Below are 121,896 nucleotides of genomic sequence, written 5' to 3' on the forward strand. Positions count from 1 at the left end.
CCCTGGGTCGATCAGGACCGCCGGCGGCGAAAGAAGTGGCATCCGATGTCAGTGCACACTAAAGATTCCCAGGTAGTCGAAATTACTCCGCAGGCGTCCACTTCCAGCTCCTATTTCTCTCTTCCCACTTTGATTCCCACCTTCCTCTCTCCCTAGACGGTGCGGTTAAGGTGTCCAGAAAACAAGTGTGACCGCGCACTTTCTTTCCTGTGAATTAATTTATGATCGCAAAATGGTTCTAGAGTTTCCTCCACTACAGCACCTCTTTCTCGCTTTCTTCTTCCGCTCCCACTTCTTCCTCTTATGGCATGAGTCAGGTGTCCAGACAGATACAGGGCCTTTCTTTTCCTGTAAACCAATTGTAACGCAAGCGGTCCGTGTACTGTGCGATTCCAGTGCATGTTAAAGGGACACTAAAGAGAGAAAGGAAGTGGGTTTGCATCGATAGAATGCCAGTTCCTGATTACAAAAAGACCAATCTTACTGAAAACAGAGCTGTTATAAGGTAGTAAAGAAGAATAACAGAAATACAGGTATCGCCACCACAGCCAAACGGCTGAGGCTCGCAACTACAAATCACGTGACGCGCTAGGGATCCCGGAGGCTGACAAATGCGAATTACGTTGTATGTTTGAATGCGGTAGTACGTTTTTTCTCAACCATGATAACACGCTTTTATCATACGCAAACGACGGCGAAAAGACAACGTAAACGTTGCAAGGCAAATACAAAAATATACTTGAAGGCGCCACAGGCACCCACTTCAGTTTTGGTTATGTTTCGGCTCAGGCATTTCGTGCGCACTCGGATAGTTTGTTTGAACCTGCAGCGCCTGAATTACGAGCTTGGAGCAGCAGATGCGCCTTGATGGTTCCCATTTGAGCATTCGGAGGCACGAGCGAGCGAAATCCGCTACCGCCGACACACTCCTTCGTTCACACTTCTGCGCCAACATATCGCCGCCGTTGCCGCTTCGACTGCGACCTGACCGCTTGACTGGAGCTACGTACGCCACGAAAAGCATACATATGCTAAGTACCGAAGGAAAAACGCATTATCATTCAATTGTTCACTAAATCATGGCACATCTGACCAACATATACTGCGTCAACAAGACCTTCAACGTGCTATTTGCAGGCGTCGTAAACAAAAGGGGCATACGTGCCGCTCATACCAAGGAGAGCGTCGATATATTGCGCTCGTCGCCCGGCGAAAAAAAGGGCCTCAGGTAAAAAGTAAAAACTAAAAATAACGAAGCACCCGAAATACATTACAAAAGGTTAAAAAAAATCGATTTGTAAAAAAAAAACAATTGCCAGAAGCGGTAACTCGCTGCTGCTTGCTCCGTAACGTTCGGCGCTAACCGCTCGGCTACGCCGCGCCACAAGAACTTAGGAAATATTTCTAGTTTTTATGTCATGGCCTCATTTACAATAAAGTGTTTCTGCTGCCGGTCTAAAAATTACAACTTCTTGATCATCGGCGCATGCTGCCTGCTCTCATGTCTTGCAACTAATGTTCTGGATGCCTATGCGCACTATATTGTGCACTGAATCCATTTTAACATGTGGAATTTCACAGCGCTGGCATATGTAGTGGCGCCGGCACTTCGGTCATGTTCTGCTACCGTGGACATATTTTCGCTGAACACGGAGTTGTAGCACAAACCTTGAAGGAAAAAAGTGCGACAAAGCTTCAAAACTGACAAGCGCAGCAGCGAGGACACTATTTTGCTGGTAACTAAATCTTATTTGTATGTAAACATGTCAGGAAGCGTTGCGATGACCGAGGGCTCGGTTTGTTTATACACAGTGCAAGAAGGAGCGCAAAAGCTTGAGAAACATGTAAAGTATTGTGCATTACAAGCGCTGTATGTTTTTTTTTTCTTCCTTTATGGGCCCATCGCTTGGTAAATTACTCTCTTCATCGTTTTATTTATTTCGGCTGAGGCCGTCATTGCGAGTACGCTGTTGCCATGTTGGCCCTTGAGGGATGCGACGCCGCGGGCCGCGCCCGCTCGCTAGCTATCACGGAGTCTCCGCTTACGTCATAGTGTGCGTCACTCAACTCCAACTACGCAGTTGGAGGCCACAGTTTGAATTCGACCGGCGGGAACAAGAAAAACCCTCAACTTCTTATCGCAATATCTCAGCAATTATTCGATTTTTTGCTGCCGGATATGCGGCGACAGTGTCACCAAATGTAGTTTATTAGATTTGCATACCATCTTTGGCTGTCTTTAGTGTCCCTTTAAGGATTCCCAGGTGGTTGAAATTGCTCCGCAGCCTACCACTAAGGCGCCTCTTTCTCCTTCCGCTTTCAATCCCACTTTCCTTCCTTCCCTTAAGGCGTGGGTTAGAGGTCCAGAGAACACTTTGACAGATAGTGCACCTTTTCTTTTCCTGGCACCACGGAGGCCAGGTGCCGTTCGTTCTCTCCTTTTGTGAATACAGGTTATGTTTCACGGTACATCGTTGGCGTTAGTTTTAACTTTACATTAAAAGCATTGATTACTACGTTCGATCGCCGTTTTGTTTGAGTCGTGTTTCTTTCCAAAAAATTCGCGACTTGCTAGAGAAAGGAATTTAACAGTCACTGGAGAAATTAATATGGCGCTCAATCAAAATTTTTCGTATATACTTGCTTTGACAACAGCAGGTCGAAATACAGCGAACATAACAGCGAAGCGGTCATTATTCAGGCCTTACGACGTCAACTATTTGAGCACACGACATTTACATTCGTGGATATCTTAACTTTGCATAGCAATTGATGCAAATTAACATACACCTTGTATCAACCCTGTTTTCCCAATTCGTGCACAGCGGCTGTGCACTCGCAACGTATCAAAATTATTTGCTACCGAACTAATCAATTTTCTTATGGCTACTTACGAGACACTCATGTTTTAAAGACTCATTCTTCAGTGTGCCTGTCGGGTAAAAAGTACCTGACGCTGAAGCGTGCGTGCCCTTTTTTCAGTGACCTCCATTTGTGGTTAAAAAAATAAAGAGCACTGCAGAATCTGCATTGGAGTAATACGAACGCACGGATTCTGCTGTTGATTGCTTTCGGTTACTTTTAGTTGCTTAATTCACTTCTTGTTTGGCCATTTCAGTTTTTGGTACTTGCAAATTGCGCGCCAATCCCTTCCTGTGCCCTTTTTCGGTTTCACTTTCTGTTGCATGATGTCACATCCTCTACGTCACATCAATTCACTTCTTGTCTTTGTTACTCTGAAATTGCACGTCAATCCCTTCCTATGCCCTTTTTCGGCTCTACTTCCGAATTGCTGACGCCACATCCTTTACGTAACACTAATGCACTTCTTGTTTACCCATTTTAGTTTTTGGTACTTTCAAATTGCGTACCAATCCCATCTTAAGCCCTTTTTCGGCTCTACTTCCGGTTGCATGACATCATATCCTTGACGTCAGTCTAATTAACTGACTTAACTATTTTAGTCTGGTACTTCAAGTTCCCCGCCAATACTTTACTGTGCGCTTTTTTGGCTCGACTTCAGGTTGCGTGACGTCACATTCTTGACGTCACCTTAATGACTATTTAATTAACTATTTCATATTTGATACATCTTGACTTCACCCTAATTGACTCACTTAATTAACTATTTTAGCATTTGATACATTCAAATGTGGCACCAAGCCATTGGCTAATGAGACCATTTTCGCCTTTACTTATGCGTTATTTGCCTCTAATTTACTCCCTAATTAACTTATTGGCCTAATTTTTCCGGACACATTGCGTCATCCTCTATTGATTGACACCACTCATTAACCTCTACCACTTCTCAATTACCCACAACTGCTGTGAACACGATTTTACAGACAAGTTCTGCGGACGCGGTCTGCGGAAAGAAATCTGTGAACATAGCGAAGTAATGATTTTGGCATTATTATAACCGTCGAAGAAAAGAACCATTGGAAGTCCAATACGTGTTTCGTACAATTGCGGTAAATATTAAGTAAAAATTATTTTTATGAAGTCTTCACAATCGCCATATCAGTGTAGTGATCACATCAGGTGCTCAGTCAGCATTAACCTGGATGGTGCTGCCAGTACAGTTGAACGAAATTTTCGTTGAATATCAAAATCTGATTCAATTTGCCGAAATTTATTTCAAAGATAACCTTTTCTCCTAATAAAATAATGGTACTTGCCATTTCATAACCATTAACTGGTCTGTACATTGAATCGTGCTTCCTTTTTCCTCTTTCTCCTCTCCGCCAGGCAGAAGAAGCAATTCATGACAATATGTGGCACTGTCTGTTGCCTATTGCTGGCCGCTGCCCTACTGCTCGGTATCTATACCGGCACAAACGTTTTCAAAAGCGATGGTGGGTTTAGTTCTCTTTTTATCCCTATGTAGTAGTTGCGGCCACTTTGAAGTGAAGCTGTGAACACCAGGCGATGGCTTCCGATCTCGTGAGCATCACTCGTCTCCTCCTGAGAACAGCGCGAAGTTTGCTGTACGATCCTGCTCGTAGTTAGGCCTTGTGGATTCAGTCATGAGCAATTACGCTCCCCTACGCTCTCGAGCTTCGGTTTCGAGGTTCCCAGCATTATTTGCGAATAAAATTCACATTCAAACAATATGGCTAGAAAAGAGTACAGCTCAGACAATAGAGAAGAAACAATATATATATAGAGAGAGAGAGAGAGAGAGAGAGAGAACGAGGGAAAGAGAGAAATATTCGGTAGGTTTCATTGAGCCAGTTAACTGGATACAGTAGAGCGTTACGACAGACGCGACTGTTCGTCTTCACACCTTATTTTATCGACAGTTTCAGGAATGGTATTCGCTTCGACAGGACAACTTTACAATACCAATATATTATCAATATCAACTTTATAAAATCAATATATCAATATTACAATATTACAATATACTGAAAGTTGCTACTGACGACGATGACGACTTCTCATGCTATGACAGAAGAAGGGGAAGAAGCGTTGGTTTCTGGGGGCTAGCAGGCTTCACTTTGTGCCGCTGCCACAGCACTGTAAATAAACACGCCATTTGTTATCTCACCGTAATAACTTGTTGGAAGATGCTCCGTTCGATCCCTACCTACGGCGCTGCAAGTCCAACTGGAGTTTCGACGTAGTCGCCGCCTTGCTGGACTGCCACCGCTCCCGGCCATCATTGACCACACCGACTCTAACCGTGCAAGCCGCGACGCTGCAAGCCAGGCTGGCGACAGGACCTGCCCCCTCCAGCTCTATTCCATCCCAGCCTTACCGGGAACCACAGCCGTTTGCAGTAGAAGACGGTGATGACATTGAGAAGTGCCTACTTCATTATCAACGAGTTATTCGGTACAACCGGTGGGACCCTGTCACCATGCTACCAAATGTCATTTTCTTTCTAACTCACAAGGCGATGACCTGGTTTGAGAATAACGAGGACGACTTGACGACTTGAAGTAAATTAAAACGATAGGGACAAACGAAAATTTACTTCATTGTAAAGTCTTTTCATGATTATTAAAGAAACCACGCCATAACAGTTTGAAGGTATTCGTACAGATACAGGAAAATCCTGACATTTCCTTAAAGAAGCCCAGACGAAGACCAGTCCACTTGTGGAAACGTTGGCTCGACCTGTGAGCTGAACCATACCTTCTTTATCCTTCTTCACTGCTCCTTCATACCTTAAAAAGGAATGTCACTCAGTGAGACAGTGCCCAATATCAACACAAGCTGACGTTCTACAATTATATATCAGAAAATATCGCATCGATCCACAATAATGCCCTGTCCAACCTAAATACAAACAAAAGCAAACAGTAACTGTGCAGGTAAATAAATGTCATAAGAATATAAACTGTCACAAGAAAAAATGATCACCATACTCACATTGAATTGTAGCTACCCGGTGAAGTTATTTACAAGGGAAGACAAGATAGTTTGTCAGCGCTCTCATGCATTTATGCAATTCTACACATTGCATAAGCGGAAGCCTTTGTCAGGCTCTGTAGCCTTTAGCTTTCGCTCCGGCTTTCTGTAATAGAAAGGAACAAATAAAGAAAGAAAGAAAGAAAGAAAGAAAGAATGCTGGCGTTATTTAGAGTCATATATATATACGTATATATATATATATATATATATATATATATATATATATATATATATATATATATATATATATATATATATATATATATATATATACCAGCTTTCTTGTAGAGCGAGCTCGCTTGCTAGGGCTAGGTCAAGATCCTTCCAGATCGATACACAACACGAATAGCATATTCTTGAAGACGTAATGCTCAGCCAGCGAGGCGGCCAGTGGGATCATCAAGAGAGAACAGCGAACACAGGAAATGGTGGTCCGTAACCACTTCGAAGCGTCGGCCGTACACATAAGGGCGGAATTTTTCTATCGCCCAAACATCGGCTAGACACTGCTTCTCAGTAACTGAGTGGTTTATTTCAGGCTTCGTCAAGGTGCGACTCACGTAGGTGACAACATAACACACCCGGGTTTACGTTGCGCTAGAATAGCACCGATACCTGGGCCGCTCGCATCAGCGTGGATCTCAGTAGGAGCGTCAGGGTGAAATTGCCGCAATAGTTTGACAATACTGCGGCAATATTGCGCCTGTAACAAATGGGCGGCGCGATAAATAGTCGGCGCAGTGTACTAAACGCTTCGTAACAGGCAGAACACCAGCCGGAGAGGTTGTTGCTTTAACAAAGGAGGGTTGTCAACGCCGCGATGATATAAGCAAAATTTCGTATGAAGCGGATGAAGTTCCTTCATTTCTTGCTACCAGCACTTGATGGTTTCGCTAGAGAAACTGAGACCAAGTGCGCCGCGAACCTCCCAGGTGTTCAAGAACGGGTCTTCCAGCACGGCAGCAACAATTAAGTATCCTCTTCAAGTATTGTGCTCCTTGGGCGCCCGCTGCACTCAGCATCAAAAATTTCGCTATCTTCGTCCCTATATACTCCAATAATACGGCTCACTTGTGTTCTTGCCCTTGAGATGCGGCGACAGAGTTCACGCTGCGGGACATCTTGTATGCAGAGTCGTTCATTGGGCCTTCTCTCCACGATTTGAGCCCTAGGTCGCATTATTGCGAAGTACCAAACCCAATGCGACCATTCTCGTTTTTATACATTATGTGCTTTCCCGTTATCCAATGGTGAACCTGGATTGAATGTTCGTATTTTACTTTTATCAACGTTATAGGCCAGAGCTTTTGCAGTGCGCGGTGCTATCCTGATAACATTCTGTCTGGCCATTCGTCACTGAGGGACAACTGAACATATAAAACCGAGAATGGTTGCATCGGCCTCGGTACTTCGCAAGAATGCCACCAAAGATTCCAATCGAGGAAATAAGGCGGATCATGCGACTGGGCATAGAAGGCGTCCCTCAGCGTGAAATCTGTCGCCGTACCGGAAGGACAAGAACAGCGGTGAGCCGTATTCTTAGAGCATAAAGGGACGAACACGGCAGAATTTCCGATGCTGAGCGCAGTGGACGGCCAAGGAGTACTACGCTTGAAGAAGATGAGTTAATCGTTGCTGCAGTAGCTGCCCGGGAGCTTCGTGACGAACGTGGGATGAGCTTCTCCTACGACGCTATTAGATCAAGGTGGCGAGAAGCAGGTCTAATGAATTGCGTTGTAGCTCAAAAGCCGCACCTCACAAGAAACCACAGAGAAGAGAGACTCGGTTTTGCCAAAGCCTTCTAGCAGTGGTCTCCAGGGAAATGGCGGGAAGTGATTTTCTCGGATGAGTCTACATTCTGCACGCGCTGGGACCAGCAGCAACGTATGTGGCACCCGCTCAACAGCAGGTATGACCTGTAATTCTTACAGCTAATGAAGTATGCTTTGCAACACATCGTTGTATTGAGAATATAGTGCAGCCTCGTTTTGTCCTTCTGTTTGATTTGACGTAGATTCAGTATCGAATACGAAGTAGGTTATTCTCTCCTGCCGAACAGAAGCTTCAGCAGAGTGTTGGATTTGTTATGTTAGCGCTACATTAATTAAGTTTGGGAGAAGACATATGCTAATATTTGTTGGAACATCTTTGCTATCCTATGCACAGGTATCTGACTACACCCACAACGTGCTCAGCAGTGGCCGGTGTTCAGTCAGCGTCTGGGGCGCCATCAGTAGGGACGGCCTCGGCCCACTCGTGCGGATCGAGGGCTCTTTCACAGCGCCAAGTTACTGCGAGATCCTTACCGGTCACATGATTCCCTACGTCCTGGACGGACCGTTCCCGGATAGCTGCTACGTGTTCCAGCACGACCGCAGCCCCGTGCACAAGGCGCGTGCTGTACCGAGTTTGCCACAAGGCATAAGTTAGGCATAAGTTGAGAAAGGGGGAATGGGATGCAGGAGATAGAAAGTTAAAAGAAGGAGTGAAGTCCAGTTGCGCTTATGTATTCGAGAAGGTTGGCAGTATAGCGATTGTCCATTGTCCATTTCTCATAATCACTATCGCGATTCCACCGCAGGCCCACCTTCATGATTATCCGTTGCCTAATATTAGTCGTTGATGGACACGTCCACAACAAGTGACGCACATCGCAGACGTCAGGTGGAGTGTCACAGTGAGGGCACCTGTCAGTCACTGGTAGATCTTTTTTTCGCCATCGATGTCGAACAGATGGGGTCAGAACCGCCCCTGCCCGGATCCGGCGCACTGTCACCTCCTCCTGCCGAGTAAGACTACGGGGGAGATGGTGCGAACACGGAGGAATGAGAGCGCGTGTTCGCTGGCGCAGAACTTGCGAATCGGAAACGTGGGACAGGAACGGATCTGGGGGAAGAGGGGAAGGTAGTGGATCGCCTGATGTGTTTATATGCGTCATAGCATCCGCTAGAATATTATGTGGATCGCGAGCATAGCCGCGAATCCAGTGTATGCGCACAGGACATGGGTACTTTGAACAGAGCATATGTATGGACTGTGTTATTTGGAATGTACGTCGGACGGCCTTAAGCTGTTTAAGGGCAGTGAGAGAGTCTGTGTAAAGATGAACTGCATTGAATGTAGGAACTGGTGGAAGGGAATGTATGGCATTGTAAATTGCTTGAAGTTCCAGTGCCAGAGGGGTGCACGTATCCGCGGTATATGTCACGTGAATGTTGAGATGCGGATGAGAGGGATTATACACAAAAGTAACTCCTCGCTCTGCAGTATGTGATGCATCTGTATATAATATTGTTACGATGAAATAGCAAAGGGGTGTTTATTTACAGTGATATGGCAGTGGGATAAGGTGAAGCCTACTAGCCCCAGGCACCAACGCTTCGTCTTCTTCTTCTGCCTCACCATCACCATCCCTCATCGTCGTCATTAGCGTGACATTTCCCCCCTACTCAGACGAAGCCCTCGGGGCGTGTTCGTGAGTCGTGCGAGGCTGACACGGCTTCAAGCGGGCAACATGACACAGTTCGGTTTTGGCAGACCGGCGACCCGATGCTGTCAGGCGGGCTATCCCATAAGTTAAATCACTAAGGCGTTTGATAACCACATATGGGCCGTCATAATGGGCCAAGAGTTTTTGATGTAGGCCACGGCGCCGAATTGGACGCCATAGCCAGACTAAATCACCTACAGAGTACGTGACCCGCCGGTGACTGGAATCGTATCGCACTTTGGAACGTTCTTGTGAAGCACCAGACCGTAATCGGGCGATTCTCCGAGCTTCTTCGGCGAGACAGAGGGTCTCAGCCAGGCAGGGGTCTTCACGGCTTGTGAAGGGCAGGATAGTATCCAGAGGGTAGCGTGGCGGTCTGGCGTAAAGCAGAAAAAATGGACTGTACCCAGTCGTCTCATGCGTGGCGGTATTAAACGCATACGTGATGAAGGGCAGTATGGTGTCCCAGTTCTTATGCCCTGCGTCCACATACATGGCTAGCATGTTGATAAGCGTTCTGTTGACGCGCTCAGTCAAGCCATTTGTCTGGGGATGGTATGGCGTCGAGTGTCGGAAAGTTACGGCGCATAAACGCATGAGCTCTTCAACAACATCAGCAGTGAATTGTCGGCCCCGGTCAGTGATGACAATTCGTGGCGGCCCGTGTCGTAAGATGACTGAGTGCAGCAAGAAAAGCGACACCTGATGCGCCGTAGCAGATGGAAGAGCGGCGGTTTCACAGTAACGTGTGAGATAGTCCACGCAGATTACAATCCAGCGATTTCCATCCACGGACTTCGGAAACGGACCTACGAGGTCAATGCCTACTTGATCAAACGGTGCTGTCGGGGTCTTCACAGGGTGCAGCAAGCCAGACGGAGTTGCAGTTGGACGTTTGTGGCATTGACATTGCTTGCAACTGGCAACGTATTGTTCAACCGTCGAGCGCATTCTGGGCCAGTAAAATCTTTCTTGAGCACGGTGGAGTGTTCTAACCGATCCCAAATGCCCAGAAGTTGGATTATCATGCATAACACGCAATACGTCCGTTCACAACGTCTTGGGAACTACGAGTAGGTATCGCTGGCCGACAGGCGAATAACTCTTTTTCCATAGGAGGCCATCATGCACACAAAAACGGCTTGTAGGTACGTTGGCTTGGGCAAAGAGAGGCTGCAGACTGGTATCATTTTGCTGTTCCGTTTTGAAAACATTCGTGTCGGGGAACGCTGGCTCGAGGGTCGATATATAATTGTCGAAATCGTCGCTTTCAGGTCCAGTCGTGGCCATTGGCATCCTAGAAAGACAATCTGCGTCTGCATGACGCCTCCCGCTTTTGTAAACCACGGCAAAGTCATATTCCTGTAACCGGAGGGCCCAGCGTGCGAGGCGACCACATGGGTCTCGAAGGTTCCGCAACCAACAGAGTGAATGATGGTCAGTTACGATAGTAAACGAACGTCCGTACAAATATGAACGGAAACGCTGCACAGCGAAAACTACAGCTAGGCATTCCTGTTCGGTGACTGTGTAGTTTCGCTCCGGCTTGCTCAGGGTACGACTTGCGTACGCGATAACATGCTCTCGTTCATTGTGCCGTTGGACAAGGACTGCACCAAGACCGATTCCACTAGCGTCCGTGTGTACTTCTGTCATTGCAGTAGGATCGAAGTGACGTAAGATGGGTTTCGATATTAAAAGAAACTTCAGTTGACGGAATGACGCGTCGCAGTCTGGTGTCCAGTTAAAAGTAGAGTTTTTGTGGAGAAGGCACGTCAATGGGTAAGCAACGTCAGCAAAGCGATGTATAAAGCGTCTAAAATACGAGCACAACCCTAGAAAACTGCGCAACTCCTTCACTGTCTGCGGGGGTTTAAAAGACTCAACAGCGGCAGTTTTCTGGGGATCCGGCATTACACCATCACCATTGACAAGGTGTCCTAGCACCAGCGCTTGGCGCTCTCCAAAGCGGCACTTTTTGGAGTTCAGAATTAGGGCGGCGTTGTGCAGGTAATTCAAGACACGTACTAGACGGTCATTGTGTTCTTGGGAGGATTTCCCAAATATCACGACATCGTCCAGATAGCAAAGACAAATGTCCCATTTTAAGCCGCGCAAAACTGTGTCCATAAAGCGTTCGAATGTAGCTGGCGCATTACACAGCCCGAATGGCATAACATTAAACTCATAAAGGCCATCTGGCGTTACGAAGGCTGTTTTTTTCTTATCTGCAGGGTCCATTGGAATTTGCCAGTAGCCAGATCTGAGATCAAGACAAGAAAAATAGGACGCACCAGAGAGGCAGTCGAGGGCATCGTCTATGCGAGGAAGAGGATAGACGTCCTTTTTCGTAACAGAATTTAAACGCCGATAATCGACGCAGAATCGCCACGAACCGTCTTTCTTGCGTACAAGAATAACAGGGGCAGCCCAGGGGCTAGATGACTCCTGTATCACCTTTTTCTGTAGCATGTCCTCCACTTGCTCATGAATGACTTTGCGCTCAGATGGGGACACGCGATATGGCTTTTGACGAATGGGACGAGCCGAACCAGTGTCGATGCTATGATGGGTCCGATGTGCAGGGCGAGAGGTTGGTCCATCTGTTTCAGAAAAGTCAAACATAGGCGAAAAAGGTAGAAGAATATCCACAAGAGTACGGCGTTGAGGTGAGCTGAGATCGGCGCTGATCATGCGGGAGATTGAAGTTTCATCAGCAGGCAAAGGTACGGTGGCACTCGTAGCATCTGTGACCAAAGCAACGACGTGGGGCGCATCGGGTCCACAAGAGGCAAGCTTCAATCCCGTTGGTAAAACTGCGGGCTCGGACGATGGGTTGATGGTCCATAACGAGGCACTACCATGATGCACGGATATCATACAGTGAGGGATAATTACATTTTTCTTCAGGCATGCTGAGTGAACTGGGTGCACCATGGCCTGGAATGAAACCTTCTCAAGAAGTGGAACGGACACGGGGACGAACATGGCAGACAAGGGTGGAACTACTGTGTCTTCGGTAATACTAAAAACTGTTTCTTCATCACGGCCACTTTCAAAAAGTGTCGGCAGATGCGAGCCATCAAAATGAACCCCTTGACTTCGGCAGTCCACGGTAGCGCCACAAAACTTCAAGAAGTCCATTCCTAAAATGATGTCATGCGTAGAGTGGGGTAAGACTACGAATTCGGCTTGAAAAATTGCACCACCCACAGACACTTGCGCACTACACACACCCAGTGGCCGCAACGCCTCTCCACTCACACCACAAAACGTTGAAGCACGGTCATATTCAAACATCACTTTGCGTCCCAACAAGCGCCTAAACTGATTACTCATCACAGACACAGTCGCACCCGTATCCACCAAAGCTAATGTATACACACCATCAATAAACACACGAATTTTGTTTTTGAGCATTATAGTTGGAGGGATGTTGGAACACAGCACATTTCCAGCGGCCTCACCCCCATTGGTCGCGCTGGTTAGTTTTCCTACTGAGGATGCTGAGGCGACATGGGGCGCCGTCGTGGTGATGGAGAACGACGCGCACGGAAGGCGGGTGGTGGAGTAACACTTCTATCAGATGCAGGGGAGTGGTCGTGGATATTCTGGTTATGGATGTTGCGGTAATACCCACGCTGAGTATTTGATTGTTGAAAAACGGGATTGTATTGCCGATTGTTGGGTACTGTTGGAAGCGCCGGACGGTTATAGCGAGGTGGGAACCTACTGCGGCAGTATCTGGCGATGTGACCTTCGACGCCGCAGCGGTAGCATATCGGCGGAGAAGGTAGAAAATGCTGTTGCGAATAAGAGCAGGGAACAGCTGGGTGCGTCGTAGGTCTGTCTGAATGCTCATACTGCTCAGGAATCCTGGTAGATCGAATGGAAGATCTATGGGCACTTGAGGCGACGTCATACCTTGGGGCGTCAGGCACCGACGCATTCCGGTTGGCGAAATGCATAGGAGGATAGTCAATGGAAGCTGCAACTTCAGGAGCTTGTGGGGAAGGCTGAACGGTAATCGCTTGTGGTGGTGAAGCCGGCCGTCTAGATACCCTCTGGACAGAGACCTCAGCAGATTCGTGCAGGGGAAGTGGGTTGAGCCGCAGGAGTTCTTCCCGCACGATTTGCCGGATCGTCGACGGAAGATCTAGTTGGGCGTGGTCATCAAGGCTGGCCACGGTAGGCACGTTGGCCAGCCGCCCAAATTTTGGCACTATACGACGCGTTCTCAGGGCTTGAAAAGCGCGGATGTGCTTAATGACATCGGAGACGGTTTCAAGGCTGTCTTTGGCGATTAAAAAGTTGTATACGTCAGCCGCGATACCCTTCAAAATGTGGCCGACTCTATCTTCTTCGGGCATGTTGGAATTGATACATCTGCACAATCGGAGGATCTCTTCTGTATAAGTGGTACAAGTTTCATCCGGCAACTGAGCTCTTTGGGCAAGGGTCTGCTCAGCCCGTTTTTTGCTCGGTACAGAGTCACCAAAACGCTGTTTGATCTCGGTGGCAAACCGTTCCCAAGTTGTCAAATTGTCCTCGTTATTCTCGAACCATGTCATCGCCGTGTGAGTTAGAAAGAAGACGACATTTGTGAGCATGGTGATAGGGTCCCACCGGTTGTACCGACTAACTCGTTCATAATGAAGTAGCCACTTCTCAACGTCCTCACCTTCCTCTCCTGCAAACGGTCGTGGTTCCCGGTAGGGCTGGCAGGGAATAGAGCTGGAGGGGGCAGGCCTGTCACCAGCCTGGCTTGCAGCGTCGCGGCCGGCGCGGTTAGAATCGCTGTGGTCCATGATGTTTGGAAGCGGTGGCAGTCCAGCAAGGCGGCGACTACGTCGAAACTCCAGTGGTTCTTGCTGCGCCGTACTTGGGGATCGAACGGAGCACCTTCCACGAAGTTGTTACGATGAAATAGCAAAGGGGTGTTTATTTACAGTGATATGGCAGTGGGATAAGGTGAAGCCTACTAGCCCCAGGCACCAACGCTTCGTCTTCTTCTTCTGCCTCACCATCACCATCCCTCATCGTCGTCATTAGCGTGACAATATGCACCATTCAGGGAGATGTGCGGATGATACCGACGGGGAAGCAGTGGGGCGATTGTCCGTGAGCTGGCAGTACGACCATGGAGGTAGTGTCTTTAAATGATGTAGTTGTAAAGATTGTTTGCGAGCTCTGTTTGCCATCCGCTGATCAACGAGTTCAGTGAGCGTATTCAGCTAGGCATACTCCTGAAGTACTGGTATGGGTGTTAGGCGGAGAAGATATGTTATTACACGCACAGCCTCACGATTGACGGCCTCAAGGGAGTCCCATTGTCTGCTGGTGAGACGTTGAAACTGTGCCTGGTAGATTATACGCGGCTGGAGGACAGAGCGAACAAGCTGGCGGGCCGTGTGAGCACGCGCGCCGCCAGAGCGCATAGCTATGCGACGAATGAGACCTAGAGTAGGGTGAGCGGTCTTACGGATGGCTGTCAGCTACGGGGTGCCAGTCCCAGAGGAATGAAGAAGACCAAGAATGCAAACGGTTTGTACCTTCTTGAGCGCTGCGCCTTGCGTCAGCTCCCGTGGCCACCTAACGGGGCCGACCTCCATCGAAAACATCTGGGGACTCATTAAGAAGGAACTTTCCTCACAGCGCCTTTGTGGTGGCACAGGTTACCAGCTCTGGCATGCCGTCAAACAGGAATGGGAAGCCCTGCGCCGACGCCCAGACCTAGTGGCGGCACTATACGACTCTATGCAAAGACGACTAAGTCAAGTCATTGCGGCAGACGGCAACGTTTCGTCTCACTAAGGTCACGCTGAAGAATTCCAATGAGATTCTTAATCTGCTTTCGCAAATAAATTTCATCACAGGCAATATTTTTTGTGATTCGTCTTCCTAAGTATCTCTTCGGGACTGAACCATTGTAAAGGAAGTGTCGTCAAAGACTACGTATCGTAGACTCCAATTAAAAAAAAAAATTGCAGATGTTTTGCTCAACAGAATATCCAGCTTATTGCAAAGACAGTGCCAATACGACAGCTTGGAAAGAGAAGCAGCGCCCGCAGGGAAGTTCGCCGTCTCTGTTATTTCACTGGCGTGAAAAAGCGCCCGTCACGGTGGCTGCCGATGCGGCGTCTTGAACCGCGTTGCCTAAAATCCGGCTATAGTGGATGCAGGGGATTAGCAGTAACATCTAACATGAGGGCAATATGAAAGGACAGCCAAAAACAAAACTCCGAATCGTTTTTTCACACAGCCGCGGTTTTACGGACTGCGGCTGTCCAACTTATCTGCCACTGCCCGATGTGCTCGATGAATAGGCGATGTGCGCTCCCCTTCATCGGAACCGTCAACAGCAGAGCAGCTGAACGCAACACTAGATATTTATCAAGCGCGATAAGCCCCCGCGCGAGGGCGAAGTTTGTCGTCACTCGGGGCACTCTGGCTGCCAGCGAGCGGCGCGAGATAACAGCGCCCCTGTGCGGCCCCGTAGCCGCTCCGCTACCCTGAGCGGTGGTCCATTTTATTTTCCGGCCGATAGTACGTTACACTTACCACGGCGGTGAAGCGTGCGAGCGCGGCGAACGACAGCGGGGTGTGTAACCCCCTAGTCGTCGATAGGCCTAAATTATTGCTCTTCGAAGCCGCCGTGGTCGGCGCTTTGGAACTGATCAACGCTGTCGAAATGGTGTACTCCTGAAACTTCCTTATTGTGAATCCTATTCTGCCACCGTGAAATAACGATATGATTAACTTTAGCGAAGAATTAATCGCAGAGCTAGTTGAGCGGTGAGCAGCAATGCACCGACGGCAGCTGGGTGGAGCAAAAACTTGATAGTGTCGCGGTTATCGGTCTTGCCAGCTTTTTGCCGTTGATCAGTGATCCTCAAGAGTGATTCAATCCTGATATTCGGTTCAGTATTCCAGATGCCAATAAATTTAGCACGCTTTATATCTTACGTCGGCACTAGCGAGCCGCGGTGTCCTTCGCGTACGGTCTGAGGGAGTAGGGGCTAACGCGACGGTGTTTACGGTGGTCGATGAGGTGCTGCCATCGTGCGAGGCTTGACCGCGCTGTTGACGCCTTGTCGGACGGCACTCCGGAAACTACGTTATAAATAAGATATTTGTAAATGCTGCTTCGTTCCGCAGATCACCGCGTAGCATCGGTTGTATGTACTTTATTGGCAATGGCGGCCGTAACCGAGAACGGCGGCGAGCTGTGTAAGCACAGCTAACCGCGATTGGCGGTTAACCGTGGTTAAGTTCGGTAACCTCGGTTAAGCGTAACCTTGGTTAAGCCGGCCGTGTAAAGAGGGTATTCCAGAATTATCAGTTCTGATATTTATTTAAATTAACGTTGCAAAAATTTAGAACGACCTAATAAATGTTTGCACCATTGGTTTTCCAGCACAGCTTCTGTGGTTTGGATGTGTCAAATCGGAGAAACCAGGCCTCGTATCAGCGCTCAGATATAATTAACGCGGGGGCGTTTTTTGGGAGGCAGGTGTTCTGGAGCATTTCACTAAGACCTCCACGGAGCCATTGGGCATTAAAACATGAAGTGACAAAGACCTGAAAAGCTCATAAAAACTTCACAACTTAATGATTTGCTTCTTCAGATAGGCAGAGTGTAGTTATTAGAAGAGGGAGATGAGATACTACAGTCTCATCAGACCCAAACTAGAGTATGCTTGCACAGTTTCGAACCCTTCACTCAAGAAGAGCATTGTGGCATTGGAGACTATCCAGCGGAAAGCCGTACGCTTCATGTTTTCAAAGTACCGCGCATCTGGCTCTCCCACAATTTTAATGAATGAAACTTCCATCCCATAACTGCGAATACGAAGAAACAATCAGAATAAAATTTCTTTTTTGCGAAAAAACAACAAACTTGCGATGAGCCCTGAACCTTAACCCACGCCCCTTACAACACGTCCAACAAGCCATCATCATGCACAATCTTCAACTGCGTATCAAGCAAAAATCAATGCATTAAAGTATTCTATTTTCCTCATACTATTAAAGAATGGAACAAGCTGTCTTCTGATTCGATAATGTCCATTGAATCTATTGATAAATTGCTGGCGTTTTAACCACAGTCGTGTTTTATATTGGTGTATATTTTTTTGTGTTGAACATGTCTCATTGTAATTTGCTTGTCACTTATGAGTGACATGCTACTTTGGATAATTGCATACTGTCACGAAGTGATGACAAGGTCGATGATACAAATGAAAAGTCGGTGATTGCACTGAAGAAACTGTTTATAGGGCTGACTTGCGCCTGCAAAAGAACTAAGCAACTCGGCGGCGGCGATAGCAACCAACGTGCTCGTCGATCGTCGACCAAAGAATGCCCGTCGCACTCGACAATGCTCAATTTAAAGGCTGCTCAGAACAATCTAGATAACGTCGCAAACTGCTACTAGCACAACCTTGAACATTGTAGAAACATACGTGAGCGATCGGGATCTTCGAGACAGATCTCGGCGCATCTTGCGCGACAACGAAACTGATAAAGGTGCGCCTCGCGACATTGAGCAATAACAAACAAATAATACAGAACTGATACGCGAGCCAGAATCAGAGTGACAAGGCCACATGCCGGCGGTTGCAAAAAACAACAAACACAGGTTTTGAAGGTTTCGCGGCATTACTCCCTTCTTAAAAAAAACACATCGCCTCGATGTTCCAAATAAACAAAGCAACCTAAATAGTACCATTACAAAGTTTAAACACCACGGATTCTTTAACCCGCGTAATAAGGCTTCAGGCGAACAACGTGTTGGATTTCTCGGTGCGCGCGTCGCCTTTGTGATGTTGTCGCACCGTCGGGAATGACTACCTAGTCCAGTTGTCCGACGCGGCGAAGGATTTTGTATGGCCCAAAGTATCGACGCAACAGCTTTCACTCAGTCCATGGCTGCGAATTGGAGTCCGAACCCACACTTGGTCTCCTGGATTGTATACTCTGCGTGGCGTCGTCGTAAGTTCTGTCGTCGGGTTTTGGTGTGCTGTTGGTCTTTAATACGCTGCGGTGCGAGTCGTCGGGCTTCCTCTGCACACTGTAGGCAGGCGGCGACGTCAAAGTTGTCCTCGTTGGTTACGTGCGACAGCATTGCATCGAGCGTCGTCGTGGGCTCCCTGCCGTACGCAAGCTTGAAAGGGGTCGCTCTGGTCGTTTCCTGGACCCCCGCGTTATACGCGAAGATCACGTACGGCAAGATCTTGTGTTCAGCGTCGACGTACATGGCGATCATGTCGGCTATGTTTTTGTTAAGCGCTCCGTAAGTCCATTGGTCTCGGGATGATATGCAGTTGTTCGTCGATGGCTTGTATGACTGTATTCCAAGATGGCTTGCGTCAACACTGCCGTAAGCGGCCTTTCCCTGTCCGGGATGAGCACTTCTGGGGTGCCGTGTCGCAAGAGAATTTGTTCGACAAAAAATTTGGCGACTTCTGCCGCGGTACCATTGGGTAGTGCTTTTGCTTCGGCGTGACGGGTAAGGTAGTCAGCAGCCACGATGATTCACTTGTTACCCATAGACGGAGATGGAAAGGGGCCAAGGAGATCCATCCCAATCTGTTGAAAGGGCATGAATGGGGGCGGAATCGGGTTTAGTATTCCTGCTGGTCTGATCGGCGGCGTCTTGCGTGGTTGGCACTCACGACATGTCTTCACGTAGGGGGCAACTTCGGCAGGCAGTCGCGGCCAGTAGTACTTCTCCTGGATTCGATGCAACGTGCGCACAAACCCGAGATGGCCTGGTGTAGGCTAATCGTGCAACGCCTGCAGAATTTCCTGCCAGAGGTTTTTAGGCACAACAAGAAGCTGTGCGGTCCTGTTGGGTGCGAAGTTGTTCTTCACTAGGAGGCCATTGCTTAACGCGAACGATGATAAACGTCGCCTCAACACAGCAGGAAAGAAAGCGGTCTTTTCTTCTAAGTAATCGGCTAGCGCTTTCAGCTCAGGGTCTGATCGCTGTTGTGCGAATCTGCTGGCGCTTACCGATCCCAAAAAGGCATCTTCGTCGTCTTTTTTCACCGGCGTATCAACGGGGGCTCGTGACAAGCAGTCTGCATCGGAGTGTTTGCGGCCTGACTTGTAGACGACTGTGATGTCGAATTCTTAAAGACGTAGGCTCCATCGGGCAAGGTGACCGGAGGGGTCGTTCAAATTTGCCAGCCAGCAGAGCGCGTGGTGATCGCTTATCAGCTTGAATGGTCGGCCGTATATATACGGGCGGAGGTTTGGAGTGGCCCAGATGATCACAAGGCACTCCATCTCGGTGTTCGAGTAATTGGCTTCGGCTTTCGAGAGGCACCTGTGAGCGTAGGCGATTACTTTCTCCTGTGCAGCATTCTTCTGAATGAGAACGGCGCCTAGGCCCCGACTGCTCGCGTCGGTATGTATCTCAATCTCGGCGTTCTCATCAAAGTGGCCCAGCACAGGAGGCGACTGTAGGCGGCGCTTAAGTTCCTCGAAGGCTTCTTCTTGCGGTGCTTATTCCCATTGAAAGGCACGTCTGCCTTTGTAAACTTCGTTAAAGGTTCGGCGAGGCTCGAAAATGCCTTGACGAATCGTCGGTAATATGCGCACAGTCCGAGGAATCGGTGCACTGCTTTCTTGTCACCTGGCTGTGGAAACTGTGCGATCGCAGCGGTTCTCTGTGGGTCGGGACGAACTCCCTCCTTGCTGACGATATGACCAAGAAACACCTCGTTGTAGGCGAAGTGACATTTCTCTGCTTTCAACTTTAAACCTGAGGACTTGATTGCGTCAAGTACTGGTCGAAGCCTTCTCATATGGTCTTCAAAGTTTGACGAGAAGACAATGACGTCGTCCTAGTATACCAAACACATCTGTCTCTCTAAGCCCGCCAGGACAGTGTCCATTACCCGTTAAAACGTGGCTGGTGCGGAGCACAAGCCAAATGGCATTACCTTGAATTCGAAGAGGCCGTCCGATGTTACAAACTGGTGTTATGGTGTTATGAACGCCGTCTCCTCGCGGTCTCTTTCGTCGACCTCAATTTGCCAGTACCCGCTCTTCAGGTCCATTGACCAGAAGTACTTAGCGTTACAGAGCCGGTCCAGAGTGTCGGCGATGCGGGGAAGCGGGTAGACATCCTTCTTAGTTATGCCATTCAAGCGGTGGTAATCAACGCAGAAGCGAAGTGTGCCATTTTTCTTTTTCACCAAAACGACTGGTGCCGCCCAACTTGCTGTAATTTTTAACAAGAGTGCAAATACGATTTTGTCTGTCTTGGAGGAGCGCTCGGTTAACGTCGAAATTGGGCTGTTTGGCTCGGTAGGATGCATCGTCTTCATGTTGGCTGGGAAGGCGGATGACTTCTTGGGTGTCCGCTAGCTAGTCAAGGAAAGCAATCGTCATGCCCTTGTTCAGGTGCCGGTATTCGTCGGTGACGGTCGTGACGAGCACATCATCTTGTCCATGACAGAAATGGACGATGCCTCTTGCGATGCCAAGTCCTCTACCCAGTAACAACTGAGTGTTTCCTTCGACAACCCCTTCCGTGATTTCGACTTCTGTTGTAACCACAGGGATGATGACGCTTGATCGGGGCGGTACGGTCAATTCTCCGTTGAGGACGTTGAGAGCGACGTGATACGTCGAAGTTCTCGCAGCAGGTATGGCTTTGTCGGTTGAGAGCTTAAAGAGTTTGGATCGGAGGTCTATGACCGCTCGATGTTTGCTTAGGAAATCCATGTCCGGAATCACATCGCGGGAACAGTGCTGTAAAACAACGAAGCTAGTAGGGTAGGTACATCCATTTACTGTAACCCTTGCGGTGCATGGCCCCGACGGCTTAATAAGGTTACCACCAGCGGGGCGGATATGCAGGCCGTCCCAAGTAGTCGTTACTTTCTTGAGCTGGGCAGCGAAAGCTCCACTTATAACAGCGTAGTCGGCTCCGGTGTACACTAGTGCGGTAACCGTGCGTCCGTCGACAGCAACCTCAAGGTCGCTTGTTCGCGTCTTAGTATTGCACGTTTGCTTCGGTGTTCGATCTCTGCTCCGTCTCATGCTGAGGTCGCGGCCGGGGCACACCGTCGTCACGTCGCTGGGCGGCGATGTCAACTTGATGTCTGGTCGTGATCTCATCGACGTTGTCGTCTTGTGGATCGGCGATTTAATGGCTACGTCGTCGTGACTCTTTGTCAGTGATCGAGGATCTTCGTGTTTTCACCGTGAAGCAACCTCACCTCCAAAGGTTGCTCTATTTAGCTTCCCCTTCGCGGTCTTGGGGCCCTTCTGCGCACACTCTCATCGTATTTACGGCCCGGAAACGCAAAGCGGGCCCTATACGGCGATGGGTACCTGAACCGACCACTTGGTGGCTCAATCTCACCGCTACGCAGATAGTTGTCGATTTCTAGCGATCGTGTACCTCGGCGTCGTCGTGGAGCGTCGACTGCGAATCCGCGGAGACCGATTCGTCGGTATGGGCAGTGGCGCAGAATGTGGCCAGCCTCAGCACAGTGGAAGCGTAATGGCTGATTGTTCGCTGTCCTCCAGGCGACGCACTTCCTGGGGCTTGGGGGTCGTTGGTAAGCTTGGCGGTTGGGGGCCAAGGGACGGCTTTCAGGAACAGGACGGTAGCGGCGAGGGCTTGGAAACTCACCACGTCGGGGCGCAGGGCGACGTGCAGCAGCAGCGCAGTTCATTGCTGTTGCCTTTTGTGCTGGAACTGTCGCAGACGTCACTTGAGGAACTGTCGCAGCCCAGAGCCTATCGGACTTCTTTACGGACGACGTCCGCCAGCGTAGCCACCTGGGGTTGTTGCGATGATGGCAGCAATCGGCGGAGCTCCTCTCGCACGATCTCTCGGATGAGCTCTCGAGGGCTCTCTCCGCTTGCAGATGCGCTGGAGTAGTGGCTTGAGTAGTCCGGTTGAAGTGGTCGCTCGTAGTGGCGCATCCGTGTGTTCAACGTCTTCTCGATGGTCAATGCTCCACTTTCAAATTCGTCCACAGTTTTCAGCGGATTCTTGACAGCCCGGATTTAACGCCTCGCATTAAAACTTTCACTCTCTCACCTTCCGTCATGTTAGGGTCGGCGCGGCGAAACAGGCGCTTCATCTCCTCTTCGTAGACCAGGACGGGCTCGTTTGGCAGTTGAAGTCTTGTTTGAAGGAGGGCCTGAGCTCTTTCTTTTCAGACAGAACTTGCAAAGGCCATCAAAAACTCTGCTTTGAATATCTCCCAATCCTTTAAAGAAGTCTCGTGATTTTCGAGCCAAAGTCGGGCATGTCCTGGAAGAACAAAGTAGACTTGCCTGAGTTTCGCAGCGTTGTTCCAGCCGCTGAATTCTGCCACACGGTCGAAAAGGTCCATCCAGTCTTCCGCATCTTCACTGAGCAATCCTTGGAAGCTGGGCGGCTCCCGGGGCTGAACGAAGATGACTGATGCTGTTGACTGGGCCATCTCCAACGTTGATGCCTTCCGTAGTCGAACGGGGTCAGGCAGCAGACCGCGTTTGGGGTATAGGCCTTTGATTCGATAGCTGGCTCGGTGATCTGTAGGCTGGTCCCCAGGGCGACAGGAACAAGGCTGGGGTCTCCGCTGGAAGGATCAAAGACAGCACCTCCACCAGATGTCACGTAGTGGTGACAAGGTCGATGACACAAATGAAGAGTCAGTGATTGCACTGAAGAAACTCTTTATTGAGCTGACTTCCGCCCGCGAAAGAACTAAGCAACACAGCGGCGGCGATAGCAACAAACGTGTTCGTCGATCATCGAATAAAGAATGCAAGGCTGCTCAGAACAATCTAGATGACATCGCATACTGCTACTAGCACAACCTGGAACATTGTAGAAACATACGTGAGTGATCGGAATCTTCGAGAAAAATCTCGGCGCATCTTGCGCGACAACAAAAGTGATAAAGGTGAGCTTCGCGACATTGAGCATTAACAAACAAATAATACAGAACTGATACGCGAGCCAGAATCAGAGTGATAAGGCCGCATGCCGGCGGCTGCCAAAAACAAAAAATACAATTTTGTAGGTTTCGCGGCAATAGTTCGCTACATTGTATTCTTTTCCCCTCTCCTGCTAGGACCCAGGTGGGGCCTGTAGTATTTAGTAAATAAATAATAATTGATTAAATAAGACAAGGATCTCTTCTGCCTTCCGTTTCCTCAAAAACCTGGTGGATTTGTAAGTTTTCATAGGGGTCGGCGATAGGTGGTCGCGCTTTTCCGTTAGACCCCACATTCGAAAGTACAAGCGTGTGCCTGTCGTGGTCGGAAATGCCCAGCAGTCATGAGGGAATGAATTTGACGAATATTTGTTGCCCGTAACTAACACAAATTATCGAAATTGTACGTGAGTCCACGCAAAAATAAAGCATATACCTTATAAGAACGGCAGATATCGCGACAAACGATAACGTTCGATATTCGAGAGTAGGACGGTTTCGCAGCCAGCATTGTTGGTGTAATCTCAGTTAGAAAACCAATCAGATTAACTCCTTCACAATTTTCAATACATGTCGGTACTTGCCTTTTATTTTGTGGCAGCCTTTTGTACCATTGATAGTTTTTCATAAAACTCATTGTATAAAGCATACTTTTTCTTCCTTAGCGTCTTTTTTATTTTTCGGTTCCCCCACTTCCCTTCAAATTTGCCAGGAGTGCGAGGAGTAAACAACTTCCATGCAACCGTCGTCCGCTAAGTGGCGCTGGTTTCACTAACCCATTACAGACTTCTACGCAATCATTACAATAGTTTTGACATAAGAGCTCCACATAGCATTGCATACCAGGCTGCAAACGCCATGTAATGTGACACTACAATGAATATCATGGCGTATGCGCTCCCAACAACAATAAGCCTGTTTCTTTTCAGTATCGTGTTGCAATACGTTGAGACAATCAAGGAACACAATAAAAACTTAAAAACGACCCACTGTATTTTCGCAGATTTGCAATACGTGGGATAGCAACACGGACCTCTTGACTGGCCTCGCTGTATACGACGCAAACTACGATGCCGCAGCCAAGAACTGTCTACCCTATAAAGGCTCTGCTTGGGAATTCGTCAAAGATTTCGGCAGCGCCAGGGATGTCCTGAATGCGTGGGGAGACAGAACGGGTGGAAATTTCACGGGCGGATGCTACTCGCGTAGGTATAGTTTTATGCCTCGTTAACAGGAAAGGAGAAAAAAAATATTGCTGCCACGTGACGCACTTGCAAAGCAAGTGACAAGAAAATAAGTACATTGTGCATGCAAAATTCTAGGTGCCCTAGCCCAGAAGGCGTTCGCACTAGTTTCTTACACCTAGACATCTTCAAACATATGTAGTACAAATGGTACATAATGGTCGTCTGCGACATTCTGCTATTACGAAGGCAAATTCATAGTGAAAACAGAGCGAGCAAACGAAACGAACGAAGAAAGACACAAAACAAGCACTTATGATGTGTCTTTCTTCGTTCTTCTCGTTTTGCCGCGCTGTTTCCGCTATAAATCAATACCAACTTGCCCAAATCGCATCCCTAATTACGAGGATAAAGCTTATTATTTTGTATGAGTAACGGAACCGGGAGTTGTTTAGTTAAGACGAAGGTATAAAAATATCGTAATGGTCAAGCGAGGTTGCGAAGTCATAAACCTGATGATCAGTGATGAGCCAGTTGCAAATGGAAATTGGACTCTTATTAAAGATATATTTCAGTGCATAAAGGTGGATTAGTCTGCAGTACAATAGATTAAGCATCAATTGTGTACAATTATCGTGGAGTTTGGTACATAATATAGCAAACGCTTCGGCAAAGACGACGCTGCTGTTATTTGCACGCGTACTGGTTCCGCTTCTGTTGCGTCTGTTACCCTGTTGAGCCAAGGTCTCTGCTGCCGTAGTGTCCTTGCGAGTGAGGACCTGACATTGATGGAGGTGCGGGAAGAGATTCTATTGCAGTGCACCCACACACGCAGTTCAAGCACAGTATTAATTCCTGGCCACGAGACTTTCTTGTTGTACGCAGCAGCACCTGAGATACGCGCTGTTCGACATCAGCAAGGTGAAGCGCCGAACTTCGGACTCCATCGCCAAGGGGAAGATGTCGCGTGCTAACGTCACCATCGCCTACCAGTCGAAACAGCACGACAACACAACTGCGACACGGAGAGTTTATGTGCCTGTGACACCAAGGACCGTCGCCCCGTTCCGTGACGATGGCCTGGATGAAAGGGTTGTTCGCAACAACGACTGGACACCTGATTAATGACCGCAGAACATCTACTTATCCCTGGAAGCACCAGACAGGTACCGGTTCCAGAACCACGAGGCTTCACTGACATCTTGGAAGGCGTGCAAAAGCGAACTGGTACACACGTTCCTGAACCAGCGCCGACGAGAGCAAAGTGAAGAGTTGCTACAAACTCGTATCAAGGCCCAAGGGGGACGTGAGAAGCTTCGTCGAGGACGTTCTGCGCTTAAGCGCATGCGCTGACCCCATGGCTACACAGAACAAAAAGGAACGCACCTTGATCCGATCCGTATGAAATTAGATTTTTTTAACCATATATGAAATCTTCCAACCACAGTAGCCAGTTTCGTCACCGAAGCGACTACCACCGAGCGCGCTTTGGCCACAAGGAACAGCCACAATCTACCATTGGGCAACTGCTCGGACATATCGAACCTTAACTCGTCTGGCCTAGGAGTTTTTGGCCTTGCCGATGCCCGGGAAATCATCTACCAAGTCGCGCTTTTCTAGCTTCTGAGCGATGTTTCCCAGCAACCATTGCTACAGCAGTTCGGGAAAAAGTGCAACACACAGTCACTTCTGAAGTAGTGTCAGTTGTTGCTCTAGACCCACAGCCGACGGTGAGCTATGCCGCTAGTGTCCATCAGCCGCCTCCAGCCCCTCGCCTGTACGCACGGGCTGAAGATCTCGGTCCTCAGCACCGCGAATTTTTGCCACAGTATGAAGCACCCCGGGGCCGCCAGGGCGAAGGAAGTCCGACATCTGTAGGACTGCTGACAGGCGGCCGTTGTGTTTCCACTGTGGTCAGCCGAATCATATTTACCGTCGCTGCTTTTATCAAGAACTCGGCCTTCGAGGATTCAACCGACGTGATCCGCGCCCCTTTACATTGAACAGCCGCAGCAGATCCAAGAGTACCTTTGAAGTCTTCCATCGCCAATGGAAGCTCGAAATTCATCGTTCTCGCCGTCACCACGTCGCCAAGTTTCCCCTCGCGGGTCTCGCCATCAGCGCCTGTCCCCTCTTCGTCGTCGAGAACACTGCTACTTCTGGAGGCGGCGTTGCCGAAGTAGGCGGAAACGATGAACCTCCATGTACGTTAAAACGTGCGCAACGAACAATTGCACCTTTGAAGACACAAACGGCTTTGCTGTTTCAAGTAACGTTAAAACGATCACGAGGTGGCTGCGCTCGTTGACACCGGTGCTGATGATTCGGTATTTAGTGGAGGATTTTACCGGCGACTGCAAAAACTGACTGCCCCGTGGGATGGTCCTCCAGTACAAACTGCGACAGGCCATCTTGTATATCATAAAGAAAAACGCACCGGCCATATCGAAATTCTTGGTAAGACTTGCCCAGTGAAATTTGTGATCTTAGAGCATTGATCTAACGATGCTATTTTGGGAATATTTCTTCGCGAGTATGGTGCAGTGATGGACTTGGCGCAGAACAAATTGACACACTGGTCATGTTCTGTATTGCCAAGGCCTCATACAACAAATCGAGGTGTGCTTCGAATAGAGTCCGAACATGTAAATTTGCCGTCGCTCGGCACTCCTTCTGCCTGTTAGAGCCAAAACATCTGTTTAAGGTGAAGGCGTCAAAAAGGAAGTGTTGAATTTCTACTTACGAGGGAATCGGCGTTGCGAGAGGGATAGCAAACGTTAACGAGGGCGGGCCTACTTCATCGTGACGAATTTCAAGAAGAAACTGCCGCCACTGACGAAAGGGACTGTTATAGCCAATGTGGAAAAAATAAGCGACGTTTATGGAGCTATTGCGTCTACTGAGCAACACAGTTCATCCGGACCACAACAGGTGTTGCAACTGAATCTAGCTAAAAACTTGATTTATCCCAAAATGGTGGTTTTCTCGAACATTTACATCACTAAAACAATTGTTTCGCCACGACATCCAGGGTTCGGACGCCCGTCGCAAAATACAGTTATTGTCGATGACGCAGCACACCCCAATCGCCAACCGCCATACCAGGTTTCCTTGAAAGAAAGAGAGGCTGTACAGGAAGAAACGCTTGAAATGATAAATGACGTCATCCAGCCTTCCAACAGCCCGTGGGCTGCACCATTAGTTCTGGCAAAAAAATAATGGTCGCCTCAGTTATGTGTAGGTTACCCGTAACTCAATGAAGTGACAAGGAAGGATGTGTACCCACTGCCCCGAATTGACGACACCCTCGATCGGCTCCATCACGCCCGCTATTTTGTCGTCGATCAGTTTGAAGAGTGTATACTGGCAGAATAAAGTGGCTTTGCGAGACAGGAAGAAAATCGTTTTTATGGTCTCTATGAGTTTAAGGCAGCGCCGTTTGGCGTATGTACTGCCCCTCAAAATTTTAATGTGTCATAGAGACTGTGTTCGCCGGACTGAAGTGGCAGACCTGCTGTGTGTATTTAGATGACATTATCTTTTCAAACACGTTTGCCGACCATCTTCTGCACCCCGAAGCGGTTCTTCAGACTATACGAAAGGCCGACCTAACACGCAAGCCTTCAAAATGCAGGTTCGCGTACAGTGAATTAGTTTCTTGTGTTTGTTATCAGTCATGCATGCGAGAAGCCAGATCCTGAAAAAATAGCGGCCGTAGCGTCCCTCCAACGGCCATCGGACAAGAGTGTCAGAAAGTATCTTGATTTGGGAGCCTACATCACATGTTTTGTCTAATCTGAGACCAGAGCACCACCCCTTAATTATCTTACAAAAGATAGTGTCGCCTTTGAGTGGAAAGAAGACCAAAAGTCAGTATTCAACCAGCTAAGCAAGCCCTTCAAATACTAGGCCACGTCGATCAAACTGCTGACACTTCAACTCGATAACGATGCCAGCAAAAAGGACTGGGGGCAGAACTTGTGTAGTCGCAGGACGGCGCTGAGCGAGTTAATGCGTATGCTAGTCAAGACATTTCCAAGGCGGAGCGTAATTACTCTAGTACAAAAAAAGGAGTGTCTCGCAGTCACCTGATTAAAAAACAAGTTCCGGAAGTATCTCAATGGCCACCATTTTCTTGTGGTCACCAAACACCACTCATTATATTGGCTTTCCAACCTCACGGATCCCGCGAGACGGCTTGCTCGATGGAGCATTCGACTGCGGAAGTATGATGTCGCTATCATGTATAAATCCGGCCGAAACATTGGTGGCGCTGGCTGCTTTTCTCGAGCCTCCCTGGAGTAGGCGCCAGGAGACGATGGTGACGCGGACAGCCCTATTACTGTATTAAACACGGCAGATATGGCGGTTCGACAAAGGTATCATCCACAGCTTGGTCGACTAATGGCGCACCTCGTGGGAGACTAAAATGTGGCACATCATGTTTTCCTGCGTGTCCTACCCACATTTATAATTAGGAACGACGTCCTGTTCAAAAAGAACTTCCACAGCAGCCAGACATCCTGGCTTCTATTGCTGGAATATCTGCGAAGCGAGATCACGGAAGCATGTTATGATGATCTGGCCACCTTGGGTGCAGCCGAAAACTTTCACGGACTCGCCACACATGCGTTCTTCGAGCCTTTTTCAGCCAATAAAAACGCCGAGTGCTCTTTTCCACACAGTAGGAATAGATTTTCTTGGCCTGTTTTACCCGTGCCAGTACGGCAACAAATACATCAACATAGCGACAGAATGCATCACGCGCTATCACAGTTTCGTCGGCAACGGCTGCAGAGGCAACCAAATTTTTCATTCAGTGTATTGTAGTGCGGCATGACGCACCGGCAATATTGATCACTGACCGGCGTAGCTCATTTCTGGCACAACGTCTACGAGAGATTCTGCGTCTAAGCTGTACGAGCCATCGTCGAGCTACTGCGTAAAATCCGCAAACCAATGGGCTGGTGGAGAGGCTGATCAAGTCGATGGCCGATATGATCGCCATGTATGTGGACGCCGACCATTTGAATCGGAACAGGTGTTACCATATGTAACTTTCGCGCATAATACTTCAGTCCAGGAGACAACACGTATGCCACCATAGCATCTGGTGCATGGCACAAGGTCACTACAATGTTCGAGGCTATGCGTCCACACCAGCCGCTTGACAGCGTCGCCAATGGTGCTCGATTAGTATCCGAGCGAATGAACGACGCTCGATAACTGGCACGACTCAACATACTGCACCGATACCGTGCCGATATTCATTGCTACAACCTCCATAGTCGTGGTGTTTATTTTCGACCTGGGGATAAGGTCTTTAGACACCGTTTCGCCATAGAGGCCTAGGCTGTCGCAAAAACTTATGAAGCGCTACTTTGGACCGTACGCTGTTATTTGTCGCATCGGGGACCTCAACTACGAAGTGCTTCCAAGCGGAAGACCACCATCATCACGCTTTTCCTCCCGTCCTGAAGTCGTGCATCTGCTCTGTCTTACACCACATTACTTGTAACCCTAGAGGAGCCATTCCTTGTTTTCTCTGCTCCATCTTCATCGCAAACCAACAGGTGCAGACACTCTGCGTGCTTCTGTGGGTGTTTTTTTCTTTCAGCTTAGATTCTTCTTTTGGAAGGCAGGCAGTGTAGTGCCTGAAGAAGCGTAATCGCTTCGTCGAAGAAGACGTTGCTGCTGTTACTTGCAAGCGTTCTAGTTTCACTGCCATTGCGTCTGCCCCGCGCCGTTGGCCAGTTGACCAGAGGTCCTAGCTACTGTGCTGTACATGTACCTCAAGACGTGGCAATATAAATGATGAATTCGAGGATAATTGGGTAAATTAACAATATATTACGCTGAAATGACTTGCAATAATAGCACGTGCATTGAATAAGAGTGAGTTTAAGTTGAATTAGGGTAGATTTCGGTGATTGTTGGCAGTTAAGGGCAAATTGTGGTATAGAGCTGTATTGAGGCTATGTATAATTCCTTGGATTTATTAGTTTGGTTGGATGATGTGAATAATGTGTACTAAGTTGAATTACTCTGAGAGAATCGTGAATTTTGTTGGCGGTGGAACACTGATAGGTAGGATTTAATTATGGCGGAATAAAGTTTGCGACATAGGACTAAGAGTAGGCTAGTGGTGGGAATAAAAGAATCTAACGCTTTCATGCTCACAGGACACAATTGTTTTAAATGTCTTGTATTCGTAAATTGGTTGCTTTATGGGAAACGAAAGGTGCAGTATCTTTCACACTTCTCGGTGGACACCTGAGCCGCGCCGTAAGGGAGTGACATTGTGATTGAAAAAGGTAAAACATTATTGCTGTAGTAGAGGGCTCAGGATTATATACAACAGGGCGGTCAGGTGTCCACAAAGATTGTGATGAATACTGCACCTTTCCTTCCCTATAATAGCAATATTTTTATTTATCTTCCTTTATTTATTTATTCATTCATTTTCTTGCCGTCATCGAAGCGCAGCTACCGCGTTGGTTTGAACCCATGTCGCCGAGCGTCTGAACCACAGATTTACGCAGCAGGTACTTGTTAAAACCAAGCTTAACAAAGGCGATATCTCCGCCATTTTAGACTATCGGTAGCCACAAAAACAACGGTCGCCTGCAAAATTAGTTTAATTGTGCTACCGAAAATCTCGCCTGGAAAGCAAATAAAGAGCTGCAGAACCTTCAGAGTTCTGCAGATTTTTAACATGCACTTTTCCTGTCTCTAAAATTGGACGAACCTGCAGTGTGTGCCTGCGGAGCGGACAAAGCTGGCTTGCCATTCATTTCGGGGGGCAGGCTTGCTTCGTCACTCTATCTCGCATTTCGTGCACATAGACTGACGACTAACCTAAATGCCTCTAAATAACGACGCGAACAACACCCTAAGCTACGCATTTCAACTTGCAGTGAATTGAAACAACGACGGTGGGCCGCCAACAAGACAGCAGCTATGAACTTCTCCCTGGTGATCGACCATTGCTTCGCGGGGACATTCTTTTTTATTCTGTATTGTATTTATATAATACATCATAAACCTCTTCTTTATATATTTGCTTTTGTGTCTTTACTTTATACCCTCTGGACATCATAGCAAGGAAAGACACTTCAGTTCGTTTGCAGATACTGACCGTTTCACAGCTTATGGAACATGATACTGCCCCTAAAATGCGTCATTGCGAAGCGTCCTGTTTGAAAAACGAAAAGCAGTAAATTTCAGACCGGAGGACAATGCAGAACGCATTTACTCAAGACGGGAAGTAACCGCATATCTGGCGAACAAAAGGAAAACGAACTATAAGAATAGGATTGAGATGGAGCGCATTTTGTCAATTGTTGCAGATTATGAATACCAGCTTAGCGGTATAGCTCAATGGGAAAGTACACCACGGTTGCATGTTACCGGTACTCGTTTGTGAGGCTGAAACGTGGATGTTACCGATAGGAGCTCTATAATAACTTGACGATAATGCAGAAAGCGTAGAACAGTAAATGGTAGGTACAACGTTGACAGCAAACGTGCAGAGTACTTCAGAGAAATAACGAGCTTTTGTAAGAGATGAAGGCGTGTAACCTGCTCGGACGCCTACTTGTGTGTGCATGGTTCACATTTTTAGACGAAAGCCTTTAATGTGCCATATGCTCGGCGTTCGTTCGTCCGGTCACATGACGTCTTCAGCCGAAACTGACGTCATCGGAAAAATAAAAATTCGGCCTCTACCGGTAACCGAAACTCGATCCCTCGGAACTCCAGCCAGACAGTTTAACCAACAACGCCAAGCTTGGGACCGTGAAGGAACATCTTAATTATCCTTGCCTGCATAAGGATAATAGTCCTCCACCTGGAATCGAACCACCATTCCTCGGATCCCCAGCTGAGCGGTTTAACCAATGTGCGCCATGCCCGGGATCGCGAATAACACATAATTCATATTGTCTACTATGAAGGTAATAGCGATGACAACGGCGCTGCAAATAATAATAATGATGATGATGCATTAGCAATAATAATGACGATGCATTTAGTTGACAATGATAATGAAAGCAAACGTGATGCACTCTGTGCGCCAGCAATGTTCAGGCTTTCGCATTTCTGCAGTGTAGATTCCCCAGTGCTCACGGAACGTTTTTTTGCTCAGCCGAAGCCCATAAATAACTGCATTTCTACGCATTCTATTCTCGATTGAAATGCATACTTGAACCATGTTCTCTTTGTGCTGCAACATTAGATAACCTTCCGAGCAGTCCGCCTGTGCAGTGCATAAAATTTCTAGCTCACTATTGTATTATAACATCTGTCATCATCATCAGCCGGAATATACGCACTAAAGGGTGAAGACCTCTCCCATTCTCCTACAATTAACCCCGTCCTGTGCTATAGCTCCTTCTACTTTACCCCTGTGAACTACTCAACCTCATACACTCACCTAGTTTCAACCGCCCCCTGCTACGTTTACCTTCCCTTGGAATACCATTGGTTACTTTAGGGACTATTAGTTGTCCTGTCTTCTCGCTACTTGTCCTGGCCATGCCCTTTTCTTCTTCCTAATTTTTACTAGAATGTTAGTAACTTGAGCTATTTCTCTGACACACCCTGCACGCTTCCTGTCTCATAACGTTACAGCTACTATTTTCAGTTCCATAAAACTCTGCGTTGCCTTCAACTTAATAGAACCACTTTCGTTAACCTACATGTTTCAACTCCAAAAGTGAGCACCGGTAGTATGCAACTATTACACACATTCCTCTTGACTGATACCGGTAAGCTCCTAGTCATAATATTTGGGTACCTTTCAGATGCTCTCCGTTTCAATGTTATTTTTCTAGTCATTTCCCTTCGTGCCCCTGATCTGCTCTTACTACCAGTCCTAAGTAGACGTATTCGCCTACCATTTCCAGCGCTCCACTACGTATTTTAAAATGCTGTTCTTTTCCCATGCTGTTAGGCATTACCTTTAGCATTCTGCATATTAACCTTTAGACCATTCTTTCTGCTTCTGTCTAGACAATTTTTCATTAGTTGCAGTTGGTCCCCTTTGTTACTTAAGAAGACAACGTCATCAATGAATCAAAGATAACTGAGATATTCTACATCTACCCTGATGCCTACCTGGTCCCATTTCATTCCTTTCAACACGCTGTCTAAGAAAGCTGTAAATAGCACTGCGGAGATCGTGTCGCCTTGAGTAACATACTTATTAACGGAAACTTTATCACCTCCTTTATGCAGAAATATGGTTTCTGTGCAGCCAATATAGATATCTTCCAGTACTTTCACATCTGCCTCACCTACACCCAGATCTCGCAATACCTGCATCACCGCTGAGGTTTCGACCGAGTTAAATGCTTTCTCTCAGTCTGTAAATGTTTTGTGTAGGTACTTGTAACATTGCCATGAACCATTAAATTGTCTGTTTGCTCGTTTTCGGCAGCCGCCGGCAAGCTGCCTTATCACTCTGATTCTAGAGTACGAATTAATTTTGTATTGTTTTCTTCTTCATGTTCGTTGTACCAAACCACTCTTTTATCATTTCCTTTGGTGCGGCAGATGGTTGTAGTTGTATCTCTAAGGATTCCAGCCACGCGCCTTTATTTCTACAATGTTCCAGGTTATGCTAGTCTCCGTTCGCGGTTTATCTAGATGTTTCAGCCCCGCTTTTATATTTAGCGCTGACGAGTGAAACGGGCATTCTTAGTTCGACGACAGACTATCAGGATTGTTGATATTGCTGTCGCCGATCCTCTTGGTTTTTTGCCGGCGCAAGGCAGCCCACTAAAGAGTTTCTCTCGAGTGCAACGCCAGTGTGGCTACCGGGCTTGTCACCACTAAGTGACATCTGGTGGAGGTGCTGTCCTTGGAGATCCGGCCTACCTCTTGAACCTAAGACCTCAACATCGTTTTTTTCGCCCTGGGGGACCAGCCTGCAGGTCAGTGAGCGAATCACTGACCTCAAGGGATCTTACTCAAGCACGGTCTGCTGCCGGACCTTTTTCGATCCTGGAAGAAGCCCCCAACGTTGACCTAGTCTACAGCATGGGTTGTCTTTGTGCAGCTCCCAGATCCGCCCACCTTCCAAGAACTGCCATCTGATGATGGGGAAGACTAGATCGGAATTTTCGACTGTGTGGCAGCATTCAATGGCTGGAACGACTTTTCTAAACTCAGGCAAGTCTACATTGCTCTAAAAGGACCTGCACGAACCTGATTCGAAAATAATGACACTTTTTTTAAAGGGCTGGGAGAGATTCAAAGCAGATTTTTTGACAGCCTTCGCAAATTCCGCTAGTAAAGAAAGAGACAAGGCCCTCCTTCAATCAAGAACTCAGCTCCCAACTGAGTCTGATCAAGTTTACATTGAGAAAATGAATCGCTATCCCAAACATGACGAAGGAGGACAAAGCGAAACATTTAATGATAGAAGTGAAAAAATCGGGCCTTCCTAGGAATCTGCCGACAACTGTGGCCGAATTCAAAAACGAGAGGACTACAAAGGCCCGCACGAGCCAACACAGTCGACCACTTGAAGCGGTCTATGGAAGCCCCTACGACGGATCGCCTACAAACGCCGACAGCTTGCGATATCTTATCCGCGAGGTCATTCGGGAAGAGCTGCGCTGGGTGCTTCCATCATTCCAACAACCTCAACTAGCGACCCTTGCCGACGTAGTCCGTGAAGAAGTGCAGCAGGCGCTTGATAATCCTACCTTGACGGCTACAATTCAGCAATCCCAAGCAATAAGCTACGCTGCTGTAGCACGCCATCCTGTACCCCAACGTGACCCATCAAAACTCCTCGACGTGAACAAAAAGCACCCGGACGCCGGATTATACCTACTGCGGGGCGAAGGTCTCTCCCATGTTACTTCAATTATTCCGCTTCTGTGCTAGCTGCATCCACTTGACCCCTGCGAACTTCTTTACCTCATCCGCCCAACTAACATTTTGCAGCCCCTGCTATGCTTTCCGTTCCTTGAAATCGAATTTGTTACCCTACGCGACCATCGGTTGTCCTCTCTACGCACATGCCCTGCCCATGCCCATACCATCTTCTTTATTTCCACTGGCCATACTTTGGAGTTATTTCTCTGACCAACTCTGCGCGCTCCCTATCTCTTTGCGTTATACCTACCATTTTGTCGTTCCACAGCCCTCTGCGTTGTCCTCAACTTACGTAGAACCCTTTTATTTAGCCTACATGTTTCAGCCCCATAGGTGAGTACAGGCAAGATGTAACTGTTGTATACATTATTCTTGAGCGATACCAATAAACTGCTAGTCATATTCTGTATATACTTGCCAAATGCGCTCCATCAAAATCTTCTTCTCGTAGTTATTTTGCGTTCATGGTCCGCATCTGCGGTCACTACCTGTTCAAAGTAGATCTATTCGACTACCACTATTAGTGCTTTGCTACCTCTTGTCCCTTGCCGCGGCTGTTGAACATTATTTACTATTCTGCATATTGGTTATCAAGCCTACCGTTCTGCATTTCCTGTGTAGGTCGATAATCATTCTTTGCAGTTCATCCCCAGAGTCACTTAGCAAAGCAATGTCATCAGCGAATCACAGATTACTGAAGTATCCTCCATCAACCTTGCCTTCAACCAAACCAAACCAAAGAAAAGAATGCAGCTTAAATTGAGGGCAACAGAGAGCTATGAAACGGGAAAAAGTAGGTGTGACTTTAAGTGACACAAAGAGTACTGAATGGGTCAAAGAGGAAACGTGAGTAAGTGACATTCTAGTCAAAATTAGAAAAAGACATGTATCCTTTCCGCAAACCTGCTTAATCATTTGCTTGATTGAAGTCTAAAATTGATCTGATCTTGTTAGTGATTATTGTAGGAAATAACCTACATGTAACATAGTAAGCTGATTGGCCTGTAGTATTTCATGCTCTTAGCTTGACCTTTCTTATCATTTAAGATAATGTAAGCGTTTTTCCTTCACTCCGGTACCGTCTACAAGACCAGGCATTGTGTATACAGGGTGGCCAGTTTTTTTAGCCCGATATCCCCCCACCGGCCGTCAACAAATCTGTAGCTACCTGATCCTCCCCAGCTGCTCTCGCTTTTTACACAGCTTCTATACTCTTAACTGCGTCCTTCGTCACTGGTGGGGAGTCTGACTGCTTTTCACTACCGCCTATTTCATTATTATTCCTGGCTACTCCAGCTACCATATAGATCTGTATAGAACTCCAAGGCTACTTTGACTAGCTTCTACATTTCCGTGATGACGTTGCCCGCCCTGTCCCTTAGCGCATACATCTTGTTTCTTGCATAAGCCCAATTTTTTCTTCACGGCTTTAAGGCTGCTCAATTTAAAGCCTGCTCAATTTTCTCCACGTGATACCACCTTATGTTGGCCATGTTACGCTAATTAATTAGCTTGGGTATCTATGCCAGTTCTATCCTGTCCGTTGTGTTGAAGCTTTAAGACTTGGACGTTTTTTAATCAGATCTTTCGTCTCCTCACATATAGTTTAATGGTACCCTCTCTATCTATCCAAACGCCTACTTCTACCGCGCACTCAGTAATGATATCTCTGAAATTATTGTTTATTGTTTCTACCCTAAGGTTATTATCCTAGGTTAAAACGAAATATTTATTCTGTAGCGAGATCCTAATTTATTCTGCCCTCCTCCTCACTGCTAAATCTTTGGTGGACTTCATTCATACTAATCTGATCAGCTACTTCTTCAGATCTACAATAATTCGAGACCTTGCCATCCGGTAGTCACTACATCGCACCTTTCCGATTACGTCTACATCCTTCATAATACCGACGTTAGAACACAGCATGAAGTCAATTTCTGTTTTTTTCTTCCCGTGAGAGCTTTTCTATGTCCACTTCGGTACTTCTGTTTGCTGAAGAAGGTATTCTTGATTATTAAGTAATTGCTCTTCAGATCTGCAATTATTCGAGTCCTTACCATCCTGTAGTCACTGCATCGCACCTTTAAGATTATTTCTACATCCTGCATAATACCGGGGATAGACCACAATAAGAAGTCAATTTCTTTTTTGTCTCCCCGTTAAGGTTTTTTTATGTCCACTGCAGTTCTTCTGTTTGCTGAAGAAGGTATTCTTGATTATTAAGTAATTGCACTCTGCAAACTCAACGAGTAATGTCCACTTCGGTTTTTCTGTTTGCTGAAGAAGGTGTTCTTGATTATTAAGTAATCGCACTCTGCAAACTCAACGAGTAACTCCCCGCTGCTAGTTCTAGACAAATGCCATAGTGGCCAACTGCCTGGTCTCCAGCCTGCTTTTTCCCTACATTGGCACTGAAGTCACCCATTAATAATGTATAATGCGTATTTACGTTCACCATTGCCAATTTTACATCTTCTTAGCTTTCGACTACCTGGTCATCATGACTACATGTAGGTGCGTAGGCCTCTACAACTTTCAGTTGACACCGCTCATTGAGTTTAATTACAATGCCTGCGACCCGCTTTATAATGCTATAGAATTCCTTTACATTAGCTGCTATATCGTTATTAAAAAGGAGCCCTTCTCGTAGTTCTCTCTCCGGTAAACCCCGATAACATAATACATGTCCTCCGTTCAGTATAGTGCATGCCTCATTTGACATCCTAACCTTACTATGCCCTATCAAACCCCATTTCGTTCCCTTTAATTCCTCTAACAGTACTGCTCAGCTAGCCTCACTAGCTGGGGTTCTAGCGCTAAACGTTGCTGGGGTCCGTTTTTAATGGCGGACTGCCCGAAGCCACAAATTCTTAGCACGTTTTGCTGCGTTTCATATCTGACCGTATGTGGTTTCATAGAAGGTAAATCCACAGAAATGGTTTGGCAGCATGAAAGCAACACATCCTGAATAGCATAGAGTCCAGCATTTTCTTGGTGGCTTTTTGTTAATTTCAGCAATGCATTTCAGTTATTCGACGATGCAATAGTAGTCAATACACGTTAGTGATATCTAATTCGCGGGCGATGTTCACGATTATTCAGAAGTTACCTTAATAATAGGTAATTACTAGGTGTTCATGCGCCTCAATGAACACAATTCATTGCTTTTCAAAATAAATATAGCTTACCACCGGGTGGGGTGTTAAGCACACTGCTTTTTACAGTCTACATTAATAGACTGTAAATTATAAGTATAATAACACAATTCATTATATACGAAGATTTGCAGCACTTTGGTTACTTATGGTTTTAACATTCATTATTTACTTAAATGCAACGGACTACTTGGCCCACCGGTGCGGGGGTGGAGGGTCTAGGATACTCGACTACTGTGTCCAAGAATGTGGTAATGATTCTCGGCCGCGGCGGTCGCTTTTCGCTGACTGCGAAAACCAAGGCGCCTGTGTGTTGTGCGATGTCAATTCATGTTAAGCATCCCCAGGTGGTCGAAATTCCTGAAGCCCTTCACTAAGACGTCTCTCTTAGCCAGAGTCGCTTTAGGACGTCAAAATCCGCAACCCAAATCAAAGTATTTGGCGAATAGCCTGCTAGATAAAAAGTAAATCGAATTATGATTATTGTCACCAAAGCAAAAGCAATAATTTTTTTTAGGTATAAAAAGCTCTTTAATCTTAAATTTCAGTAGGATATCTAGCAAATTTACGTTGTTCACGACGATGCTCATGGCTGTGCACTTTTGATGTGATTTATACTGTGAAAATAACATTAGTTACTTATTAAAATGCTTTAGTCGATTACAGGGGCATTATTAAGATGTCGACACATACCTCGGCCTCCCCGTCCCGTCTTCTTCTATGACTGTGTGCGTGTTAAATGCTCTAGTCTTTCTATTAATGGTACCTTTTGGAAGGCGAGACTTAAATTATACCAAGTATTATTTAATTCGCAACTATATTACTGAACCTTCATGTGATGTGTTACCTGAAAAACTTCTGATTTGTATATTTATGAATACCGCTTACTAAAAGCTCTTTATTTTTCCCCTCGTGCAGTAGTAACCAAACAGTCACATTGGCATGCCTGGAATGCCGAACCACTAATCTACCGACACAAAATGTGGATACATGGAAAATCCTTGCCATCGTAACGGCTGTACACGCCAAGATTTGTCCTGCAATATTCCATCATTGGTTTTCTGCGATTTATGGAGTTTAACATCCGGAAGCGTATCAGGCTATAAGAAACACCATAGTGTGTCGGTTAGCGGAAATTTCCACGCCCTGAGTCTTTTAACGTAAATTCACGCAAGCCGCAGTTCTGTATTGTGCGTACACCTGTAGACGCACCGAGTTACATATGGCTCTGAGCAAGCGCATTTTTACCCACGCAGTCTATCCGTACGTATCGTCACTGCGCACGCCCTGCACGCAGTTTCCTGCAGCTGTGCGCGTTTCCTGTCTCTCGCTATCAAGGTCTTTGTTTTGGGTGATGTGTCAGGGTTTGCTCCTCGGCTTCATTAGGGGACTGCCACCTGTGGGAAAAAAAAATAATATTTTAACTAAACAAATCTTGCTTTATATGCATCCTAATAAAACTCGTTGTTGGCCATTGCGGAGATGTCTACCCTTGTTACATTATTTGCGGAATTTGTTGCTCAAAAGTTTCCGCTGGTGCCCACTCAGAGCGCTCACTTTCTCTTCGTTTCAGCTGGAGTGCCTTTCTTCAGCATACACACAGCTTTCTTAACAGACAAAGAATCCAGCGGTCAGAAAGATATCTATTCCCATCTTCATCGTATGGAAGAACCACAAGAGAGTTATTTACGCTTCACTTTTCAACACGGTCATTCATCGTTCGCGTTGTGCTTTCATCTAGACGCCAAGCATAAAATACCACATCTGCGGTGTGCATATGGCGTCATTTTAAATACAAACAAGACACGCAAAAGGAAATTCGGATACTAGATCGCATTACCTCCGAGCCACAGTCCTAATATGAGCCATTCAAAAGATTGGTTGGCTTTCGTGTAAAGGCGCCGGGACTGACCGTACAACACATGTGGAAGCAAGGTATACGCGGGCAAGCCATGAGCCGCATGCAATATCTTGCTGGTTAAAAGCAACTCACCGAACAGGTATTTTGTGCATTAAGAAAGATAACTAGTCTTCATTCTAACTTTAAGTGAATATTGCCCTGTAACCAATATATGCCCTTTCTAATGCCTCCTTACACACGTGCCACGTTCATCACCAGCTGGAGTACAGTTCGGTCAACTGATATTCTCATCCATACAGCAGTGAAAAGGTTTCCAGACATACTCGTCTACCCAAAGAACAAAAGACGGCGGCACTAAGCATCTGTAAAATATCGTACAAGATATTGTATAAGAAAGCTGTGTAACCAACTAGCTAGGAAAGCACGAACGTCCTTCCTTGCTTAGCAATATTTTGCGTTTATTGGTAGCCGTCACACACTAAAATATTTATTCTGCCTTTACTGGTGTTCAGATAACGAACGACAAAGTATAACAGGAAAGTAGTGCATACTTCCGGGGCAGCCTGTTATTCACATATATTCATCGCTAAAGTTTTGCCTACACTTCCATACTCCTCATCCTGCTTATGTCATTACTGGTTAGCTTGGGAAGGATACTTGCAAGTGTTTGGAAAATGTTCGCTTCTTGGAGCCTCCATATATAACTATTTTATAGCTCGTGCTCTATTTCTTCGACGACAGCGGAGCTACGCATGTGAAAATACATCTTTATCTAAGGAGAAGCATAACAGTATTTCATATCAATGTCATTTCATCTTAGATCGCATTTGGCTATACTTTACACTTATTTGCAATGTTTTGTGTTAATTGTGCCGAGCATAATTGATTATATAACGTACAAGAATACGTATTTACACAAGTTAAGATGCAATCGAAAACTGATGTTAGCTGGAAAAGAAATACAAAGCCAGCATAACCGATCAACTCTGAGGGGAACGCACTGGATTGATAACATGCAATCGTAACGGCGGTCGGATTAGGTTACGAAGTATGGGGAAATGAGTTGGCTGTACCTAGTGCCAGGCCCGATAGAACAAGGCGTATGGCTGAGTAGTTTGGCACGCAGTGACTGCTGTCAGGCTGCTGCTGATGACGATGGCCTCCGGCACTGCATGGTTATACACAAAAAAACAACACACAAACAAGAGAATTGTACCAGGACGTTAACACAGATGATGCGCTCGCTACCAACTGCCAGTTTTTTGGGTTACGAAGAAGAAGAAAGCTTCACGCAAAACGTGGGGTTGCGATATGAAGAAAAAGTAAACAAAAAATTCAGAAAAAATTAACGAAAATAAAATGGAAATAATGACAAATTGTCCAAACAGAGAAGTACAACCTCCTTGCTGTTGAGCGCCATCGACGGAACACTCACGCATTCCCCTTCTTCTCCCGAAATCGTTAATTTTTTCTGAATCTCTTGTTTACTTTTTCTTCATATCGCAACCCCACGTTTTGTGTGAAGCTTTCTTCGTAACCCAAAAACCTGGCAGTTGGTAGCGAGCGCATCATCTGTGTTAACGTCCTGGTTCAATTCTCTTGGGTGTGTATTGTTGTTTTGTGTATAACCATGCAGCGCCGGAGGTCTTCGGAGTCGTATAGCCAACTAGCCCGCTAGCAAGTACTACTGCTGACGATGGCTTATTCGAGCTATAATATTAAACTGTGCGAAAACTATAGCCATGCATCGCAACAAATTATATTGTCTTTAATGACAGATTTGTTGGGGTAAATCAGATTCCACGAATTCTTGTTGTTCTCTTGAGGACAAAAATACTTATTTGATAACTACACGACAGTATTGTGATTATTGAAAGAAATGCAAAAACAGTCATGCATTAGTATTCTTTGCGTCTGCAGTCAAGCCAGGCACAATCTAAATACTGCACCCGCACACTGGTAGCTCTTCTTGTCTTACCAAAGCATCAGTAATCGCTATACGTTCCATTCGCGTATTTATACGGCGTTGTATTAAGATTTTGCCTACTCTTTGGCAGGATGTGACTGTGCTCAACGAGGTGATTTTAACTCCTGTCGAGGTTCTAAACAGTGAGCACGTGTGAGAAGAGCGCAACATATTGCCGCGAACTGTTTAAATATTTATTTGTTCCTATTCGACAGCCGCTGGCATGCGACCTTATCATTGTGATTCTAGCGCGCTTATCAATTCTGTATCACCTGTCTGTTCATGCTCATTGTCGCGCTACGACGCGTTATTTTCTTTGTCGCGAACGATGCGCCGAGATCTGTCTTGAAGATTTCGATCTCTCGTGTATGTTTCTACAATGTGCTAGTAGCAGTTTGCAACGTTATCTAAATTGTTCTGAGCAGCCTTTAAATTGAACATTGACGAGTACGACGGGCATTCATAGTTCGACGATCGACAAGCACGTTTGTTGCTATCGCCGCCGCCGAGTTGCTTAGTTCGTCTGCGGGCGCAAGTCATCCCAATAAAGGGTTTCTTCCCTGCGCCCCAAGACTCTTCATTTGTGCCATCGACCTTGTCACCACCCACGTGAAAATATTTTTTCCAAACGCGCTTTCCCCACCTGACAATCTTTTCATTTTTTGCATTTCAGGCACGTGCCTTCTCACATATGCTCGAAGCTTGAATTAGTTTTGTTCTGTGTTTTTTTTTTTTTTTTTTTTTTGGTGCCTGAGAATACTGCTGCTTAAAGCCTTCGCCCCCGCATATCCGCTTCTATCAGCCCACTCAAGGCTGTGAGTCGGCATGTTTAACTGAAACAAAAGTTAATTCTTATTACCTTTCCCTAAATTCTGTCATGCAGTAGTACTATGTACTGAGTTGAAAGCGAAAAATAACGAGTGCTGCAGCAAACCTCGCCAAAGGCCTAGGCAAGATTTATTTATTTATTTATTTATTACAGATTCCTGCAGCGCCCGAAGGCATTATTGCAGGGGGGGGGGATGACAAATAACATTGGTAGAAGTGCTAGTAGTACAATAAAAATACATAAAAATGGAGAAAATAACACGACACAAGTGACAATGCTGAATGAGAAACATGCATCTAAAGGGGGCAACTGCGCGACGAACAAAGTGATGAAAACACTCAAAATTAAAGTGACGAAGGAAACACATGCAAGAGAACTGAGTGCAACGTCACACATCCGATAAAAAAGCCCGAAATAAATTTTCCGTGCTGCGCTCAGTGATGCCAGCTGGCAGTCGGTTCCACTCATTAATCGCCAGTGGAAAGAACGAGGTTTTATATACATCTATCCGGCATTTTATTTCTCGAATCTTCCGCTGTTGATCAAGTCGTCTAGATAAAAAGTGAGGTTGAAGCAGGTACCGGTCTTTATCAATGCTAAGCTTTTCAAAATAAATGCGATGCATGATCTGCAATCTGAAATGTTTTCTGCGGTGAGCAAAATATTTCCAACCAAGATGATGTTTAATAGACGTGACACTAGATGAAAAGTTGTAATTGTCAGACACAAATCTGGCAGCACTATTTCGGATGCGTTCGAGCATGTCACATAAGTAAATAAACTGGGGATCCCATACAGGGCATGCATATTCAAGAATTGGCCTTATGTAAGTGAAATACATGAGCTGCTTGACATTTGACTGCGCTTTGTTGAAATTACGCTTTAAAAAATTAAACATTCTGCAGGCTTTCGATGTAATATGCTCAACGTGTCTCGTCCACGTAAGGTTAGATGTGAAATATACGCCGAGATACTTATATTCAGAAACATTTTGCAGGGGAACATTATTTAATGAGTAACAGGTCTGTAGAGGGGAACGCTTACGAGTGAACGAGACAAGTTTGCATTTTGAAATGTTTAAAGACATTTGCCATTTTGAGCACCAGTACTGGATAAAGTTTAAGTCTCGCTGAAGTTTTAATGCGTCAGATGAACTTTCCACAACATGGTAAAGCACACAGTCGTCAGCATATAGCCGAACTTGGCAGGTGAGGTCAAGAACAATATCAATAATAAAAATGAGAAAAAGAAGGGGTCCAAGGACAAACCCTTGGGGCACACCTGAGGAGACGTTTACGGAATAGGAGTTATAACCATTAATTACAACACGTTTCATGCGGTCCTGGAGACATGAATGAAGCCAGTCAATGATATTGCGATGCAGACCAAGACAACGTAACTTATGTAATGATAGCACATGAGGTACAGAATCAAAGGCTTTTTAAAATCCAGAAATACACAATCAATTTGATATCTGTGGTTAAAAGAGGAAAACAGATCATTACTGAACTCAAGTAACTGAGTGGTACAGGAAAAACCCATTCTAAAGCCATACTGAACTGGCGTAAAGAAGTCATGAGAGTCAAGGTGTTTCATGACTGCGCTATAAATTATATGTTCCAATGTTTTACAATACACGCTAGTCAGAGAAATGGGTCGGTAATTAACAACAGACGTTTTCGAACCGCTTTTATGCACTGGGAAAACATTAGCATTTTTCCAGTAATTTGGCAAACATGCCGAGCTAAGCGATGTTTTGAACAAGGTGGCTAAATAATGAGCAATTTCATTTGCACATGATTTTAAAACAAAGGTAGGTACACCTTCAGGGCCGCTGGCGGAGGCGGCCCTGGTGTTACTAAGCAGTTTAAAAACACCCTGGTAGGTAAAAACCAATTCAGGCATGGTTTCGGTAATAAATTCACGAGTGTTCGGAAGTTCTCCGATGTAGGCTGGCGCAAAGGCAGACTGAAAATATGCATTAAAGCGGCAAGCTTTATCGACATTAGTACTAAAAAGGTCGCCATCGACGTCTAAGTTTGGGATTCCGACTGGTTCGCGTCCGTTGTGTTTCAAAAACGTCCACAATTCCTTGGGGTTACTACGCAGTTTAGAACCCAGATTATTAAAGAAATTATCCTTGTGAGCTTTAATTTCAGTTTTTAGTGTACTGCCAAGGGCCCGAATTGACTGCGATACAGCAGGGCATCGATTCTTTTTATACGATTGAAGAAGGCGATGTTTTTTCCTGACAAGCCCTCTGATTTGTCGCGTGATCCATGGTTTGTCGCGGCGCCGCTTACCAGAAAGAAGTTTTGTTGGGATGTATTTATCAATTAGGCTGCCCAATATATTTTTGAATACCTCCCAGAGTGAACTGCTATCTAAGCTCTGGTTTAGAGTTGTAAAATTGGGAAGGAAGGAAGCAAATTCGTTATTCTTTGATGTATAATCGCCCCTGGTAAAAACAAAAACTTTGCTAGGAAGACCTTTTGGAATTAAATAAGGAAAATGCCTAACATTAGCAACCACACAACTGTGATCACTTATTCCTGGTATGATAACAGTACCGCGCACTACCGATGGCCGGTTATAGAAAAGTAAATCTACCACTGAAGATGAGTGCTGAGTTTCCCGAGTAGGCTCAGTGACGTACTGATATAGATCATTCGTAGAAATTAATTCACGAAAAGCCAAAGACAATGAAGATTCATTCGTATGAAGAGATTTGTAGTCAACCCATTTTAAATCAGGCATATTGAAATCTCCGCCAAACAAAAAGTCATTTTTTAAGCTAAGCAAGAAATCAGACAGTGACCTGAAAACGTCAGGGTTGGTAGCGGAAAGGGGACGGTAGACGAAACCAATAGTCAGGTCCCTTCCATTGCTTAGGCGTAGGTTTCACCACACTGATTTGCAGCCAACTAGGGGCGCTGTTATTGCTGAAGAGCGAAAGCATTCCTCAGCAACGCCCATTTGCTTGCGTTTCACTCCTTCTACATAAATGAAGGAAAGAGCGTAGAATAAAAAGGGGCGAAAAGATCAAGAATTGAATCTATAGCACATCAATTGCAAACATCAAAACCGCTACAGGTATATTTTTATCATTTTAGAAAATCTTGTATAACCTTTTTCTTTTTTACTTTCCTTTCCTTCGCTTAGTGTCCTGACTTTCCAAAGCATTTAGACAACAAGGCGAATGAGCATAGAGCAGGTGGAAGGGGCTGTAGCCAGTTTACGCATGTTGCGCTCTGTTGTATGCATGAGTAATGAACTGGAGGACGTCATCCCAATCCTTATGATAAGCAGTGACCTATGTAACCAGCATGGTGGTGAATATCTGATTAGTGTGCTCTACCATACCGTTCATTTTAGGATGGTGTGGTGTCGAGTGGCGAAAATTGCAGGCTCCTGAGGCGGAGAAGTTCTTCGACAACGGCCGCTGTTGATTGGCGTCACCAGTCACTAATGAGAGCTGCAGGAGGGCCGTGCTCAACTAGGACGAACCTGAGTAGGAAATGAGATACTTCAGACGCAGTACCGTATGCTATCACGGCTGCTTCACAATAGCGGGTTAAATAATCTTCCCAGACAAGAATCCATCGATTTCATTTAGAGGACTGTGGAAAAGGTCAAAGAAGGTCAATGCCAACTTGCTCAAACGGGGCTGTTGGAGGTGTGACTGGCCGCAGCTTTCCCAAGAGGCATGAAGTCGGCACTTAAACCGCTTGAATTGCACGTAGCTGACTACAAAACATTGGATATTAGAACGCATCTTGGTCCAGTAAAATCCTTACTCTGTCCGGTGGAGTGCTCGGGCCAATCCTAAGTGCCCAAACGTGGAGTCTGCGTCCATCCTTTAAAGAACTGGGATGACTAAGCTTTCCGCTACGACAAGAAGCATGAGTGATCCCGCAGAGACAAAATTCTTGCAAAGCAATCCCTCGCGAATGCAAAACGTATTCTTTGTAGAATCCTTGTTGGCATCAGATAAGGAGGTTAATGTCTGATCTTTGCGTTGCTCAGTTTGTAAAACTCGAATATCGCTGAAGGCTTATGAAAGTGAAGCCAAATATTCCTCGAAGTTGTCTGCCTCGTCATCAGTCGTTTCAAGCGGCAAACAATAAAGACATTTAGCATCTGAGTGTTTATGGCCACTTTTATGCATCACAGTAACACTTGTAGTCGAAGCGTTTCGGTGTCGCGAAAAAAACAGCCTGGCGCAAATCTATCTCCACGCGGGCAGAGGATGCTAGCGGAGCGTTTGCTCCTGCAGCGTCCCATGGTTTCAAATTTCGCCACTACGGGATATAGAGGCTTTGTCGTAGCGCGGCAAAATATTTCACTTCGCTTGTTCACAGCGGCACAGCCGGAATGGTCTTGGTTGCTCAGTACGCCAGAACTTGTGACCGATATGAAACGAGATGTGGTGTTATGCCTGTTCACTCAGGGGGATTCCCCGAGCAGAGACACACTGCTTTCAGAAGGAAGGCCACTCAGACAACACTGCAAACCACCTGGTAGCCGCAATGAGAAGCTTTAATTCCTTCAAGTCACTTTTTTTTATTGCAGGAGCTTTTGCGAACGCCTTTAGGATGAAACTGCGTTGCATCGTCACTTCTTGTGCAGCTCCACGTTTTGAAATAATACTTGGCCTCTGTTCTGAAGCTGATATGCCTGGATGCGGATGATTTAGTCGCTTTTTCTAGAATTCCATGAGGTTAAAATCGCTTCACTACTACTAAGAAATGATGAGTCGATCTTGGAACAGAATTCTCTTAAATTGCAGCAAAAGCGCAAAATTATTTCTCTATTTTTCAAGTGTATTAGAAGTAACATAGATGTATCTCATTTCATTGTCTATTAAAAAGTAGCTTGATTCATTTATGTGCTCAACATTTTTCCAACGCCTTCCGGCGACTTGTCCACACCAAATAATAAGGCAGTCGACACCACCGATAATTAAAACCCCATAATTCAAATAGCGGATGAGTGTATGTAAATTGCCGGTATATTTGTTAAGGACCTGCATGCACTGCCGCTATCGCTACCACAAGTGTATGTGCAAAACTTTTGGCTCCATTTCTCGCCTCAGTACTGTGCAATGTTATTTATTACCGAAGTATAGTCTTGATCCAAACGTTTTCACGATGCCTTTTTACATAATAATAAAGGTGAGGCATGAATTTGAAGATGGGTTTGAAAGATATCCCCCAGAGTAGTCGTAAAAAAACAGTCCTTATGGAATTGCTTTGCAATCTTCCGACTCGATGCCCTTTAAATTTGCTACAGCTCTGTGTGGATTTCTATTTACAGCTGATTGTTTTTCCTTGTTTATTTATGTAGCTTACTGCTAATATCTCGTGGCTGCACAGCAACCCAGTTTTCGGAGAGAGTAGAATTTATTTCTTCATAAAAAACTAAAATTACTGTTTTTAACCTAACATTTTTTAGTGAATGAATAATTTGAGTGCAATGAGTGAATATTTAAGTGAATAAATATTTGAGTAAATGATTTGAGTGCAACAAATCAGCAGCGGCCATAGCTTCATAGCCTACAGCGGCAAGCCGATAATTCTACAATGGTTTCATCGTCCGCTTTAGAGAGTTGGCGCACGTGACGGTGCAAGTTACAGCGAGCCCACCGCGCTCGCTGCAACCATCGACAACATATCCGCCTGCCACCTGGAACTGGGCTGTTGAGTTACGGCCGCAGCTAATTTCATTCTCTAAACCCACGACTGAGAGCACCACAATCGTGCAGTACGAATGGGTTAGTCACGTGATAATTTTTTGTACTTCGCGGGCTTTTTAGAGCTTGGGGGAAAAAAGATGCAAGAAAGAGATACATTGGAAGTAAATGGAATGGGGGTTTCAGAAAGCACTTCTCCGACTTTGAATATCACATGTATTGTCTAAAGGTAATAGTTGTGGCAAGCTCTCCAAGCGATAGGAGTTCCAAATCACCTCATCTGTCTCTTCAGGAACCTGTATAAAGGGCAAGAGGCCACAGTCAGAACTGGGCATGATCTTACTGATTGGTTTCCGAATGAAAAAGGAGTGAGACAAGGCTGCATACTGTCGCCCTGCGTATTTAAACTATATGCAGAGTGCATCATGAGAAAGGCCGGTCTGGACGCGTCTTCAGCTGGAGTGAAGATTATTGCTGGAAAACGTATCAACAATCATAGATATGCGGATGATACCACTTTAATGGCAGAAAATGAAGTAGAAATCGAGACTTCTGATGCGCGTACAAGAAGAGAGTGGGAAGTTTGGGCTTAAACTGAACATTAAAAGGACAAAGATCATGGTGTCTTGCCCCATTAAGTCCTGGAGCATCAAGGGACAGGAAGTGGAAGCTGTGACAGATTTTCTTTTCTTGGGCTCCTATATTACCCCGGAAGGGCACTGCAGCCATGAAATTAGGAGACGCCTGCTTCTGGGAAAGAGAGCCATGGCTAGCCTTGACAGCCTAGTAAAGAGCAGAGACACTACACTGCCAACCAAGATCCGTATAACTCGTGCTATGGTCTTTCCAGTTGTGATGTATGGATGCCAGAGTTGGACTGTGAAGAAGGCTGACCGCCCAAGAACATACGCGTTTGAATTGGGGTGCTGGCGGAGAATCTTCAGAGCTCCTTGGACGGCCAGAAGATCAAATCAGTCGATATTGTCGACCATAAACCCTGACTGCTCATTGGAGGGTCAAATTCTAAACTTAAAGCTCAGCTATACTGGTCATCTGATGAGAAGAGAGGAGTCGCCGGAGAAGGACTTGATGTTAGGAAAGGTTTAGGGTCACCGGAGAAGGTTTAGGCAGCGAATGCGATGGTTAGATAGCATCCTCGAGGCGCTGCAGATGAAGTTATGTGATGTTAGGAAGATAGTGAGAGACCGGAAAGCGTGGCGTGATATGGTCCATAGCGACACGACGAGTCGGACAAGATTAAACGACTGAGCTGAACTGAATTGAATAGTTAGCAAAATATAGAAAAGTTATTTTTATTACTAATGAGTTATTGTCAAAATTAATTTTAAAAAATTGCTATGGAGCGCCAGATGGCTATCAGCTGTATACGCGTGGTTTCTGTGACCTACCTCAAACTGTTATTGTTTAACGCTTGGACAAAGTTAGTTGTTGCGACTGTAGGACAAAGGAAAAGAAAATGCATGGGCACGGCCACTGGATAGAAGCGCCGTAGGTGCGGCCTGCTGCGTCGCGCTGCTGTCAATGGGCAAGCGCGTCTCTGGATAGCTCACAGTTGGGCACACTATTTCTTCTGAGGGTGCCACTGTTCGAGAGACGTCGCCGCCGCCGTCGCCGGCCCTCGGGGCGCCGTTTGCTTCCTTTCGGGGCGCGTTCGCCTCGTGTCTGTGAGGTCAACACAAATTTTATTGTGTCCATCTGTAGAGTTTACATGTAGGCACGCTATTTCTGCTGAGGGCGCCACTGTTCGGGGAAACGTCGCCGCCGCGATCGCCGGCTCTCAGAGCGCGGTTTGCTTTCTTTCGAGGCGCGTTGCCTTCGTGTACTTGAGGTCAACGGAAACTTTATTGTGTGAATGTGTGCATGCATAATAACGTCGAGATGACACCCGTTTGCTTTTTAGGGTGGTAGCCTTTCTAGGGTCATGGAGCGAAAATCACAAAACGCGCATTTTTGAGGGGAGAGAATAATAATGAATATGATGGTGATAGGTAAATAATCAAAGTTAAAAATGGACATTGAACGAGGTAATTACAAATAAAGGTTAATAATGAAAGTGACTTGTAATTATAATATGTCAAAGTACGGCTGGTAATGACCACAATTAATTGGACATTAGAAAAAATGCTCAGCGATTTGTGGCAATGACTACAATGACTACGCATTACTCATCATTACTGCTAATGACTACAAAGCGACCAATATGTCAAACAATTACTTGTAATGATCACAACTGATTGGAAATGAGTCAGCCGGCTTATCTATGAGTGGTAGGACTACAATGACTAGGCAAGGATGAATTATCACGACTACTAAACGACCAATATGTCACATTAAGACTTGCAATGACTACAAATGAGGCAAATAATAAGTAAAGAAGAGCAGGCTTTCACCGTTCCCCTCTCAAGAGACATCTAAGAGAGGCTCTAATTTTTTGTGCTGTGCTCGCTTCAGGCAAGGGCAACAGAGAATATTGGAAATGCACTCACTTCCTCTGAAATGAAAGTTGCGCTGAGGTTAACAATTCCATGCGCCGAAACATAATGCCCTACAAGCTGCCGTTTAATCTGCTACCAGGTACAGCAGATTGGGCTTGCTGGTGATTCATTATAGGTTAACTGCGCTACCAACGTGACGGTAACAGGAGAAGAAGACAGCATCACAGCGCTCGTTGTATCGTCTTTTCCTGTGTTCTCGTCATGTTGTTTGTGCCGTTAGCCTATTGTTACGAAGGGGCTGCCCAGAGGGCTATGATATTTAACGATGTGTTGTGAAGCAGATGAACACACTAAGGTTTATTCAGAAGCTTTACTCGTACGTTATGATGCGAGGAGATGTCAGGGAAAGGTACCAATGGAATATTTATACAACTTGTTCTAAATTTTGCCGCTGGTGCGAGTGGCCTTGCAAGCAAACAAGCCTGTGCATGCAATATTTGTTCATATTCTTGAGGTTGCTCGAGCTGACTCAAAAAAGGTGAAACGCCCCGTTCTGCAGAAAATCCCGCACTCGCTTCGGCAGCGAAAAGTCGGAAAAATACCTGTCTGGCAAGAGGCACTTTGCACGTGCTTATGCGACCTCTGCAAGAGGACACATATGCACGTTCGTACGGTTTCGGTAAAGAGGGACTTCATATATGCGTCGGGTGCTATTTCATATAATGCGATGGCTTGCAAATGTATTTTAATTAATATCCGACAGATGCGGCAATTAGGGTTGTGATGAATAAGCGGGTAGCAAAGTGCCAGTATGCTAACGAGGATCCGCAAGTGGTGTTAATATCCCTAGTTTTACTTATGACTACCAATTTGTTGCTTTATGCGATATTTGGTAATAGTTTTCATGTGACCTGCCTGTCGTCGAAGATCCTGTTGCAGGAACCATAGCCAACAGGGCCAAATTGCGGGTTAATGAAAAACAATGACAATGGAGGCTAGATGTACCCCGCAAAGGAAGAAGTCAAGCATTTTCAGCTTAACTGCACCTTCATTAACCGGATAATGAAGTTTCAAAGGGTCCAGCTAAGCAGCAAGCTGTGCAATCATTTGATTTCAACATTGCTTCCTCACTGTATACAGTGCCTGCAGCTAATCTATGAAAACAATGACCGTGCCCAAGCTGAGGAGCTATGCAAGATATAAGTAAGTTGCTGCACCCACATATAGTGAACTGGGCCGGAAATGTCAACCGCAACAATGCAGCGACGTTTAAGGTTATGACATATACCTCTCCCAAGGAAGGTTCTCCGTCTGTGAATGTTATTTTTCTTCATTTTTCTGAACATGCGCAATAAAGATACTTAGCTGCTCGCTGAAGCTCGGCTGCAGTTGCGCTCAGAAGCGTTTCACAACTCCGCAATACTATATGTATTTTTCTAACGTGTGACAGTTCACATCCTTGATGTTCCATGGAAATGTGCTGGATATTACATTCATGTGATCGCAGGTAAGAATCAGTTTCACAACTGGAACACTCGATGCGCGATCTTCCGTTTAAAATTACAAACCAGCAAAATTATATCTGTTCGCTGACAGCGAACAAAATTAGGAATAAAAAGCTTTCGGCGCATATATGTAGCACCTGGAGGCAGATCGGCACTATGAACCGGTAGGGCACAACGCGGGCAGCCAAGACGAATAGCGCTCTGGCGACAAAGTCTAATATTCTCCAACTAAGTCGAAGTTCCCAGGTTATCATCTAAATTGTATCTATTAAACGTCTTCCTATTTCCACCGTAACATTGTCAGAGAATGAGACTAGAAAGGTTAGCTATAAGTCGCACTTACACATAGTCTGCGCACAGTAGAACAACACTTTTTATTGGATAACGCCGGCATCTTAGCACAGGTTCAAATCAATTTTTTGTATACAAGCTGTAAACAGGAAGGAGTAAATGGTATGCAATACACGTGTGGAATTCGCGACATAGTGATTTAAAGGATTACACATTAGACCACCGTGGCTGCTGCTCACACTTGACATGAGACTATATATGAATTCGTGTTACGGCACAGTTCTTCGTGCGCGGCTGGATGTATGGAATATAGGAGCGTCCCTATTGAAACGGGCTGATAGCAGTTGCTATCATGCTCATCCCCCCCCCCCCATATCTTAATATTTTAGATTCGTTAATTATACCATCATTCTATGTATTGAAATTTGTTTCTACAGTACTAACATTATGCCACTTTTCTGCTTTTAAGCCACCCATCCTCCAGTCGTTCTTGCTAGCTTCCGCCGCATGTTCATTCACCCGGCCACTGGTATCTCTAAACGCCAGAGCTTCAGGAAGAGTGACTGCACCTGCATCATAAGGTAAACCTTGAATAAAGTCAATGGACAAGAAACAGATTGTGGAAGTATACCGAAAGTGGAAAAGGCAGATCAGGAAGGAAGCTTTCTTTGATAACTCAAGAGGCAGTGCCCTACTTTTTGAAGCTAAATAAGGGTGTCTTAGAACGCGCAGCTACAAAAAGAAATTTAACAATGAAGATGACACATGTGCAGTATGTGGTGAATCCACAGAAACAATTAACCATATTCTACTCGAATATAATGGTATCCATCCGGAAGTCGATGCAGGCGCAGTCACTCTCCCCGAGCGGTGGCGCCGCGGCGTTGCCGACGGGAAGTAGGCGCCTCCCGCTGGTTTTGGGCGACGCAGCAGGCCGCAGCATGGGCCTGCTACAGGCTCTGTAGCTGAGCCACTTCCGCTGCCTCATGCGGAACGAGGAGAAAATAAATATGAAACAAAGAATAACAAGGAGAGAGTGAGAGAGAAACGCGCGTCGCAACAGCTGTCGTCAGTGACCGAAACAGTGGCGTGTGCAATAAGGGCCTACAACAGATACAACCACCGGACAAACGAGACCCGTAGGACAAGGAACAGGCACCCTCCAAAGTGAGTTGTTGCTACCGTAGGAAGAATTAAAACAAAATGCACGGGCCTGCTACTGGCTCTGTAGCTGAGCTACCCCCGTTGCCTCTTGCGTACAGAAAGGAAATAGAGAAAAAGAAAGCCAAAGAAAAGGAAGGGAAAGAAGCGCGTCGGCAACAGCCGTCGTCCACCACCGAAGCGGTGGCGAGTGCAATGACGGCCTACAACCGATACAAATCCAGTGGGAGGCTAGCCCCCGCCGCAATTAAGCGGCAATACCTACCAGTCGAAGTAACATAGGACCAGGAGCAACCACCCTCCCTCGGCTTCCAAAGTTATCTTGAACACCCTGTATATGCCATCAACCGGGTGCTTGGATGGGACACTTATAACAAGCATTTCTGTCAAAATTTTAGCATAACCGTTTTTCTCATATTTAATAGTTGTTGCAAACGATTTGGTATGCCATGTATCTTAAAATTATTAGTCGAGTTGAGACCCAGCATATGTGAGGGATTCGCACCGAGGACCTTTGGTCGTCGAAACCATAGAGAGAGCGACATTCGGAGTGTGGTGGTGGCGAAAACTTCGCAGCTTCGAAGAAGAGGGACAAAACTACGTAGCTTCGTGCTGAACACATTGGTACCCGAATTTTCTAACGCTCTGCTCTGAAACACCTGCAAAGATAATGGTGGCGTTTTTATAAGGCGAGAGCCTTTCTTGGGGGGGGGGGGGGGGGGGGGATCGTGGTGAAAATTTCGTGTGCGCGAGATTTGAGCACAAGATTTCGAGAGATGTGTTCTCCTTGTCTAGCCTTCCAGCCCTGCAATCCCAAACTTGACGACAGTCCAAGGAACGCCATGCGGCCACAGCGACGGTTAGAGTTCAAACTCACACTTTCTGGAGAATGTGTGACAGATACTGCGCCTTTTCTTGCCTGTAAACCAATTATAATTATAAAGAATGCTTGCCAAGGAGAGGAAATTTCATCTGTGTGGCACAAGACCCGACCTTGCTAACTAAAGCTCTAAAAGGGGTGTACGATATACCGTGCGCAGGAGCAACCTTCAGGCTTTCGCATTTCTCCAGTGCGGATTCTGCAGTTATCTCTGAATTTTTTTCATACAAATATCGCTGATTTCAAGCGAGATGTGCGTCTGCCAAATGTGATAATGTACCCTATAAATGCAAGACATTCTCAATTTTCTCATTTGTTCTGCAGAATCCTTTAAGCAGTCTGCTTCAGCGCTTAGTTTTCCCAGTCTATAAACGTTCGAAGCCCTTTTATAAAATATGGTGCACTATAGCTTCATTGTATACCGTTTGCCTCGGTGAATATTTTATCTTGTTTCTAATTTACTATTGGCAGGTTACACCTATACACCTTCTTCTATTAAAATTTGCCACAGTACGATCGTGTATGGCTAGTCTCTCATGCGATTAGTTGAACGACCTGTCACGACTGAGTAGCGGGAACGACGGCGCGCTATGAACACGGTCGCTACAGCCATGTTACTATGCATGAAAGAAATGAGGGTCGAAATATATTAAGTCTGGTAAGTCATATACAAGAAAAAAATAAATACATTCGCTTAAATGCTTTCATTGACATACTATTTAAAGAATGAAATGAGAGCGGCGGCGTCACCTTTTATTTTGTGCTTACGGCTTGACGCCATTTTATTGCGAAAGCAATACTACGCCAGGTCTAACCGCTCGTCGCTGTGCCGTGTCCGTAACCGTAGTGTACTTTAAAAAAAACCAGCCTGCCATGACGTTTGAATTCACGTTACCCATATGCCACGGGCAGGAGCTGCCAACACGGGTCACTCCTTTCATATGGAGGGTGATATCAGAATAAGCCTGCCGGAACTGTTTGCATTCTCGCTACCCCTACGACACGCAGGCGAGTGGGCGATAAAGTAGCAGGCAAAAGAAGCTTGCGCATTGCTTTCGCAATTCAGCTAGGGTTAACCAGAGCTAAACCATAACTAATTTTTGTTCGTCTAACGGGGGATCATATTGTTACGCGATGACAACGACGAAGTATGTCCTTCTCTTGCCTCGCGGACGGCACGAGGTGTTGATGAAGAAGTGGGACTGATTTCGTGTTGATGCTCGCTGCTATGCAAGTTGAAGCTGTTCTGTAAATATACTGTAAATACATCGAGTTCCCACGTAACAATACCTGACCAATCCACGTGGTATCTGACCGGTCCACGTGCTCAGGCCTGAACAACCTTCTAGGTATATGACTACTTCTCTTTACTACGCTCACATTTGTACTCACGTTATAACAGAATGAACTTATAACGAACGTAATAAAGAGCAATTAGTAACCACGTAAACCTTGTAATCGCTGCTAGTGTGTTGTTACTATCATATTTATATAATTTTGCTAGTTGCATTACTTCATTTGATCGTAAATTATATGTTTAATATATAAAGGTATAGAGCATTACATTGTTTGCTTATTTCTCGTTTCGGTAAATAAGAAAAACACGTCTCAGTTTGTATTAGTAATCCCGGCGTAAGCCTGCGCACGACGGAACTCCGCAGCGGCCGCCTGCTTTCCTGCCCAAAGATGCCTCAAGATACCGTCCCCACACCAACGCGGGCCTTGCCATCGGTCATCCTCACCCACTTGCGCGATCCTGGTAGTTTCACTGGTACCGGCACTACGGACGTGGACGAATGGATACGCAAGTACGAACGTGTGAGCACCTATAATCGCTGGGATCCCACCCTCATGCTATCGAATGTTGTCTTTTACCTCGAGGACGCTGCGGATACGTGCATTTGGGATACGTGCAATTAGAAGCTTCGCGAAATCTTTGGAAAGCCCCTTGGTCGAGAGCTTACCGCACAGCGAGCCCTCGAGACCCGTCTCCAGACAGCTACCGAATCATACGGGGCATACATCCAGGACGTCCTCGCCCTTTGCCACAAAGTAGAACATGACATGTCGCAGTCCATCAAAGTTGGTCATATCTTGAAGGGCGTCGCAGACGATGCATTCAACCTGCTAGTGTACAAAGACTGCAACACAATTGATGCCACCATCAAAGAATGCCGCAGTTTTTAAGACGCCAAAAGCCATCGCATAGTCCACTCATTTTCCCGCCTTCCAAATACTGCTTCGACGTCTTCGTGTCAAGATTTGCCGACCTAACACCAGCCAGCGTCGACCAAAAATATAACCCGTATCGTCCGCCGCGAACTCGAGGCCATCGCTCCCGCTACCTTGCCGCCATATTTGGACGACGGCTACCACCAGGACGTTCCCCTAATTCAGGCCGTTGTCCGCCAAGAGCTCGCCACCTTGGGACTAAACTCAGTTGCTGCCGTCAGCCCGCCCCCTGTCGCCGACGTTCGCTCAGTGTATCCTGGTCGACCACCCTATGACACCGACGTTCGCACAGGTTATCATCGCTGTGACCATCGCTTTACCGCCCTCCGCTGACTGCTCTTTATCTGAAGATTTCAATCTCCAAGACTACGCCAAGATGATCTCTCCGGACCTTTCTCCTCCACAAGCTCATGCACTCTGTCATCTGCTGGCATCTTTCAGAGACATTTTTGATTTTGATCAGCGCTCATTGTCTCGAACTGCTCTTGTGCAACATCGCATACACACCGGCGGCGCTATTCATCGCCGTCCTTATCGCGAATCCGGTGCTGAACGCCAGGTAACCTAAAAGGAGGTTGACAAGATGCTCGCACAAGACATCATCGAACCCTCGACGAACCCGTAGGCGTCCCCAGTCGTTTTGGTTAAAACGAAAGACGGCAGAGTTGATTATAGCCATCTCAACAGTATCACTAAAAAAGATGTGTACCCTCTTCCCAGAATCGATGATGCCCTAGATTGCCTCCATGGAGATGAATACTTTTCTTCTATCGAATTACAGTCCGGTTATTGGCAAATCGCTGTTGACGAGCAGGACCATGAAAAAACAGCCTTTGTCACACCAGGTAGCTTGTACCACTTTAATGTCATGCCGTTTGGTCTCTGCAATACAACGGCGACCTTTGAACGAATGATGGACTCCCTTCTTTGCGGATTTAAATGGACAACCTGCCTGTGCTACCTCGACGACGTCGTCGCTTTCTCGCCGACCTTTCTTCGCACCTTGAACGCCTTATCTGTATACTCAATGTATTCCGTACAGTCGGCCTCCAGCTCACTTCATCGAAATGTCAGTTTAGTCGCAGCCAACTCAACATTCTGGGACACATGGTTGACGCCTGCGAAGTACGGGCTGATCCGGTTAAAATTCAAGCCGTCAAAGACTTTCCGCGTCCCCAGTCTTCGAAGGATGTGCGCAGCTTTGTCGGCCTCTGCTTTATTTTCACCGCTTTATCAAATACTTTGCCCGTATCGCTGGACCTCTCACCGACCTACTTAAGAAAGACACCGCTTACACGTGGGGTCCTGACCAGCAAGGTACGCTTTCAACGCTTATAAACTTACTGACGTCTCCCCCCGTCTTGGCTCATTTCAATCCCTCATCTTCCACTGAAGTTCAAAAAGACGCCTGCGGATATGGGATCGGCGCAGTGCTGGCTCAACGCCAACATGGCAAGGACCGCGTCATCGCATATGCTAGCCGCCTTCTCTCCAACGCGGAACGCAATTATTCGATTACTGAGAGCGAGTATCTCGCCCTTGTATGGGCTGTCACTAAATTTCTACCTTACTTATTTGGCTATTCTTTCTCAGTTGTCACTGACCACCACGCGCTAGTTGGTTGTCATCTCTAAACGATCCGTCAGCCTGTCTTGGTCGCTGGGCTTTGCGCCTTCAAGAATACTCGTACAACATCGTTTACAAGTCAGGGTGCCTTCATCAAGATGCCGATTGTTTGTCTCGCTATCCTGTAGAGCCCCCTGATCTCTGTGACGCAGAGGCGATCCCCTGTCTTCGCCCTATCCAATCTCGCCAACATAGCAGGTGAGCAGCGCAACGACCCATCTTTAAGAGCCATCATTGAAGGCCTGGCATCTGGAAGAACATATTCTTATCAGCAGCTTTTTGTTGTACAGGATGGTATCCTCTACCGCCGTAACTTTCAAAATGCCGGTTCTCCCCTCCTGTTGGTGATTCCCAATAAACTCCGCTGCTCTGTTATTGAAGACCTCCACGACCTGCCCACAGCTGGTCATCTCGGTGTGTCTCGCACTTACGACCGGGTACGGCGTCGTGATTTTTTGGCCGGGACTATACCGCAGCATCCGGCACTACATCGCAGCCTGCGACACGTGTCAGCGGAGGAAAAAACCAACGCGGTCACCAGCTGGCCTTCTTCAACCTATTGACGTGCCCTTGGAACCATTTTATCGTGCTGAGCTTCACCTTCTTGGCCCCTTCCCAACGTCACGGTTGGGTCGCAAATGGATCGCAGTGGCAACCGATTATGCAGAACGCTATGCCATCACCCGAACTTTACCCACGAGCTGCGCTACGGATGTCGCCGACTTCTACACAGCGTTATTCTCCATCTCGGCGCTGCTCGTCAATTAATCACCGACCGCGGCCACTACTTTTTGTCCCGAGTTGCTGAAGACATCCTGCGTTCATGGTCTACGGAGCATAAGCTCGCGACTGCGTACCATCCCCAAACTAACGGCCTTACAGAGCGCTTCAACCGCGCACTTACGGGTATGTTATCAATGTATGTATCCCCTGATAACCACGACTGGGATCTCGCGCTGCCATATGTGACCTTTGTTTACAATTCTTCCCGGCACGATACGACGGGCTATTCACCCTTCTTCCTGCTCTTTGGCAGGCACCCAGCTTTAGCTTTGAACACGGTGGCTCCGCCTGCTGGCCGCCCCATAACTACCTACACACGTGACGCCATTGCGCGAGCTACTAAAGCGCGACAAGTAGCCCGTAGTCGGCTCCTCGCCTCTCAGACTTCTCAGAAGTCTGCCTACGATAGGCGACATCGCCACGTAACCTATGACCTTGGGTCATAGGCATGACCCATATAGTGGTCCTTATCGGGTGGTGCGCTATGTCACTGATGTGACGTATGAACTTGCCCCTCTTGTGTCGGCGTCCTCCTCCTCTCGCCCCACTACTGACACTGTTCATGTTTCGCGCCTGAAGCCATACGAATTCATGCCTTCTTTGCCAGTTTAGCGCCGGGACGACGCTTACACCGCCAGGGGGCCATGTTACGCGATGACGACGACGAAGTGTGTCTTTCTCTTGCCTCGCGGAAGGGACAAGGTGATGACGAAGAAGTGGTTCTGATTCCGTGTTGCTGCTTGCTGCTATGCCAGTTCTAGCTGCGCTGTAAATATACTGTAAATACATCGAGTTTCCACGTAACAATACCTGACCAATCCACGTGGTATCTGACCGGTCCACGTGCTCAGGCCTGAACAACCTTCTAGGTATATGACTACTTCTCTTTACTACGCTCACATTTGTACTCACGTTATAACAGAATGAACTTATAACGAACGTAATAAAGAGCAATTAGTAACCACGTAAACCTTGTAATCGCTGCTAGTGTGTTGTTACTATCATATTTATATAATTTTGCTAGTTGCATTAGTTCATTTGATCGTAAATTATATGTTTAATATATAAAGGTATAGAGCATTACATTGTTTGCTTATTTCTCGTTTCGGTAAATAAGAAAAACACGTCTCAGTTTGTATTAGTTCTGTAATATGTTTTATGCTCACTGCACATCTTTCTTCATGCATTATATTGGTTAAATGAAACTTGCAAATTCTCCAACCATCACTTTTTTATTTTACAAAACCCGACGTTTCGGAGCCGGCTCGGCTCCTTCTTCAGGGGAGCATGACTCGGGGCTTGATTCAGCTATAAGTAAAGGAACGGACAAGCCGCCATTTGAAACTTTCATGGCAACGTTTAACGCTAGAACTCTAGTGAAGCTAGTTTAGCCGTGCTCTTAGAGGAACAAGAGGGTATGAAATGTAATGTCATAGAGCTTAGTGAGGTTAGAAGGCCGAATGAGGCATATACTGTACTAAAGGATGGGCATGCATTGTGTTATCGAGGTTTACCGGAGAAGCGAGAACTACGAGTAGCTTTCCTTGTCAATGCGTATAAGCTGGTAATACAGATGAATTCTACAGCCATAGCCAGAGGGTGGCAGGCCTCGTAATCAAGCCTAATGAGCGGTATAAATAGAAAATTGTACAGGCCTACGCACCAACATGTTATCATAAAGACCAGGAAGTAGAAAACTTCTACGAAGATGTAGAATTAGCAATGCGGAAAGGAAAGGCGCTGTATTCTGTGCTAATGGGCGACTTCAATTCCAAGGGAGGGAAAAAGCAGGCTGGACACCAGGCAGTGGGTGACTATGGCACTGATCCTAGTAATAGCAGGGGGAGTTACTAGATCAGTTTGCAGAGCGCAATAACTTAAGAATCATTAACACCTTTAACTGCAAACGCAAGAACAGGAAGCGTGCAGGGAACAGCCCTAACGGAGAGACTAAAAATAAAATTGAGTTCATAATGTGTTCTAGCCCCGCTATTATACAGGATGTAGAACTAATCTGGAAAGTGCAATGCAGTGACCACAAGATTTTAAGGTCTCGAATTAATCTAAATAGGAACAAGGTAAGAATGAACTCAATCAACGAATTAGAGGTGAGGGGAAGGGCAGAAGAGTTGGGGATCTCAATACAGAATAGGTGTTGAGCTTTAACCAAGGATGACAAATTAGCATAGAAGCAATCAACAAATTTCAGAGACATCATTACTGAGTGCGCTGTAGAAGCAGGCGTTGGGATAGTTAGAGAGGATATCGATAAGCTGTCTAAGGAGACAAAAGATTTGATTAAGAAACGCCAAAGTATGAAAGCTTACAATCCAACAAACCGGAAAGATTTGGCAGAGATATCGAGCTAATCAATAAGCTCAGTGGCCGATATAACAAAGTATAACATGGAGAAAATTGAGCATGCTGTAAAGAACGCGATGAAGAAGAAATTGGGCATAGGCAAAAATCAGATGTATGCGCTCTGGGACAAGGCGGGCAACGTCATAACGAATATGGACAAGATAGTCAAAGTAGCTGAGGAGTTCTATACTGATCTCTACGGTAGCCAAAGTAGTCAGGACCATAATGAAATTGGCGGAAGGGAAAAACAGTCAGATGTTCCGCCTGTGACGAAGAACAGAGTAATAAAGCATTAGAAACTAGGAAAAGGGGGAGCGCGGCTGGAGAGAGATCAGGTAACTATAGATTTGTTGTAGAACGGGGAAGGATATCGTGATAGAAAAACTAGCCACCCTGTTTCAAAGTGCGTGGTGTCAATGACGGTACCGGAACCATGGAAGAACGCAAACATTATCCTAATTCATAAGAAAGGGGACGCTAAGGACTTGAAAAATTACAGACCATTCAGCTTACTGTCTTTACGTGCAAGGCATTTACCAAGGTAATCGGTAATAGAATCAAGGCAACCTTAGACTGCAACCAAGCAAAAGGTCAAGGAGGTTTTCAGAAAGGGTACTCTACTATCGATCATATACCATACCTTAACCTGAATATCCTTAGCAAAATTTACCCGTCGCAATATTGGGACACCTTCCCGTGGTGTGGTAGCAAACCTTCATTATACCACATAACGTGGGAATGCAATAACAACAATAACTGTCGTAAAGACCCGAGTGCAGAACAGTGGGAGAGCCGGCTCTCCAGCGGCAATCTGGGTTGCCAATAAGGTCTGATCCAGCCCGCCAAGCGAGCAGCGAAGCTCAGCGGAACCCTAGAATAGGGGCATCTACCCTGTGAGAAGAAGGACTATAGACCTCTACTTTCTTGCCTACTACTAGAAGAAGACCTTTCTAGAGCAATTAACGTCTTTCCTATCCTATCCTGTCCATACCATCAACCAGGCGATAGAAATATGCTCGGAATATAATCCGCCCCTATATACAGCATTCATTATTGCGAAAAGCATTTGACTCCGTTGGAACCTCGGCGGTCAATCAGGCATTGCCTAATCAGGGTGTAGACGAGCCGTACGTCAAAGTGCTGGAAGAAATATATACAGTGGCTGCACAGCAACCATACTTCTGCATACAGAAAGTAACAAAATTCCTATAAAGAAAGGTGTTAGGCAAGGAGACACGATCTCCCCAGTACTATTCACAGGGTAGATACAGAATACCACAGTATTCTGCGATTGGCTGATGACATAGCCTTGCCACGGCCTCTCGATGGAAGCACACTGGGTGCGGCCTACTGCGTCGCGCCGCCGTCAATGGTCAAGCGCGTCCTTGGGGAGTTTACAGTTGCGCCCGCTATTTCTGCTGAGGGCGCCACTGTTCGGAGACACATCGCCACCGGGGTCGCCGGCTCTGAGCGCGTGGTTTGCTTCCTTTCTGGACACGTTCGCCTCGTGTCTGCGTGGTACACGCAAACTTTTTTCTGTGCGCGTGTGCAAGCACGTTAACGTTGATACGGAATGTGTTTGTTTTTTAAGGCGAAAGCCGTTCTAGGCTCATGGAGCGAAAATCTGTGCGCAGAAGCTGTGCCTGTAATCTGTGCGTCGCATCTGTGCACTGGTGTGTGAGTCGCAAAAGCAGACGTGCAAGGAGGGAGATTAAGAATTAAAATGATCGATGGTGATAGGTAATCAATAAAAGTTATAAATAGACATTGATAGAGGTAATGACTTACCTCTATCAATGTCTTTCGACAGCTACGGCCCGGCCTGGTGCTCGGCTTACCAGGGCTCGTGGCTTGGAAAAGGAGCCCGCGCCTTCGAAGCCCAACTGTGTGAGCAGTAAAAAAGGGCCACATAATGGGCTGTTGCCGCTCAAGGCGGACTTATTGTTGTCCGATGGCGGAACGAATCACTGCCACATCGGCGCAACTATTTGGGCAGTGACCGCTTTTCCCAAGCATTTCACCCCAGAAGAGCCGAGCACCAGGCCGGGGGAAAGCTTGTACCCATTTAAAAACCGGTGGGTACCCGGCGGCACCAGGGATCGAACCCGGTACCTCCCGAATGCGAGGCGGATGCTCTACCACAAGGCCACCGCTTCGAACAACCATGGCCTGCAAAGGCCGCGCTGAAAAAAAAAGGGCCACATAATGGGCTTTTGCCGCGAGAGGCGGACTTATTGTTGTCCGATGGCGGAACGAATCACTGCCACATCGGCGCAACTATTTAGGCCGTGACACCTTTTCCCAAGCATTTCACCCCAGAAGAGCCGAGCCTTGTGGTTAGAGCGCCCGTCTCGGCTGCGGGAGGTGGTCAGTTCGAAACCCACCGCCGGACACCCACCGGTAAAAATGGGTACAAGCGTCCCCCGGCCTGGTGCTCGGCTTTTACAGGGGTGTGCGTTTGGGAGAAGCTCCGTAAACCCCGCTGCGCGCCCCTCCTCCGCAGTGGGCCCAAACCCAGTTTCGAACCTCGCAGCCTGCAAAGGTGGTTCTGTTTGTCTTGCAAAGGTACTTCCTTTGACCCTCACCTGAAGTGCTCCCTTAGAGCCTCAGCTGCAGCAGTCCTAAAAAAACAAAAGGAAAAAAAATAAGTCACATAAGTCACAGGGATCGAACCCGGTACCTCCCGCAGGCGTTTGGGAGAAGCTCCGTAAACCCCGCTGCGCTGTTAATACCGAAGCGGTGGCCTTGTGGTAGAGCATCCGCCTCGCATTCGGGAGGTACCGGGTTCGATCCCTGGTGCCGCCGGTTACCCACCGGTTTTTCAATGGGTACAAGCTTTCCCCCGGCCTGGTGCTCGGCTCTTCTGGGGTGAAATGCTTGGGAAAAGGGGTCACGGCCCAAATAGTTGCGCCGATGTGGCAGTGATTCGTTCCGCCATCGGACAACAATAAGTCCGCCTTGCGCGGCAACAGCCCATTATGTGGCCCTTTTGTTTTTTTAGGACTGCTGCAGCTGAGGCTCTAAGGGAGCACTTCAGGTGAGGGTCAAAGGAAGTACCTTTGCAAGACAAACAGAACCACCTTTGCAGGCTGCGAGGTTCGAAACTGGGTTTGGGCCCACTGCGGAGGAGGGGCGCGCAGCGGGGTTTACGGAGCTTCTCCCAAACGCACACCCCTGTAAAAGCCGAGCACCAGGCCGGGGGACGCTTGTACCCATTTTTACCGGTGGGTGAAATGGGTACCGAAAGGCGGATGCTCTACCACAAGGCCACCGAAGCGGTGGCCTTGTGGTAGAGCATCCGCCTCGCATTCGGGAGGTACCGGGTTCGATCCCTGGTGCCGCCGGTTACCCGCCGGTTTTTAAATGGGTACAAGCTTTCCCCCGGCCTGGTGCTCGGCTCTTCTGGGGTGAAATGCTTGGGAAAAGGGGTCACGGCCCAAATAGTTGCGCCGATGTGGCAGTGATTCGTTCCGCCATCGGACAACAATAAGTCCGCCTTGCGCGGCAACAGCCCATTATGTGGCCCTTTTTTTGTCCTGGAGCCCCTTGCGACTGCTGCCCTACCCGACTTGTGAGAACCAGACCTTTGCACGTCATTAGTTGTTCGAAACTTTAAGCCCTCTAAGGAGCACAGCAGGGTTAGCAGAGCCTCTTCCAAACGCACACCCTCCGTGGCCGAGTGGTTTGGGCGCCCGTCTCGACTGCGGGAGGTGGCCAGTTCGAAACCCACCGCCGGACACCCACCGGTAAAATGGGTACAAGCGTCCCCCGGCCCGGCGCCCGGCTCTCTCAGGGGTGTGCGTTTGGAAGAGGCTCTGCTAACCCTGCTGTGCTCCTTAGAGGGCTTAAAGTTTCGAACAACTAATGACCTGCAAAGGTCTGGTTCTCACAGGTCGGGTAGGGCAGCAGTCGCAAGGGGCTCCAGGACAAAAAAAAAAGGGCCACATAATGGGCTGTTGCCGCGCAAGGCGGAGTTATTGTTGTCCGATGGCGGAACGAATCACTGCCACATCGGCGCAACTATTTGGGCCGTGACCCCTTTTCCCAAGCATTTCACCCCAGAAGAGCCGAGCACCAGGCCGGGGGAAAGCTTGTACCCATTTAAAAACCGGTGGGTAACCGGCGGCACCAGGGACCGAACCCGGTACCTCCCGAATGCGAGGCGGATGCTCTACCACAAGGCCACCGCTTCGGTTTTTTCGTTTTGTTTTTTTAGGACTGCTGCAGCTGAGGCTCTAAGGGAGCACTTCAGGTGAGGGTCAAAGGAAGTACCTTTGCAAGACAAACAGAACCACCTTTGCAGGCTGCGAGGTTCGAAACTGGGTTTGGGCCCACTGCGGAGGAGGGGCGCGCAGCGGGGTTTACGGAGCTTCTCCCAAACGCACACCCCTGTAAAAGCCGAGCACCAGGCCGGGGGACGATTGTACCCATTTTTACCGGTGGGTGTCCGGCGGTGGGTTTCCTTAGCGATGTGTGGTAATGACTATAATAGCTAGGCGTGACCTATCATTACTGCTCATAACTACGAAATGACCAATATGTGAAACAACATGTAATGACCACTGCTGATTCTAAAGGACCTGCTTAGATATCAGTGGTAAGGGCTACAATAGCTACGCAGGCAGACTCATCATGACTGGGAAACGACCAATGTATCAAACGACGACTTGAAATGACGAACTGTGGCAAACGATGAGAGGCAAATGATAGGAGAAGGGTAGGCTTTCGCCGTCCTCCGCTTAAGAGACATCTAAAGCCAGGCTCACACTAGCGGCAAACTTCCCGCAGCGGCGCAACGTTCATGGCGCCGCAGCGTCGCAGCTCCTCGGAAGGACTCTCACACTACGCCCGTTTTCCCGCTGCGTTTGTCGTGGAATGTAGAGGAGGCGAAGGCAAGCAGAGCGAGAAAGAGTAGTCAAGTGGCAAGAGAGAAGGGAAAGCACGCGCTTTTCTCGTGCACAAGTGAACGGGCTACTCAAGCGACACCAGCGATGCTCCCGTCGCCCGCGCAGCCGCCGCCGCCGGGAGTCATTGAACTTGGACTGACGTCACGGTCTGCGCTCTGCTCCGATTGGCTACTCCGTTCTGCGGGACGGAAAAAATAGCTCCCGACCCCATCGCTCCGCGGAACGTCAAACAAGTCAGCCTGCGGGAAAAAAAACGGTTTCTGCGGGAAGCGGCGCGCGGAGAACGTCCAGCGTTGCGCGTTTTCCCGCTAGTTTGAGCGTGCCTTAAAGACCCTCTATTTTATCTGCTGAGCTCGCTTCAGGCAAAGGCAGCAGCGAGGAGTGGAAACGCACTCGCTTCCTCTGAAATGAAAGTGGCGCTGAGGTTAAAAAGTCCAGATGCTGAAGCACAATGCCCTATCAGCTATCCTTGAATTTCCTACAAGGGGCAGGACGTTAGACTTGTTGGTGATTAATTATAGGTTAACAGTACAAACAACGTGACAGGAACACAGGAGAAGAGGACGGCACAACCACGCTAGTTGTGTCGTCCTCTTTTCCTGTGTTCCCTTCACGTTGTTTAACCTATTCAGTTACCATGGAGCTGGCCACTGAACCAGGATTTTTAACGATGTGTTGTGAAGCAGATAAACACGATGAGGTAGCACCAGAAGCTTTTCTCACCGGTTATGTTGCGAGGACACATCAGAAACAGGTACGAAGTGGTTTTTATATAAGCATACAATTTGTTCTAAATATTGCCGGGCTAGTCCAAGTGGCCTTGCAAGCAAAGGAGCCTGTGCATACAACATTTGTTTATACTCTAGAGACTGTTTGGGCCGACGCGATAAAGTGAAAAGCCCCGTTCCAGTGAAAATCTGGCGCCCGCTCTGTCGGCGGAAAGTTGGAAAAATACCTCTCTGGTAAGAGGCACTTTATTTTATTTATTTATTTATTTATTCGATACTGTTAATCCCATCAGGGATCGTAACAGGAAGGGCATAAAAATACAGAGGTACCAAATATAGTAATGGTAATTAATCAAGTACATGAAAGAATATGATACCAAAATTATGCATAACAAATTATACTATAGCAATAAGACAGACTGAGGAGCGTATGACAAGATTTTCGCGGACAAATAATACGACAAGTGAAACACAAACGGAAGGAGAAAAATTCGTAATGACATAAGAACACAGTAATTAGTCAGATGTAAGTAGCTTATGTTTCACACATGTACTAAAAGCATTTAATTATGAATTATTAACAATGGATGCGTGTAAGGTGTTCCATTCGCGTATAGCACGAGGGAAGTATGAATATTTGAAAGTGTCAGTACGGAATGAAAACTCGTTTAGAGTGTGAGCTTGATTATTACGTGTTTGTCTTGTTTGTGATTTTGATATGTATCTTGAAGTGTTGATTTTTAAGTGATTGTGTATTAGCTGGTACATGGTTTTAAGGCGCGCTAGTTTTGCTCTGTTTTGAAGGGTTAGTAGTCCTGCCTGTTTGAGTAGTTCTGTTGGTGAGTCTGTCAACCTGTGTTTGTTATATATACATCTGACCGCCTTCCTCTGTACTGCTTTTATCTGTTTAGTAAGCTTGTTAGTGAAAGGGAACCAGACAACATTGGCATATTCTAGAACTGGCCTGACAAATGTCTTATAGGCGAGTAGCTTTGTTTCCGATGGTGCTTGTTTAAGGCGTCTGTTAATGAAAAATAGCTGTTTTAAGGCGGTTGATGTGACAATGTTAACATGAGAATCCCATCTGAAATCAGAGGTCAGTGTTATGCCTAAATATTTATATTCGGAAACCGAGGCAAGGGGAATGTTATTTAATGTGTACTGAAAAACTGATCGATGTAACTTTCTGGTTATGGATAAAGTAACTGATTTTTTAACATTAATAGTCATTTGCCATTCTTCACACCACTTTGTCACTACTGTTAGGGCGTTATTTAAAGTTATATGGTCATTGACAGAGTTAATTTCCTGGTAAAGTACACAGTCATCGGCGAAAAGTTTAATATTTTGAGAAACACTAGTAGGTAAGTCATTTATAAAAATTAAAAATAATACTGGGGCCAGAACACTGCCTTGTGGTACACCGGATGTTACATTGGCTGTTTCGGACCTCGCGTTGTTAATTTCGACGAATTGAGTACGGTCAGTCAGGTAGTCAACAATCCAATCTACTATGGGGCCAGCTCCAAAGGTTGCAGTTAGTTTCATAATAAGTTTAGAGTGTGATACACGGTCGAAAGCTTTAGAAAAGTCTAAGAAAATCAGGTCGATTTGTTTCTGCTGATCAATGGCGAAGGATATGTCATGTGTAAGTTCGATTAGTTGTGTGACTGTAGAAACTCCTTTCCGAAAACCGTGCTGAAGAGGTGTTAAAATTTGATTTTCTTCTAAGTAGGTTGTTATGTGTTTTAAGATAATGTGTTCTAGTAGTTTGCATACTGTGCTGGTTAGTGATATTGGTCTGAAATTTGAGGGATCTGATTTGCTTCCTGTTTTATGTATAGGTGTCACTTTAGCTATTTTCCATTCTTTAGGAAGGGTGTGCGCTGACAACGACTTGTTAAAGAGTACCACCAAAAATTTTGCTACCCATTCGGCATATCTACGCAAGAAGATGTTAGAGATTCCATCAGGCCCTGATCCTTTTTTTGTGTCCAAGTTTAGTAAGAGGTTTAAGACACCTGTTTCTGTTACGGTAAGGGGTTCTAGGTAATTTCCGGAGCAAAAATTAGTACGAGGCGTAGTTCCGTTGTCTGTAGTGAAGATAGAAGTAAAGTAGTTATTCAGCGCGGCTGCAATATTTCGGTTTTCGTCTGGAGAAGCTTGGTTTTCATTTCTTGATTTAGGGCTCAGGTGACGCCAGAACTTTTGGGGAGCATCTTTTAAGAAGCGAGTCAGCGTATTAGTAAAGTAAAATGTTTTAGCTGTTTTTATTTTGGATTTCAAATCAGTGATAGCCAAGGTTAATTTTTCAATTGTTCTCGGTGATGGATGGCGTTTTTGCACTTTTTTCAGTCGTCGAACTTTTCGTTTGGCATGAATTACGGCTCGAGTTATCCATGGATTACGTTTGCGTATTCTCTTAGTCTTGGTAGGCACATAATTAGTGATGCAATATGACACAACGTTTTTAAATCTCTGCCACAATGTTTCTATATCAGTGTGTATGTCATCCGAGAGATGTTGAAATGATGTTAGTTCGTGCGATAAAGTATCAAGTATGGTAGTGTCGTCAGCTCGGTTGTAGTCGGGATACGTTATTGTTGATTGCAAACAAGGTGCATTATAGTGATGCGGGACAGAACACATTACTAGTTTGTGGTCAGACAGGCCATTTAAAATTTCCACATTGGCTTCTTGACAGGGGAAATGACTACTCAGGAAAACTAAATCTAGAATGTTGGAGCTGGTTCCTTGTACACGTGTGGGTTCTGTTACGATTTGCGAAAGGTTAAAAGAAAGCATTATATGAAAAACAACATCGGCGCAAGGTGAATTATGGTGCAGGGTGTTCCAGTTAATATCAGGAAGATTGAAATCACCTAAAAGTATTAGTCTCGCCCCCTTAACATGATGTTGCATATACGTATACAATGATTGGAGTATGATAGGATCAGAACAAGGACTAAGATAGACGCAACCAACAACGATGGTAGAATCAGAAAAGCAGAGTTTGCAAAAGATAGCTTCTACCCCTTCAACTTCAGGTAACGTAAGGAATCTTATATCTTTTCTTATCAATAATGCCACGCCTCCGCCTCGCGTCGGCCTGTCTTTGCGTGATATGGAATAATTTGGGGGAATTACTTCAAAGTCTTTAATTTCTTTTGTTAGCCATGTTTCAGTTATCGCCATGAATTCTGGCTTTAAACCTAATAATAAGGATTCTAGGGGACCGACCTTATTTTTAATACTACGCGCATTAATGTTCACGAAAGTTATTTGGGACGCTGTGGACGGCGCGAGCGTAGAGTCCGTGTACCTGTGTTTTGGTTTTTTGTCTCGGTTAGTGAAGGTGTAACTGGAGGAGCTGCAACTGGTAACACTTCACAATTTTCGTTGTCCCAAAAATAAAGTTCACCGTTTATTTTTAGTTTGTCGTAAACCAGCGACACTTTTTCGCCGCGATCTTTTCTTGGTTTCCCGTATTTCCGTAGCTTTTTTCTGATTTCGCGGACACGAAGCGAAAAATCTTCACTTATGGTAAACTCGGTGCCCTTTAATTTGTGACAGTTGCGCAAAATGTTCGTTTTTTCCCTGAAATCTAGAAGCTTTAGTATTACAGGCCTTGTTTTGTTTTCCGTTGGTCTACCTAGTCTGTGAATGCGTTCTATTGCAACTTCTTCCATTTTTAGGGATTCTTTCAAAACTTCTTCATTTAAAGTTCGCTCCAGGGATTCGCTATTTTCTTCTTCCTTTTCAGGGATGCCATAAATAATAAGATTTGATCTTCTGGAGCGATTCTCAAGATCGTCTAGCTTTAATTCCAGAGATAATACGACCTGTTGAAGATTGGCAATATGATCGGTACATGACGAAAGTTTGTCTTCAAGGAGAGTAAGACGTTCTAGTTTGTTGTCTATTGATGTTAACCTTTCTTCTTTTATTGTCTTTATGTCATCTGCTATATTCTGTAACTGTTGCGAAAGTTCTGCCATGTCAGGCCCGGGATTACTCTCAACGTCACCCGCAAGCAGTAACAATTTCATCACATGCACCACATCGCACACTGTGTCAAGAAGTACCGCAGGGCACGGCAGCACAACAAGGCAACGTTCGCTAGATCGAAAACATTTCCCAAAGCGCTTTCTTACCTGCACGAGGAAGACAAGCGGATTATCCATCTGTGCGCAATCCCAGCTGCCGTGCCCTTTGGTTCGAAATCCTTCGGTCAAGTCTTTTATAGTCCAAGAAGCTTGCAGCGCCGCTCCGCATGGCTTGAAGGCCACACAGTCGCTGCCGCTAGTCGTTGGTGATGGTAGGTGCCAAAATTCGTCCGTGGATCGTAGGACCGGGGGCGTTGCAAAATTGTCGTTCCGTAGCACTTGCACATGTTCGGGCTGGAAATGCTGACGTGGTTGTTGGCATCCTGACGGTATCACCAGCAGGCTGGCGATGATCTGCACGAGGAAGACAAGCGGATTATCCATCTGTGCGCAATCCCAGCTGCCGTGCCCTTTGGTTCGAAATCCTTCGGTCAAGTCTATTATAGTCCAAGAAGCTTGCAGCGCCGCTCCGCATGGCTTGAAGGCCACACAGTCGCTGCCGCTAGTCGTTGGTGATGGTAGGTGCCAAAATTCGTCCGTGGATCGTAGGACCGGGGGCGTTGCAAAATTGTCGTTCCGTAGCACTTGCACATGTTCGGGCTGAAAATGCTGACGTGGTTGTTGGCATCCTGACGGTATCACCAGCAGGCTGGCGATGATCTGCACGAGGAAGACAAGCGGATTATCCATCTGTGCGCAATCCCAGCTGCCGTGCCCTTTGGTTCGAAATCCTTCGGTCAAGTCTTTTATAGTCCAAGAAGCTTGCAGCGCCGCTCCGCATGGCTTGAAGGCCACACAGTCGCTGCCGCTAGTCGTTGGTGATGGTAGGTGCCAAAATTCGTCCGTGGATCGTAGGACCGGGGGCGTTGCAAAATTGTCGTTCCGTAGCACTTGCACATGTTCGGGCTGGAAATGCTGACGTGGTTGTTGGCATCCTGACGGTATCACCAGCAGGCTGGCGATGATCTGCACGAGGAAGACAAGCGGATTATCCATCTGTGCGCAATCCCAGCTGCCGTGCCCTTTGGTTCGAAATCCTTCGGTCAAGTCTTTTATAGTCCAAGAAGCTTGCAGCGCCGCTCCGCATGGCTTGAAGGCCACACAGTCGCTGCCGCTAGTCGTTGGTGATGGTAGGTGCCAAAATTCGTCCGTGGATCGTAGGACCGGGGGCGTTGCAAAATTGTCGTTCCGTAGCACTTGCACATGTTCGGGCTGGAAATGCTGACGTGGTTGTTGGCATCCTGACGGTATCACCAGCAGGCTGGCGATGATCTGCACGAGGAAGACAAGCGGATTATCCATCTGTGCGCAATCCCAGCTGCCGTGCCCTTTGGTTCGAAATCCTTCGGTCAAGTCTTTTATAGTCCAAGAAGCTTGCAGCGCCGCTCCGCATGGCTTGAAGGCCACACAGTCGCTGCCGCTAGTCGTTGGTGATGGTAGGTGCCAAAATTCGTCCGTGGATCGTAGGACCGGGGGCGTTGCAAAATTGTCGTTCCGTAGCACTTGCACATGTTCGGGCTGGAAATGCTGACGTGGTTGTTGGCATCCTGACGGTATCACCAGCAGGCTGGCGATGATCTGCACGAGGAAGACAAGCGGATTATCCATCTGTGCGCAATCCCAGCTGCCGTGCCCTTTGGTTCGAAATCCTTCGGTCAAGTCTTTTATAGTCCAAGAAGCTTGCAGCGCCGCTCCGCATGGCTTGAAGGCCACACAGTCGCTGCCGCTAGTCGTTGGTGATGGTAGGTGCCAAAATTCGTCCGTGGATCGTAGGACCGGGGGCGTTGCAAAATTGTCGTTCCGTAGCACTTGCACATGTTCGGGCTGGAAATGCTGACGTGGTTGTTGGCATCCTGACGGTATCACCAGCAGGCTGGCGATGATCTGCACGAGGAAGACAAGCGGATTATCCACCTGTGCGCAATCCCAGCTGCCGTGCCCTTTGGTTCGAAATCCTTCGGTCAAGTCTTTTATAGTCCAAGAAGCTTGCAGCGCCGCTCCGCATGGCTTGAAGGCCACACAGTCGCTGCCGCTAGTCGTTGGTGATGGTAGGTGCCAAAATTCGTCCGTGGATCGTAGGACCGGGGGCGTTGCAAAATTGTCGTTCCGTAGCACTTGCACATGTTCGGGCTGGAAATGCTGACGTGGTTGTTGGCATCCTGACGGTATCTCCAGCAGGCTGGCGATGATCTGCACGAGGAAGACAAGCGGATTATCCATCTGTGCGCAATCCCAGCTGCCGTGCCCTTTGGTTCGAAATCCTTCGGTCAAGTCTTTTATAGTCCAAGAAGCTTGCAGCGCCGCTCCGCATGGCTTGAAGGCCACACAGTCGCTGCCGCTAGTCGTTGGTGATGGTAGGTGCCAAAATTCGTCCGTGGATCGTAGGACCGGGGGCGTTGCAAAATTGTCGTTCCGTAGCACTTGCACATGTTCGGGCTGGAAATGCTGACGTGGTTGTTGGCATCCTGACGGTATCACCAGCAGGCTGGCGATGATCTGCACGAGGAAGACAAGCGGATTATCCATCTGTGCGCAATCCCAGCTGCCGTGCCCTTTCTGACTTAGTTGGTGATATGGCCAGAAACCTTTGGCGCAATGAGAACACATGACATGTTCAATATGGCAGGAGCTGCCGAACGAGAGAGAGTCAATAAGATGTAAGGGTGAAATGGGAATTATTGAAAGTGGGACCCTTAGATCCAAAGTAACCACTATACTCGTATAGGGCACGTTCGTACTGCTTCGGTAAAGAGGGGCTTTATATAACTATGTGTAGGGTGCTATTTCATATAATGCGGCGGCTTAAGGATGCATTCTAATGATATGCGACAGAGGCAGCAATTACGGGATACGGTGAATAAGCAGGTAGCAAAGTGCGGCTACTCCAACTTAGGACAGGTAGTAACCGCAGATCCGAATCATGAAAGGGAAATAACAAGCAAAATAAGATTGGGCAAGCACTCGCAGATTATGTCTAGCAGCATACCGGTATCGCTCAAGAGAAAAGTATACAACAGCTACATTTTACCTCTGCTCACATATGGGACTAAAACGTGGAGGCTAACAAAGAGGCTTTTACTTACGTTGAGGACAACGCAGAAGGCTAGGGAACAAAAAAATGGTAGGAGTAACGTTAACAGATAGGAAACGTGCAGAGTGGGTCAGAGAAATAACTTGTCACTGACATTCTAGTGGAAATCAAAAATACAAAATGGGCATAAGCAGGACTAGTAGGGCGAAGAGATGATAACCGATGATCGCTTAAGGTACCAAACATGATTCCAAGAGATGGAAAGCGTAGCAGGGGGCGCCAGAATGTTAGGTGCGCGGATGAGGTCAAGAACTTCGCTGGGGTGAAGTGGATGAAACCAGCACAAGATCGGGTTAAATGAAAAGATATGGGAGCGGCCTTCGTCCTGCAGTGGGTATAGTCAGTATGATCATGATGATGATGATTCTACTGTCCAAGTATTGTTGCCGTAAACAAAAAACACCTGGCCTTCTTAAGGAGTTGGCATCTTTCGAAGCCCTAGTGTGAAGTGCAAACCTCATAATGCATGATAATGAAGCCTGGAAGCATTGCTAAGCATATTCCTTTTCGCCTTGTGTGTTTCCCGGTAGATTACGGTTGCCTAAGCTACGCCGCGTGTAAAAGTACACAACAGCATAGAACTCACGTATTGACTTCACCATGCTTTCATACACAACACAGAAACCTGTCGAGCAACTCATTCAGCTCATTCAAGGCTGCCATTGGTAGACCATGGAATGTAAACCCGCCATGGACTGCAGAGCCACGTGTGTGATTTTTTGTACCTGTCGCGAAAAATCACTATAACAGCTGTGCCCCCATTCACAAAGGAGGCAATCACAATTATTTTCAACATTCTATACTGGCTTTTCGTGCGCGTTGACAGGAAACAATAATCACGAAGGGAATCCTTTTACAATGGGTTCAATTGACGCTTCCAATATATTCCAGCAGTACAGCGCGCGTCCGGAGGAACGGAACAATATTTATGCGTAGATATAATTTTTTTTATTATTTCCAGTTGGCCGTTCAGCCACGTGCGTTAACATAAAGGCATGAGGCATCAATGAGCGAAGCTTGGAACGCAAGCTTTTCGACTGAAGGTGGGAAAGGACTGTGAAAGGTCGCCGAACCATGAAAACATCCACATTTTCCGCGCATGCGGGTCACACGTGCAGGAAACTAATTTATATATACTACAATTCTTTAATTATATTTTTTTTTTTGCAGGATACGCCGCTTTTGCGCATGTTCACCGCTGTTCTGACCTATAATAAAGAAGGGTGCTGCAAAGCTCGCATGAAGAAGGAAAGTAGACGATGAATTGTATCGCACTTGTGTGGCTTTCAGGAGCCCTTGCGCTCCCATCAGCTTCCCAATATGAAGGAAGGAAGGACAATCCACCAGTGGACGCCATCAAAGTAAGATTATTGATCACACTCAAAAAACAACTTAGGGAAGCTATGCTGCTTATATCCAACTTCTCTTCTGGTGTAAAAAATGCTTGTGTTCTCGTGGTATCTACTTCTAGCACATCACTTTCTTCAGACAATATCTCTTTCCTGCTATCTGTCCTTAACCGTGGCACTCTAATTTATTGCTTCGTGCAGTTTTGAGTGAATCTGGAAGGGGTTCTTTGGTTGAGAAATCATTGACGCCAGTCGTGCAGAATTTATATGCTCACTTGATCACTCGGGCGATTACTATGCAAAGCGTTGGATGAATAACAGCATATCTAAGTTAATGTTAAGGCAAATACAATTGATTCAGTGGTGTCATAATGGGATAAGGTGATTTCGAAGCACGGAAAGCGGGCCTTGGAAAGACGGCAGAAGTGAATTAAGCTAGCCATATTTACTGAAAAATTGGTTGATATAAAATATGTCGAAATATATTGCAAATATTTACAAGCTGTATATAAGACTGCAAAACCACATATTTTAAAATAACATCATATTTTCGGCATTTATTTGCACTTCCGCGACGAATCTCTATTGACTCCTTGAGGATAAAAGACTGTGCCTTCCTTTATGTGGCGTGGTCATGGAATGTACAAGTAGCCCTTGTATCCACTTTGACAATGATGCAACATGCTACAAGGGGAAGACGAAAAATCTGCTTCCTTCAGACAGGCTCTACTAATCAACTAGGATGCAAACAATTGAAATTGCAATTTCATTCATTAGGGTACTAATACCAACGTGGCAGTATGAATTTATCATGAGATTAATGCATTCATCTCTTCCTCTACCTTGCAATAGCATTCGTAATGCCTCGTTAATGTCGATGCCGAACTATGACCGACGGGTGAGACTGTTATTAGCCTAATTCGGTAGCCATACTCTGATCGCAAAATGTAATCCGACCGACAGGTTAAGTGCACTACACCCAAAAAAACCTTCACTGAGCCAGAATTCCGGCTAAAGAACCAATCCTTCTCCACATCCTTCGACATATCCACCGATAGCTATTAGTCAACCCATTTCCGAAAATAAGCAAGTATCCAACCATGCGCCAGAGCCTCTGCAAAGGCGCTACATCAACCCGCCGCGTGAGGGAGTAGTTACGACACTCGACTACTGTGCCCAATGATGCGGAACCGAATCCTGGCCGATCGCTCTTCTATGGAGGTGAAAAGCAAGAACCGTGTACTGTGCGGTGTCAGTGCACGTTAAAGAACCTCAAGTGGTCGAAATTTCTGGAACCCTCCACTACGTCATCGCAGATAGCTTAGTTGCTTTGTTGCGTTAAACCCAAGACCCAACCAAACGAAAGACGCTACCAATATTACGTAACATAGGCAGACTCCGTACGGCTGACGCTTCGTGAATGGCTGATGAAGTGACCGTATCCATGGTGCGTTCTTCCTAATGCCCCCCCATCACATGCCCCTCTCCCCCAAGACAACCCTATAGAGAGGCTGCAGAGAAAGCCGCCCTAGTAATAGCCATGACCAGCAGAGAAGCTCATTATATTATACCACATTAAAAAAGCGATAGTCCTCGCCTGTTAACCAAATATCTGTTGTGCAGCCAGATCCTAAATCTATTATTTCCATTTAGCGCTACGTCTTGCGAGACTTCTTGCCTACTATTTTGTTCCATCTCTGTCCACGTATGGACTGATTTGAGACCCTACCACCTTTTGGAAAATGCATCCCGCATTTCAGATACCTTTTAAATGTTTACAGTGAAAGGATTGGAGCAGAAAATGATGTTTATTAGTCTGCCAATCCGGGCACTATAAGGCTACTTTCGTTTCTTTTTTTTTACATAGAAAGGTCTTCATGTTTCTTAAATTATTTTTTTTTTTCGCTGAACTTTATTATTAACTTCGCCCGGCAATATCAGGAGCCTATGCCGTGTGGTCTCATAGCGTGCTTCGTTCCAACCGTGCACAATGAAGTACCCCTTCAAAATATTCTATTTTACTCTTTTTTTCATGTCTTTATAAAAACTTTCGACTGCCTGCTCCTCATTACTAGATGTAGGCGGTGACTCTCTTGAACTTTAGTGAGTAGCTGTTATTAAGCTCAATTATGATACGGGCCATCCTCTTGTTACTGATCTAGGCTTTTATATCTTATACAGGAAATTCACATGTAGCCGGCAAGACCACGCCGCATCTAGAACAAATGCTGTGTTCAAAAGCTTTTTTACAACTTTTCCTTGCATTCTACATTCAAGAGGCTCTTTTGGACTCTACAATTGTCGTATTTGCGTAAAAAATCTATAATTTGAACGAAATGTCGGCGATGCACGCCGTATCGCTTTTCCTGAGGTCAAGACTAAATCTTGATGCAGCACGAACCATATTGCCTCGTTTTTCTCTCTGTACCTGCAGAGGAGATAACTGTTGTGTCTTCGAAAGAGCGGTTTCTAGGCAATCGCCTAGAAACCGCTTTATTATGATCCGGCAGCACATTCTGCTGGTGAACAAATGCCCGTGCAGTATAGATTGCAGCGCGCTTATATCAATATAGAGAGGAGAAAGGGGGTAGTGCCTCTTCATCAACACATCGCTATAAGTTAGCTGCTTGCTTATCAAACAAACGATACGTCCCGTCCTCCCTAGACGATGCTCCGACGCTCACAATATTACACAAAGCGCTAGGTATAACAAACATTTTGCCTTCATACTGACATGACTGAAACGAAATGATTTAAAAAAAAAAAAAAAACAAAGAATTGTTCGTGCACAATAAATTCTATGTTGTGTACTGACCCGGGGGACGTCTTTGACTTCTCGGGTACCTTGTTGGGATGAGGGTTTGTTTGCCGCTGGTACTCGGAGGATTCCTGAAGTCAAAACTGAAGTCTTCAAAAACGAGGCGTTCCACTTCTGTTATGGTTGCGACCTGTTTTTGAGGTTGCCGGGTAGGGGGTACATCAATACCGGATGGTAATTCAGATGGTTGCCACAGTCGCCAGGAGTCATCACTATCGGCGCCGTCACCTTGGCGGGCAAGCGTCTCTGGGTCCACCTACCTTGAAAGTATCTTGATGCCTTTTCCATTACGTCATTCTCTATGGAGTAGTCACCTGTAAAACATAATAAACTGGCCCCAGCGTGATGTCCCCGTCGCCTCCAACAATCTTGGACCTTGTTTAGTGTTTCTCAAGAACTCTCTAACCAACGGTGGAACTTCTGCGGAGTTCTCTGAGCACTAGGAGTTAGTAAACCGAGCTGCGTTCTAAGGGGTCGCCGTATCAAAAGCACTGCCGGGGAGTTCTGAGTGGTAGCAAGGGGTATGTTTCGGTATGCTATAAGGAAACTGGTCAGTCTTTTTGCGACGGTCCCAGCTTTATTGTCTTTTCGGAGAGCTTCCTTTATTGTCTAGATGAATCTTTAGGTCCAGCTGTTAATTGATGCATGATATGGTGCTGGGCGCACATGTTTTATTGCGTTTATCTTTCCGGAATAACAAATTCTTAGCTGCAAACCTGTGGCCCGTTATCAGAGACGAGAACTTTTGGCCATCCGAAACGGCCAAAGACGTCATAAAAATTACTGATGTTCGCTTCTGCCGAGGTCGAGTACATAAAGAACACCATTATACGCTATGAATGGGCCTCTACCGCCACTAAAAAAGTTCGCCCAAGAAACGGGTCAGCGAAGCTCGGATGGAGCTGGGCTCATGGCCCAGTAGGCCAAGCCCACGGATGAAAGGGAGCTTGTGCAGAGAGTGGCCGTTGGTGCTGACAGGCTGCGTTACGTTTGCGCGGTGGTCTCCCCGTCGGCATTAATTACTGGCCACCGCACAGAGCTTGGAGCAACTTCCTTTATCCGCGCCACGCCAGGATGCCCTTATCCAGCTCTTCCAGTACTGACTTCTGTAACGACGAGAAAACCACAATGAGCATTCCCCAGAATAAACAACCTCGGCTACAGACAGCTCCAGTCTTTTCAGAGCGAAACGTTTCATTCCTTCATCGGTTACACGTCCTGGCCATTTTATCGTGATGGGACATCTCAAGAAGTTTCTCGAGCAATGTCCGAGCTTTTTTGTCGGAAACGTTTCCCAGTGAAGTGCGCAGCATTCGGTCACTTCGCCGTCCTCCTCGCGAGTACCGGTAGTGGTAGACTGCAACAGATGGTTTGATTTCACGTTGCTTGGCCCAGAAGGATAGACCAGGTCGTAACGGTAGGTCGGTAGTGTAATGGCCCACCATTGCAAACGAGAAGCGGCAGTGCTTGGTATTCCTTTCTTTGGACCAAAGATGGTCCTTAAAGGTTTATGGTGAGTTACCAAGCGAACGTTTCGGCCATAAATTTATTAATAGATTTTCCTAATTCTAAAGATTAAGGCTAGAGCTTCTCGCCCATATGATGCCCATATGATGAGGCATATATTTGAAGCCAGCCCATACGATAAAACATTTCACTCTATCTGAAGCGGTGCTTAAGAAGCATTATGTGCCAACACCAGTGCTTTCACTAAAAGTCTTTTTATCTTTTCGAATACCACTCCATACCCACGGCGCATGTTTACGGAACAGCTGATTCACTGGACTAATTACCGTTGATAACTCTGGTTTAGGAGGAGGAGGAAGAGGAAAGGCAGGGAGGTTAACCGGTAGCAGAAGCCGGTCTGCTACCGTGCAGTAGCGGAAAGGGGTGAGTGGATATAAGAGTGATCTTTAAGAGAGGGATGGGTAAAGTCAGTATAGTCACGTCACAGCCATATCACGCCACATAACATCACATTTATATCGCATCACATCACAGCAAAATCACAGCCTATCGATCAGGTCTGTGGTTTTCATGAAGCGGAGCAAAGCCTGGGAGGCTTTCACCGCCAACGATCGCCACGGCCAGTGCCTAGAGTATTGATTTCATTTAGTGGGCGTCCATCTAGACGCGCTAGCGCACGGCAGAGACACTGTCTTTCCGCACTGTATATGGGGCACTCGCAAAGAATAAGGCCTATAGTATCGTCACACCCGGAGGCTGTACGTGCAGGGCTATTCGCCATACCTATCAGCAATGAATAATAATTTGTGAACATTACACCAATTGGCAGAATTCCACAAGGCGAGCGTGAGCTCCTGTGCACGAAGCCTGCCCGCTCCGTCTGCTCTGGAAAAGGGGATAAACACACAATCGCTGTCTTGGTGTGAGGTTCGCGATATCTCTTCCCCACAGGGATTGTCCGCTATGCCACTGTGTCCTGGAAGCCATTGGTAGATGATGTCTTGTCCTTTATATATGACATAGTGATAAAATTCTCGTATTTCTGCGACAAGTTGCTCATGGGCGCCACGCGAAGAGCCGCTTGTAAGGCTTGCAGGGCTGCTTTGGAATCTGTGAAAATAGACCACTGCTAGGGGCTGCTGGGGGCTCTGCCTGCTGACTGATATGCCTAACTGCGACACGAACAGCGGTTAGCTCTGCGGCTTTCAAAGAATTTAGGTGAATTGTCCTAACCTTTATTTCTGTAGTCTTTGCGGGGATTATCATGGAGCCTGAAGAAATCACGGCATTCACTAAGCCGTCGGTGCAGATGTTCAAACGATTTACATGGTGCTCATGGAAGTAATCGAGAGTTACTTGTTTTAGTACGGTCGGCGATAGCTCGACCTTCTTCCGTACTATACAGGTTGTCCAAACTAACTTAAGCCAAGCGGCAGAAAATGAAACATTTGACGTAGGCCAGAGAACCCAGTTGTATACGGCTGGGAGTCATATGTCGCAAAGCAGATTTTCTTTATTTTGCAATTAACTAATTAGTAATAAAGGACATCTTCCTTATTTAGTAACTATTGCCTTTATACTTAGTAACTATTGCCTTTATACAATACATGGATGTTGAAATGTTACAGAACACTTTCTAAAACCCCTTTTTCATTTATTTCCGATAAAAAAAACCTCACGTGTATCGTTTTGCAAGCGCTAACGAAGGCCCGCGAAATACAAAGTATATCACGTAACTGGGGCATTCCTGCGCCACGATTATGCTGCTCTGAAGCAGCTTTTCCTTAAGTGAACAAAATCAGCCGCGGCTTTGGCTCCGCGACACCGTTGCGCGGCAGGCGCGGCGCGGCGCGGCAAGTTTCTCCGCGCAACGGCAGTGCCGCATTCCTTGGCGCGGTGGCGAAATGTGAAACGATGGGGCTTCGCCGGAGCAGACGCTCCGCTAGCTTCCTGTGCACGCGCGGCGATCGCGTTCCGACTGGCGGTTATTTGGCGATACAAAACGCTTTCGCTGATGCGAAACGGATGTACTAAGTAGCATTGTGTCATGGGAAGCCACAATAGTAGGCGAAGCACCAAAAGACGAAGCTCACGTGTGAAACTTTGCAGATTCCTTTGGAAGCGTGTCCGCAAGACCAGTTTTCTAATCGCATGACAGCGTTCTGAGAAGTCTCGCGTTCATTGCGGAAACGGAAAGAGCCAATTTCCCCTTTCTTCGTAAACTCAGAAAGGTTGAAAGTTGACAAAAACGGCTTGGAGAGGCATCAAAAAAGTACAGTGGTTTAACACCATGCTTAAAATGTGGGGGATGGAAGTTTATCCTGCTCTTCGCTCCCCGCGTATCTAGCTTTGCCGATTTTCTGTGCTCTCTCCCTGCTTTGTGAGTGCCCTGAAAGCAACCAAATCAACAGATGTGACGTCCGCGATCGAGACGGATGTGTGAATGTTCCCTAAGTGTCCACAGCTGCCTTTTCATTTTTAGATTGAACAAGAAAATATTTAAGAACGAGGCCTTTTTTTCGGGGGGGGGGGGGGGGGGGCGGCGCTGCAAAACATGCCTTGCTGAGACGCTTTTACCAATTTTCGCAAATTGGTCAATAAGTGAACCAGTTATTATTAATATTAACGAAGATATGTTGGAAGTGCAGTACACAAGTAATCCTAGCTCGACTGACACAACTCGCACGGAGCACCCCATTCGCGTCACAGGGTTCGTGAGTGCAAACCAAATATTATCATAAATGAAGCACCACCATTTAATAAGAACCGAAATAAAACGCAATGTAGTACAAGCTTGGATTTCACCTGCCTTCCGAGCCAGCGAGCCGGTTATATCGCGTGCAGAGCACGGAGCACGCATGTGCTTATGAGATTGCTAGCGTTCTTGTCTTTGAGGAAACACCTCCTTCAGACTTATATACTTATTCTTCTACAGCAAGATTTCCCTTGGTAACGCCGTAATAATAAAACAACAATTCCGTGTATAAATCGCATGCTACAGGCCAAAACGATGGTCAACTAGCGGGCCACCTTATTTCACAGTACTGATGATACTTTAGCAGTTTTTAAACTTATTATATACGACAATATATTTACATAACGGACTTACCTCGAGATGCACTTCCGACGTTTTTACTAACGTGGGACACATTCACAATCAATATTTACTCATCCCCGTCGGTTGTCTGCTCTACAGTGCAGACGTGAATAAAACGTTTCCCGCCTATAAATGAAGTATCCTTCATGGAAATACTCGTCAGGTTGCCCAATCAAGACGGAATGCAGGTGACATGTCGCGGTGTGCCTGCGGGGGCGTGCCAAGGTGCGTGCTCGTGCGAGAGAAAGCGCCGCTCGACCATGCTTTGGAAGCCTATATGTCCTCTTCAGGCAGTCGGCGCACGTGATGGTGCAAGGCCTAGCAAGCTTACCGCGCTGACTGCAACCATCGCCAATATATAAGCCTACCGCTGGCACTGGGTTGCCGAGTCACGGCCGCAGCTAATTTTGTTCACTCGCCCCGCCGTGGTGGCGCAGAACATCATACTCGACCATGTGAATGTAGGGTCCGTCATTCGCGAGGGAGTGGCCATGGCGTACCGAAGCTGCACAACAGGATTGATTGTAAATAAGAGTTTGGAGGCCCCCATAAACGTGCAGCGATCGATGCGCCAGGGTTGTCCTCTCAGCCCTCTGCTATTCTGCATTTACATCAAGACACTGTATTTAAATATCATAGAAAACGACAAAATTCGTTGCTTCCAATTGCAAGCTGCAGAGGTTAAGCTGCTGGCATATGCGGACGATGTGGCTGTATTTGCAGTAAATCGCGAAGGGGTAATCGAGGCCGTGTCGTCTGTAAAAGAATTCACAAAGGTTTCTGGCAGTAAAAATAATTGGTCAAAGTCCCTGGGGCTTTGGCACGGAGAATGGCCAACGACGCCCGAGAATTTCGCAAACATGTCCTGGGTGACAACACCAGTAAAGTACTTGGGAGTCCCACTAGATAGTTATCGCGATAGTGAATCGTACTGGAGGACACAGACTCAAGCCATGCGGGAAAAGGTGGAGGGGTGGAAAGGGCAACAATTGTCAGTTTTCGCCAGGGCCACAGTGTGCAATATGTTTTTTAATGTCGAAGCTGTGCTGCGTGATGCAAGTGTTGCATTGTGCAAAGATGAACGTACAGAGACTGCACCGGATATTTGCCATTTTTGTGTGGGCAGCAGAATGGGAGCGATGTAGCCGGACCAGTTTGTTTAGGCGGGTGAAGGACGGTGGACTAGGTTTGGGGCATTTATTTCTACGACAGATTGTCAGCAGATTTCTTTTTGTTCGCGATGTAAAAGATCCGTTTTTTCGTACTGTGTGCCAATTAGGGCTCGGAAATGCACTGCCGGACTTTGTTGTCTCGACCGAGAGTGTATCGGGACGCATTTTTGGTTATTTTAGAGAAGTTTTCGCTAGTGTGCGATTCCTGTCTGTTCGATTTTCTTATGAATATTTATCTTGTGTTAGCAGGAAGAGGCTGTACAAGGATTTGTGCGACGTAGTTCTTCCCATACCGAAGTACAGGGCCTTATACAGTGGAGGACCAGGACGCGACGTACTTAAGCGGGTGAAGGCGATGCAGGTCCCGTCAAATGCAAAAACTTCTTTTTTTTTTTAATTTACACACGGAAACACAGCCAGTAAAGAAGTTCTTGGAAAGGAAGAATTTATTTTTACCTTGGGGTTCACATTGCTTAATTTGTAAACAGCCAGAAACTATAAACCACGTTTTCCTACATTGTTGGGAAGCAGTATACTTTTGGGATATTTTACAAAGGACTTTAAAAAAGGAATTTCCATTAGACTCGCATGGTATTAGGTACTTGCCAGTAGAGAATGAGGATGGGGTGCCATTTGACCTTATTATGCTAATGGCCCTCCACTGTATTTGGCACTCGAGAATGGCAGGATACCATTGCGATCCTGACGCACGGCCATCACAGATCTATTTTCGGGAAGGCATGAATATATATATTGAAATTCAGAAACTTGCTCCTGAAGCTCCCGAGTGGCTCGGAATATTGAAGCCATTAGTGTCCCTGAGAATTTTAGCATGACGACGCCACAACCCACCTGGCTGATTGTTGTATTAATGACTGCTCATTGTGCCCTGTAAGTGGTTTTGTGTATTGTGCCGAAGTCAGGCAATAAAGAAAAAAAAAAGCCGGGGTGGCGCAGTGGTTACGGCGCTCGACTACTGTTCCCAAGGACGCGGGATCGAGTCCCGGCGACCGCTTTTCAATGGAGACGAAAAGCAAGGCGCCCATATGCTGTCCGATATCAGTGCACGTTAAAGGACCCCAGGTGGTCGACGTTTCCGGAGTCCTCCACTACGGCGTCTTTCATAGCCTGAGTCGGTTTGGGATGTTAAACCCCACAAACCAAACCAAATTTTGTTCACTCCAACCACGATTGAGAGCACCACAATCGTGGCGCACGAATGCGTTTGTCACGTGATAGTTTTTTTATTTCGCTAGCTTTATTCAGACTGGAAAAACGATACGTGTCAGGCTTTTTTTATCGAAAATAAAATGAATGGGAGTTTCAGAAGTTGGTCTCTAACTTTGAAAATCACATTTATTGTCTAAAGGCAATACTTGGTATATTAGAAAAATTATCTTACTAATTAGTTAATCGCACAATAAAAATTTATTCTGATGGGCTACCGCTGGACATGATCATGCTATTGCGCCTGCACCGTATCTGACGATCCAGAATGGCTTTCAGGCATGCAGACGTTGATGCGAGGAAAATACGGCAGTATTTTCGCGAAGCCGTTGCCAGTGCTATAGAAGTTCTCAAAACACAAGACGAAGTGCCTGAGTGGCTTCCGAGAATGGAAGTGTTGCTGCAAATGACTGATTTCTAATGGATCACGCAGCCCGAATTGCGTGGTTTTAACCCATGTTGTGTATTTGTCGCGTAACATTCTGTGTGTGTGTGTGTGTGTGTGTGTGTGTGTGTGTGTGTGTGTGTGTGTGTGTGTGTGTGTGTGTGTGTGTGTGTGTGTGTGTGTGTGTGTGTGTGTGTGTGTGTGTGTGTGTGTGTGTGTGTGTGTGTGTGTGTGTGTGTGTGTGTGTGTGTGTGTGTGTGTGTGTGTGTGTGTGTGTGTGTGTGTGTGTGTGTGTGTGTGTGTGTGTGTGTGTGTGTGTGTGTGTGTGTGTGTGTGTGTGTGTGTGTGTGTGTGTGTGTGTGTGTGTGTGTGTGTGTGTGTGTGTGTGTGTGTGTGTGTGTGTGTGTGTGTGTGTGTGTGTGTGTGTGTGTGTGTGTGTGTGTGTGTGTGTGTGTGTGTGTGTGTGTGTGTGTGTGTGTGTGTGTGTGTGTGTGTGTGTGTGTGTGTGTGTGTGTGTGTGTGTGTGTGTGTGTGTGTGTGTGTGTGTGTGTGTGTGTGTGTGTGTGTGTGTGTGTGTGTGTGTGTGTGTGTGTGTGTGTGTGTGTGTGTGTGTGTGTGTGTGTGTGTGTGTGTGTGTGTGTGTGTGTGTGTGCGTGTGTGTGTGTGCGTGCGTGCGTGCGTGCGTGCGCGCGCGCGCGCGCGCGCGCGTGTGTGTGTGTGTGTGTGTGTGTGTGTGTGTGTGTGTGTGTGTGTGTGTGTGTGTGTGTGTGTGTGTGTGTGTGTGTGTGTGTGTGTGTGCGCGCGTGCGTGCGTGCGCGTGTGCGTGCGCGTGCGCGTGCGCGAGCGTGTGCGCGAGCGTGTGTGTGTGTGTGTGTGTGTGTGTGTGTTTGGAGTAATGTTCTTTATGAATAAAATCTGACAATAAATTGGAAAATAAAATTCTTTCTGGTACGCCACATGGCTGACAGCTGTATACAACTGGTTTCTATGGCCTATCTGAAGTGCTCTGCTTTTTAACCCTGGGGCCCTAAGGCTACCTGTGACACATACCTCTAAACTTTCTCACCTGCTTTTTATCGATGGGGGCGGGACCTTCTATTGCGGCATTCACTTTCAATGGCGTTGCTGAAATTCTGTGCTTAGTAACCACAGCACCCAGAAACTGCAATTCTGGTTTTAAAAATTCAGTTCTCCACCTTAATATGCACTTTCCTTTCCTGTAACCGGGCAAGTAGCGAATCTAGGTTCTGGATATGTTCCTTTTTCTTTCAGCTGATGACAAGAATATCGTTTAAGTAGCATAATTTTCGATTTACCCCTTTAACATGTTGTCGATGGTCTTATGAAAAATGGCGAGTGCGGACGCAACTCCAAACGCTAAGCGATTTTCTGCGAACAGTCCTTTGTCTGCATTTAGGGTGTGGCACTCGCGAGAAGCCTGTCTATCAGCACTTGGTGATACGCTCGGCTCAGGTCATTCTTCGAAAACAGTTGCCTTCCAGCCAACGCAGCAAATATTTCGTGAATCTTTGGTAAATGATGTCAATATTTATAGCATGTGTCCAACGATGCCTTATAATCCCCGAAGATGCATACACTATGATCTTTCATTACTACTCTCACAATTAGTGTAGCAAAGCGACTGTCGAATCACCCCTAGACCAACGATCTTATCCAGTTTTTTCTCCGCGGTGCCATTCAGCGTGTGTGTGTAGCTTTACAAAACTTTAGGTCTAGTTCCGGCTTGATGGATAGTTGAGCTCGCCCGGCGGTCCGGAGCATCCACATGATGAGCGCTACTCCAGTCGAGCCAGAGCTGATACAACTAGTTCGTCCTTTGAGAGCAGTGCCCTCCCTCCTGGCGGAAAATGCGCAGAGGTAGCTGTAAAAACGCGTTCTGAGGCTGCACTTTACCTGTCACCACCCTCTCCAGACGCACACGTTCCCCTCTGTGCGTACGAAGAAACGCAGAAGCCGGGCGTAACTTCATCTGCGGAAAACATGACAGGAAAAGCCGGTGTGGTTATAACCGAAACAGCTGCTCCCGTGTCTAGTTCCATTTTACGTGGCACTCCATGAGAGCACATTGCAGAGCATATGGGCTCTTGACGCGGGTTATCGAGTGTTGCCTGTAGCAGCAGCTCGACATCCTCCTCGGTCTCGAACATGGCGAAGCTTTACCGCTAGGCGTCTTTCCGGTCGGCTTTCTTAGAGTACGAACGAAAATTCGACACGGAGCGACACAGGCTCTGAAGGGCCTGTCACACTAGCGCGACACGACACCGACGCAGACCCGACAACGACACCGACAGTCGGCCAACTCATCGGCCGACCGTGTCTGCGGCCGACCAAGCTGTCACACTAGGCCGACGACGACACCAACACGACTGAAAACCAAATGTCTTCCCAGTGTGACAGGCTTTGAGGCCGAGGACACCGACAAAACCAGTCTGCCGACTGTCGGTGCCCGAGTCTTCGAGAGATCGGCCGCCGAGCAAAAACTTTCTCGAAACGCAGAACCGACTCAGTACACCACGTCGACAGCGAATATCTTGCAGCATTAATATACGTAAAAAAGTAGAATCAATGCATAATCCCTGACCGAAACGCGAGCGTGAGCCGCCAACATACTCGAGGCCGCCGAATGCGTGTGGAATATCAACGACAGCGTTTTCTTTTCGGGGCGAGTGAATTCGGGGCGCATAGATTTGTGGCGCTCGTCGGGACCGTGAGCAATCTTTCCGCTTTTCCGAACTGCACAGAATAGTGCAAAATGAACATAGTACGGGGCAAAGAATGATGAAAAGAAGCGATTATTTTCCTGAAGCCCGCAGAGATGCCGATCCTCCTGCCGATCATTGTGTTTAACGTCTCTGCTGCGTCGCTACTTCGCAACCCAATTTCAACGCTATATGTTACGCATCACGCAATAATTTTTTGTTGCATAATTCAATGTATTTCAAGAATTGTGCGCGCAAAAAGCGCAGAACTTGCGGTTAAACTTTACAACAGAACCAACAGCAGTCGTGGTCCCGCGGCCGGCCCTGTGAAATCCGCCTAAGGTTTTAGAAAATCCGCCGAAAGTTTTACCTGGTACTGCACAACATGGCATGATTCAAACTATCTGCAGTTTACTCTCAGCAAGCTGGACAGTCAGTTAAGCCGTAAACGCTTCTATTACCTTCGCGACTTTCACACTGCAAGATAGCGTATTAGCTAGAACCATATCTCACCCTCTGAAAGTGCCGGTTAGGCCTAAGCTTTGTGGTGCAGTGGTTAGCGCAGCTGGCTATCAAACAGGAGGTCGTGAGTTCGATCCCGAGGGTAGTTTTTTTTTCCTTTTTTTTTAAGCTTTTAATATACACTGTCTTATTCGCCGTGGACAGCTTTTGTTTTTCGAACACTGACATCGTTCTGATCCGGCAATCAGAGCCGTAAAATACTGGGCACTATTCAGTCTCGGCCCATAATCAAGACTTTTGAAGCGCATGTTTTGGTATGGTCGAATATATGTAATAGAATTAAAATTAAGCGTTCCTTAAGTAGTTCCGAGAATAAACCATGAAAAATAAGATAGGGAGTAGCTACAGGAAGGAGAATTTCGCATGGTAGAAAAAAATAAATAAAAGGATTAAGAAAATGAACGTATAATGACACGAGATGAGAGTGAGAATGAGAGGGCCTGGTCGGTGGGGAGGTTTCCCACGTTGTCTGGCTAGTGTGACATAGGAGTTGGGCGACCGTCGGCCGACAGCCATCTTGCGAGCGACGCGGCGCCGACACCGGCTGTCGGCCGACTGTTTCCGTCGGCGCAGTGTGACATAGACGCAGACATCAGGAAGACGCGCTGTTGGCAGACCAAATCGGCGTCATGTCGTGCTAGTGTGACAGGCCCTTGATGCCCCTGACAGGCACGGTTCTGGTGATGCAAACCGCATCGTGTGCATGGCGAACCGTCTCGTGCCCGTCTTTCCTCTGCAGCAGAGTGCTGATGGGTTTCCCTGCTAGGCCGGCAGTCTGTTACGTTTCTGGAAGCCGCCACAAGGAATAAAGTATTCTCAACCGCCCATTTGAAAGTCAGAGATGAATCCTCAACTTAAAGTCTCTTTTAGATATCGACCCGGCCGAACCACATACAAATCTGTCTCTTAGAGTTTCTTCTAAATTTGTGCCGAAGTTGCATGTTTGTGCGCACTGATGAACGTCAGCTACGAACTTAGCAAAGCTATCCGTTTCAAGCTGCATTTTTCTGTGAACGTTTGCTCTTTTCGCGATGGCCGATGACCTGGGGAAGGCGGTGTCGTAATTCCATCTGCAGTTCTGACAAAGGCTGACTGACTTGCGCGTTCGGCGCGATTATACGCTTCAACAACTCGTACATTATCGTTAAGCGCCTGCTTTTGTGACGTCTTGAATCTTATTCGGTCGCAGGCATGCATAATTCCTTTTTCGTATGTGTCCCAATCTGATTGAGATTGATCGAAATGTTCCACTTGGCAAATTGTGGCCATCCTGGATGCTTCCTAGTCGCTCTTCTGTGGTGCTTATTCTAAGATCGATTGAAATCCATTTTTAACTGCCGCTGCAAAAGAGTTCATCGATTTGTTTCACCATTCTGGTTACAAAGAAGTGTCTTCGAACAGGAAAGGCACAGCCAAGCCTAGACGCCGGTTTGTTGTTATCCGGGCGCGCATTTCCGCTGGCCCACGAATACCCTCGTAACATAGTTACAGCGCGCTTACATCAGGACACAATGAGAGGGGGCAAGGGGGCGGTTCCCCTACATCGACACGTCTCCAAGTCTGAGCTACTTTCTTATCGAACCTGTCATTTGGAATGTTGAATGGTTTTCCCGGAGTATATTGATTTGCGGGTCGTAAGCTGCCATTAGCATGAAGAGAACAGTCAAATTCAAAACTTTGTCGGATTCGATTGCAATCAATCTTTAATTCTTAGATATATAAACTCCATTTTTGTGATACGCAGTACCAACCAGCTCTTATGAATGGTGTCACAATACTCGCATATCATTTGGCAACTAAAAGCTGCCCAGTTTTTAAATGCTCTGTAATCCAAAGAAAGGCATTTGATTACTCCATGTAAATATGACTTTTTTCTTTTCTAGGCTATTGCCTCGATGCCAAGTCTAGTGCTAACGGCAGCAACGAAGGATCTGCCAATTTTGAAATGCTTGACCACGGATCGCACAGCATTCAATGCATCTGCTGGCACGGCAACTTACACATGGCATATCAGAGGACAGAATGGGCAACCGGGGTGAGTTTTGTGTTTTTCACATGATTTTTCTGCTGAGATACTTTAATAAAAAGGCGGAAGTTTCTAGACAGAAAAGGAAAAAATTTTCTTTAATTATGCCAGTTGTTTCCTATGGGACTTCTCTTAAAAACACGAATATTACACCGAAGGAGGAATCAAATCGGTGGTATAGCGCATTTCATTTTTCCACATCAGTGCTAACAGCATAATTACCATTCTTTTGCGAAACATAACATGAAATCTGACTCAGTGCTGATAATCTGCGTTAATCAGCAACGACTTCATCAACGTCACTCCTGTGCTCCAGTGAAGTTCAGCTATTGTGCACTGCTGTGTACTTGCCGAAAAATAAAAGGCACCATTCGCATTAAATAGAACTTTGCGAATATCGATTGCATTCGTATAATATGTTCACGAGTGGCAGCCCAATTGTCAGTAATTTCCGAGACGATATTTTCAGTTATCATCCCCAGTTATTTACAGCAACGTGGGTGCGAAAGAAAGCTATGCTAATTTGACTAGAAAATACAGGCCATAGAAGGAAAAATATTTCCACGTTTTGAGCAACAAACCATGGGATATAACCTGTGCGGGGCAGCCGCTCTACTGAATAATCTGGCAAAATGAAAGATATTGCAAATTTAAGTAGAATGTTGAAATATTTCAAGTTTTTTTTTTTTTTCATAACGAGAGCGCATTCTTATTTTATTTCCTTTGTTGCCTTAGAGCTAACACTAGTATTGTCAGAAATGAATGTAATTTTTGCATTCTGAAGATAAATTCAACATAAAATAAACGTCGAATTTCAGGTGCGTTCCTTTTTTTTTAAATGCTGCACGCCTGACAGCTGCTCATTGTTTTCATGGGCCGGTATGACTCACTGTCCTGAAGAAAGGGGGAACGGCTCTGCATTAGAACGAAAATGCATCAATGCGAAAGCCTTTTATAGCTCCTAACTCGTAAGCGTGTCCGTCCATGCGTCCGCGAGAAGTACCCCGCTTCTTCGCGAGATTCTACACGATTCCACTTCTCAATCATCCCGATGACGTCATCAGAAAAACAGGAAATCCTGTCTCCACCAGGCCCCGCATTGGTGGTGCAGTTAAGGTGCCCGACTACTGTGCCGGAGGCCGCGGATTCAATCCCGACCGCCGGCGGCTGAGTTTCGACGGAGGCGAAATTGAGAGGCGTCCATGGAATGTGCGATGTCCGTGCTCGTTAAAGATCCCCAGCTGGTCGAAATTACTCCATAGCCCTCCACTACGGCTCCACTTTTTCTCGCCGCTTTCACTCCAACCTTCCGTTACAACGCTTCCGGTGTCCACAGAAGAAATGTGAGAGATACCGCCCCTTTCCTTTCCTGTGAGCCAATTTATTATTATTATTATTATTGTTATTATTATTATTACTATTGTTATTTTATTACTATTGTTATTTTATTACTATTGTTATTTTATTATTATTATTATTATTGTTATTATTATTATTATTATTATTATTATTATTATTATTATTATTATTATTATTATTATTATTATTATTATTATTATTATTATTATTATTATTATTATTATTATTATTATTATTATTATTATTATTATTATTATTATTATTATTATTAATATTATTATTATTATTATTATTACTATTCATGTGTCCACCACCAATCTAGAGGGAGAAAGAGAACGTATATTTGTCGAACGGAGCGACTATCCCGCTCTTCGGAGTTAGGCCCGGAAGGTGGGACAGTCGCCTTAGTTGCAGGCCTGTAGTTCTTGGACTCCGGCGGCGTCTTCGGCCAGTCGATCACGTCTACTTCCCTCCGCATCCTCCAACTCGGCTCCCATGAGGGAAATTGAACTAATCTGAGTCCCGACCCACTCGTCTAATGCGGGCAACGAGGCGGCTCACGCGCAAGCCCGAGGTTTCGTCGATCAGGCAATTGGCGCGCCCTCTGACCCGAATTCCACGAGGGACGGGTTAATTTCTTTTCAAGTTATTACCCATCCCTCCAAGCTGGAAAGGCGCACATATCCGCCTTCCCACAAATCCTTAACACAGGCACAGGAAGTTACCTAGCGCCGGCTCCCTCCTAAATTCGGCGGTGCTTGCCCTGATGTACCCAGGACAGTACAACCCCAACTGTAATAAATGCGGTGAAAGAGCAACTTACGACCACGTTCTCTGGAACTGCACAAATAATCCGCCGCGGGCTGAATTAATACAGCTCCCTTCTCCCGAGCAGTGGGAAGCCGTGCTGGTCAGCTAGGATCCGAAGATTCAACTACGGGCCATAGAGCGGGATAATGAGGTCGCCGCCAGCCATGGACTAGCGGCCATCTCAAAAAAAGGTTTTTGCTGCCACAGTGCAGCAAGCGTCCGAGCTTTCTAACGCGAAGTAGGAAAACATGTTTCTTACAGTATCAGATACTCACAAAATATGTCCGGCGCCTGCATATTATAAGCCCTGTAAATTTCGGTTTTTGCCGAAAGCACGCAAAAGAAGTAGCACGGTTGGCTTATATGCACCAAACCAAATGTGCTATTTTTGGACAAGACAGGGCAAGCGCCATCAAGAACCGGGCATATTTAAAGAGTGCGGGCCAACGTTTGAGGTTAGGAAAGACAATGTTCTTATTGCGCTAAAAATGTTTATCAATTAGAAGGAATATTTCAGCATGCACGGAGGATAGTACCTAAAATCAATAGCATGCACCTGGTAGCTCGTAGTTGAGAGTGGACATCTCCAAGCACTTATTGGTCGACGTATGTGCAACGTCACATGGTTTATTTATGTTCTCATGTGCTGACAAGGTAGACAGGCTATTCAGGAGAAGTAAATTTTGCCAGCGAAAGCCTTCAATGCCGAGTTAGACAAGCTGCTCATATGCCATGCGGGTGCGTTCGTACGCCTTGGTTAAAGTGAAGCTTTATATCTGCGCCGTTTATGGCAATTTGGCTAGAAAATCTCATGAGCATGCACGGGTATAGTTCGTATGTTACATGGCCGGGCACTGAGTAGTATGCCGAAGCAGGTTTCTAGTTTTGAAAAAGCAATGTCTGGGGTTTATGGAAAGATTACGCATAAAACTCATGGCTCAAGTCATTAACCAAATAGAACTGCTGAGCACATTCCAAAGTATCGGAACGCAGAGTGACACAACACCACCGTGATGTCCATGCTGAGCAGGCCCAGCATCTATTTAGTTTCATTACTTTTTTTCTCTTCAAACATTGTGAAAGATCCTGCAAATTGCTTGACAGCAAACGGAATGTAAATCAAGTGTTAGGAAGGCGTTAAAACACATTGAAGGAAATGGGCGCAACGACGGTGGTGAAGCCATTTTTTTAGCATTCCGTTATATTACTGTTTGAACGGACACTGCAAAGAAACTGCGATTTTCTTACAGGAGAGACCTCCCTATCGACTACGTGATTACAGACTCTCCTGACAAGGGTGTCAGCTATATTAATTCCGGTAAGCAACATTTTGTGTAATTACGTGTAATGCAGACAATTGAGACAGTTCGGTCTTGGAAGCCTAGCGAACCTTTCCCCATTAGGAATAAATATTAAGAATAAAGATCTAGCGTTGCCGCTTTGAGCGAACCCGCGCAACCAGAACCAGGGAAAATGTATCCAGATCTGGAGCAAACCTGGCGTGCATAATGGGCCTCTAGGCCGACGCCTAATAGCGGACAGCGTGCTACATAGGCTGCTGTCTGCTAATTAATAGTGGGCATGTCCAGATGCGCTATTGTAACGTGACGAGCAGAATACAAATTTCTGTATGGGTTGCAGTGCTCAACGCCCAGGTGCTATATGAGGGCAGGGCAGGAGGCTGATGACTCACCAAATGTAAACAGCTATTCTTAAGCGTGCGCTAGCATCTTAACGTGCACGGTAGGAATGCTTCTGACGCAGAAGTATTTACTACCACGTTCTTTTACTTTGCCCGGCGGCTGCGAATTTTCCTTCGAGGCACCACAATAACACAACAAAATTGCTGTACCTAGTGGGTCTGAGATCCAGGTTAAAGGATAGTTTCACTGGCGTCTATCGTAAAGCACTGAGACTTTTAGGTAGATGCACTCTTCACTACGTAAACTGTCCGACCTTTAAGCCATGATCCGTTTTTCATCGTCATTCTCTTCATCGAGAACGTTTCAGTAACATCTCAACTAGGCTACATTCGTCAAAATAAAAGCCTAAAGCACTCTTTAAATATCTAGCTGCGCATGGCAAGAAGTGGCATAGAAACCCTCAACAAAATGAACCTTACCTTAACGACCGCTAAATATTAATCCTGAGCGTGTATCCACGGTTGGTGATGCTAAAGTGCTGTCCAATGTTTTCTTCAAATTTCACCCACGAATGGACCCCGCAACGTTTAGCTTAGTGCTTGAATACCAAGGCTATTAAAGTAGGCACTTTTATTTGAACGTACTTAGTAAATGTGCGAACACATCGCTCATTGAGTTGCGTGAGCTCAAACGTCGCTAACAAGACACCTTTGGTTGGCCGTGCCGCAGCGTCCGCCACTATGGATGGAATATAGGAGCGTCCCCTTTGAAACGGGGTGGTAGCAGTAGCTATCATGCTCATTTTCCTCCCTATATCATAATTATTGATTTAGATTGGTTAACTAAACAATCATTCTATTTCTTAAACTTTCTGTTTCTACATTACTAATATTATGTCACTTCTCTGCTTTTAAGCCAGCCGTTTTTTTGCTGGTTTCCACCGCCGGTTTAGGTTTATTCAACCTGCCACTGTTATCTCTAAACCCCAGAGCTTCAGGAACAGTGATTGCGCCTGCATCAACTTCCGGATGGATACCATTACATTCGAGTATAATATGGTCAATTGTTTCACTGGAGTTTCCGCATATAGCACATGCGTCATCTCCATTGTTAAATTTCTTTTTGTAGCTGCGTGTTCTAAGGCACCCTGATCTACCTTCAAAAAGTACAGCACTGCCTCTTGAGTTATCAAAATCTTCCTTCCTGATCTGCATTTTCCACTTACGGTATAATTCCACACTCTGTTTCTTTTCCATCGAATTTATCCGATTTTTACCTTATGTGCTTTTCACCTGTTGGTTAATGCTCTTTATTTCTCCGTCCTTGTGACTAGCATACTTACTAGTTAGTTTCCTAGTTCTTTTCCTCCACTGTAAGTCAACGCTTTTTAAGTACAGGTATTTAAATATTTTAGCTGGCCATCTGTTACTGTCCTATTTCTCCAGGCGTTCCTCATATAATATTTTACTATGAGCTTCCCGTACTTCGAAAGATGCCCAGCCCATATCTCCCTGTACCGCCTCATTTGTAGTTTTGCCGTGGGCAACTAGTGCTAATCGTCCAACGGATCTCTGATTTATTTTTAATGTCGACTGTACCTGTGATTGTAGGCGCAAAACTGCATTTCCGGAAGTAAGTCCGGGCACCATAATTCCTTTCTAAATACCCCTCAAAACCTCATACCTACTGTATCCCCACAACGCCTTATGCTTCATTATCCCGAAATTCCTTCGCCCTTTGGCCTTAAGTGATTGATCATTCTTTCCAATGTATGCCAATCCTTCGTTTACACGTACCCCCAGATATTTATATTCTGCTACTATAGGTATTTCATGGCCTTGTATTTTAAGACCCTGATCAGTTGAGCCGTTGAAAATCATCAGACCCGACTTAACTGCGCTAAAACTGAAGCCTAGAGCGTCCGCTTCGTCTCCGCAATACTTAACTAGAGTTTGCAATTCTTCCAGACTCTCAGCTAGCAGCACAATATCGTCTGCATACACCAAACCGGGGGGGCGCTGCTCTACCGCCTTTCCACCTAAGCTATAAGACAGGTTAAAACCTAGGTTACTGTATTGTATCCTCCATTCCAGGTTTATCATATAAAGCATGAACAGCAGCGGCGATAGAGGACAACCTTGTCTTAATCCTTTGCATACTTTGACATCTTCCGTACTTCTTATCTCTTCCCACGTAATTTCTACTTTGTTATCCCGGTATATTTCCTGTAGGAACTCTTATTATCTCATAACCGATACCTTCTTCTTTTAATATGTTCCACAGGAGTTCCCTGCTTACGTTGACGTAAGCCCCGTTTATGTCCAGGAAGGCCAAATACAAAGGTCTATTTTCCGCTCTAGATATTTCGATGCATTGGGTAAGCACGAACAGGCTATCATCTAAGCGCCTACCATTTCTAAAGCCGTTCTGAAATTATCCGAGTATCTTGTTACTTTCTACATATGCCATGCATCTTTAATGTCACTGTCCGCATGGCCAATCTGTATATAGCAGATGTTATGGTAATCGGCCTGTAGGATTTTATGTGCATCTTTTCTCCTTTCCCTTTATAAATCAAAATCATTTTACTCTGCCGCCACCTGTCTGGAATTTGCTTATTTGTTATGACTGTTTCCTGAGCTTTTAACAACGTTTCCTTACTTTTTGGACCAACCTCATCAATCATCTTGACCGGAATTCCATCTATTCCTCTAGATGTGTTTTTAGGAATATCTGTGTCGGCCTTTTTCAAGTTTATATTGGTCAGTTCTAAGTTGCTTTGTATTTTGCTACCTTGTGTTGCTTCCTGATTTGCTGAGATTATCCTATCGTCGCTCCTACGGCTAAAACTGATGTAATGTAGTTCACTGCGTTGTCTTCCTTTAAACAATTTCCCTTGTTATCTTGAATCCGATCCTGCTTTCTTTGATTCTTCTTCCCTAGCCAGCTTATATGGTTCCAGAATTTTTTTGCTCCGCCTCTAGAGGCACCGTGTATGTCAGCCATTCAGCGATCGGTGGACTGCCTTACTTTACTTTGGGCGAGGGCCTGCACCTCAAGCTTCTTTTGTCGATATGATACCCATTTTTGGTCGATTTCCTACTGAGATACCTGTGCTTTCTTTGCCACTCGGTGTTCCCTTGAAGCAGCCCAACAAACAGAGTGCATGTAGCGCCATCTATTGAAAATAAGTCAAAGCACGTGCGCGCTGGCTTGAAAAAAAGCAACCTTTAACTGTAATTGCTGATGAGAAGAATAGTCGCACTATCACCCTTTTTTATTACAAGGAGAAAGCCTACACAAAGTGAAGAAAATGAAAGCCGCAAGCAAAAGCGACAAGAAGGTTGAGAAAGAATATCGTTGATATGACAACCACAGCTTAGATAGGCCCAGCAGCTCAAAATTGGCGAAGTTGTCTAGAAAAGCAGGGATATTTGTAGATAATGTCTTGTCGCGTGGGAGAGAGTGAGGGTAATAGAAGATAATTTCACCATTTAGAGCGAGCTATCGCGTCGGAAAAAACAGCGGCGAGGTGTATTTGTTCCTAAGCGGGCGACCAGCGCGGCGCCATGTTGTCAAAGCATCCCGCTGTGCACGCAGCAACTGCCGTACGCCGGGCTTTGATGCGTGCGTGCGCCCGCAAGACAGGCCGCGTTACGTACGGATTTGCGCATGCGCATTGTCGCTGCGTACACATGGTCACAGTGTACGCCCAACTAAAGATGTCTAGTATTGCTGCCGGTCGCAAAAAAAAATGAACAGCAGGAACATTTGAAGAGTAAACAGTTTTCCCCCAGAACCTCAATTGTGAAACTCGTTCTTACCCCTTCTGAATACCTTCGAAATAATATTTCCATTATCATTCGGTATTATTTCTTCAAGGAAAATTTTGAAATATACTGGGCATACGCTGAGTGATGTTCAAAAACTGCCCAAGCTCTATAATCAACGGCGCTTTTTCACGTTACACTAAAATGACAAATTGGGGCATTTTAAATCCTTTATATATGTAAATAATTTGCTGTATTGTAAAACGATTTATGGTACGCTGCAGCGAATGCATTCGACACAATTTTAAAATATTCTGTGCGACGAAAATTATTAGCGTAGCGAAACAGTGGAACTGGTAGGTGAATATCTATACATAGGTCAAGTAGTAACCGCAGATCCGGACCATGAAAGGGAAATAACGAGCAGATTCAGACCACAACGCATCGCATTTAGCAAGTACTCGCAGATTATAACCAGCAGCTTACCAGTATCGGTCAAGCGGAATATATATAACAGTTTCATCTTGTCTCCACTCATCTATGGGGCTGAAACGTAGACGCTAACAAAAAGGGCTCTACTTAATTTCAGGACAACGCAGAGCGCTATGGAACTTAAAATGTTATCACTATAAGATAAATTGCAGGAAGCGTTTCAGTTCAGTTCAGTTCAGGCATTCAGTCGTGTCCGACTCTTCGTGACCCTATGGACCATGTCACGCCACGCTTTCCGGTCTCTCACGATCTTCTTAACATCACATAGCTTCATATGCAATGCCTCGAGAATGCCATCTAACCATCGCGTTCGCTGCCTACCCCTTCTCCGGCGACCCTCAACCTTTCCCAACATCAAATCTTTCTCCAGCGACTCCTCTCTTCTCATCAGATGACCAAAGTAGCTGAGCTTTAACTTTAGAATTTGACCCTCCAATGAGCAGTCAGGGTTTATGGTCGACAATATCGACTGATTTGATCTTCTGGCAGTCCAAGGAACTCTTAAGAGTCTTCGCCAGCACCACAATTCAAACGCGTCAATTCTTCGGCGGTCAGCCTTTTTCACAGTCCAACTCTCGCATCCATACATCACAACTGGAAAGACCATAGCACGGGTTATACGGATCTTGGTTGGCAGACTAATGTCTCTGCTCTTTACTAGGCGGTCAAGGCTAACCATTGCTCTCTTTCCCAGAAGCAGGCGTCTCCTAATTTCATGGCTGCAGTCTCCTTCCGAGGTAATCTTGGAGCCCAAGAACAGAAAATCTGTCACAGCTTCCACTTCTTGTCCATTGATGCTCCAGGACTTTATAGGGCAAGACGCCATGATTTTCGTCTTTTTAATGTTCAGTTTAAGCCCAAACTTCTCACTCTCTTCTTGTACGCGCATCAGAAGTCTCTTGAGTTCCACTTCACTTTCTGCCATTAAAGTGATATCATCCGCATATCTAAGGTTGTTGATACGTTTTCCAGCAATCTTCACTCCAGCTGAAGACTCGTCCAGACCGGCCTTCCTCATGATGCACTCTGCATATAGGTTAAATAGGCACGGCGACACTATGCAGCCTTGCCTCACCCCTTTCTCAATCGGAAACCAATCAGTAAGACCATGCCCAGTTCTGACTGTGGCCTCTTGCCCTTCATAAAGGTTCCTGAGGAGACAGATGAGGTGAATTGGAACTCCCATCTCTTGGAGAGCTTGCCACAATCTGCTGTGATCTACGCAGTCAAACGCTTTCGCATAATCAATAAAGCAGAAGTAAATGGGTTTCTGGAACTCTCTTGCTTTTTCCATGATCCAGCGAAGGTTGGCAGTTTGGTCTCTAGTTCCTCTGCCCTTGCGAAACCCAGCTTGCACGTCCGGAAGCTCCCGATCCACATACTGCTGCAGCCTACCTTGCAGGATTTTTAGGAAGCCTTTAGAGCCGGTAAAAGAAAAGCTCGATTTAATGACATTTTAGTGAAAATCAAGAAATGCGCATGGACAGCGCATATAGTGGAAGAGAGGATAACCTATGCTCGTTAAGGGCAACAAGGTAGATTCAAACGAAAGGACAGCACAGGAGGGAGGGGCAGAAAGTTAGGTGGCCGGATGAGGTGAAGAAGTTCGCGGGGGTCAAGTGAATGCAGCTAGCACTGGATCGGGGTAGTTGGAGTAATACGAGAGAGGCCTTTCGCCCTGCAGTAGGTTTAATCCCGCTGATGATGAAAGTGGAGGCGTAGTGGCGGAGTGCGCGAAATTCCCGTAATCATCCAAATCCCAAGGCCTGTGATGGAGCTTCTGGCAAATACGATCTTGGCTATCGGAAGGGGTGCACCGCACGTTATCTGTACCTTTTATATAGAGTTTACTAAGGACGTGCTAACCGAATTCGTCCAAATAAAAGAAATAGTTTGCCTTGACAGCGTAGCACGGATGGCAGTTATGCTTACAGTCTGCCCTGTATAGTCAGCGTGTAAAACATTACCTTTGGTATAAAAATTCTAGACGCAAGCTGAACTGTCTGTTGCGCATGAAATGAGACTGCGCTGGCCGCCATAGTTTTTCCGCCGCTTCCAAGAAACATGCTCGAGGTGTGTGATGGTGTAAATTTTAGTGGCCATTAAAAATGTAGGGAGTGAGGGCACAGCTCCCATCGTGGCCTGTGGGACAGGCTCGCGTTGTGGTGTTCCAGCCGCTGGAGGGCCATTCTGTCAGTGGCACTGGTGACGGTGCGTAGCTGATCTTGAAGTGATGCGCTCGACATCAGCCGTTCCCAGTACGTGAGTACCACCTCTGATTGGACGAGGGGGGGGGGGGGGGGGGATATGCGTTACTCAGAGGAACAAAATTAGCCTCGGCTGGCTTTCCCAACTCACTGAGATACCGAGCGATATCTAACTTTGCTTCGGTTAAGACACGTGGCCCTTTATCTTTAATTGGCTAAGTGGCGCGGACAGCAGATGTCTGCAGCGAACGTCACAACAATCTATTCATGAATCACTGTGTTCCAGGCGAATAGCAAGGTATTGCTGAGACTATGGCAAGTCTCGCAGTATGACGCTGCAGTCGATCCGCAAATCAATGAAAGCTGAGATTTAATTCCGGAGAAACGTCTGTCTCATTGCAGCAGCAAAATATACAAAGCTCGGCAAGCGAAACGCGAAAAACTTCGCACGCAGTCTTTGCATAATATTCTCCATTCTCTGCTCTTTAATTTGGGTAAATTATAAGGGAGATGCATGAGGTATTCTGAGACAAAGGTGGCTCTGAAAAGCTCAACTAATTGATGGATGTATTCGAAAAAAAAAAAAAAAAAGAGTCCATAGTTTTGATGTGGCACAGGTTGGTGTGGTTGAGGTTTGCTGTATTTGCCGGAACAAACAATAAAGAAAAAGTATTTTGCCTCTTTTGGGTAGCGTAACGTGTCGCAGTCCTATGAAACATGGCTCAATACATCTCTCTGGGAATTTTGGCGACAGTCTGAACTTTCTATGGCCTGTACGCCAATATTACTAAAGGCGTCTTTTTTATTAGGTTTTTAGTCCGGCCAACAATGCCGGCGACTACGGCAACGACACCAAAATTTCTGTGACATGAGACCCTTAACGATATTGCGTAAACACAACGGCCGTCTCTCGGCGTGCATTAAAGCTAATGAAACCAAAAACGTCTCCTACGAGTTTGTGTGATTGCTATTTTTTTTTCTTCTCTCGTTTTCTGCAGCTACAACAGTCATGCCCTCTATTTCTCTTTTTTCATTTCAGATACTTCCAACCCGATACCGGCAGAGGCAGTGTACAGCGATTACAAGAAATGCTTGATTGATATAATGTTTTTTGGGTCGGGTGAATGTAAGTAAATATACAAGTATTTTAGAAAATTACGTGTAATATGTCTGCCCAGAAGGCAAGAGCTCCCTTAAACCAGACGCGTACGGCACGCAGCTGAACTTTCAAGGAAACTGTCGGCCTTACAGGCAGTCGCCTCGATTGATGCAGCAAAAGCGTTTCGATCATGATTACGTCGCACATACTTTGGCTCGCAAACGCATACCATCCAAACACATAAAGGAAAATTAAGCAGAGCGTACATGACAAGATTCGGAGTAATATTTCGCACGACTCCAACCAATTCCCTGAAGTTACCTTCTTCCTAATTGTGGCTGTATTATGTGCCACGCACGTTGTATTTGTTATAGTTTGTTAATTTTTCCGTATAACTCTCCCTTCGACCCAAGAGGAAAATAGCTGAATACAAAGGAGAACGAACAAATACAATACAATAGATATTAATACACTTTTTATTTATATTATACAGTCATGTATTTGACATCTTTCTAGGATGATTTTTTCACTGGGAAAAATTACATTTTAAACAATAATAATAACATAATAATACTGCTTTATTTTTTCCTTTAATACAAGGAAAGGAGCAGTCGCTAAAAAGCTCCTTCAAGAGCAGCTTGACGGGGCGGCTGCACCTGTATATGACGGCATTTCACAGCAGAGGAGTCACGCTTACACAATGAATCCGCGGAATGGAGAAATAATTAGATTACAAAAACCACAAGTTAATAAGGAAAAATACATGAAAATATTAGAGACACGCTGCAAGATGGATCACTTAATTAAAAATATGTATTCATAGAAACATTTCACGGATTATTTTAATGGGATGAAGAGAGAAATCTTGAACACTTCATCAGTTATGTTATGTATCCGTTTACGCATTACATGGCGGTCATGAGCCAAGATGCTGATGCTTTATGTGCCGCGCTAATGCAGGCGTTTTACAATATGGCTGGTTTAAGCCAGGGTTGTCGCCAATCAGCACAAAAGAAAATTCAAGCCTCAGCTGTTTTCATGGTGTCTAAAATTTTGAAATGTCATTTTCTATCATCATTCAGAGGGCGACTCTAGCCTAGAATAGCTATTCAAACTTGTGTGGTGCCCATATGTGTTATATGCGCTCCGTCTAGACTGCTTCTAAGATGTAGATGGCTGAAAACTTAGAGCTAAATTTCCCGCAGAAGTAGCATTTGGTGACCGGAATTTTTTATGCCAAATTTGTTCACAATACCTGCCTGATTAATTGAAAAAAGGTTGCTTCACGCAGCCAGAGACGATGCGAGCATACAAATCAAGCCGCTTTCTCAGCAGTTTGATCGTATTTTGTTTGCAGCTACACCGGCGTACATATTTTGCGAAGGCAGGTAGGTCTGCGGAATCGTTTTGGGGAAGGTTGCAGAAAATATCTGTTTTATCAATAGCAATCATCAAAGCTTAGATTGGTCAAAAATGTAATAAATATGAGTAGCATTGTGCACGCATCACAATAAACCTTTTTGAGGTTTCAAACACAGAGAGGTTGTGCCATCGTTGAGACAGCCGCTCGTTTTGATTCGTCGGCGTCGCATATGATGTGAATATCCGACTTGTTTTGATTCAATCAGAGAAGTACCTAAATCAAATGCAATAGGAAAAACAAGTGTAGACCAAATGCTCTTTTTGTGGAACACGAGCTCTGAGGATTCAGTCGTTTAGCTGGAAAATAGAGCCTACAATGCACGTGTAATTTTGACTCACGCGATGTATACAAATCTGTTTTTCTCTGCTTTTTCGAGACGATTCGAATTTGCTTAGTGCTGGAACACTAAAATAGATCCATAAAGTCGCTCTCGTCTAACACATAAAACGTAGGCGAATAATTTTGAGGCGCCAAGGGTGTCTGAGAGTTTGTCTCTGATTATGAAGAGTTTGAGGAAAGCACCGACTGTACCAATATGCATGTTCCACGACCAAGTAGAACATATTGTCACTTGGTGGTGACAAGGACGATGCCACAAATATAGATTCTGGGAGTGCACTGAAGAAACGGCTTTTTGGGTTGACCTGCGCCCGCAAAGGAACTAAGCGATTCGGCGATGGCGATAGCAACAAGCGTGCTCGGTTGTTGTCGAACGAAGAATGCTGCCACGACGACACGCACTTAATTTAAAGGCGGCGAGGAAGCATCTGGGGAAAGCTGAAAACGGTGACTAGCACAACCTAGAAGATTTCAAGAGCGTGCGCGAGTGGCAGGACTCTCCGAGACACATCTCGGCGCATCTAGCGCTGCAAAGAAACGGATGAAACTGCGCCTCGCGACAAAGAGCATGAACAAAGGAAGAGTACAGAACTTATCTGTGTGCAACAATCACTCTGGTAGGGCCACGTGCCAGCGGCTGTAACCAATACAAATTCGAATGGTATGCGGCATCACTCCCTACCTTAGAAAACATCTCGATGTTGCAAAAAATAAACAGAGGAAACCAAAATTAAACATTAGAAAGCTGAAACCATCCCCGATTCTTTAACGCGCGTAATACGGCTTCAGACTTGCAACATGTACGACTTCTGGGCGCGCGCGTCGCCTTTTTGAAGTTGTACCGTTGGGAATAACTTCACAATCCAGTTGTCCGGCGCGGCGAAGGATTTTGTATGGCCCGAAGTATCGACGTAAAAACTTTTCACTCAATCCACGACGGCAAATTGGCGTCAGTACCCAGACTTGGTCTCCGGACTTGTACTCTGCGTCGCGTCGTCGCAAGTTGTATCGTCGGGCGCGTCGGTGCGTTGTTGGTCTTTAAAGCGCAGCCGGGCCAGTTGGCCTTCCTCTGCGCACTAGAGGTAGGCGGTGAAGTCAAGGTTGCCTTTTGTAACATGCGCCAGCATCACATCGTTCGTTGTCGTGGGTTCCCTGCCTAACACAAGCTTGAACAAGGTTGCTCTCGTTGTCTCCTGGTCTGCCGCCTTAGGCCTCATTCTCACAGCCGGTGCTCCTCTCCGTCGCGGCGGCACCGGGGGGGGGGGGGGGGGGGACACCGCACGACGGATGGAGCGGCGCGATGTTCGAACAGAAAGGGGCACCGGACACGGTCAAACCTGTTCGGGCGGAGCCTCTTCCGCGCGACTCTACATCAGCACTTTTTTTTTCTCCTACAAGAAAAAAAAAGGAGCTGGCAACTGCCCTTCCTGCAGCGGTAGAAGTCGTGTCCTCCGCGTCTGTATGAAAAAAAAAAGCGTGCTGTCTCACGTGCTCTAGTGCAGTTTGGAGCTAGAACGGTTTTCATCTCAGCTTTGGTAATAGTCCAAAATCCGAAGACAAATGAGTAATTATAGCAAGCATGTGTTAAACCGCAGCAAAAACAATGCTCACTCAAATAACATTATTCTTCGCAATCAGCGAAAACATAATGAACTATTTTATCAATAAAAGAATGAATTGTTCACGACAACATGGCAAAATGCTTTTCATACAAGCATTAAAAATCAAGCTAAAAGGCACCAACTGAATCAATATTTCACGCAAATCTGTGGGAAGTCGAGGTTAGCTGAGATGCCCTGAATATTGCAAAATGAAATAAAATCGGTATTTGTTGTCAGGCTCTTGTGCTTTGGGGCCGGAACGCGTTTCCATCGTAGCTTTAACAGCTGCAAAGCACTGCGCGTCCAGCGCGGAAGCAAATGGGTACGAATATTATAAGCGAGTATTAAAGCTAAGTGTAAATGCGCACTCTAGTTACGTTACTCTTGGTAAGCAGTTTAGTCACAGCTTTCATAAAAGAGGTTCTCTGTCTGGCAAGTAGACTGCGGCCTTTCCTTGAACTTCTTTTCCCGAGTGATATACTTTTTCTTTATTTCCTTCCTTAGACCTCCTCCCATACTTGATGTTTTCTTGCTGGGCCATTCATCCACTGTTTGCTTTATTTTTCTCTTTTCTTTGTTTCGTGTTCTCCTCTGCTCCTTTCCTCACCTCGCACAGTTCTTACGTTTCCTTCTTCACCTATGCGGCAGTCATTTTGACTTCTTCGCCTGCCTAGCCAATAGGTTTCACGCCCGACCGAATCTTTACTGTCCCGAACCTTGTTTGCTACGCCGTACTTGTTTTTGTTTCTGGTTGTGTGTATATAATGGGTGTTGGCTCAAATTATGAGCCACATGCTTTATATGATTTCTGTTTGCCAAGGACCTGTTCTGCGTTTGGATCAGCTTAGGTTTGCGAGAAAAACGACCAGCTTAACCGTTTGCAACGAAGTATCGTTTGCGTAGTTCCAGAATGAAAGGGAGTGAAAATCCAAATCTGCTACTTGAAAATAGTGTTAAAAAAAAAATCCCCGTCTCTTATATTCCGCATTTAGAGTCGCAACTTCTCGCCGCTGTTCGGAGTTGGAACGCCTTCTTATCTCAGCTTCAGTACAAACACCACCGGTACTACGAAACAACAAAGGGGTACGAATATATACTGTAGCGTGTGCAACAGAAGCCGCTAGGCGGCAGCTCATCGAGAGTCTCGTGCGCGGACTGGAAGAAGTGGTCTCGTGGCGTTCGAGAAGAAGTTGAAGTCGGCTGCTGTCTCTCAGTGCTCTCTGGACCTACTCTTCTGTGCCTTCTAGGTCAACCCCCCTATTAAAACCAACCTTCTGGTTACGGGCCTAAACGGCTACGTGACACTGGTGGAGGTGAGGCCTTGAATTACATGTCTCGGGCCTCTCGCAGCCGCTCATCGAGTCCCACCCGGCTTCCGCTCGTGTCGACACCCGTTCATCGCTGCAGCCGTCGCCTCCGAGGTCTGGCGCCGGAATTCGCTCTTCTACCTGAACCGACGCCAGCTGATCAGCAGTTCGAGACTTCTGTAATGGCACAGGCAAGTCAGCACCAGTTGCTGCTTCAGCAGCCTCGTACGCCCCCCAGTTTCCATGGCGCTACTGGGGAAGATGTCGACGACTCGATCGATCAGTTCGAGCGAGTGGCGCAATTCAATCAGTGGAGCCCTGCTCAGAAGCTGCACAATGTGTATTTCGCCCTTGAGGACTGCGCAAAAACATGGTATGAGAATAGGGAAGCCAGTCTTCAAAGCTGGGATTCCTTTCGCCAGCAGCTGCGGGACACTTTTTCCAGCCATGACCGCCGTGATCGCGCACGCCGCCTCCTAGAAGCTCGTGTGCAACTACCAAACGAAAGCGTGGCCATGTTCGCTGAGGACGTGACGCGTGTTTGCCGACGGGCTGATCCCGACATGACGGAATCAGCGAAGTTGCGCCACCTGATGCAGGGCGTAAAAGAACCCCTCTTCGCTGGTCTGGTTCGAAGTCCACCTCAAACCGTCGCGGACTTCATCAATGAAGCTACCCTCATTGAGCGAGCCCTGCAGCAAAGATACCGGCGCACGGAGTCTGCCTGTGGTCAGCCCTTCAGCAGTGTGGCCACATTGAACGGATCCACTGACGATCACTCTCTGCGTGAGCTGATCCGCGAGGTAGTTCGCGAGGAGCTCCTCAAGTTCAACCTTGGATCGCCTAACCTGACTGCCGTGGCTGTCACCGAAGCCGTGCGGGAAGAAATACGTCAGACATTGTCCCCGCCTGAGTCACCATCGGAGCCACGTTCTATGAACTACGCAGCGGCTCTTCGTCGGCCTGCAGTGCCTCCTGCGCAACAGCTTCGATTCGAAGCACAACCGCCACCCACTTTGCAGCCACCGTTCTACCAACCGTCCTTCCAGCCGCCATACCAGCAGAGCCTCGTCATACAGCCGTCCGCTCCTCAGCCACTATACTACTAGCCTTCCTACCAGCCACCGCCCCAGCAGAGCCCCGTCATGCAGCCACCGGTTCGGAAGGCAGACGTCTGGCGCACTCCTCGCCAACGGCCGCTGTGCTACCACTGTGGAGAACCCGGCCATTGTACCGTCGTTGTCCATACCGTGAGCTCGGTCTTCGGGGTTTTTCTCGGGATTCCCCGCGTCTCCGGGTCGGCGAACGCCCTCCAGAAACCGCCACCCACTTTGCAGCCACCGTTCTACCAACCGTCCTTCCAGCCGCCATACCAGCAGAGCCTCGTCATACAGCCGTCCGCTCCTCAGCCACTATACTACTAGCCTTCCTAGCAGCCACCGCCCCAGCAGAGCCCCGTCATGCAGCCACCGGTTCGGAAGGCAGACGTCTGGCGCACTCCTCGCCAACGGCCGCTGTGCTACCACTGTGGAGAACCCGGCCATTGTACCGTCGTTGTCCATACCGTGAGCTCGGTCTTCGGGGTTTTTCTCGGGATTCCCCGCGTCTCCGGGTCGGCGAACGCCCTCCAGAAATCGAGGAATACCTCGCAACCCGTGCAACCTCTTCAAGCAGCCGTACACAGTCTTCTCCCGCGCGCTACTCGTCACCTAGCCGCCGTGATTTTAAAGATGCGCCGAGGCGCCGGTCGCCAAGCCCACACCGGGGAAACTGAAGGCGGCGACCTCAGGGGGGCAGGTTGCTGACGAACGGAACCGATATCCCGAAGACCCCCCCGTGACGACTCAGTCCGATGCTGTGACTAGGATGCCGCCGCCGCCACATGAATCCGAAACTCCCAATCAACCTCAAGCCGATCAAGTTGTTAGCGCCGACCTTTCCGTTCTCGTCGACGGACACCCAGTAACAGCTTTGGTAGACACCGGAGCAGACTTCTCAATAATAAGCAAAAATTTCAATAATAAGCAATAATAAGCAAGCCAGTATCCAAGATCAGCATAAATGCGCACTTCTATAATATTTATAATATTATTCATGGCCGCGAGAGAAAATCGAAGAAATATATAGGAACATATATAATTAACTCTGTCATCAATAAAGGAATGGGTCGCCAGAACTTGCAAGATTTCTTTTGTACACTCATTGAAACATACCACTGAAACGTCGTGACGTTTTGCAGAGGTCATGTTTAGCTGTGCCACCGCGTGATTCTGTTCTCTCAACGGTATGGATGGATGGATGGATGGATGGATGGATGGATGGATGGATGGATGGATGGATGGATGGATGGATGGATGGATGGATGGATGGATGGATGGATGGATGGATGGATGGATGGATGGATGGATGGATGGATGGATGGATGGATGGATGGATGGATGGATGGATGGATGGATGGATGGATGGATGGATGGATGGATGGATGGACGGACGGATGGATGGATGGACGGACGGACGGACGGACGGACGGACGGATTATAGGAGCGTCTCCTTTGAAACTGGGTGGTAGCAGTAGCCATCATGCTATCCTGCTAATTTTTCTCCCTATATCTTAGTTATTGATAGAATTGAACGGCGGCGCCACACGGAAACGGACACAGACAAGAAGGGGACACCACATGCGCACACTACCAAGTATTTATTAAACGGAAAGGTGGCATATTTATACGTCCATCTCAAGCATCAGACTCATCGCCACAGTCCGCTCCAAACCCAACACGTGAACGCCGAGCAGCACCAACAGGAAATCAGACAAGATAATTCTAACCTCAGTAGATAAACTATCAACAACGGAAAAAAACACATTTTTTAAAACGGAAGGCAGGCCATATCTCATAGCAAATGCAGTGTGGACCGAAAACAGCAGAGTAATACATGAAAAGCGACCAGCCCGAACCCTAACAAATAAAAAATGAAACGATAAAACAATCGTAGCAAAAGCAGAGTCAAAACAGTTAAGCAAAGGCAGTCAGAACCCTAAGCCAACAACAAAAGACGATCGTAGCAAAAGCAGAGTCAAAACAAATGAAGCAAAAGCAGTCAAAAAAACTAGGCCAACAACAACAAAAGACGATCATAGCAAAAGCCGAGTCAAACAAAGGAAGCAAAAGCAGTCAAAAACCTAAACCAACACCAACATTCGTAGCTCAAGGAGAGTCAAAGAAATGAAGCAAAAGCAGTCAAACACAATCGTATACCAAAGGCATAGTCAAAAAAAGGGGAGCAAAAACAGTCAGGAATCTAAAAGCAACTAAAAACGATCGTAGCAAAAGCAGTCAAAACAAAAGAAACAACAGCGGTCAAACCTAAAACAACAGCAACAAAAAGCACTGGTAGCAAATGCAGAATCAAACGAGCGACGAAATTAACAACCCGCCTAACTAAACATCACAAGGCCGTTAAAAATTCCTGGCTTAAAGTCGCACAGTGCATGCCGTCACAAAATATTATCAAGGAATGAAACTTCATTTCTACGGAGGGATACAGACGAGTCGGTAACACAAATGCTACCCTTCTTTTTGATCATAAAGGCTTCAAAAATTTCCCGTGCCACCTGATCGCGACTCCTGCCCAGGATCCTTATACCGTTAAGCATTGGCTCACGGTTCCATTCTTTGCAATGGGTAGACAAATTTAACCGGCCTCCGTTTTCTAACGATTTCTCATGCTCCCGTGCTCTGTCGTTAGTACAGCGACCCGTCTGGCCTATATAGACCCCTCCAGACGGGTTACATACCATTACATAATATGGGCAATTGTTTCACTGGAGTTACCACATAATGCACATGCGTCAGCTTCATTGTAGGGTCCTCTGAGCAGCGTCACCTGGCGACAGATAGCGGAAATATTTCAAAAATGAATAAGAGCGCATTTAAAGCCTGTCGCAGTCATTGCTTCAGTGGCGTGCGGCATTAAAGATCGAAGCATCGCAACTAATGTGCACGTGGTGCGAACTGTTTTGGAGTGTTGTGACGCAATTGGATCTCGAGTGGCAATGATACAGCTGGATCTCGCCAAAGCATTCGATCGCGTTTCGCACGATGCCTTGTTCGAAGTATTGACACACTCAAACATAGGGCGAGTGATTGAGGAATGTGTTCGGATGGTGTATGCGAACTGCACGACACGGATAATTGTGAATGGAGAGCTCACTGACAGCATTCGTGTGCTGTCGTCAGTGAGGCAAAGCTGCCCCCTGTCACCCCTGCTGTTTGCGGCCTACCTCGAGCCTCTCTGCCGGTCTATCATAAACAATGAACGTATAACTGGTTTTATGCTACAGTCAGCACAGGTCAAAATGCTGGCATATGCAGATGACATCGCTGTATTCTGTTCAAGCAGAGAAAGCATTCAAGAAGTTACTGCCCTTGTTGAAAAATTTTGCCGACAGACAGGCTGTGAAGTAAATTGGGAAAAAAGTGCCGGTTTCTGGCATGGAGACTGGGATGTTACGCCTGAATACTTTTCTCGTTTGCAATGGTCAAAATTGCCGACCCAGTATTTAGGCGTGCCGCTTGAATCGTACCAAGATCCCACCCCTTTCTGGGCTGGCCAAGCAGAGAGAGCGAGAGAGAAAGCTGATTCATGGCAGCGCAAGCCGTTGTCAATGTTCTCACGCGCTTATGTGTGCAATGTTTTCCTTGTGGCAAAGATATGGTACGTAATGAATGCGCTTTCGGCGACGCGTGTTAGCATTCAAAAAATTCATCGTGTCTTTGCCGTTTTCATGTGGGCATCAACATGGGAAAAGTGCAGCAGAACCAACCTCTTTCTTCCTGTTAAGGCGGGGGGCTTGGGCCTTGTGCATCTCTTTTTGCGACAGGTTGTCTCGCGTTTTTTTTTTTTCCTTCGTGATCAAAACGACAAATTCTTGAGGACGGTCATGCAAGTACGACTGTGTAAAATGCTTCCAGAATACGTTGTCTGTTCTGGTGAGAATATGAGTGGCGCTTTAAAAGGGTACATGCGCGAAGTTGTCTTGTCTTTCAGAATGTTGCATGCGCGTTTTTCAATGGAATACTTGAGCAAAGTGTGTAAGAAGAAGCTGTACAAAGATCTTCTGGATGTGATGAGACCGTTGCCGATTTACCGTGCACCACACCGTGGAGGCCCCGGATAGGATGTCTTAAAGCGTGTGAAAAAGATTCCAGTTAGGCCTTCAGTTAAAACGTTCTTCTTTAAGCTACATTCCAACACATTACCTGTTAAAACCTGGTTACATGAAAGAGGCTTATTCGTTCCCTGGACAACAGACTGTCTCCTTTGCAAAAAACCAGAGACAATCGAGTACGTCTTTCTGGATTGCTGGGACCCAGTCTTTAACTGGCATGTTCTCCAGAGAACACTAAAGAAAGACCTTCCGTTAGATCTGTATGGCATACGGTTCCTTCCAGTCGAGAGTGAGGGTATTCCTTTGGATTTAGTCATGGTCTTGGGCCTCCACAGCCTGTGGAAAACAAGGATGCAAGTGCAACATGCAGATGTCAACACGCGTTCTGTACGCGAGAACTTTATCGAGAGTGTGCTGCTCCTTAGAGAAACGTACCGGGTGCTTTCTGATCCACCTGACTGGATCAGTGTGCTCGATGAACTGGCTGTCCCTAAAAAAATTTTAAACCTTTCGTGACAGCCGAAGTCTGGTTGTTGCGAGTTTTACCATTATTGTGGATCTTTTTTGAATTGATGTGAGCTCAAAACAGGCAATAAAGAAAAAAAAATTCAGTGGCGTAATGGATTGACACTACTTACCTGACCACTAAGCGAATACAACATCTGTTCGAATGTTGTAGTGCAACTTTTTTCTGTTTTTTTTATCTCTTTTCAAATCGCGACGTTAAATTAAGCTACTAAGATCTCGCCTGGAGTGTGTTGCCCTTTAGGTCACATTATGTGATGTTTTTAATTCTTAATAGCCGTGAACAGAGCCACGAAGTGACGGCATGACAACGGTAACACTATTCATTTACCTTCACTGTAGCCATTTCCTGCCTTCAATGAGTGTCAGTCAAGTTTAGGTTGTGTTGAGACACACCTCTGGGTAACAATCGCCGCTTAACCCGCTGAGAGGCAACCAGTGATGAGAAAGAAGTTATAGGACCCTACCGTTGAGGAGACGGAATTATGCTGCGACACCCGGTGCATAGAAAAAAAAACGGCATCTGTTGTCTCTTGTAAGCGAGCGCTTCTCGGGGCAGCAGATAGGAGCGCAACTCACGCTTTTTTTTCTACCAATTTCTAAGCGCCTGTTGCACTTCATCACGGACAGCATCCGCAAAATTGTTGGAAAGATGGAAGAAGCCGGTGAAGCTCGCAGATAAGGTCTCGCAGGCTGTTAGGCTTCTGTACACTGGTTTAAGACATCGGCATTGTGGGCGCATGCCTCAATGCTCATCTAGATGGACGACGAAGCCACTGTTGTCGACGGATTCCTAGCAAAGCCTAGAAAGGGTGATCCTTTCACTCCTCTCATTATAGGTCACCTCCTCCATGTTTAGGTTAGCTCGCCGGAAGAGGCGCTTCATGTCGTCGGAGTAAACGATATTAGGTTTAGGGCTCGCGTGGCTCATCCCACCGCTGACGCCAGTTAGGTTTGGGGCTCGCGTGGCTCATCCCACCGCTGACGCCAGCTAGGTTTGGGGCTCGCGTGGCTCATCCCACCGCTGACGCCAGCTAGGTTTGGGGCTCGCGTGGCTCATCCCACCGCTGACGCCAGCTAGGTTTGGGGCTCGCGTGGCTCATCCCACCGCTGACGCCAGCTAGGTTTGGGGCTCGCGTGGCTCATCCCACCGCTGACGCCAGCTAGGTTTGGGGCTCGCGTGGCTCATCCCACCGCTGACGCCAGCTAGGTTTGGGGCTCGCGTGGCTCATCCCACCGCTGACGCCAGCTAGGTTTGGGGCTCGCGTGGCTCATCCCACCGCTGACGCCAGCTAGGTTTGGGGCTCGCGTGGCTCATCCCACCGCTGACGCCAGCTAGGTTTGGGGCTCGCGTGGCTCATCCCACCGCTGACGCCAGCTAGGTTTGGGGCTCGCGTGGCTCATCCCACCGCTGACGCCAGCTAGGTTTGGGGCTCGCGTGGCTCATCCCACCGCTGACGCCAGCTAGGTTTGGGGCTCGCGTGGCTCATCCCACCGCTGACGCCAGCTAGGTTTGGGGCTCGCGTGGCTCATCCCACCGCTGACGCCAGCTAGGTTTGGGGCTCGCGTGGCTCATCCCACCGCTGACGCCAGCTAGGTTTGGGGCTCGCGTGGCTCATCCCACCGCTGACGCCAGCTAGGTTTGGGGCTCGCGTGGCTCATCCCACCGCTGACGCCAGCTAGGTTTGGGGCTCGCGTGGCTCATCCCACCGCTGACGCCAGCTAGGTTTGGGGCTCGCGTGGCTCATCCCACCGCTGACGCCAGCTAGGTTTGGGGCTCGCGTGGCTCATCCCACCGCTGACGCCAGCTAGGTTTCGGGCTCGCGTGGCTAATCCCACCGCTGACGCCAGCTAGGTTTGGGGCTCGCGTGGCTCATCCCACCGCTGACGCCAGCTAGGTTTGGGGCTCGCGTGGCTCATCCCACCGCTGACGCCAGCTAGGTTTGGGGCTCGCGTGGCTCATCCCACCGCTGACGCCAGCTAGGTTTGGGGCTCGCGTGGCTCATCCCACCGCTGACGCCAGCTAGGTTTGGGGCTCGCGTGGCTCATCCCACCGCTGACGCCAGCTAGGTTTGGGGCTCGCGTGGCTCATCCCACCGCTGACGCCAGCTAGGTTTGGGGCTCGCGTGGCTCATCCCACCGCTGACGCCAGCTAGGTTTGGGGCTCGCGTGGCTCATCCCACCGCTGACGCCAGCTAGGTTTGGGGCTCGCGTGGCTCATCCCACCGCTGACGCCAGCTAGGTTTGGGGCTCGCGTGGCTCATCCCACCGCTGACGCCAGCTAGGTTTGGGGCTCGCGTGGCTCATCCCACCGCTGACGCCAGCTAGGTTTGGTGCTCGCGTGGCTCATCCCACCGCTGACGCCAGCTAGGTTTGGGGCTCGCGTGGCTCATCCCACCGCTGACGCCAGCTAGGTTTGGGGCTCGCGTGGCTCATCCCACCGCTGACGCCAGCTAGGTTTGGGGCTCGCGTGGCTCATCCCACCGCTGACGCCAGCTAGGTTTGGGGCTCGCGTGGCTCATCCCACCGCTGACGCCAGCTAGGTTTGGGGCTCGCGTGGCTCATCCCACCGCTGACGCCAGCTAGGTTTGGGGCTCGCGTGGCTCATCCCACCGCTGACGCCAGCTAGGTTTGGGGCTCGCGTGGCTCATCCCACCGCTGACGCCAGCTAGGTTTCGGGCTCGCGTGGCTCATCCCACCGCTGACGCCAGCTAGGTTTGGGGCTCGCGTGGCTCATCCCACCGCTGACGCCAGCTAGGTTTGGGGCTCGCGTGGCTCATCCCACCGCTGACGCCAGCTAGGTTTGGGGCTCGCGTGGCTCATCCCACCGCTGACGCCAGCTAGGTTTGGGGCTCGCGTGGCTCATCCCACCGCTGACGCCAGTTGTTACATGCGGCTCGCAGCCCCATCGGTAGCGTTGGCCTTGCGGTTTAGTGTCTCGGCGGACGGCATCAACGGTCCCTGCAAAGGCGAATAGTCTTCTAACAAAACCACGTTTAATAAAACATCATGAAGGAACGGGCGGAGAAGCTCACCCGGAGAGAATACTGACACTCTCACACAGCTGGTGTCTGGCGTCACTTCTGCAACGCCTCCCGAGTAGTCTCTGTCGCAGCGGAGTATGCCGCTGCTTTTTATAGGCTTGTCTGTTCAGAGGGAAAGGGAGAGTCCGCAAGTCTGAACAAGACAAGATGACTCAATCGTCGGTGGCCCGACCGAATCTCCTCCACCTCCTGCAGACGGGCGAGGGCGACACACTCTCCCTCGAGCGCCAGGCTTGGCCAGCGTTTGCACACACACGCATGCACACACACTCAGCTCGTGGCACGAACACGACGAGACACGTTCGCGGAAGAAAGCGTTGGCGGCCGGTCGGACGGCACTGAAATGGCCGAAACGCTCGCTGCTTTGCCTGTTTCTGCGCTGTGGACGCGTCAGCTGTCGCACTTGTCGGTGGCGAAACGTAACAACGAGGAGAGACTCATTTGGGAGCTGAATTCTTGATAAGAGGACCTGAGATCTTTGTTTTTTGACGGAACTTGCGAAGGTCGTCAAAAACGCCGCTTTGAACGTATCCCAGTCCTTCAATGTAGTCATACTTGCCGAGTTTTGAAGCGTCGTTCGAGCGATTAAATGATGCCACACAGTCAAAAAAGGTCCATCCAGTCTTTCGCATCTTCAGCAGTGAGTTCGTGGAAAATGAAGGGCTCTCGGGACTGCAGTAAGACCACCGGTGTTGTAGGCTCGGCCATTGTAAATGTTCGTGCCTTCTTGAGGGGTTGAACAGTGTCCGGCAGAAGACCGTGTTCGGGTTGGAGACCTCAAAGTCGGTGGCTGGCTCAGTGACCTGAGGTTCGTCCCCCAGAGTGACAGAAACGACGCTAAGGTCTTCGCTTCGAGGGGTAGGTCGGCTCTCAAAGGGCAGCACCTCCACCAGATGTCACGTGGCGGTGGCAAGACCGTTGACACAAATCGAGATTTGGGAGTGCACTGAAGAAACTCTTTATTGGGCTCACTTGCTCCCGCAAAAGTAAGCGATTCGGCGCTCGTTGGTGGTGGAACAAAGGATGCCGTCTCAAGTCGCAAACAGTGACTTGAACAGCCTAGAACATTGTAGGCGCATGTGCGAGTGGCAGGAATCTTCGAGACGCATCTCGGCGTATCTCGCGCGGCAAAAAAAAAAGAAAATTATTAAAGCCGCGTCTCGTGAAACAAGCGTGAACAAATAAAGAGGACAGAATTGATCTGTGCGCTACAATCACAGTGATAGGGTCACAAGCTAGTAGCTGTAACAAATACAGATTCGAATGGTGTGCGGCAATATGGAAACAAAAAAGCATAGGCAGTTATCTTCGCGCCGTATTGAGGTACCTAGTGAGCGAAAAAGTACGCGCGGCTTTTTGTGCGAGTAAAAAGGAGAGATGCTGCTTTATCAGCATTTATAAGCCTCCGCTATTCACTACACTACTTCAGTACGATGTCAAACCTGTTTGTGTAACAAAGTGATGAGTCGGAATTGTGACGTTGCTGTAAACATGACGTTAAATGCGAGCAGCCACCCAGGCATGATGTCGCGTTCCATTCGATATGAGCATTACATAACTGAAAGATACATTGCGGACAGGATATAGAAAGACTCATGCTTTACCACATACTTCACCAACCGAGGCAGCACAAGCGCTTAAGAATCGCGGGTAACAAGAATGTGTTGTTATAACAGTGGTTTCAAATACCTCGGCTTAAGCCCTACGTTTTAACGAGGCCGCGTTTAAGGCTCCGTTCTACATCAGGCGTCGAGGATGTCGGGGGTGGTGCTGTAGGCGAAACACCCGGACACCCGACTAGTTAGGGATAACAAGTGACAAGGCCTCGATACCGTTTAATAGGACATCACGGAACCACTCCGTATAGCAGAGGTGACAGGAGCTTCCAGCTCGGGCTAGTACATTAAAATAGGAGCGTCACATGGGAATCTCACTCGGGATCATTAAATAAGGACTCGCACACGCTGGCCCTGGACCCCATATACACTTTTATACGACTTTCTTATAAATTGGTAGTATATATCCACTTCAAACCTCCTAGTCTGATGAGCCTGATGAAAATATGAAATGCACCACATAATAGATAAATGATTAAGTGAATCGGAAAACGAGTTTGCGCGAAAGGAGATTCAGACGGACAGCCCCAGACGGAAGCAGTAGCATAGAATCATCGTGCCCTTAAAGGCGAACGCTTAACTCTAATAAATATTTTGCAGTAAAGGACCTATACCATGACGACCTGTATTTGATATCGCATAAAACAAGGCTTTATCACTGAAAAAAAGGCTTTGCATCCGGCTCTAAGAGGCGACCCTCACTATTCGCTGCAAAGTTTATGCTGATCAGATCAGGTATTCTTGTGGGAAGGATGAGCAAAACGCCGTACCTTTGTAAAAACGCCGTACGCGGTAATGCCCGATAACAAAATTATAGCAGCGTTACTGCCTTATTTCTGTTTGACTAGAGGAAATGAGCACATGCATAGAGCACGTTTTACAAGCGTACCACTTAACCAAACGAAAGTGCTCCTCTTGAATCTGCAACTAAAACCCTTCAAACATGACGCTAAGAAAAAATACACCCAACACGTCACTCAAAATGCACGGACCGTCATGTTATTCTATCGTCTTTGTGCGAACTTTCTCAGGGAACTGTACGGACAAAATGTGTTGACAATGGATAACAACAAATTCCGGAATAGGTTGAAAAATAAAATTATTGACCAAATGAGGTATTTCTTTGGCAGTCTTGTTCAGCCCTCATCATGGCTACACACAAATTGTGCGAGTTACATATTAGAGCAGGATTTCGCGGGACGGTATTTGTTCCACAGTAGAGACTTTCAAGTCGTCGGAAAACTGATATGTACATAAAGTATTTCAAGATGCATACAAAAATATCACGTTTTCCCCGTAAAGTTTATTGCTTCATGGGAATCGACCTTACGTGGTGATCACTTGAAAAGGTTCGTAAGCCGGTTAAATGGTCCTGTGTTTAAATGCAACCAGAAATTAGTCTGACCGTCTTCATAATCGCACCTTTGAAATCTTAGAGTTCTTTATTAACATCCTAGCTGGTCTTCGAATTGCTGGCACTAGACATTAGGAAAAGCAATAAAACCAAGCCGCACCCAACAGCATGATCAAAACGTTCTTCACTTTTCTTTTTTCAGGGTGTTTTCAGTGGGTGACACCAGGAACCGAAAATGATATTCCTGAAGAATGCAGCACTGCAATGAAAGAGCAGTGTCCTGGAGCTATCGACCTCTACAGTGATGAACTCTGCAAATGATATGAACATCCACAAAGATTTCAATCCCTCAAGCACCAACAAGACGATTAAACTGTCATATGTTCGCCCCAATAAAACAGAAGCATTGTCAATTCATGAAGCGGAAGGCCTCATCTTCAAAAAAAAAAAAACTGGTCCGCGAGCCATGGTCTCGCCCGACGAGTGACTAATCCAGTCTCCTAAAAACACTGGTTTATTCCGGATGAACAAAAAAGCACAACAAAGAAACATGAGGCGCTACTGCGCTGAGAACAGGCTGTTCATGTGTGTGACAATAGAACACCAACAGAAAGCGGGAAGAATGTCAGGGCTTTACCGCGGCGAAACAAAACACTGAGGAGCGAATGTTTTCCAGGTTTCTGTTGACCCGCTCTGTGATGTTGGCCTGAGGATGGTAGGGCGCAGTTTTTTTGCGCTGCACCCCAAGAGCTTTGCAGGTGTCAGCAAAAATCCTGCCCGTAAGACTTCGCATTATCAGTGATTAGCTGTGCCGGGAAGCCAAACCGAATGAATGAGTCTAAGAGTTTATCCCCGATTACATTTGAGTGCAGTTTACGCAGCGGGTATAATTCAACCCATTTAGAAAAATGATCAGTGACCACTATCAAGTAGCGATTTCCTTTCACAGATCTAGGATAAGGGCCCATTACGTCGCAGGCAACAATTTCCCACGGGTAACAGCTCTCCACAGGTTGCAAGAAGCCCGGTGGTTTACCTCCCCTTGCCTTCGCTGTCTGGCATGTAAGACAAGTACGGACGTATGCCACGACGTCCTTTCTCATGCAAGGCCAAGTCACGATGCGACCGAACTTTTCATATGTTTTCTTGCCATCGCTGTGGCCTGCAAGGCGTGTGTCATGAAAATACTCTAAAAGGAGCTTGCGAAGGCTCTTAGGGACGACAACACGAAATGGGGACTCACCACCATCTGTGTCGGCAGCGGGTATATATCTCAGGAGTAGTCCAATCCCTGCTTCCAGGTAGCAGTCATAGCTGCCGGTAGGCGCTGTGGTTCCTGCAGGGTTGGCGCTGTCCAGGCCTTTTCGTATTTGGATGCACTGAGGATCGCTTAGCTGAGCTTCGAGCAGCTGTTGACGGGAAACCAGCGTGCCCCAGGCATCAGCGGCTTCTGCCATCACCAGGACTTGTGGTGCTTGGTCGCCATCTGCAGGTAACGGAGCTCGCGACAAGGCGTCGGCTGCCTTGTTGAAGGTGCCTTTCATGTATTCCACCCTGTGAATATATTTCTGAAGAGCGAGCGCCCAGCGGGCTAGACGGCCGCCTGGGTTTTGCAGCTTTGACAACCAAGACAGTGCCTGATGATCGGTTTGAATCGTAAACTCAGCCCCATCCCAATACATGTCAAACTTTTTTAACGCAAATACAATGGCCAAGCACTCTTTCTCTGTTACCGTGTAGTTTCGCTCCGGTGATAAGAGAGTGCGACTTGTAAATGCCTAGGGGCAAAGCTTTCCTTCGTGCTCCTGAAGCAAAACAGCACCGATGCCATACTCACTTGCATCAGTCTGCACTGTAAAGGGCCGGTTTAGGTCCGGGAGCCGCAGAGGAGCAGTATCAGGGATAGCCATTGACAGCTCCCGAAACGATCCCTGCTCCGTGTCCGTCCAGAACCAACGGGCACCCTTCCGGAGAAGCTGATGAAGGTGTCTTGCCAGGTCCACACAAGTTTGGAATTAAGTGGCGGTAGAAACCCACCATGCCCAAGCATCGCTGCAGGCTCTTGACGTTTGTTGGTGATGGCAGCTGCAATATGAACTGCAGTTTCTCCTCGTGGCCGGACTGTGCTCTGTTCAACAATGAAACCAAGCAGGTTGATTCTGCGTGAAACCAACTGCACTTTGCGGGGGTCAGTGGTGATGCCCGCGGCCTGCATCCATTGCAAAAAAGTGGTTAAATGGATCAGATGTTCATCTAGGCTTTCTGAAAACACGACGACATCATCCATGT

At 46.8% G+C, this 121,896-nt stretch overlaps 2 protein-coding genes across 2 annotated transcripts; one reads left to right on the forward strand and one right to left on the reverse strand.

The window, feature by feature from the left end:
* Positions 1 to 71,146: 71,146 nt before the first annotated feature.
* On the reverse strand, positions 71,147 to 74,516 carry LOC146209786 (uncharacterized). The gene has a single exon (XM_084603709.1). The coding sequence runs from the start codon at positions 74,498 to 74,500 to the stop codon at positions 71,147 to 71,149; it is 3,354 nt and encodes a 1,117-aa protein (XP_084459835.1). The 5' UTR covers positions 74,501 to 74,516.
* Positions 74,517 to 91,712: 17,196 nt separating this feature from the next.
* Positions 91,713 to 120,002, forward strand: LOC146209787 (uncharacterized). The gene is made up of 4 exons (XM_084587455.1): positions 91,713 to 91,857; positions 95,268 to 95,335; positions 103,169 to 103,255; positions 119,810 to 120,002. Exons 1-4 carry the CDS (start codon positions 91,718 to 91,720, stop codon positions 119,926 to 119,928), a joined length of 414 nt encoding a protein of 137 aa, XP_084443581.1. The 5' UTR covers positions 91,713 to 91,717; the 3' UTR covers positions 119,929 to 120,002.
* Positions 120,003 to 121,896: the final 1,894 nt, after the last annotated feature.

This window comes from Amblyomma maculatum, chromosome 1 (genome assembly GCF_055883805.1).
Source record: "Amblyomma maculatum isolate TAMU_Amacu chromosome 1, ASM5588380v1, whole genome shotgun sequence".
NCBI lineage: Eukaryota > Metazoa > Arthropoda > Arachnida > Ixodida > Ixodidae > Amblyomma > Amblyomma maculatum.

Bases quoted from the DNA above. Each gene is read 5' to 3' on its own strand.
- LOC146209786 (XM_084603709.1), bottom strand. From the start codon at position 74,500: ATGGATAATCCGCTTGTCTTCCTCGTGCAGATCATCGCCAGCCTGCTG.
- LOC146209787 (XM_084587455.1), top strand. From the start codon at position 91,718: ATGCCAAGTCTAGTGCTAACGGCAGCAACGAAGGATCTGCCAATTTTG. The intron at 91,858-95,267 runs GTGAGTTTTGTG...ATTTTCTTACAG, and splicing joins GGACAGAATGGGCAACCGGG to GAGAGACCTCCCTATCGACT. The intron at 95,336-103,168 runs GTAAGCAACATT...TTTTCATTTCAG, and splicing joins TGTCAGCTATATTAATTCCG to ATACTTCCAACCCGATACCG.